The sequence below is a fragment of the Medicago sativa genome, chromosome 5 (assembly GCF_051527215.1).
Source record: "Medicago sativa cultivar Bolivia chromosome 5, Bolivia_mono, whole genome shotgun sequence".
Classification (NCBI taxonomy): domain Eukaryota; kingdom Viridiplantae; phylum Streptophyta; class Magnoliopsida; order Fabales; family Fabaceae; genus Medicago; species Medicago sativa.
The window spans coordinates 69,826,558-69,970,736 of NC_140753.1; the positions used below are offsets into that span (position 1 = coordinate 69,826,558).

Consider the following 144,179-nt stretch of genomic DNA (forward strand, 5'->3'; position numbering starts at 1 on the left):
CATACACTGAATAAAATATCTGGCCTAGATGCAGTGAGGTATAACAAAGAACCAATCATACCTCTATAAAGCTTCTGATCTACTTTAGCTCCTTCATCTTCTTTGCTTAAGGTGCACGTAGGGTGCATTGGAGTGTTCATCACTTTACAATCTTCAAGTTTGAACTTCTTCAGAAGCTCCTTTGTGTACTTTGATTGATGAACATAGACTCCATCTTTGCATTGATTGATTTGAATGCCCAGGAAGAACTTCAGCTCTCCCATCATGCTCATTTCAAATTCATTCTGCATTAACTCAGAAAATTCCTTGCAAAGAGATGCATTAGTAGAACCAAATATTATATCATCAACATATATTTGCACAACAAGAATATCTTTCTCAAGGGTCCTTCTGAAGAGTGTAGTATCAACCTGTCCTCTTTTAAAATCATTTTTGATTAAGAAATTACTTAGTCTATCATACCAAGTTCTAGGAGCTTGTTTCAAGCCATATAGTGATTTCTTCAGTTTAAAAACATGGTCAGGATATTTAATATCCTCAAATCCAGGAGGTTGCTTGACATACACTTCTTCTTCTATGACACCATTTAGAAATGCACTCTTGACATCCATTTGATATAATATTATGCCATGATTAACTGCATAGGAAAGAAGTAACCTGATTGCTTCCAATCTTGCAACTGGAGCAAACGTTTCAGTGTAATCAATGCCTTCTTGTTGACTATACCCTTGTGCAACAAGCCTGGCTTTGTTTCTTGTTACTTCACCTTGCTCATTCAGCTTGTTTCTGAATACCCATTTTGTTCCAATAATGTTCTTGTGCTGAGGTTTGCGTACCAGATCCCACACATCATTTCTTTGAAATTGATTCAACTCTTCTTGCATAGCTAGGATCCATCCATCATCTGAAAGTGCTTCATCAACTGTTGTAGGTTCAATCATTGAGATTAGTCCAATCATTGACTCCTCTTGTCTGAAATGTGATCTTGTTCTTCTTGGACTATCTTTGTTTCCAATGATTAGCTCCTCAGGATGTGAAGACTTGTGTTTGAATGTGTTTCTGGGAGGATCTGCTTGATGTGAGCCATCTTGTGCTTCATCAGAAGCAGCTTCATCTTGCGCTTCTGATGTGGGTTCAGCTTCTGGACTATCTTCAGACTTAGCTATCTGATCCGGTTCTGGAGTAGCTTCAGGAACCTGTATCTCTGCAGAACTTTCACCTTGCTTTGAAGTTTTAACTTCAAGCTCCTTGTCATCAAATTTAACGTGCATAGATTCTTCAACACAGAGTGTTTCTGAATTATACACTCTGTATGCCTTTGACCTTTCAGAGTAACCTAAAAAGATTCCTCTTTGGGCCTTGGCATCAAATTTCTTTAGGTAGAGCTTGTTGTTCAGAATGTAACATGTACATCCAAATTGATGAAAGTAAGAGATATTGGGTTTTCTTCCTTTAAAGAGTTCATATGATGTTTTCTCCAAAATAGGTCTAATATAGATCCTGTTTTGAACATAGCATGCTGTATTCACTGCTTCTGCCCAAAAATGTTTTGGTAAATTGTTTTCATGAATCATGGTTCTGGCCATTTCTTGTAAAGTTCTATTCTTTCTCTCTACAACCCCATTTTGTTGTGGTGTTCTAGGAGAAGAGAATTCATTGAAAATTCCATGTTTTTCACAAAAAGCTTCAAATGGCTCATTTTCAAATTCTCCACCATGATCACTTCTGATTTTCAAAATTTTTTATTCTTTTTCAGATTGAATTTGAGTGCAGAAGCTACTGAATACATCACACGCAACATCTTTACTCTTTATGAATTTCACCCAAGTCCATCTGCTGTAATCATCAACAATGACTAATCCATATCTACTTCCATATAGGGATGCAGTACTCACTGGTCCAAATAAATCAATATGGAGTAATTCTAAAGGTCTTGAGGTTGAAACAATGTCTTTGGTTTTAAAAGATGATTTCACAATTTTCCCTCTCTGACATGCACCACAGAGTGCATCTGAATGATAGTCAATGTCTGGTAGCCCTTTCACAAGTTGTAACTTACTAAGCTTAGAGATAAACCTCCAGTTAGCATGTCCCAACCTTCTGTGCCACATCCATTTCTTATCATTCACTGATAGTAGGCAAACCACCTTCTGATCAGCCAGTTCAGAAAAATTGGTTTTATAGACATTGTCAACTCTCTTTCCCTTGAACACAATGGATTTGTCTTCCTTGTTGATTACTGTACAGTTGGGTTTTTCAAAAAGCACATCATAACCATTATCACAAAATTGACTAATGCTCAAAAGGTTATGTTCAAGACCATCTACCAACCATACATTATTAATTGAGGTAGAGGAATTACCAATAGTTCCTGTACCTATGATCTTGCCTGACTGGTTGCCTCCAAATTTCACATTTCCTCCCTCTTTCATTGTTAGGCTGAGGAACATGGACTTGTCTCCTGTCATGTGTCTTGAGCAACCGCTGTCTAGGTACCATGATCTTTGCTTTGGCACTGCTCTTAGACATACCTGCATCATTGACATTTTTAGATTTAGGTACCCATTGTTCTATGGGTCCTGGAAGGTTAGTACTTAAGGCTTTACTCTTCACTTCTTGTACCTTGTGCTGTGAGTTGGGTTGCTTCTGATTAACCATTACCTTAGGTTTTGGTACTTCAGAAGCAATAACTGTCTTCTTCTGAAACTTAGACTTCAGAACCCCAGATTTTGGTTTCACCAGACTCTGAGGAATAGGTTCTGATCTTTTCAGGATCCTGACCTTTGAAGTCTTGGAATCAGATTTGATCATAGCCTTTGACTTAGAGTTCTTTGGCTTTGAAGTAATCTTAGCCTTAGGACTAGAAGCTTCAGGTTCTGATTGAATAACAGTTTCCAACTCAGCCCCTTCTGGTACAAAGAATGTTTTCAGACCTTCCTTGATGCATTCACAACAAGATTTTAGATTGGTTTTCTCAAGTTTCACTTCTGGAAAACCAATTCCTCTGCCATTGTTCTTGTAAATGCTATAAATCATAGAAGCTACTCTGCTTCTGTCAATGCCAGATATAATAAAATCTTCAAGAGCAATTTCATGGTTACTTAAAGGTTTTTCATTACACTTTTCTTGTAGCTTCTGACATAAGAACCTGAGCTGATCTTCATATGTTTTACACATGAAGTCAAAGCCCCTAAGTCCTTGTTCAGAAGCTTTCAGATCCAATAGAGTTGATTTTTGCTGTTGTACCAAATCAGCATATTTTTCTTTTAAATCCTTCAACTCATTGGTTCTTACTTCAAAATGTGTAAGAAGTTCTTTAAGTGACTCAACAAGTTCATTTCTGGGAATTTTGGAATATACCTCGTTTTCATCTTCTGAGTCTGAATCTGATCCAGCTTCTGAAGTTGCTGTTGCTACCAACCCAACAGCTACCTTTGCATCTTCATCAGCTTCCTCTTTATCAGATCCAGATTCACTACCCAAATCATCCCAGGTTGCCATTAAACTCTGCTTAATCTGCTTCTTGAGTTTGCTTGGTTTGAATGTAGACCTCTTTGACTTGTCCTTTGACTTTTCTCTTTGAAGATCAGGGCATTCAGCAATGAAGTGTCCAGGCTTCTTACAGTTGAAGCATCCCTTCTGATCTTCTTTCTTTGAGCTTCTGGAGTTACCCCTTCTGGAGAGAAACTTTCTGTTCTTCTTGGCCAGATATTGAAGTCTGTTTGAGAGCATGGCCATTTCAGCAGCATCTGGTTCAGAATCTGAACTTGACTGTTCTTCCTCTTCAGATTCAACTACTTTGAGAGCTTTTGATGACTTGCCTTTGGATGGAAGAGCTATTGATTTACTCTTCTTAGTAGACTCATGTTCATTAAGACTTAACTCATGAACTTTGAGAGAACTAACAAGATCTTCGACACTTAAAGTGTTTAAATCTTTAGCTTCCTCAATGGCAGTCACCTTTGGTCTCCATCTGGCAGGTAAGCTTCTGAGTATCTTGCTTACATGATCAGAAGCAACATAGCTCTTCTTTAGAATCTGTAGCCCAGAAACTAAGGTTTGAAACCTTGAGTACATCTCCTCAATAGTTTCATCATCCTTCATCTTGAATAACTCATACTGATGTACAAGCAGGAGAGCCTTTGCTTCTTTGACCTTCTTGCTCCCTTCATAATTTGAACAGAGAGAAGCAAACATAGCTTTAGCAGTGGATTTGTCACTCATCTTCATGTATTCTGCTTTGGGTATGGCAGTGACAAGAGCTCCTCTGATAATATGATGCTTCTTGTAGAGTTTCCTCAGTTCTGGAGTATGTTTCTTTCTATCCACAGCAGCTCCTTCTTCATCAAGGACTAAATCACCAACACCATCTTCCAGAATATCCCATAATTCTTCATCCAGGCTCATGATGTAACTGTAAAAGTTGGTCTTCCACCAAGAGAACTCTTCAGCATCTCCATTGAATTTTGGAATCTTTCCAACACTGGATTTCTTACTATCACTATAATCATGTGAGACATGTTTATAGCTAGTATCACTAGGACCAGTAGGAGGAGGAGTAGACATGTTTTTCTCAGATCTTTGACTGTTGCACGGTTAAGTGATACACAACAAACCAAGGCTCTAGATACCAATTGAAGGTGAGAAAAACACAAGAAGGGGGGGTTGAATTGTGTTTTGAAAAATTCTTCGTTTCTCCTAAAAAACTGAACACACTGATCAGAAGCTAAGTGAGACAGCTTCTGAAGTGATAATCAGAATCTAAATGCAGCGGAATAAAACAGAGAGAGAGAAGAAGAACGACACAAAGCAATTATACTGGTTCCTTCCACAATCCGGAAGTAGTCCAGTCCCCCTTGCACTTCCAAGGAGATTTCACTATGAGTAATATCTGATTACAAATGCTCAAGCACACAAGCAAGAGACTTCCAATGCTCAAGCACACAAGCAAGAGACTTCCTTTGCTCAAGAACACAATCAAGAGACTTCCTGCTCAAGCACAACTGCAAGAGACTTCCTAATTAAACAAAATTACACAGAAAATTGTTTAAGGTTGAACACTTGATATACAATCAGAGGTGCTCACAATACAAATCAGATACAGACTCAATGGACTTAAGAATTTCTAAGATATGACTTTGAGACACAGAAATTCTAAGTGAATGCAGAACAATTTCAGCAGAGATTTGGTACTTGTGAAAATCTTGTGAGTCTTTCGTTCAGCGTTCTTGCATTACCAAAACTCTAGGTCTTCACTCCTTTATATAGAGGTGTGAAAGAGACGTTGTGAAATTGCCAGCACACCAAAGAGTCGTTGTTGAAGCTTGATCTTTCACCAATGATCTTTTGCCTGATTTGGTTGTTGTCCTACGAAGAACCAATTTGAAATCCATTCCTTATCCAAAGGAACATATATGCAGGCGAGACCGTATTCTGGAGCTGTTTTCTTGTCTTGAAGCGTGGACACAAAACAGAGTAGTGGAGAACGTGGTTGTACAATTCGTACAAAGTACAATGTCAACGCTTTCGTCCAAATTGCAAGCACAAGCCTTCAAACACCTTTGAAATGACCGTTGCAAAATTCCACTAATCCTTTGTTTGTGTTTTCGAATCCAATAGACAGCTTTTGCATTGATAATTCTTCAATTCTTGAATCTTTTGCAAATCCAGTTGAGATTCAGCTTCTGGTGAAATAGCTTCTGATGAGGCAGCTTCTGATGATGCAGCTTCTGATGATATGACTTCTGCAGCTTCTGATGATGCAGCTTCTGGACCTCTTGTCTTCAGAAGCACTGTTCTTCAGGAGCAGCTTGACTTCAGGAGCGCTATTTCTTTCAGGAGCAGCTTGACTTCAGGAGCGCTTTGCCTTCAGAATCATCTAAGCTTCATTTTCTTTTGCTCTTTATTTGCTCATTCAGAACCAATGATGATGTAACTTTATAATTATGGTCCTGTACACTTGAACAAATATTAGCTAGTCCAATTTACAATTTTTAATACCTTGTTATCATCAAAACTCTTTAAGGTTCATTGTTAAACACATTTTGTTCCAACAAAATCAATACTACAATTCAGGTATCAACAAGCATCCCAATCTAAGCTACTCAAATAACAACGCTTTGAACTCTCAGATGCTCACTCCTCCACAACAACAAAGAAAGCCATCAGCTCTTGAGGAAACTATGATGAATTTCATGAAGATGACTCAAGGTAACTTTGAGGAGATGAAGAAGAGTCAAGAAGCTGAAAGAAAGAACAACGAAGCCTCCAGGAAGATGCTAGAAACTCAACTTGGGCAATTAGCTAAGCAGTTGGCTGAACAAAAAAAAGGCGGATTCTCAGGTAATACTAAAGAGAACCCTAAGAATGAGTCTTGCAATGTTATTGAATTGAGGAGCAAAAAGGTTTTGACACCGTTAGTTCCAAAAGCTCCAAAGAAAGTTGATGAAGTAGTGGTGGAGGTAGAAAAAGATGGTGAAGTTGAAAAAGAAATTGAAGATGGAGTAGGTGAAAATGAAAAGAAGAAAAAAATAGAGGGAGATAAAAGTGAGAAATTGATAGATGAAGACTCAATCTTGAGGAAGTCAAAGAGTCAAATCTTGAAAGATGGAGACAAGCCACAAATTATTCCATCATATGTGAAGCTTCCTTACCCTCATCTGGAGAAGAAGAAAAAGAAGGAGGAAGGACAATTCAAGAGGTTCATGCAACTTGTCTCACAACTTCAAGTGAATATTCCTTTCAGTGAAGCTCTTGATCAAATGCCTTTGTATGCCAAGTTCATGAAAGATTTGCTAACGGGAAGAAGAAAGCCTAAAGATGATGAAAATATTTCTCTTTCCGAGAATTGTAGCGCCATTCTTCAAAAGAAGCTACCACCTAAGCTGAAAGATCCTGGTGCTTTTACTATCCCTTGTTCCATTGGACCGATAGACATTGGAAGAGCTTTATGTGATCTAGGAGCAAGTATCAACTTGATGCCTCTTTCAATGATGAAGAAGCTCAAGTGTAGTGAGCCAAAACCAACGAGAATGACCATTACTTTAGCTGATCGGTCAATCTCTTATCCTGTTGGCATACTTGAAGATGTGCTAGTCAAAGTTAATGATCTTGTGTTTCCAGCAGACTTTGTGATCTTAGACATGGCTGAAGATGAAGATATGCCACTCATTTTAGGAAGACCTTTCCTTGCAACTGGTCGTGCTTTGATTGATGTTGAGATGGGAGAGCTAATGTTGAGGTTCCATAACGAGCAAGTGGTGTTCAATATCTTTGAAGCAATGAAACACCGAGAGGAAAACCCAAAGTGTTACCGAATTGATGTTGTTGAAGAAATAGTAGAAGACAACTCTCGTGAACCTCAACCACCACAACCTCTTGAAAGAGCAATTGTAAATTCTATAGAGAGTTGTGAGCATGATGAAGATTTTGAGGTGAGTGATTGTGTCAAGCAACTTGAGGCAAGCAAGCAAGAGTTAGGCCCGGTAAAAATTGAAGAATTAATTGGTAAAGACTACACCGTGGCATCTACTGTGAGTAGAGAAGGAGAGAAAAATCCAGAATTAAAAGAACTACCTTCTCACTTGAAGTATGTTTTTCTCACTAAAGACGCCTCTAAGCCAGCAATCATAAGCAACACTTTGACACCTTTAGAAGAAGAAAAATTGATGAGGGTGTTGAGGGACAATCAAGGAGCTTTGGGGTGGAATATTTCTGATTTGAAGGGTATTAGTCCAGCTTATTGCATGCACAAAATACACATGGAGGCTGAATATAAACCCGTTGTTCAACCTCAAAGAAGGCTCAACCCAACAATGAAGGAGGTGTTAAAAAAGGAGGTGCTAAAGTTACTGGAAGCAGGAATGATTTACCCCATCTCTGATAGCTCATGGGTAAGTCCGGTCCACGTGGTACCAAAGAAAGGTGGAATGACGGTGGTGGCTAATGAAAAAAATGAATTAATACCCACCCGTACCGTTACTGGTTGGAGGATGTGTATAGACTACCGGAGGTTGAACACCGCAACAAGGAAGGATCATTTCCCTTTACCATTCATGGACCAAATGATTGAGAGGTTGGCTGGCCAAGCCTTTTATTGCTTTTTGGATGGGTATTCGGGGTACAATCAGATTGCGGTAGCTCCAGAAGATCAAGAGAAGACAGCCTTCACTTGTCCATTTGGTATATTTGCTTATAGGAGGATGCCCTTTGGGCTGTGTAATGCGCCGGCGACCTTTCAAAGGTGTATGCTCTCCATCTTTTCTGACATGATAGAGAAGAATATTGAGGTATTTATGGACGACTTTTCTGTGTTTGGTAAGTCTTTTGATCAATGCTTATTTCACCTAGATGCTGTCCTTAAACGATGCACCAAAACTAACCTTGTTTTAAACTGGGAAAAATGTCACTTTATGGTGACCGAAGGTATAGTTTTGGGGCATAAAATAAGTGCGAAGGGCATAGAGGTGGACCAAGCTAAAATAGAGGTTATAGAGAAGCTCCCTCCACCTGTTAATGTTAAGGGAATAAGAAGTTTCTTGGGGCATGCTGGTTTCTATCGGCGTTTTATAAAAGATTTTTCAAAAATTTCCAAGCCCCTCTGTAACCTCTTGGTCAAAGAAACTGAATTTAATTTTGATGATGAATGTTTGAATGCTTTTTCTTTGATTAAAAACAAGTTGGTAACTGCACCAATAATCATTGCACCCGATTGGGATTTACCATTTGAACTTATGTGTGATGCAAGTGATTATGCTGTTGGTGCAGTTCTAGGCCAACGCAAGAACAAGTTTTTCCATGCAATTTACTATGCAAGCAAGGTTTTAAATGAGAATCAAATTAACTATTCCACAACTGAAAAAGAGTTGCTTGCGGTAATTTTTGCATTGGAAAAGTTTCGTTCTTATCTAATAGGCTCCAAAGTCATTGTTTTTACAGATCATGCAGCTCTTAAATATCTCTTGACCAAAGGGGATTCAAAGCCTCGGCTGTTGAGGTGGATCCTTTTGCTACAAGAATTCGATCTTGAGATTCGTGACAAGAAAGGAGTAGAGAACGTAGTAGCTGATCATCTATCAAGGCTGGAAAATGATGAGGTGACAAACAAAGAGAAGGCCATCAAGGCCGAATTTCCTGATGAACAACTGTTTGCTATTGGAGAAAGGCCTTGGTTTGCTGACATTGCGAACTTTAAGGCCGGTAACATAGTTCCTGATGATATGACCTATCCTCAGAGAAAAAAATTCTTCAAGGATGCAAACCACTACTTGTGGGATGACCCGTATCTGTTTAAGGTAGGAACTGACGGTTTGATAAGACGTTGTGTTGCAGGTAAGGAAGCTCATAGTATCATGTGGCACTGCCATAGCTCAGCTTATGGGGGCCACCATAGTGGAGAAAGAACCGCGGCTAAAATTTTGCAAAGTGGATTCTGGTGGCCCACCCTTTTCAAAGATTGCCACGACTTTGTTGCACATTGTGACAAATGCCAAAGGACAGGTAACATCTCTAAGAGGAATGAGATGCCCCTATCAGGAATCATCGAAGTTGAACCATTTGATTGTTGGGGCATCGACTTTACGGGACCTTTCCCTTCCTCTTACTCTTTTCTTCATATTCTTGTCTGTGTTGATTATGTCACTAAATGGGTTGAAGCGATACCATGTGTTGCTAATGATGCTAAGACAGTTGTTAACTTCCTGCATAAAAACATTTTCACTAGGTTTGGAACACCTAGAGTCTTGATCAGTGATGGGGGGAAGCACTTTTGCAATAATTTTCTTGAAAATTTGCTCAAAAAGTATAACATAAGGCACAAAGTTGCAACTCCCTACCACCCACAAACAAGTGGTCAAGCAGAGGTTTCAAACCGTCAGCTGAAACAAATCTTAGAGAAAACAGTTGCGTCAAATAGGAAGGACTGGTCAAAAAAATTAGATGACGCACTATGGGCATATAGGACTGCCTTTAAGACTCACCTCGGGCTCTCACCCTATCAGCTAGTCTATGGAAAGGCATGTCATCTACCAGTTGAGCTAGAACATAAGGCATACTGGGCCATTAAGACCTTAAACTTTGATCAAGAAGCCGCTGGTAAGAAAAGACTCTTGAAACTTAATGAACTGGAGGAGATGGGGCTTAGAGCATATGAAAATGCGCTCATTTATAAAGCCAGGACTAAAAGGTATCATGACAAAAACTTAGTGTCTAGGGATATTAACTGTGGGCAATTAGTTTTGTTGTATAATTCCAGGTTGAAACTGTTTCCTGGAAAGCTCAAGTCAAAGTGGTCTGGACCGTTCTTGGTGAAAAGTGTGTCACCTCATGGAGCTGTCGAGTTGATGACACCTGAAGGTGACCGAAGTTTCAAGGTAAATGGGCAAAGAGTTAAGCCATATCTGGGTGGCGACCTACCGAAGGCAAGGGTAGGACTTGTTGTGAATGATCCTTAGGGGTCGTCATGAGTCAAGCTAGTGACAGTAAAGAAGCGCTTGGTGGGAGGCAACCCACATTTAGATTTCAGGTAGTATTTCTTATTTCTTTTTATTGCTTTCAAATATTCAAAAACACAAAAAGATTTTAGCTGAAACAGACAGAGGAAAGAAAATTTTTTGTTTTCCAATACTGTGCAAATCGTGACACGTTTTGGGCAAAACGTGACACGATTTGCCCTCCCTCTGAAGCTCCTCTCAGAAATTTTTCTAAGTTAAAAAAGGTGCCATTCGACATTTCCAAAAACGTGTCACGATGCTGAAATCGTTCCACGATTTTTGGCACCTAAAATTTTTTTCTAAGTCTCAAACTGGTGCATTTCGACATTGAGAAATCGTGACACGTTGGCCAAAACGTGACACGATTTCTGGGCAAGAAAAATTTTCAAAAAGAGCAATCGTGACACGTTTAGCCCAAACGTGACACGATTTTAGCAGTTTCAAAAATTTAACCGTTACAAATCAAAATCGTGACACGTTTTTGGCCAAACGTGACACGATTTTCCCAGTCTATAAATATACCCAACACGATTTTCATTCCATTCACTTCCAAAAGTAGCTAAACTCTGCCAAAAGTTTCCCAGAACCCTAACCTACGATTTTCTAACCCTTATATACCACAAATCTTCATCTTTTCATCTTCCAATCATCAAACCATCACCATTAACCTTCATCTTCACCCACAAACAAACCAAATCCAACATCTCTATCCTCTCCACTCAAACCCTAACCCTAACCATGGTTGAGACCCGCAACAAAGGCAAGTCCCAAGCCACATCCCAACCAGCCAAAAAGGCCAAAATAGCCCCCAAACGCAAACAACCTGTCAAACCTAGCCCTAACACCGCACCCCCACCGTCCATCAACCACCGGTTTTATAATACTGCTGCCCGTGACCGTTTCAAGGACATCCGAGGCTATAGGGTGATCCCGGAGAGAGGTTTTGATTTCACCAAACTCATCTCCAACCCCGAATTCCATCAAGTGATCACTGAGAGAGGGTGGGAGTCTCTTGTGAGTATGATATTTGAGCAGGCCAACAAAACGATTGGGATAGAATTTTATTCCAATGCTAGGTATATGGGGAGGAAGTATGTGTCCTATGTGAGGGGGAAGGAGATAGACTATAGCCCGGAGAGGATTAATCAGTTGCTGGAGATTGTGCCACCGGAGATTTGTGATGTGAAGAGGAGGATGGAGGAGTGCAAGAATTGGGATGATGAAAGGTGGGAGGAGTTGTTATTGCAGATTTGTGTTGAAGGTGCTAAGTGGCATGGAGGGTCACATATGCTGTTGAGGGCTGACTTCAAGCCCCATGCAAAGGCGTGGGCATCTTTTGTGGTGCAAACTATTGAGGGCTCCTCTTGTACTTCAGAGATTCCGCTGCCCCGCTTGTTGACACTGTCTGCTATTCTTGATGGTGCACCCATCAATGTTGGTGAGTTAATTGCCGACAATATCTATATGTTTGCTTCAGGTACCAAGAAGGCACTCCCTCATTTGAGCCTTATCAATTGGCTTTGTGAGGAGGAGGAGTGCGATTTGTTTGCTAATGATTTGAGTGCAGCAATGATGAAGCCCATCACCGACACTTACATGGATGGCTTTGTCAAGGATTATCATGACCGCATGCAGACTATAATGGGTGTCGAGGCAGCAGCAGGACAGCCACAGCCGCCGCCACCACAACAGCCACAGCCACCACCTCAGAGTCAGACTTTTCAGGGAGAGGGGAGCAGTCAGCAGGGTGCCTATGCACCTATTCATCCTATGATGTTGGACTACATGTTCGGCCATGCCAACTGGATGAATGAGGTGTCAGATCAGGAGTATTGGAACCGTCCGAGGTTTGGTCAGGAGTTCACTGAGGCGGTCTGCCTCAACAGGAGGAAGATGACTGGGTCTTTCGAGCGCTTTGATGGGTCCGAGGAGGCTATGGACCACTACTTTGATGTCACCAGAGGTCGAGCTCAGGATAGAGAGCAGGAGATCCGAGCTGACTTTGCTGCTGGTGGAGCTCAGTCTAGGCAGCACTTTGGGGAGGATACCTATGCAGAGGAGGACCCCAACACTTGGATTCCGGAGGACCAGATGCAGGATTGAGTGGGCTACTGATGGCCCACCTTTTATTATTTTTCTGTTTTTGTTTCAGCACTTTGGTTATGTAACTCTAATTTTATGTTCAAACAATTTTATTTGCTTTCATTAAGTTTAACTCGGTTTTAACCCCCGTTTATGTAATTATTCCTGCACTTGTTTATTATTGATGAATCTGTTTGTTTAGTTGACTTTTTACAGTTTAGTAACAAATAGTTGTTCAAGTGGTATTCCAAAAGTTCAAAAGGAGGAGTGACTTGGTTTTCAAAGGCGAAGTGTACGGCGTTGCTAGGTAGTCACATACTCCCAGAAATCTCAGCCATAAGGTTCATTGCCATATTTTGTTTTTCAATTTACTTATATTTAGTTTAGTTTTCCATGCAACTACATTTCTAGAACTTGCATTGTTTCTCTATTATTGATTGGTCTTTGTTAATTACACACTGAGGCAAAAGTGCTTGGTCCTGTGAGCCTTTTGAAGCCTACCCTGATTATACTTGTTAAACTTTATACTTTTCTTAGCCACTTTGAGCCGGTAGGATTAGAACTTTTTATTCGGTGACAAACTACATTACAAACTTAGAGACTTTTAGGACTTGTCCCTTATTGTTTTTCTGAGTTAGGCATTGTAGAATGTTGCTTAAAATTAAGTTTGGGGTTGCTATTGGAATTTGCAACCAATTAAGTTTGGGGTGGGGGTACTAGAGAATAAGAGAACAAAAAGAAAAAGAATTGTCATGCAAAATGCAAAAATACATTCAAAAATTGATGTATGAAAAAAAAATGAAATGAAATGAATGATGAAAAAGTGACCAAACTTTGAAACATGCGAGTAACTTCAAACTCGATTGTCCCTAAAAGTTATAAATATTCTCTAGTACCTTTGCATTGATTGTTATTCCACAAGGTGAATGATTGTAGGATTGAATTTGTTCTTTAACTTCCGTAGGAATGTCTAACTCAAATTTTGTGTAGCCTACTTACCCAAATATGTCCCACCTTTCACCTAAGCCCCGTTATAACCCTAAAGACCTCAAAAGTGTGTAATGATATTGACTTTGATTGATATTTAGAAACTTTTCAAGCGTATGGTAATATGTAGACCTGCATGTCGACTGGTAGAACCCTGTTTCATATTGATGCGTGGAGTTGTGAATTGGTGGATGCGAACAAGTCAAACTAGCTCATCTTTAGCTAGTAAGGAGTTGAACTTTTGGGTACTATCGCTTGATCAGGTAATTGTTATTTCACTGTCGATTGTCAGCTTTGCAAGTAAATTCCTTGAGGACAAGGAATGGTTTAAGTTTGGGGTTGTGATGACATCTTGTCATTACGTAATTTTATATGTATTTTAGCACAAAAATGGAGTTCACAAGGAGACTTATGCAGCAAAAGAGCAGAAAAACTGAAGAAAATACAAAGAAAGAAAACGTGTCACGATTTATAAGAAACGTGACACGATTTAAGAAGCTTCAGAAAGGTTTGGTTCGACATTATGAAAACGTGTCACGATTGGTAAAACGTGACACGATTTGGTGAAACCCTAATTCAGTTTCTTGCTCCAGAAGGTAAAAACGTGTCACGATTCACTTAAAACGTGACACGATTTGGGCGAATTTCTGTGCCTATTTATGCTGAAGTCTATTCCAAAAACAAGGGTGACGAATTCTAGAGAGCCAAGTACGATTTTGCAACTGCAAGGAAGGTCAGGAGGACGATTTCTTCATCTTCCAACCACTTTGTGTATGTTTTATTACCTCTAATGATTATGTTATTTGTAAACACTATTATGAGTAGCTAAATCCATTAGAGGTTAGGTCTGAGATGATTCGTTGTAACCCTAATTGAGATATTATGTTGTGAAACTCTATTTATTGTGAATGATATTCTAGTCTTTATTCAATTCAATTGTTCTTAATGCTTTTTATATCCTGATCAAATATAAATATGATTTTGTGAGAATGAATGACTACTGACCATAGCTTTCTACTTAGACCTATTGAATTGTTCTAATAAACATGGTTAGTCTAGGAATGGATAATCGTTTATTAGTGATATTAGGTTAACGTGCTTTAAACCTTCAAAGATTATTAGACCACCTAAGGGATTAGGGGCTGTAGTTTAAGAAGAGGGTCCTAACTCAAGGGATTGATTAGGACTATTTTGTTAACTATCGTGGGATTAGAAGATCATTCATACGAATAGGTGCAACATAACAATTAGGGGAACATAGATGATTTGAAAGACCTAAACTCATCTCTCTCTTATTCTTGAAAACCAATTTATTTTTAGCAGTTACTTTTATGCAATCAAACCAATCTACTGCCTAGTGGCAAATCAAAATAACCTTTATACATCCTAAAATACAACGTAGTTGAATTATTGAGATTAAAAACAGTCCTCGTGGGATCGATATTTTTACTACTTCGATAGTATTTGGTGCACTTGCCAGAGATCTATCAACGCCCAGCTTGTATGTCTAACCTCTTTCTTTCCCTTCATATTATTTATTGAATTTATTATGCACCAATGGTATTTGTAAGTATGATCATAGATGTCTTACCCTCTTTGGGACAATCTCTTCATAACATATTGGGATTCAAGATAAGATTCCTATTCAAAATAGATAAACACTAGAGATTTTTGTCAATGTACATTAGCCAATGCTTGACATATGCATTTTAATTTTATTGCTTGTATATTTGTATGTACATTATAAAAACAAATTGATTGTTTCTGACCTCTTTCTTCCCCTTGTATTTATTTTGTACCAATTGTATTTGCGAGTATGATCATATAGATGTCACACCCTATTTGGGACAATTTCTTAATATATTAAGATTCAACAAATTGATTGTTTGTGATGTAACACATCATCATTTAATTAAACTGTCTCTAAAGATATTTACGATTTCATTTGTGCAACAATGATTATATGTGCCTCTCATTAAAGATCTTAGATTCTAAATATTATCAAACTTTTGCCTTTTTTCTTTTGTTGGATTGATGACTAAATACCATTATAATGATGGCGGTGTCTTCAAACTTCCAAGTGTTTTCCTTTTCAGCGCTATTGGGCATTAGCTTGTGGTATATTTTGTGAATGTTTCTATTACTTCTGTGTGGTAGTTTTTTTTTTTTTTTTGCAATCAAAACGTTTGCCTATGACAGTAGTTTGCATACCATGTATTTCCTTATCCCTTGATTTATGTTTTACAGAAAGAACTTCAAAAGACAAAAGAGGCAATTGAGCGCGAGTACAACTTATTCAAGGAAGTACAATCTGGTAACACCCAGTTTCCTTTTTCTTTTCTTTAGCAGTATATATTTATTTATATTACCCTTGTATTATTACAAATCATGAATGTGCTCCTTACGATATACTGCTAAACTATCTTGTATCACATTATTCTGTTCACTTTCTAATGGTTTGAGTATTTTTTTTATTGGTTATTTTCTATGGTTGAAGATATGGGTGATGGAATAGATGAAAAGACTGAATTGTCAGAAGATCTTCTCATTCATGAGGAAATCTATCAATCTCGACTAGCCAAAATTAAACAAGTAGGTTGTTACTTTTTTTTATTATTCTACTTCATGTTTATTTTCTCATGTCGGAACAATTTTCAGCAAGAAGAAACTGTTTTGCGAGAGAGGGACCACTATGAACTAGAGAAGGGAAGACTAATTCGTGAAATGAAACGCATACGGGATGAGGATGGTTCACGGTTCAACAACTTTCAGATTCTAAAACATCGCTATGCCCTTCTAAACCTTCTTGGAAAGGGAGGATTCAGTGAGGTGTACAAGGTCTAAACTTTCCAGTACATTAGTAACCATTTTATCATATTTATATTACAGTACAATATTTATATTACTTGAGAAAATATCATACTAGGTAGAGTTAGTAAGACCAGAATCCTAGGGAGTTCCATTGCCTTTATTACCAATAATGGTAAATAAATGCCTTTCTGTAGTAATTTGAAGTAAGAAATTTCTAGCAGGCTTTTGACTTAGTGCAGCATGGGTATGTTGCATGCAAGCTTCATGGTTTAAATGCTCAATGGAGTAAGGAGAAGAAGGAAGATTACATAAAGCATGCAAAGAGGGAGTATGAGATTCAGAAGAACTTGGTCCATCGTCACATTGTTCGTTTATTGGACACCTTTGTCATTGATGCATTTACATTCTGCACTGTTCTGGAGTATTGCAGTGGTATATACACCTCATCTGTTTATGAAAATAATTATTTTGTTTACTTTTTTTGGTAGACTACGAGTATGTTTGGATTGAGTTATTTAAGCTTATATATTGGTAGAGAGAGCTTGTGAAAACTACTTATGACATGTTCATAAGCCTGTTTTGGCTTATGGCCATAAACTCTCTGGGATTGCTCATGAAAGTAATTTATCCAAACATGGCCTCTAAATAATGTCTGTTTGATTTCTTGTTTCATCTATGATCCTTCCTTTGACTCCCCTTGTTCTCTACCAGGGAAAGATCTTGATGCTGTTCTTAAAGCAACGCCTATATTGCCAGAGAGCGAGGCTAAAGTCCTTTTAGTCCAGATTTTCCGAGGTCTTGTTTACATTAATGAAACAAAACCAAAGATTATCCATTATGATTTAAAGCCTGCAAATGTTTTGTTTGATGAGCTTGGTTTTGCGAAAGTGACTGATTTTGGTCTTAGCAAGATAGTGATGAATGATGTGGGATCCCAGGGTATGGAACTTACATCCCAGGGTGCTGGTACATATTGGTAAGTGACGAGGATCGTTGTTGTAGGATTTCAAATTTCAAACTGTTCCAAGCTTGTCGGTTTTAAGCTTTAGTCTCTTTACTATTCTTTAACTTAGATGCTCCTTTCAACATTTGCTTTAATAAAACCTCCTTTTGCCTTTTCTTTTTTGATTTGCAGGTATTTGCCTCCTGAATGCTTTGAGCGCAGCAAGACGCCTCTCATATCATCCAAGGTCTATAATTTTTTAAGTTGTGAATACATAGATAGCTTTTTTTATTTGCCTCCTGAATGCTTTGAGCGCAGCAAGACGCCTCTCATATCATCCAAGGTCTATAATTTTTTAAGTTGTGAATACATAGATAGCTTTTTTTTTGTTACAATTTTCAATTTTTCGGTCATTTTGGTAAGTGGATATTTTGCTTTAATATAAGTTTCATGATGTCTGTATTCTGAAAACAACCGTTAGATAACAATCTTACTTACATAATAATCACTTTACATTTCTGACTTGTGGAAAACAGGTTGATGTGTGGTCTGTCGGTATTTTGTTTTATCAAATGCTATTTGGCAGACGTCCTTTCGGACATGACCAAACACAAGAGAAAATACTTCTTGAGGACACGATTATTAAGGCACACAAAGTAGAATTTCCCTCAACACCTACTGTTTCTAATGAGGCAAAAGTGAGTTGAGACCCTTTTATAGTAATTACTGCCTGTAGCTAATTGTTCTTTGGCCATTTTCATTTACTTATATTATTCTATTGTTTAGTGGTTGTCACGATCTTTTCTTGTTTTAGGTTATATTTATTGGACAAAAATTCAACTTGATTCCATGGGCAAGCGAAATTAGCATTCGTTATTTATCTGAACTTGTAATTGCATTCCTCCATAACACAGTGCCCATTAAAATAATGGTTTAATAGTTGAAAGTAATATGCACCAATGAGAAATTATTGGTTGCGCAAGATCTTTTTTCAATTAAAAATTGTATCTTTCTTATTATCACCGCCATAACCATAATAATATTTCTTTGGCTTGAGCTCGGAACTGCAGTTTTACTGAATTCCTCTTATTTTAATATAGGAAGGTTGTCATTTTCATTAATGACCCCACATATGTGCATGTTTATGTTTGGTGTTCACTTTCTAAATTAAGCTTAAAGAAATGGAGTTGGCTCTGTTATAAAGTGCAATAACAAAACGAACGGTGAAGTAGTTAAAGTCTCAGCCATTGATTTACAATCCATAGTTACAATTCTGCATCTTATTCTCTAAAGAGCACAAATCATTTTAGAGAAGCCAAATCCAAAAATACTACCTTTTTATCTACAATTCTTACTATGAAACCTGACAATTATCTCTACTGTGTACAATTTTGTCAGGATTTTATTCAGCGGTGTCTTACATATGACCAGGCTGAGAGACCAGATGTATTAACCATTGCTCGACATTCATATCTGACTTACTCAAAGGAAAAGTGAAGGCCATTGACGGCTTGTCACCCTCACCCCACCAAAAAACATATGGGGAGGGATCCCATCTTCTAACTTCAGTCACTAAAGATCTGTTAGAATTTGTATAGACTGTGCAGATTTAGTATCTTGGTTATGTCAGAGAAAGGGTGTTTCCTCACTCTGAAAGGAAGTCATGTCTTCATGCAATTATCATTTGATTCAAAATATTGGATTAGTAAACGGCAAGTTGGTTGGACTTGACCTTAAGGGTCATGCTGTATAGGTAGCTGAGAAGGTTTTCTCGATTTTCAATATTCTTGTCACCGGATTATAACTTGGTACAAGTCATACCATTGATGTAAATAACACTTCATCATGTTTACATAGACAGGTTCCAAAAGTCAGTGTCTTGACTAGCAATAATGAAGCGCTTTGGATCACTTGTTAGCATTTCCCTTTTCTTTAACAAACCTCCATGGTGCAGGAATTTGCACTCACTTTATCATACATCTCCAAATTGGAGTTTAGATCGAAGTAAGTGAAACGACCATCTCCATGATAACACTTGGCTCAAATAGCTCAATACCTAAATAAAAAACAATTATCCTTTTCAGTCAAATGCACTGAAAGAATATTGAATGTTTTTTTTTTTTGAACAAAAAAGAATATTGAATGTTGGTTATTAGTTTTACAAATATTGCTTCAATTGTTGAGATAAGGAGGCATTTTAATATGACATTTCAGCCAATCAATTAAGTAAGTTATTTAGCTTAAGGATCTCCAAATCAGTTCAATTTGCTCTCCCACAATTTCCTTACGACCCAATTCAACCTTTGACATAAAATAATATCTATTTAATCCCATACATTTTTATATATGGGATAAATTAGTCTCTTGGTTAACTTAACGGAAGGGCTAACGTGTCCTTCTATATAAATGTCATGGACTAATTTAGATATTATTTTTTTAGAGTTAAATATCATTTTAGTCCCTATAAATATATCAATTTTTCGTTTTAATCCCTCTAAAAAATTTCTTCCACTTTTAGTCCTCCAAAAAAATTTCAATTTCACTTTTGGTCCCTCCTTTAGTCCTTTTAAGTAAATTTAATTCATATTTTTGAATAAAATTTTGCATAAAAGTTTATAATATCATAAGAACCTCTCACCAAAAAACTTAGAATTTTTTAACGAAACATGAATTAATTATGAATTTTTATGCACAATTTCTTTAAAAATTAATAATTAATTCATGTTTCATTAAAAAATTCTAATTTTTTTTGGGAGAGATGTGTACAATATACTACACATTTCTGCACAATTTAATTAAAAAATACATGAGTTGGTTTAAAAATAGAGACCAAAAGAACTATTAAAATTAAGTAAGGACTAAACTTAAAAGGTCTCAATTTTATAGGAACTAAAAACATATTTAACCCTACAAAATAATATGTGATGTTTTTCATGAAAAAATTTAAAAAAAAAGTGATTAGGAAAATAAGCTTTACAAAAAAAAAGTATTGTGATTGTTACATAAAAAATAATTACTTTATTTTTAAGATTTCTTTTGCAGAATTTTATTTTTAAAGTCCGAGAGATTGAGAGAGATTGGGTTGAGATTGAGATTTCTTTGCATAAAGCATGTTAGAAATAAAAAAGACTCTTACTTTTATCACCTTATAACATTTTCACAGGCCTTATTTTTTTCTTTCAAAAATACCCTTTGGTTTAGATGAGTTCGGATTATATAATCCGAAATATGCTTATATATAAGAAACAATCAGCATCTCTCCCATTTCGGCAGTTTCAAACTTTGCTTTTAAAAACAACAAAAAAAAAATAAAACAAGTCAAATAAAATCAAAAAATTATAAAAATACCATCAAAAAATTCTAAAAATCAAATAAAACTAATGAAAAAACTAATTCAAATTTTTTATGATTTTTCTGAGAACATAAAAAATAAAATAAAAATGAAAAATGAGTCTAAACGATGAAATTTTGGATTTTGAGGGGAGGAGTCCCGTAACAAATCCCTTTTAGGGAAGTCTTGATCCTTGATTTTTTCCTGATTTTATGATTTGCCAAGCCAAGAAGTAACCGACTAAAATATGATTCATTTTTTATTGACTATTTCTTTTCCCACTCTATGAGTGCCCATGTGATTTTCGGATTTTAGAATTCAACTGAGTTTTTCCTTTGTTGTGGGGTGAAAAAAATGAGTTTTTCACCAATTTGAATTTTATAATCCGAAAACCCCAAAACATAGGGCGCGTTCATTGCTTTTTCGTTCATTGCTTTTTTTGGGTTATAGAATCCGAACATCCAATAAACACCCTTATTTAAGGGAAAAACAATTCAGATTATATAATCTGAACTGTATCAGCACAAATTCTGAACATGCTTGTAACATGGATAATCATTTTCAGGATCATATTAATCTTCCTAACTCTCATAATTCTGTTTGAAATCATTGTTAACTGTTCCTGATCAATAAAACTATATTTGGGCTATTTGATCGGATCCGAAACTTGGCCATAAAATCAGGACAAAAATCAAGGATAAAGACTCCCGTAGAAGAAATTTCTTACGGGATTCCGACCCTCAAAATCCAAAATTCCATTGTTTAGACCCATTTTTTATTTTATTTTTCATATTCTAAAAAAAATCCGAAAAAATTTGCTTTAGTTTTATTTGATTTTTAAAAAAATTTGGTGGTATTTTTTAAAATTTCTTGATTTTATTTGACATGTTTAATCATTTTTTTCTTTATTCTATAATGATAAAAATTAATAATTAACAAAAATCCAATTAAGCTCCATCCTAATCATTTGACGCCTCAGTTACCATAATTCACATGCCCATATTTCTGCTCTTTTTATTGCGTTAATACGAGTAGATGGTTGAATACAAATAACACATGTAACAAATAGATAAAATAAATCTAAATATTAAAAAAAATTGTAGCAAACACAAATGTCTAATTTGAAGGTGAAAAAAACACAAGAAGATGGTTGAATTGTGTTAGCTTTTTCTTCTTTTTAAACTAAGTCCAGATTTTAGAGCCTGATAAAGTTCAGATCCTGAAACAATGTTCTAAGTCTAATGCAACGGATAATGTAAAGATAGGAAGAGAGAAGAGAAAGACACAAAACAATTATACAGGTTCATTCCACAATCTGGAAGTAGTACTCCTGTCCCCCTTGCACTTCCAACGAGAGTTCACTAAAATCAGAATCTGATTACAAATGCTCAAGCATACAAGCAAGAGTATTCTTATGCTCAAGCACAAAATCAAGAGACTTCTAAACAAACAAAATTACAAAAAAAATGTTTGATTTGAACACTTGATATACAATCAGTGGTGTTCACAATACAAATCAGATACATACTCTTAAGACTCCATAATTTTTAAGATATGAAAGTTTATAAGAAACTATAAGTGAACTGACGTGCAACAATTTCAGCAGAGTTTTGGCACAAGTAAATTGTTGTTGACTCTCCACAAATCTTCAAGTCTTCATTCCTTTATATAGAGGTATGAAAGATACATTGTAGAAGTGCTAGCACATCAAAAGAGTCGTTGTAGAAGCTTGATCATCACCAATGATCTGTTGCTTGATTTAGTTAGTGTCCTAGGAGAGAATAATTTGAAATCCATTTCTTGCTTGGAGAATTAACCAGCGTAGACACAACTGTAGCGGTACTATGTGCAGACAAGAGTGGAGTAGTGGTTGTACACTTGTACTATTGTCCTATTTCTGCGCTCTTCAGTGGATAAGCATCCAATGCCTTCTAATTCCTCTGAAATAGTCGTTGCTCCAGGTTTCTATTCTTTCGGCAAACTTGTGACTTCAGACTCTGGTAATCAGCTTCTGATGTTCTTCAGACTTAGATCTGCAACATAAGCTTCCTTTGTAAATTCTATTGCTCTCATTTGTTCTTCGAGAACCAATACTTTGTTTTAAGACTTATAAATTTTAGTTTATGGTCTTGCACAATTTAACAAATATTAGCATATCAAATTGAACTTTTAATACCAGCCAAACCGCAAGTGCACGGCCTATCGAAGTAATAGTAGTAAGTAAAAGTATCGTTCCGCTAGGGAGTTGTTCAACTTAATTAACCTTTAGTGAATGATTAGCGGGAGAGAAAGTTTAGTAAAAAGGGGTTTTGATTGCTGAAGCTAAAAACAATATTAATAAAAAGCCTCGGGATCATTGGTTCATCATAATGACAAATCCTTCACTAGACAAGACCTAAACATCTAATTTCATGGTTTACACACTAATTTCTAAAGACCGGTTTCCCTTAGCCCCTCACCTTTCCGATGAAAGTCCGGTGAGAGTTTACTTCTAGCAACCAAGCCTATTTCGCTGACATGATTACTAAAAGATGCATAGAGGATTGAAACTACTCTTTGTCTCAATAATTGTAAAGACTATTTCACTGTTTTGCAATTATTGTCTAGATTCACTTGTTCCAACATCAAGACTCCGCTCTCGCTTTATGAATTGATGTTTGGGATGATGGATTAACGATTATCAAACCCTCCGCTTTCGCTTCCACAGTTTGATAATTGTTAATCCACGTTAAGACGGTGAATCTAGATTAGAAATTAGGGTTACATAGAAATTAGGGTTTAGGCTTGTTTTGTTTAGGATTGAGTCATTAGACTCCCCAACAATCCCAAGACGAAGAAGTCTACTCACTCATGTTCATCGTAGACATGGGGGAAGAAGAGAGAAAAAAACAGTAAAATAAATTGCAAAGAAAGTAAAAGGGAAATAAAGACTTTTTATTGAAATAATACTTGAAATAAACAAAGTAAAGGATGATTGTTTATGGTGGAGAGCTACTCTATTTATAGCTTTACAATCGACTTAGAAACTAAGCAACTAAAAGGGTAAAACAGTAAAGCTGCAACAGGGTAACTTGGGCCCGAAGAAAAAGCAGCAAAAGAGGCCTCTGGAGGTGGCACGGCCGTGCCACATGTTGGCACTGGCCGTGCCAAGCTTCTGACTTGGTGGAAACATATTTTTGTTCCGTATCTTCGTATTTTCGCACTGTATTTGCTCCAGTCCTCTTTCTTTTGCTCCAAGACACCTTCCACCATATATTCGTTCCTAAAATAAAATAAAAAGCAATTTAAAGTAAAATATTCTAAAAGGAAATAAAATGCAATAAAATCAAATCAAATCTTATTTAAAACTAAACTAAATAAAGCATTAAAATATACTAATCTATGACTCATCAAACTCCCCCACACTTGAATCTTTGCTTGTTCTCAAGCAAAAGGCAATAGACATAGCAGCGACAAAAGATTTATTCATGGCAATATTAAGAACACATGTCTCAAAAGAAAGGCTTCGCTTCAAGTACACTAATTACAATTTCAAATGCTTCTCATGAACCTATTCTACCCAACATCAAGTCTCAAGTGAGTGTGTGTGTGCAGTCCAAGCCTTTTATTGCTCCTGTATAAGACAGATATTATGAGGAATAGGTTCTATCCTTAATGCTAAAGTAACTGAGAAAAGTCCTTTCTTCATTTCATATAAGAGTGATGGGAATTTAAGTTAAAATTATATTAGATTAACAATTAAGCGCAAGGGGCTGCAGATGCTTAGGGGCTATCTATCCTCGTAGGAAGTCTTCTCGGATGTAATTGTCCTTTCCCCCTAGATTCAAAATCACCCTAAGCAGTGCTGCAAATTTTTATTTTATTTTATTTCATCTCCGCGTAGGAAGTCTTTTTGGATGTAATTGTCCTTTCCCCCTAGCATTGATGAATTTGTTTTAATTTAAATTCAAATTAGGGAGTCACCACCACAATTAGGAAGTTAGGGATTGTCCTTTCCCCCACATGTTGGTGCCATTCTCCCGCCCCATTATAACTTTAACAATTTAAGAATATAACAATTAAGAACATTGATTAATTTCCCACACAAACTTATACTACTTTTACTCTTAAGACTTTAAAGGGTCTAAGTTAACACTAAAGATAGAACATGTTCCTTAAAATACCTATTCATACATTTGCTCAAGGATTGCAACTGAGTGCTTTTCTCATTGGAGATTTTCACAATAAAACAAGACATGGGTATAGCAAGAACATAAGAAACACAAGAAACTACCTTCATGTACAAGAAGCAACCTAAAGAAGAGACAAAACAAAAATTTCCATGCCATTTTTTTACATTAAAAACAAGCTACTAGTCATGCCTTTCACTATAAAAACAAAACAAAAGAATAAAGCTCAAGGGAGTTTGGACACTACGACTCTAGACACTTTATTAGCCCCCCCCCCCCCCCCCCCCCCCCACCCCACACACACACACACACTTAGGGGAAGCATTGTCCTCAATGATTCAAAAGAAAAAGAAATTAAAAGAGAAGAAGAAGAAGAAGAAGAAGAAGAAGAAGAAGAAGAAGAAGAGAGAAGGAGTGAAGGGAAGAGAGGAAGAGGAAAGCTCACAATTTATTGAGGTCCATATGGAGGACCTTGAAGTTGGAGGTGTTGCATCATCCGACGGAGCATCTCATTATTTTCATCATTGACACGGTTGCCCCTTTGAACTTCATTGCGAAGGCCGGAGATCTCAACACCTTGCCTTTGTTGCTCGGTGCTCATCCTCTCGATTTCATTGTGAATCCATGTCCATCTTTGATTTTCATTAAGCTCACTGGCTTCATGGCCATGGTGTTCTTCCTCATGGTGCAAGTTAGCACCTTCTCCCTCATCATCTTGCTCACCAAGAACCTGCACATCATTAACATACAACCAATTTTCTTCCACCTCGGTGGTAGTCCGAGATGGGTTAGGCAATAAAAACATGATTGGCACATTTAGCTTAAGTTGGTAATGGAGGGGTGGGCGATGTTTGATGAAATTCATAGCAATAAGGGTTTCTATGTTAAGCCTATTGTTTCCCTCAATTGGTTTGATCCCCTCATCTTCACCTACTCCAAAACACCTAGCTATATATGTAATGATGCCACCCACCATGTAACGCCCTCCTTTTTATTTAATTATTTTTATTAAGTTAGAATCTATTTATGTATTTTATTACGTGGCATTATTCTATTATTTATTAGAATATGAGAATTATTAGTGTAAGTAGAATTGGAGGTTAGAATAGAAAGAAGAATAAGTTATTGGGCCTAAATAGATTTAGGAAGAGTGATTAGTATTATAAATAAGGAAGCTTAGGTTAGAAAGAGTTTTTACGTTAAACCGCTTTTTGGAAAAGAGGAGAACAAGGAGAGAAAAGAAGAGGAGAACTCAGAGAGAGAACTCTAGGAACGAAGAACGCACGCTGCTTTTGATTTCAGAAAAATAATCTAAGGTAAGGGTGAGACTATCTTTCACTAATATTAAGTCTGTAGATCATTAGATTGCATCTAACATGTTTTAGGATGAGTTTGTGAGAATATGAGGAATTAAGGTTTGAGTGAGAATTGATGATTAGATGATGGAAAATTGCTGAATTGATGTAAAGGGGAAGTTTATATTCACCATAAGGGCTGTATAATCACATGTGTAGTGAAGGGTCTTGTTTTCCATTGTTTTTTTTTTTATGATCTTTTAATGAATTCATGTTAAAATTTTGTGATCTAATTGCTGCTGCTTGTTTATTTTGGTCGGTGGTTAATTAATTTTCTCTTTGCTAATATCCATCGGTGAACTTTGAATTTTTGACATGAGTGTTTGATTGATTTTTCTTTTAATCTCCGGATCCAGAAAATTAGACATAAAGCAAATTGTGGATAAAATTTCTAGTCGGATTTCCTGTATGTTTTTTTTTTTGGTTAATTATAAAAGGGAGTTTATTGTCATTATTTTCTCAAATTTTGGTTATCCACATGGTTTCATGCGTCTGGTATTTTATAGGTTCATGATTTCTTGTTTAATTTAAGGCCACAAACAAGATTTAATATTAGAAAGTGATGATAAGTTCCTCTACTCTGTCTTCAGCTCCACTTTTTCTAGAAGCTATCGTATGCCTACTCACTTGTTATATCCAACTTTTCCATTTGAATAGTTACTAAGAGGTGCTTATGTGTGTGAATTATTTAGTTACTTGAAAAACATTCTCATAAGAAATTTATTATTCATAGAATTATATTTATATAATAGGCTGATGAACTACCATTTGGAAGGACATATTCATATGGAGCGAAAGGAAAATATTATTAGCAGTGGTGAACTAGGCTGATTAGAATTACCATTAGAATATAGGATCAGTGCCTCACAAATTATGATAATTAGGAAAAAGAAATATACCTACACACACAAGGATTTTACGTGTTGCTAGTGATTTTTATTTATGGAGATATTTTATTTGAGGATGTGTATTGATGCGTAATTGATGAGTCATTTAACGAAGTGTAATTGATGAATTTTTTTACCTAATTGTAATTTGTAAATTATTTGATGATGTGAAAATGATGTGATATATGAAGATGTGAGTATTTGATGATATGTTATATAAAGATGAATTAATTGACGATGTGTTATATAAAGATGTGTTATTTGAAAATGTGTGATTTAAAGATGGGTTATATAAATATGTGATCTTGTTATTTATGCACTATATGTGTTATTTACGATGCTTATGATGATATGATTCATTCTCTTTAATGTTGATATGTTATTTAAACACCGTTAAATGCTGTAAATGTTGATTGGTTGCTGCTGTTGATTGTTAATGTCTTGAAGTTGCATGAGTCGGTCTAAGTTGCAAGAATTTAAGAAGTTGTCCATGATTATGGAGTTGTATAAGATGTTCACGTTGTTGTCTAAGTTGTAGGAAGATTGAGTCCATTGCATACTCATTAAAGTTGGGGGCTTTAGGCCCGGCAGCCTTGTGCTCATTAAAGTTGGGGGCTTTAGGCCCGGCAGCCTTTGTGCTCGTTAAAGTTGGGGGCTTTAGGCCCGGCAGCCTTTGTGCTCACACGTTGAAGAGCCTAATTACGCTCATTTATGTTGTTGATTGGTACCACATGCATTTGCATAACAAGAAGTTTCACGATGGTTTAAGTTGTTAAGTTGATAAGAGTTGCATTGTCAAGTTGAGTCGTGTTGTCGAGTCAAGTGTTAAGTTGAACATGATGTCTAATGATGATTTAAAAAGATGATGGTTGTCTATGATTTGATATGATGCTAAATGATAAATGTTTGATATGTTAATAATGTTCTATGTTGTTAAATGCATTTTGATGATTTATAAGCTTAATATTATTGTTTGAGAAATCTCACCCCTTCTGCGTATATGTTGCCTCGACCGTGGGTAATGTGCAGGTAATAAAGATTAGAGGCGTTCGTGAGTGGACTCCTCACTTGGTGTCTAGGTGCTCTGATACGTAACAGGATGGGGGCTTGTGTTTACTTCTATTCCTTACGTGTCTCTTTTATGAACTAATTTATGAGATTTTCCAATAAGGCCTGCGTGCCAAGACTTTTAAATGTTGAACTATTTTCCGCTGCAACAGTTTTAAGATTTTCACGATGTTGAATTTGAAGGATAATTATTATTATCCATTTTATGATTTAAATGAATTATGTGACATTCCGTTATGAATTAAATACTCTGATTTAAATGAAATTTTCAAGTTGGGAAAACGGGGTGTTACACACCACTATGTCTCCTCTATCGGCCGGTCTAGTACCGACAAAGTCTAGGTGATCAATCAAATAAAAACAAGTATTGACGGGGTGGTTGTAGAGCATTGCCCATAACATGAACAACTCATCGGTTCTAGTGTTTCCTAGCTCGGTTCTACCCCCAAATAGTGCAAGTCATTACCCTCTGAAGGTACCTAAGTACGGGGTTGTGAATGTTGCTAGCTTTGTTCGCCCTAGGGACGTATTTGTTAAGACCGGTGATTTGTTTCCAAAAGGCAGCTGGGTCATAGTTAACCGGTTTTAGACTAGGATCCCAATGATCATGAATATATCCTTCATTTGCAAAACCTAAGGCCTCACAAAAGTACTGAAGTGACATGTCATAATCAATATTCATCAACCGAAAAACAACACTATGGTTAGGGTTATCATAATCCAACTTATCTTTGGTAAAATCTATTGAGCTCAAGAATTCATAAGTGAAATTTTCATAACCCCGCATAGGTTTCAGCAAATCAGTCCAACCTAACTTTCCTATCAGCCTAGAAACATCATCAAAAAGCTCTAGCACATCCAAAGTATTGGGATCAGGATAACGAGAAGGATGCAAGTGTTTAGAGATGAGATTTTTATACCTGTCCCTTTGCTTGTTGTTTTTGAACTGGATTCCATGATTCTTCACTTGTGCTTGCTTCTTTGGGGGAGGTCCTCCTTGAGAGCTTGCTGGTTCCTTACCACTTCTTCTTGAAGCCATTGACCCTTGTTGCAATTGGTTTGAAGTTTTAGGGTTTGGGAAGATTTTTGGTGGAAAGGATTGGTTTAGGGTTGGGGTTGATGTTTTAGGGAAGGTTTGTTGGTTTGGATGTGGAGATTGGTTAAGGTTTTGTGGTGTTTGGGTTAGGTTTTGAAAGATTAGGGTTTTGGTGAATTATGGGTTTGGATGGATGAAAGATGTTTTTGATTGGTGGTTTTTGTTTTGGAGGAAGTTTGTGGTTGATTGGTGAAAGAATTGAGTGATTTGGTTAAGTTTTGAGGGAGATATGAGGGTTTGAAGGTTATGGAGGTTTAGAGAGAAGTTTGAAAGATGAAAGAGGGTTGTGGTTTGTGAATGAGGAAGAAGAAGAGAAAAAATATGAGTATATAGGGGCTAGAGATCGGGCACGGCCGTGCCACCTATTGGCACGGGCCGTGCCATCTTCCTGACTTCCACCTTCATTTTTTTCTTCAAAAACTTGGCACGGCCGTGCCAATCCTAGCACCGGCCGTGCCACCTTTCTGGTCCTGGGGGCTTCAGAATTTTTCAATTTCTCGATTTTTTTTCGAATCACACTTGGACAATTACCTACAAAACAACTTAAAACAAAGAAAAACAAAACAAAAGCGATTAAATGCGTGGGTTGCCTCCCACGAAGAGCTCTTTTAATGTCATTAGCTTGACGGTTAGAAAGAATCCTTAGAATGGATCAAAGATATCATATTGTATAGATGACGCTATAAAACGTTCTTTCACAACATGATCGTTAAGCATGCAACAAGAGTAAAGAGCGGGACCTTTCATAACGTTTTCCAACTCAAATCCTACCATCTTATCACTCACTTGAAAGACTATCCTACCGTTCTTGACATCTATAAGAGCTCCCGCAGTGGCTAGGAAAGGTCTACCTAGGATTATGGGTACGTCTTCGTCCTCCGCAATGTCAACGACTACAAAATCAGTTGGGATATATATCCCTTCTATCTTAACCGGTATGTCCTCGACAAATCCTAAAAGTTTCATGGTAGAACGATCAGCTAGCTTTAATTCTATTTCGGTAGGTTTCAACTCTCCTATCCCTATCCTTTTGAGAAGAGACAAAGGCAGCAAACTAACACTAGCTCCTAAGTCACATAAGGCTTTGTTTATGGTTTCATTCCCAATTTCACATGGTATGGCAAAGCTACCTGGATCTCTAAGCTTAAGGGGTGCTTCTTGAATGATTGCACTAGTGTCCTTAGCCAAGGCTATTGTCTCATTATGCTATATAGCCCTTTTCTTTGAAAAAATTTCCTTTAAAAACTTGGCATATAGGGGCATCCTAGACAAAGCTTCAGCAAAGGGAAGTTTAATGCAAATTTTCCTAAGTATGTTAACAAATTTTTCAAACTTACCCTCTAGTTTAAGCTTATCAAGATTTAAGGGGGATGGAGTTTTGTTTTCTTCAAGCGGTTTTGCTTCTTCTATCACAATTTTATCACCTAAAGGCTTGACATTTTCTTTCCCAATGTTTTTAACCTTAGCAAAAGTTTCGCCTAACTTACTACCCCCAAAAGATATGACATTAACTTGGGCTTTGGGATTGGCTTTGGTTTAACCAGGAAAGACTCCCGGTGTTTGGGAAGAGGTAGCCACTTGTTGGGCTATTTGAGCGATTTGAGTTTCAAGCATTTTAGAGTGAGTAGCAATAGAATCAACTTTGGTATTGAGCTTGGAAAGAGAATCATTCAGAAATCCGGTTTGGTTTTTCAGTTCTTGAAGTTGTTTGGTTTGGTTGGCAATAGAGTTTTCCAACAAAATTTCCAAATTGGATTTCTGAGTGAATCTTTGGTTGTTTGCATAACTGGGTGGTGCTACTTGTCCATAGGGATTTTGGTTTTTATAAAAATTTTGATTTTGTCTCATCCCTTGGTTGTATTGAGCATAATTCATTTGCTCAACACCGTTAATAGCACTACCTAGTTGGCAATCAACACCAGCATGACCAGTTATACCATATATTTCACAAGAAGGAGTAGGAGCAGAATTGATAGCACTAACATTGAGTTTTTCAAGTTTTTCGGTTAGTGTATCAATTTTAGAAGCAAGGTGGTCATAGTTAGAGACTTCGTACATACCTGCCTCCTTTTTGGAGGATGGAGAACTAGTGATGGCTCTCTCGTCGGTCCATTTGTAATGATTTTGAGCCATGTCTTCAATCAAGGCATACGCCTCCGTGTAGTTCTTGTTCATAAGTGCTCCACCTGCAGCTGCATCAACAGACATCTTAGTGGTATAAGACATGCCATTATAAAAAGTGTGGACTATAAGCCACTTCTCTAGGCCATGGTGGGGACAAAGTCTTAGCATTTCTTTGAAACGCTCCCACGCATCGTAGAGAGATTCCCCATCTTTTTGGTTGAACCGTATGATTTGGTCTCTAAGTTTAGCAGTTTTAGATGGTGGAAAGAAACGGGCAAGGAATGCTTGCCTCATCTGATCCCATGAAGTAATGGAACCGACTTCGAGGGAATGGAACCAAGCGCTAGCTCTATCCCTTAAGGAAAAGGGAAAGAGATGAAGTCTTACGGCTTCTTGGTTCTCCTTCATGGTTCCACTAATTCGTAGGAAAACATAGATGTGAAGATTGGGATCCTCAGTGGGGGATCCCGAGAATTGGTTTTGCTGCACCAAGTTAAGTAGGGCAGGCTTAATTTCAAAATTGTCATCCTCAACCGTTGGGTACACAATAACAGCTTGTGGCTCAGCCGTAGACGGCGTTGCATACTCTTTGAGAGTGCGATTGGCCATGGCGGTGTTATTTCGTGCGTCTCTCTTTCGTCTATGCAAATACCTTTCGATCTCGTTGATTATTACAACTCGATTTCTGGTTTTTCGCATAAAAAATTGAGAACCCAAGAAGTTAACAATAACAGAAAAATAAAAAGTTAAAAATAAAAAGAAAGAGAAAAGAGAAAGAAGGAGAGAAAGTTCTAATCACTAAGAAAAAGTTAATTAAATTAGTTAACTCCCCGGCAACGGCGCCAAAAACTTGATAGAGCCAAACCGCAAGTGCACGGCCTATCGAAGTAATAGTAGTAAGTAAAAGTATCGTTCCGCTAGGGAGTTGTTCAACTTAATTAACCTTTAGTGAATGATTAGAGGGAGAGAAAGTTTAGTAAAAAGGGGTTTTGATTGCTGAAGCTAAAAACAATATTAATAAAAAGCCTCGGGATCATTGGTTCATCGTAATGACAAATCCTTCACTAGACAAGACCTAAACATCTAATTTCATGGTTTACACACTAATTTCTAAAGACCGGTTTCCCTTAGCCCCTCACCTTTCCGATGAAAGTCCGGTGAGAGTTTACTTCTAGCAACCAAGCCTATTTCGCTGACATGATTACTAAAAGATGCATAGAGGATTGAAACTACTCTTTGTCTCAATAATTGTAAAGACTATTTCACTGTTTTGCAATTATTGTCTAGATTCACTTGTTCCAACATCAAGACTCCGCTCTCGCTTTATGAATTGATGTTTGGGATGATGGATTAACGATTATCAAACCCTCCGCTTTCGCTTCCACAGTTTGATAATTGTTAATCCACGTTAAGACGGTGAATCTAGATTAGAAATTAGGGTTACATAGAAATTAGGGTTTAGGCTTGTTTTGTTTAGGATTGAGTCATTAGACTCCCCAACAATCCCAAGACGAAGAAGTCTACTCACTCATGTTCATCGTAGACATGGGGGAAGAAGAGAGAAAAAAACAGTAAAATAAATTGCAAAGAAAGTAAAAGGGAAATAAAGACTTTTTATTGAAATAATACTTGAAATAAACAAAGTAAAGGATGATTGTTTATGGTGGAGAGCTACTCTATTTATAGCTTTACAATCGACTTAGAAACTAAGCAACTAAAAGGGTAAAACAGTAAAGCTGCAACAGGGTAACTTGGGCCCGAAGAAAAAGCAGCAAAAGAGGCCTCTGGAGGTGGCACGGCCGTGCCACATGTTGGCACTGGCCGTGCCAAGCTTCTGACTTGGTGGGAACATATTTTTGTTCCGTATCTTCGTATTTTCGCACTGTATTTGCTCCAGTCCTCTTTCTTTTGCTCCAAGACACCTTCCACCATATATTCGTTCCTAAAATAAAATAAAAAGCAATTTAAAGTAAAATATTCTAAAAGGAAATAAAATGCAATAAAATCAAATCAAATCTTATTTAAAACTAAACTAAATAAAGCATTAAAAAGGTGAATTCTAGCAACTAGGCATTATTATATGCAGGGGCTGGGTTCGAACCCCATACACCCCACTTATTCACCTTATAAGGTGAATTCTAGCAACTAGGCTACCTGACAAACAAACAAAAAAAAAAAAAATTGATGTGATAGATTCAAAAGTGTTGATTATATGAAATATGATTATTAACACACATTTACTTCTATGTTTTTTAATTCAAGTATAATTTTACAGATAAATATTTCAACAACAATATTATAAACACAGTAAGCGATCAATATTATAATTTTACAGATAAATATTTCACCAACAATATTATAAATACAATAATATACATATAAACTATAGTTTTAAGAACTGTGAATTTGGACAAGGCAACTTAACATTAAATGTCCAACATAAACTACTTTTAACTGAGTTTGATAAAAATAGGATAATGATGCAGATATTTTATGACACAAATGACAAATTTGTAAAAAAAAAACTTAAAGAATTAACTCGTTATAATCATATAACTTAAAGGACTGCAAATAATGTTTGACCAAACGATAAAGTGATAGACTAAAATATGGCAAAATATTACAAAATAACAAAAATGACATTAACTTGTCTCGTGAAAATATGTTTCCCCTGTTTTGTTAAGCACCGGTGATAAATATTTCTCTCATATTTTCTATATATTATTGATAACTGAAATATATTTCTTAATGTTTTTTATTTGAAATTATTTTGTTATTTTTTTATACCAAATATTAAAACAATTGTCATTTTCATTGGAGTACCTAAAAAATTCATACAAAGGAGATGGTTCTATTGCATCAAGTAGATCCAAGATGAGATAAAATCACTTGAACATTATAAAGCTTATTTCTAGCAAATGAAAATTAAATATAGTGTCGTTTGTTATGGATTAAAAAAAATGACTTTTGGCTTTCGATAATTTAAAGATTATTTTTAAAAGATTTTATAAAAAATAAGAATCAATTTTGTGTTTGTTTTCTCTCATTTTTTTTTTTGTGTTTGTTTATTGAAATAAAAATCGCTTCTTTGTAAAAATCAATCTACTTTGTTTGGATACAATACAACTATATAAAAGATGTTTAAAAAAACTAAATAAAAGGGATTGTTTATTACAAAATTATCTTCATCTTTTGATACTTATTTTATCTTCCCTCTACAAAACTTATATATTTTAAAAAATGTAATAGAATACATTACTCTTTAAAGTATAAACTGATATTTTTCTTATTTTTTATTTTTTTATGTTGATTGAGAGTAAGTTTGTTTGTTTTCGCTTGTTGCTTTTAAAGAGGGGAGGGAAATAATAATAGGATATTGAGACAAAAGGTAAAATTTTGACAACGTATCAAACAATTAAAATAAAATAAAATTGTATTTTTCATAATGATCAAGTTTTATATCCAAAGCATAGATAATTTTATTTTGTAAAAAATAAAAACAATTTTTTTTTAAGGAAAATAAAAACAAAATTTTCAAAATGAGTGTCGCTTTAGCTAAAAAAATTTGTTTCAAAATGAATGTCGCTTTACATTTTCAATACAACTTTAATTTTTTTCTTCCAACTTTACCCTCTTCAACTTTTCTCTCACACAATTTTCAATGCAACTTTAAATTTGTCTTTTTCTTATAAAGTAAGGGTAGTTTAGTAAAAGTGTTATGTCTAATGATTATTTCATTTCATTCCTTAATCTGTGTGCAATGGGCTAAAACGACACTCATTTTAAAACGGAGGGTTAATAATAACTTTGTTTTTTAAGGAGCTAAACATCATAACCTTAACCTCTGAAAAAAAATCACAACCTTGAACAGTTCAACTTCAAATCTCGGTATTCGTGACCGGGTGGCACTTTGGTGACATTAATGTCACCGTGCCATTGCATCTGGACCACACATTGTCATTGTCATTGCATCTGGACCACACAACACATCTAATATCACCCAATGTGTGGCCCAGATTTAATGTCACCGTGACATTAATGTCACACAAGTATTTCCCTTCGTGACCCAAGTAAAAAACATAACTTTAAACTTCGGTACTCCATTCATTCTATCAACTCTCTCTCTGAGGTACGTTTTCTCTCACTTGTCATCTCTTTTCCGATTGTTCATCGCTTTCAATTTTTCATATGTTCATACTTCGTAATTTCTATGTAATGAATTTGTTATTCCGCTCGTTGATTTCGATACTAAATCGTGAAGGAATACTTCGTTGAAAATTCATTTCAAAACGATTTTTCATGATCTGTTACGATTTTCAAAACCCTAAATCGATTTCCGATAAGTTTTTACTTAAATTTATTGTTTGGCTAGTTGATTTCTATGCTAAAACCTAACTCTGACTGTCTTGAAGAATAATCATGGAAGCAAGGATGGATGACCTTGAACGCAGGCTCAAAGCTATGGAAGCTAACAACGCCGAAAATTTCAAGAAATTGTTAGCGTTGCTGTCAGCAAAAGTCTCCCAGTCGGAGAACAAGATAACTTCTGATTCCGGTGAGGGAGGATCGAACTTTTGCTTGTCTGTGGGCAAGTTCTCCAGTGAAGACCCAGTCGGTTGGATAACCAGAGCGGAAGTGTATTTCTGTGTTCAACATACTCTGCCCGAACTCAGAGTCAACTTGGCTAAACTTTGTATAGATGGTGACATTTTCAAGGCGTTGATTGAAGAGGAAGGCGAAGTTATAACTTGGGAGCGGCTGAAGAATTGGTTGCTTAAACGCTACGGCGGGAGAAGTGAGTGATAGGAATGTCTTAACTAATTATTAGGGTGGTTGTGGCTAAGTTAAGTAGATTATTATTAGGATTTAGGGGTTGAAAGTCCCATTAGGATTGATACTCTCTGTGCTTTGGGAGTTGTTAGAGAAACCCTTTACTTCTGTTATCCTTATTTCTATTAATAATAATACACCCTGTTTTCTAATTGCATCCGTTTCTCGCCTTTCTCCGTGTTGATTATTTTCAGTTTACCGCATAATAATTGTCGTTAAACTTTCTTTCTTGATTCTATAAATACACTACGCTCTATGTTATTTAAAATATAACGAAGTAGATACACTAAATCTGCTTGCATGAAACCTCTATAACAAAAATGAACCAGAAATTTTGAAATCGTTCTTGTTCTTGTACTCCAAAATAAGTTAAGGAGCATTCCATGTGTCATGCATAAAAATATTCACATTTCGTCTGGTCCTTGTATTCTGCAGAGAATATAAGTAATATATGATTTGCTGATATCGGTTTCAAAGGCTATGGGACAAAAAGAAAGGCTAAAAGTACGACAGGATTCGTTGAGACTTGGAAATGTTGGTTTAGTCAGGTATAGGTGGAGCACTGTGACGAATACTTTTTCATAATAATTTTATTTTGGTTTTCTTAGTGGTTTGATTATGAATTTTAGAGCTGGAACTGTCTTAACTGAGACTTGGGAAGATGGCTTGCTGTTAAAGGATCTTCATATGAATGTCCAGCTTGTATGTCTTCCCCTTTGTATTTATTGTGCACCAATGGTACTTGCAAGTATGATCATATAGATCGTGAATCAGAAATTGATTTACCTCCTTAATTATACTTATTAGTTTTGTTGGTGGTGGCCGGGGTTCGAACCTCGGACCTTGCATTTTATGCAATGCATTGTCCTTACCAACTGAGTTAAGCTCACATTTGTTCCTAGAAAAGGTGACTCTGATTTTTGTTCTCAAGATATATGACACACACACGAGGAATAACAATGAGAAAAGCATTAAGCCAGAATTTGTGACATGGTTTGAGCAAGTTCGATCAAATCTGTGAGATAATTGTTAGATAAGTGTCATAACTGTTAGATAACCATCTTACTATGATAATCAATAATAACTTTACATTTCTGACTTGTGGAAAACAGGTTGATATCTGGTCTGCTAGTATTTTGCTCTATCAAATGCTCTTTGGCAGACGTCCTTTCGGACATGACCAGACACAAGAGAGAATACTTCTTGAAGACACGATTATTAAGGCACGCGAAGTAGAATTTCCCTCTAGACCTACTTATTATCACCGACAAAACCATAATAATATTTCTTAGACTTGAGCGCGGAACTGCAGTTTTACTGAATTCCCCTTTTTATTTTAACATAGGAAGGTTGTAATTTTCATTTATGACCCCAGATATAAGCATGCTTATGTTTGGTGTTCACTTCCTTAATTTAGCTTAAAGAAATGGAGTTGGCTCCGTATGAAGTGCAATGACAATCTTTGATTGAAAGATTGTGATAAAATAGTGCTATATGCAAAACTAACTGTGAATCAGTTAAAGTCTCAACCATTAATTTCCAATCAATAGTTATAATTCTCTGAGTAGCACTCATCATTTTAGAGGAGCCAAATCCAAATATAGTACCTTTTTATTTTTATCTGCATTCTTACTATGAAACATGACAATCATATCTACTGTGTGAACAATATTGTCAGGATTTTATTTGGCGGTGTCTTACATATGACCAGGTGGAGAGACCAGATGTATTAACAATTTGCTCAAGATTTGTATCTCACTTACTCAAAGGTATAAGTGAGAATTTGTAGAGGCTGTAAAGATTTTGTAATCTTGATTGAAGGGTGTTTCCTCACTATGAAAGGAAGTCATGTTGTCTTGCATTTATCATTTGGTTCAAAATATTGGATTAGCAAAAGGCAAGTAAGTTTGACTTAACCTTAAAAAGTCATGATGTATAGGTAGGTGAGAAGGGTTCTCTTGATTTTCAATATTCTTGCCATCAAATTATAGGATTTTAATGCATATTTATTGGCTGCTTTTTCTTTGAATTTGTGGAGAGTTGTTTTAAAGACATTTGATTGAAGAGTTTATGTTACATTGGCTAAATAGGTGGTATACAAGTACTACTTTTCAACCATCATATGTGATGTTACATTGGCAATTTGATTTCCTAGCCTCAGTGATGGAATTATTAGTCTCCCCCTAACAAATCTATTCATTTCATATTCGTAAGGATGTGGCATTCTTTATCGATCTCCACCAAATATAAGTTATAAACAGGGGAGGGATAAAGAAACCAGGAAAGTAGAGTGTTGATTTTGATCGTAGATAGGATATCTTGGTTGTACAATAACTTGTTATCTAACTCTAGTTATTTTGGGAATGTAGTTAAACTTATTTTCATATAGTACTAAGTTGTTTTCATTAGCCGTCATTGGAAGCTAGTAGAAATAAGCTATAAATAGCTTATGGGCATCATGGCATGTTATAAGTCCTCCTTAATACTTAAATGATCACTTATATCATAAGGTAAACCTAAATAAACTGTAAACTATATACTCCCTCCGTCCCTCAATAGATGACCTAGTTGACTCCGACACATGTACCAATGCATATGTTTTATCTTTGATATTTTTAATTCCCTACTAAAAAAAATTATGAAAATTTAATATTTTAAAAATATTCATCGAGACGAATCCAACAACATCTTACATGATATTATTTATCTTTGTGAATTAGTAGAAAAATATGGTCAAAGTATGTCAAGTCAATAACGTATGTTGTCAACTAGGTCATCTATTGAGGGACTGAGGGAGTATCATTTTCACAGTGTAGTTCCTAGTTTCATCATTATTGGTGTATTGGATTACAGTTGGATGTGGTCAATTCGGTTCTGTTTGGACTTAATGCTATCTATAAAGTAAATTAGCCTAATCTAATAATTTATTTGTTAAATAAGTGCACTCTGATATGTTGTGTTGTCATGATATGCTATGCCTATTTCATAGGGGCTGGAACGTATTGGTAAGTGACGAAGATCATTGTTGTAGGATTTCAAATTTTGAAGTGTTCCAAACTTGTTGGTTTTAAGCTTATTTCAATATTTGCTTTAATAAACCTCTTTTTGCCTTTCTTTCATTTTTGATTCGCAGGTGTTTGCCTCCTGAATGCTTTGAGCTCAGCAAGACGCCTCTTATATCATCCAAGGTCATTCATTTTTTTTTAAGTCGTGGATGGATCATTTTTGTGTTATGAATCTCAATTTGTCAGTCATTTTGGTCAATGGATATTTCGTTTTAACATAAGTTTCGTGATGTCGGTATTGTGCAAACAAAAGTGTTGGATAATTATCTTACATGATAATCACATTACATTTCTGACTTGTGGAAAACAGGTTGATGTATGGTCTGCTGGTATTTTGTTTTATCAAATGCTCTTCGGCAGACATCCTTTCGGACATTACCAAACACAAGAGAGAATACTTCGAGAAGACACAATTATTAAGGCACGCAAGGTTGAATTTCCTGCAAGACCTACTGTTTCTAATGAGGCAAAGGTAGGTTGAGACCTTTTATGATAAGTACTGCCCGTAGCTAATTGTTCTTTGGCCATCGTTCATTTATTTATATTATTCTATTATTCAGTGGACACAATCTTCACCTGTTTTAGGTTATTATTGCTTGAAAATCCGACTTTATTCTATGTGCAGGCGCAATTAGCCTTGACAATTTATCTGAATGTGCAAATTCTCTCCTCGGTATCACAATGCCCATTAAAATGTTAATGGTTTGATAGTTGAAAGTAACTTGCAGTAATGTGCATGCTTCTTGAGTTCTCTAGAGTTTTAGAACTTTTATAGACAGTGACGCAACCAAATTATTGTAATTGCTTGAGCTTGCCTCACAATGTCTTTTCAAATCTCTACATTTTATATATTTCCTCATTGCCATAGTCCATAAGCCTTTTACTCTTCTAGTGATACTTCTTTTTAGTTTTTACTGCATGTACACTTCAATTTGATCTCCTAAACTTAGTGTTGGGATTATCAAACTCCCCACACCAATAAATCTTTTCATTGTCAGATTCGTAAATATCTTGTCTTGATAGCAAAAAAAGAACTAATCTGAATTCTCAATGGTTCATGCATCTGCCGTCACACATAACATCTCCAAATTTCTTCCACCAGTTTAGATTTAAATAAATGTCCATCTCGACGACAGTACTTGTGCTCAAATAGATCAATAGCTAAATAAAAAACAACAATGATCCTTTTCAGTCTAGTGCACGAATAGAATATTAGATATTGGTGATTAATATTACACATATTGCTTCAATTGTTCAAATATTTGTAAGCCTTCCTTCTTACATGACATGTCAGCTAATGAATTAAGCTATCCAACTTACGGATCTTCAAGTTGACAACAATGCTCAAAAGTAATAAAAAAAAAGAAAAAACATTCAATAACAAAAAAGGTGTGTGACAGTGAGGGTTACATGGCCATGTGTCACATTTACATGTGGTGGATATAAAAGGTGCGTGACACTTGTTGGTGGTCAACATATCACCACTTGTGGCTCTTTGCTAAAGGGAGTGTCCCAGACTCCCCTTGGGACCTTTGGTTAACCCTTATATTTTTTTAAACAAGTCTATTATCTACAATATTTTTTTTGTTAAGCAACACATTTTATTTACTAGCTATCGAAGTATGAAAATGAACTTATACTTGCAACAATGTCTCAAGCCTTGAATTTACCTTCGTTGTTTGTTGGACAATTGACATTTCATAGTGATTTGAGTTGATGTGCGTTTTGTTTGTCATTTACTTGAAATTGTTTTCAGCCTTTGGTGTTTGCATCTGTGTCCCTGCTTCATGTGTAATGTGGTCTTTCTCATATCATAATGATTTAATTTCCTGTGTATTTATGCCGACTATTTGATGAAAGGATTAGGAAGTATAATATTCAGCATCATCATTTTCAAAGGCATGCTGGGAGTTTGGTTGTGAACGACATTATACGAGGGGTCAGGAGAGGAGTGGCACCGCGTAGTGCCGAATCGCTAGTTTGGTTTATAATTCAAGAGAAGTTTCTTTTATTTAGTGTTACTATAAATTCAAGAGAAGTTGAACACAAGGAATAGATTCAAGAGATTAAATACTATAATTGAACCATCAGTGATGAATATTTGCACATCACAGCTTAAAGGAACAATACGTTTTACTCATATTTTCATATGAATGTGTATGTATTTACGCATGTTTTAATGAATATTGTTCAATTATTCATTCATTCATTGCCGCAGTATCCTAATCGAGTTGATGACACACTTGCACAGGCATAAAGGAGTGATAATTACATAGAAATAATATTTGGATGCTGTGACGCCATTCAATTCCATTTTATAAGAGAAGTTGAACACTGAAATAGATTAAATATTACAAGAGAAGATGATAACTGCCCTTTTTGCAATGTATACGGTGAACCGGTGAGCCAACACTGAGGATATGGTTTCAAATATACATTATTCAAAAAGTAAAAAACATAACCATCCTTCAATTGAAGCACCAACATCTATATCCATCGTATAAATTAAAAACAACATATTTTGATATGTGTGAACTACCTAACAACCAAGAGACAATGAGATAAAAAAAAGTTTAGAAGTTGAAGCAATTAAGTCTTATCATTATTTCTTATTTGTTCAACAACTTACAATAACACATTGGTGTATATATATATATATATATATATATATATATATATATATATATATATATATATATATATATATATATATATATATATATAATACTAGATCCCTTAAACTGGGAAATTCAGATTAATTACAAATATTTGAAAACACCCTGATCCAATTAATTCATTCTTCTAAGATTTGCGATGGCTCTGTTGTTTGTTCTTTTCAATCTTATGTTAAACATATGTTCAACATGTCTTACAAGCCATTCGGGTTTACCAGTGAAGAAGAATACATTATATCCGAATAGCAACCCGAATATTGTCCCACATGCATATCCGATTGCTACCGCTTTCCAGCCAAATCCTGATTCTTCTTCATCTTCAGATGTTGAATCTGGTGGCAGATCTTCCTCATTTTTGCATGATTTAGACAATTGGAATCCACACAACATTGTATTTCCTTCAAAAGAATCATTTCCAAATGTATTAAACTGTTGACCTGTAGGTATGATTCCCTCAAGGTGGTTTTGTGAAAGGTTCAAGAAAGAAAGGAAATTCAAATTTGTCAAAGCCACAGGAATCTCACCTGTCAATTGGTTGCATGAGAGGTCCAACCACTCCAAATTTCTCAAATGACTCAAAGATTGTGGAATGCTACTTCTGATTCCATTGTTTGAAAGGTTAAGTCCTTTGAGAGAGGTTAATTCTCCAATGACTTGTGGAATTACACCTTCAAACATGTTATTTGATAAATCAATAGTTGTGAAAGTAGTCAATATCCTTGTTAGCTCTATGAAAAAACCTTTCACTGTGACCACAACAGAATCATTGTAGTAACCATTAAGCATGTATTGTAGATCAATTCTTTTGTCATTCACCTTCATCATTCCTTGAAAGTTCTTGATGCATGATGTTGGCAAGGGACCACCAAACTTGTTGTTAGAGACATCAAAAATTCTCAACTTGGGAAATGTATGCTTGGTGCTAGAACAGGTGATTGCACCATGAAGATTATTTGATCGTAAACTTAGCACCTGTAACTCTGGTAGAGTTTCTAGCCAATTGGGAAATGTATCCACTATGTTGTTGTCACCAAGGTCCAAAACTTCGAGTTTTGTACAGTGAGCCAAAGATTGTGGCAATGGTCCTTCTAATTGGTTGTCATTCAACTTTATAGTCTCAAATGCATTTCCTTTGGAAAAAGTAGGCAAGCTTCCGCTAAGGTTGTTCATTTGCATATCCAAAATGGAAAGAGAAGGAAATGTTCCTAGGCATTGTGGGATCATGCCTGTTAATGTGTTGTGAGCTAAATTGAGCACATTAAGGGAGCTTGCATGGCACAATGTTGAAGAAATGCCTCCTGAGAAGTTGTTGTTAGAGAGTAAAAAGTTCTCAATGCCTAAAGGTGGAATTGGAATATTTCCTTGCAACTTGTTGGAACTTAGATCAATGTGCCAAATGTCCTTCCATGTGTGTAAGATTTTCTTATGAAACCATTTTGGAATTTTCCCATGAATGTTGTTATTAGATAGATCTAATGCTGTCATATCAGATAGTTGTGCTAAGAATTTAGGTAAACTATTGATATTAGCAGAAGATAAATATAACATCTCAAGGTTGGGTAAGATGGAGTCAGCACTGCTATCAGTGTTGATAGAAAGAAAACTATTGTGCGAAAGATTGAGGAACTTTAGATTTTTAAGTTTTGAAAATTGGTGAAAATCCACAACACCGCTCAAGTTGGTTGATGACAAAAGTAAGTAAGTAAGATTTTGGAGTTCAAATATTGATTTTGGAAAATGACCTTGTAGGTTGTTGTTAGAGAGAACCAAATACTGCAAAGAATAAGCTGTAAGCTCACCAATGGACCCTGTGAGTTGGTTGTCTCTAAGGTACAGCGCTAACAGGGAAGATAGAGAAAAACACCAATGTGGAATCGTTCCATTTAACATATTCGAATTTAAAACAACAAAACTTAATTTTGAACGTTTACAGGTTTCAATTGGAATTGGGCCAACTAATTTATTAAATGATAAATCTAAAAGAGAAAGTTGAGGTAGATGAAATAATGATGATGGAACTTGGCCTGTCAGGCTGTTAATGTTAAGTGCTAAATTTTCTAATTTGATAAGCTTGTGGAACACATTAGGGATAAGACCAGTGAAGTTATTTTGTTGAAGATCTAAATAAGTGAGATGTACAAGGTTTGAAAATAATGATGGGATCTCACCTTTAAGTTTGTTGAGTGAAAGGTCCAAATGTGTTAGTTGAGTGAGGTTCCACAAAGATAGAGGAACTAAACCATCAAATTTGCACTTCATGAGTTGTAATTGGGTTAGAAACTTCAAATGGCCTATGGAATTGGGAATTTCACCTGAGAAAGCAGAGGAAGAGAGGTCCAAGTACCTTAGAGGAGTGCTCCAGTTGGATTTTGGAAGTTGACCACTAAGACCATTACCTGACAAATCTAGTTTTTGAAGATTTGGCAAAGAGAGGATGTCACTTGACAAATTTCCCTGTAACCTAGTGAATGCTAGACTAAGGGAGACCAAAGAGGATGACAAATTCGTTAACAACGACAAAGAGCTCCCTCTGATTGAAGACATATCCACAGAATCCAGATAAAGCTCCCTTAAATTAGTAGCGTTATGAATGAGTTTATTCCATGTGAATGAATTAAGTTTGAGTTTATGTTCCACATACCAATAACTGCTAAAATCAAGTGATACTAATTTTTTCAAGTGAGAGATTGTGGAGGGAATGTTACCACTGAATTCAGTATTTGATAAATTAAGATGTGTGAGACTCACAAGATCACCAATACCAACATGCAGGAAAGACCCAGAAAAATCATTGAAAGCCAAGTTGAGTTGTTGAAGGTGTTTAAGTTGAAAGACAGTGCTATTGGGATGTAATTTACCTTTGAGATGATTGTGACTAAGGTCCAGGCCGATCACGTAACCTGACATGATGTCACACGTGACACCATTCCAATTGCAACAATCTGTATTGTTTTTCCAAGAATCTATCTTGAAAGAAAACGAGGAAAAACTAGGCCAAATATCATCAAGTTGAGATGAAGTGTCGACAGAAAATGAGTTTTTGAATTGTAACAAGGCAGATCTGTCATGAAAGTTGCATAATGAGAAAGTATAGGAAGTAAAATGGGTAAGCAACAACAAGAAGAAAAAGTGAAAGGTAAAATAAGGCAATTGAATAAAAAAGGATCCCATTTAGAGAAACTTACACTTAATACTCTCTTATGATTTTGGATGTACCAATTGATTTCCCTCTATTTAGTTATTTATATTGAAAACATAACCCCCAAACTAAAGCATTGATGTAAGATGGGTTTGTTTTGTAGCAAGTGCCGGTGCTTATCTTCAACCGTATGAGGCACTCCAGTTAGAAGATTGATTTTTTGTGGTTGCAATTTTGAGTCCATTATACTAATTGACGATAACATTAATTCAGTAGTATCTTCCAAAAAAACATTAATTCATTAGCATCCATACAAACATTTGGTTTATAATTAAGTGGTGCATAATTAAGATCGGTAGGGTCAACCAACCATGGATTGGTTTAAGTGGTAAAGGACCTTAACCTTGTAGTTAGAGATTCGATTTCTGGCTCATGCATATGGAAAAAAAATTGGTTGGAAGGGGAGAATCCGTCTTATATACTCTAGAGGTTCTCCAACAAAGATTAGTCACTATTTAACATTAGTGAAAATTTCATATTAGTATCATCGTAACCCAAACAAAAAAGATGAGTAGGGATCGAAAAAATGAAAACATTCATTTGCTAACATGTTGAAACCTTAACATGTTAATATACCAAAAATAGAAATGATGTATTGAAAATTATGTCAATTTATTTTTTAAAAAGTCGAAAATTAATTTTTCCAAATAATATTTGATATTTGTAAAAACCTTAACGTGCGTCCTTAGTGTTACATGTTTGGATGACCTTTGAGTTAAGTATCATCTTCTACAAGGGATGACAGGGAATTTTAAATCATATGTAGCACTATTTAAGACATTAATTATAATTAATTTTGACAAAAATTGACGGAATAAATCATGAAAATTACAACATAGCGATCAATTTTTTTTTTTGGTCAAGTAGTCGAGTGTTTAGAAATTCAACTTTCCAATAAAGGTGAACAAGTAGAGTGTCTGGTGTTCGAACCCCGACCCTTTATATAATATGAAATGTCTCGTCCTCGTGAGCTTAGCTCAGTTGGTAAGGACAATGCATAAAATATGTAAGGTCCGGGTTCGAACCCCGGCCACCACCGAAAAAATATGCAATGTTTCTACCAATTGAGCTAAATTCTTGGCACAACAATCAATTGTTAAAATTAGACATTTTACAGTTTGGAGTAAATATTGAACCGAGTCTTCGAGAAAAAAAAATTAGAGCTATTTTGCCCTTAAAATATGAAACATATTAATTTGGTCTTTAATAATATTAATTGTCAATCAAATTAGTCTCTAATAAGATTAAAGTACACATACAATTTATTTTCTTAAAACAATGATTTGATTTAAATTTTAGACTTTTAAGGAATAAATAGTATTCTGTAAAAAAATAAAAGAATAAATTAGTATATTTTGTACTTTTTAGAAAACAAATGAATTTGTGGACAAACCAGGTTTGGGTTAGCAGATGATAATTAATCTCCTAAAACATAACATACTAAGGTTCAACTCATCCCTTCAAAAAAAATTTCAACCCAATTGTGATTGTATCTCGAACATAATTACCATCCAAGGAGGCAAGCTATGAGCCTATGACAAAAGATTGTGAACTATTTTTGATAACCAATTTAAATATTGAATGATTGTTTAAGAATTATGGGTGTCCAACTATATTCACACTAGTAAAAAATGAGTTTTATTGTATAAACAATAAGAGTAAAAATCACAACAAAAAAAGGCATAATAGAAGTTTAAAATACTCAAAAAGTGTTGGGTTAATTATGTTTCTAGTCCCTATAAAATAGTGACCTTGTAAGTTTAGTCCCTACTTAATTTTAATAGCATTTTTAGTCCCTAATTTTGTTTTTCTGCACTGAGTATTAGTCCCTACTCAATTCAAATTTGTTTAATTTATGCTTAAACTCTTAAATTTTTGAACAATTTTTTGCAGACATGTTTAGAACATTACTAAAAGTTCGTCCGCAAAAAATTATCGCAAAATTTGATTTCTACATCCAGATTTTATTACTTTTTATCTTTAACTTTTGTCGTTTTAAAAAATTCATATTTAATTCATTTCATGTCAGAAAATTCTAAATTTTAGTAAACGAACCTTTCATAGTGTTCTAATCTTGTCTCAAAAAAATCGTTCAAAAATTTTAGAGTTTAAGGATAATTAATCAAACTTTGTTTTAGCAGGGACTAAAATTATAAGTAAATTTTTTTTTATAGGGATTAAAAATGCTATTAAAATTAAGTAGGGACTAAACTTACAAGGTCGCTATTTTATAGGGACTAGAAACATAATTAACCCAAAAGTGTTTTGCTTACTAAAAAACTCAAAGACACAAATAATATTATATTAACGTATGCAAAAATTGCAAATCATACTTATTTCTAATACTAACAAACATTGCTAACAAAGTGTGCTAACCCTAACTCTAAGTGAAATGGCGCCAAACAATCATGACCGTTAGATCTCCATCATTAGGTGCAATTATCATATCAGCCATTGATTATATCTTAATGCTGGCTTGCACACATCACAACCTTCAATTCAAATTTGAATTTTCCCCATTGGAACTCTAATTGTTCACTGAGCCGCTAAAAATCAGTGTGATATTTTTACTATTCCAATGCACATATATTAAATTCTAATACCCATGACTCTCTCTTCTCTCAAAAAAAAAAAAAATACCCATGACTGGCCTGTTTGGTTTGGCTTCTGAGAAGCAATTCTAGCCCAAAATCAATTCTCTACAGTGCCAAAAGCAATTCTAGCCAAAAACAACGTGTTTGGTTCAGCTTTTCAGAATTGCTTTTATCCTCCAAAAGCAATTCTCTATGAAGCTACAAATCCTAGCTTCTAGCTTTTCTAGAATCAATTCTCCTTGAACAACGTGTATATGTTTGTATATTTTATTATTACAACATGTTATTTTATTTTATTACCTTTTATCAATTCTCATTCTTTATCAATTCTCCTTTAGCTATGTCTATTTTAGTAATTATACATTCAAAAGCAATCTCTATTATATATATTTGCGCTATTTTTTTTTAAAGTACATGTGGCAACCTATTGGTGAAAGGCGCATTTAATGTTATTTCTCATGTACATTTAATGTTATTTCTCATGTACACACAAGATATGATGGAGTTTATAATAGGAAAAAAAACAAACAAAATTGGAATCCAAATTAGGTAACCGAAAATGTTGTGCAAAAAGTCAGAATTTGAAATTGTTGTTTAATGCACCAATGTTTTCTTTTATGTACACAATAAATATGAAAAAGTTTATAATAGAAACAACAATCATAATTTGATGAATTATCCTAAAATGTTATTTCTATTTTATAAGAGTATTTAATGCACATGATTTCAATCAAAAGTGCAAAATTTTGTAATGCCTTCCATAGTTTATGCACCATGAAAGGAATGATATGGTACATAATATGTTTATACACATTTTTAGTTTTTTATGTTACACATTAAAATTAAATAAAAATATATTTGGTCAAAAAATAGTGTGCGTACGTAGATGTCAAATATATGGTTATCAATAAAATAAAATTGTCAAAAAAATTTGTTTTAAATTACTATGATTTTGTTTCTAAGATCAAATGCACTAATTGATGAATATTAATGTACAATTTTTTTTCCCGTTACAGTATGCATGAATCAAGCACTTGATTATTTTGGTTACTTTATGTCTTTGGCTATAAATATCCGTTTTGACTCTCACACTTTTCACACCACTCTCTATTCACAATTCATATTATTGAAAGTCTTCTATGAACCTCTATTTTCTCTCTTTGTTACAATGTCAATTTTTTACACATTTATCTTATTAATGTACATGATCCATGTATTGTAACAACTTATTTGATTTCTTTGATATATGTAAGAGAATCACGAGTTTCGGTAATTCATATTATTGAAAGTCTTTTCTGAGTATGTTTTCCTTTTTTAACAAATACAATGTAGTTTTTCTTCTTCGGTATAAAGTTGTGTTGATGAATATTTTATAACTCTTTTGTTTGTTTTGACTTTTTAACTTGCAGAAATTTTTCATGAATAGACAATATTCATGAAGATTGAATTATGGAAAGAAAAAAAAAAGTATAGTTGAGATCCAAAGAGAACAAAAGACAAACATGCTTCTTTATTCTTTTAATTGGAACTTTTTCTTTGGCATGAAAGAGATAATTATGATAGTAGCTATACTACCATTTCAGTTGTAAGATAGATGTCAATTATAATTATAATAGGTGATGACGTTATAAATTGAACCAATATTCTATATTTTTAGGAAATTGTCTTAAGGATGTATCTAGCAAGGACAAGAACAAGACGATAGAAGATAATACTATTATTGTAATTGATCACACATTAATATGACAATTGATTCTTGCACTTAAATTCATCATCAGAATAAAACCTATTTACTACGTTGACTACCTTGCCTTAACTATATTAGAGTAAATAATTGTAATTAATGTTTATTAGGGTATCAAATTATTTTGATATTGATTGATTTACATTTATTAATGTATATCTTTTCATTAATGTGCACTATTTTTTTTAGAGAAGGAAATTTGTATTAATGATGTAATTGTATTATTATTTTTTTTTAAGCAAAGAAAATATATTAAATAAAAGCAAGTATAAAAGCCGAGAGTATATAAACCTGACCCAACAACCACGAAATCAACCTTAAAAGGATATTCAAACATATGATAAACAACAAATTGTATTGCTATCAATATTGATTAAACTCATAAAAATAAGTAATGTAGAATAAATTGATTTTGATATATCAGCAACTAAATTAAAAACTAATTATTAACATGATCGTAAAATAAATTAAAATTAATCAATTTAAGAGTAGTACTCATCACTTTAAAAAAGATGTATCACAATTGCCAAAAACAAATGTAACACTCATCTGGCATTTTGGAGTATCCTCTTTGATGGATAATTTTCAAGTATTTGTATAAACGCTCTTTGAATCATGAGACATGTTATGATCCCGGTGAGCAATTGAGAACCAAAGTCATCTACATTTTTTATCTTAAAAGAAAATGTATTGTTTAAATTTTAAAATTTAAATTTCAATATTGGTCATAGAAAAGCCTCAATTTTTTTATCCAAAATGAAAGCCTTAATTTTGATATTCTAAAAGAAAAAAGACTACTCAAGAACATAGAAAAGTCATATAATTATAGAAATGTAATACCAACAAGAGTATAAGGAAGAGTTGAATGATACCCAAAATTAAATTTAAGCAATAAATCCATTAATTTTTGAAATTCCAATTTTAGTTTTTTTTGCTAAAAAATTGTCTTAAAAAAAAAATCAAAGTACATGTCTTTTAGTAGGATTTGGATTCTCTACATTGAAAATTCTCTCAAATTTTCTCCATGTAATCTCAACAATTAAACATGAGAGAGAAGTTGAGAATTAAATTATAAAAAAATGGTTTTTGTATTTTAATCGTGTAGATTGGAAATGGATAAAAATTGAGAAAATTTTCAATGGAGATGATCCAATTCCCTTTTAGTAGCATAGTGCACATAAAAGTCTTTTATAATACAAAAAAATAATAATACATTTATGGTTAATTTTATAAAGAAAAATAAAAGTGGAATAACACCTTAATGATCATTGCACCGTAATGATTTTTGAGGTTTAACATTTAATGTCGTTATTTAAATTAAATCAAAAACCACAATGAATTTATTTCTACCAAAACCATACAAGACATTAGTTATATTGGTCACCTCACTTATATGTTGATCAAAATATACTTTTGAATTTAATGTTGAACTTTAACTCATACTTGACACGTCAACATCTTTCCCTTCAGTGTGAGACTCTTTATGTCTGTGATATAAAGATATAAACAAATAAGATGAGACAGAAACACAACATGCTAAAAAAGGTGGGTTAGTTGTGTTTTCATGCAAGAAGATTTTCGTTCCTTTCTTTCATGAGAAGAGGGAAATAAACTTAGAAAATATATAACAAAATGACAAATGAATTTAAACCTAAGAAAAACGATAAAGGAAAAAAAAAGAAGTGTGTGATATGTTCTTAAGAGTATAGGAAATAGCGTGAGTTGCTGGTAATTTTATGAGTTTGTCGAATAAGCTGGAGATTTATGAGTAATTATTTTAAAAAAGAAATTAGACTCATTTAGAAAATGAGACATCATTTTGAAATATTTAATGAGCATGTATTTCGTCAAATCAACATCATATATATGCCTCTTTCCATTTTCACATTCACCAAAGACAAAATGTGAAAGAATTTGAACTAATGGAGGTTAAATAGAAAAAATAGCATAAAAATGAATGACATTGAAAGACTTGATTTTAAGATAAATGAATTAAACAAATGATATACAATCTCACTAAGAAGTCATAATGTTGGGGCTTCATGGGGAGCCTCGATCATCATATTAGGCTAAGAGCAATCACACAAGTGAGATTAATACCACATTTCACCTAAAATGTCTAATAAACATGTATTTGTGAATTCAGCACAACACAACTACATTTTGCCATTGTCAGATCCCACTACATATTAATAGTGAAGAAATTTGAAATAATATAGGTTGAATAAAAAAATAGCATCAAAATCAATGACATTCAAAAGCTAAAATTAAGGCGATCAAATGGAGCATGTTCAAAAAGGTGGGCTGGTGGTAGTTTAAAGGAGGGAGGTTTATGTTCATTCTTTTCAAATTAAATGAAAATAAACAGATATGCAAAAATAATTTAAACATGAGAGAAGATAAGGGAAATAAAATAAGTATTGTGTGTTTTGTTTGTAAGAGTATAGGGAATAATGTGAGTTGCCAATAATCTTATAGGTCTGTCGAAGGAGTACGAGAATTTCAGGTAATTATTTTACCAAAAAATTAGATCTAATTAAAAAAACCTCACATTATTTTTAATGTCTAATAAGCATATATTTTGTCAACTTAGCATAACACGTCAGCAATTTTCCACTCTCATTAACCACCAAAGACAAAAATTGAATGAATTTGAAATAATAGAGGTTGAATAAAAAAATTCACATGAAAGAGGAAGACATCAAAAAACTAAATTAAAAAAAAGTAAACAAATGACATCCAAAAATAAAAAATAAAATACAGTTCATCGTAATGCTGAGACTTTCGAGGGATGCTAGATTGAATTTGATCATTACATTAGACTAAGAAAACCCACTTAAGTGAGTTTGACACCATATCTTCATCCTAAACCTTAAGACATTAGGTATATAGATCACATCACTTATGTGTCGCTCAACATACACTCTTACCTCCAATATGAAACTTTAACTCAGACTTGACACATTAACTTCTATCCCTCAAGTATGAGACTATCCACTTCAGGGATCTACCACTAGGAACCTCTTCTGCTTCCTCACAGTTAAATCGGGATATGATGCCATCGTTGAACCTTATGGGGTAGTCAACACTGGTGTGCATTTATCCATTGAACAAAGATCAACCACACAAATGAAAATGATACTAGACTATGCTTGGCGCAGGTGTTCATACTAAAGAATAAACATTTAACTTACCAAAAATTTAGGCTCGATTAAAAAAAACACAACATTTAAAAGTTTCTAATAAACATGTATTTTGTTAACTCAACAAATCACATAAGAGTGTACCTATGATTAAATCCATCAAAAACCAAAAGTGAAGGGATTTAAATTACTAGAGATTAATTAAAAAATATTGCATGAAAGTGAACAACATCTTAAACCTTAAATTTAATATAAAACTTAAACATCTACTCTTATATTGGTCATTTTTTTTAGCAGAAAGAGGTAGCAGGATGACTGCTAACCTCTAAACTTCATTAAGAAAAGAGAAAAAAAATACAAAAAGAGACTTGATGCATCAACTATGAAACTTTATTGGTCATCTCGCTTATATGTTTGTCAACATATACTCTTGCATCAACTATGGAACTTTAAGTCAAAATTGACACATTAACATATTTCCCTTATGTGTGAGACTTGATGCATTTGTGATTTGGTGACATAGGCACATCATGGTAAAAAAAGGTGGATTGATGGTGGTTTATGTAGGTTTATGTTCCCATATTTAATGAAAAGAGAGAAAGGAAATTAGAAAAGGAAAGAATATGAAAAAGCAATTTGAACGTGAGAGAAATGATAAGGGAAAAAAAGTTTGTATTTTGTCCGTGGAGGTATTAGGAATAGAGTGAGTTATTGGTAATTTTATGGGTTAGTTGAAGAAATTGGAGATTTATGAGTAGTTTTTACCAAAAAAATAGATTCAATTAAAAAAGTCCCACATCATTTTAAAATGTCTATTTGTCAACTGAACATAAAACATTTGTATTTTTCATTGTCAGATTCCACGAAAGACTAAAAGTGAAGGTGCAATAACAACCAACAACAACCAAGTCTTATCCCCACTAAGTGGAGTTGGTTATAGAGATTCAATTTTTTAATTTTTTTTATGTTTGTTGTAGATGCTGACACAACCTTCATTTTTTTATTTGGGATTGGGACCAAGGCTACCATAAACAAGATTAAAGTTCAAAAGTGGATGTATTTGAAAGAACATAGGTTGAATAAAAGCAATTGCATGAAAGTGAGCTTCATCCAAAAACTTTTATTTAATATAAAAAATTAAGCAAAGAACATCCAAAAACTAAGATAACAATTTATCATAATGTATGGAGCTCCGAGGGAGCCTGTAATGACTTGGATCATCACATTTGGCTAAGAGAAACCCCATAAGTGAGATTGACACCACATCTTCATCCAAAACCTTAAGACATTAGGTATATTTGTCATTTAACTTATTTCTTGCTCAATATATACTCTTGCATCCAATGTAGAAGTTTTACTTACAAATGACACATTACCATCCCTCTCTTAAGTGTGAGATTCTTTGTGTCTATGATATGGTGAGATAGCAAAATAAGATAAGAGGAACAACATGGTAAAAAAATGTGAGTTGGTGGCTATTTCATAGAGGGGTGTCTTTGTTCCTTTCTTTAATGTGGAGATAGAAAGTAAATTAGAAAAAGAAAGAAGAAAAAGGAATTTGAACAAGAGAGGAATGATAAGAAGTAAAACTAAGGAGAGTGTGTTTTATCTATGACAGTATAATTAATAGAATCAATTGTTGGTAGTTTTATGAATTTTTTAAGGAATTGGAAATTACTGGGTAATTATGCTAACAAAATAATAGATTCATTAAAAATGTCGCATCAATTTAAAATGTCTAATAAACATGTATTTTGTCAACGTAGCAGAACAGGTCTACATTTTTCCATTGTCAAATCATACCAAAGACCAAAAGTGAAGGAATTTAAAATAATAGAGGTTGAATAAAAAATTTCTTGAAAGCGAATGACATCCTAAAACTAAAATTTAAGATAAAAATTAAACAAATGACACCCAAAAACTAACAAAACAAATCATTATAATGTTGCGACTTCCATTGGAACCTACATTGGGTTGTATCATCATATTAGTCAAAGAGCAACAACACAAGTGAGATCGACATCACTTCTTCCCCCAAAGTCCTAAAGCATTAGGTATATGGATAATCTCCCTCATATGTTTCTCAACATCTACTCTTGCATCCAATGTCAAATTTTAACTCATAATTGAAAGATTAACATATCTCCATTAACAGACTCTCCGTGTCTGTGATAGACCACCAAGAAGCACTCCATCCGCCGTCCACAATGTTGAACCGGGATATGATACCACCTCTGGCTTTATAGGGGAGTCAACATTGATGTGATTCGACACAATACAGAAAGAGAAACCACACAAGTGAGAACAATACCACATCTTCATCGAAAAATTGAAGACTAAAATATGAGTTTTATTAATTTATTTGTTGTTCAACCTCCACTTTTTTATTCAATATTGAACTTTAACCGACACTTGATACATCAGAGCATTTTCTCCCTCAAATATGACGAAATTCTAGCATGTGCTTGACACGGGTGTCCATTTGGGGCGTTTGACACTTGATAATGCATCGTTATTGTTTTGAGGCGCTTGACCGAACCATGCGGGATATAATGTCATATGATGGTGTCGATAATACAGACAAACCATTTTGGGGGTCTTTCTGTGGTTTTGGACGGTGATTTCAGACAAATTTTGCCAGTGATAAGAAAAGGATGCAGAAAAGACATATACTTGCTTCATCCATCAACTCATCAAAGTTATGGAGTCACTGTAAGGTTCTCACATTTACAACAAATATGCGTTTACGTGCTTCAACCGTTCGTGTCGAGCAAATGAGATAAGAAAGTTTGTCGATCGATTGGATGCTTTCAATTGGAGATGGAATAGGATCCACCAACGAGAGTGGATAAATTAATGTACCCATTCCTGATGAGTTGTTGATAAAAGATTCCTCTGATTTGTTGCGTTCTCTGGTTGATTTTGTATATACGGATTTTTTCGCAAAACATGAAGATCTCGGATTTTTTTCCAAGCGCAGGGGATACTTGCTCCCACGCTGGACGCAATTGATCACGTAAACAAATTCCTTCTATCATTTGTTCCAGGAGACAAAAAGGAATATACCAGTTCTGATTCAGTTTGCAAATCAGACGAGAATAGTGAGGTACAAAGCGAATGGTTTACCACCAAATTCTTAAACAATATCAAGTTTTTCGGTATTCCAAACCACAAGTTGAGATTTAAAGTTGGATGTCGAGTTATGTTGATGAGGAACATTGACCAAGCAACTGAATTGTGCAATGTGACTAGGTTGATTGTAGACAATCTTAGGAAGAACTTTATCGGTGTAACTGTTATTACCAAAAAAATGCTGGTGAAAAATTAATTATTCCAATACTGAACTTACGTTCCGGGTGATCTTGAACTGCCTTTCAAATTTACTACGAGACAGTTCCCGTTGGCTGTGTGTTTTGCAATGACAATAAATAAAAGTCAGGGTTAGTCATTGTCTCATGTTGAAATCTATCTTTCCAAACCGGTTTTTACTCATGGACAGTTGTATGTCCCTGTGTCGAGAGTCACTTCCAAAAAGGGATTGAAAATGCTTATACTGGATGAAGAAAATCGCGTGTGTACTGAGAACACTAATGTTGTGTACCGTGATGTTTTTCGGAATGTTTAACCGGTCGTTCTTGATGACGCAGGTGGGTATGCGTTTTTTTTCTCTCTTTTAAACTTCGTTGTAATATATATTTTTTATTTGGATATGAATTGGTTGTTTCTACTTGCAACCATTCTAATAGTTGCGTAAAGAAAGAGTAATGGATTGGTCATGTAGATAAACTACAATTCTGGAACTAACAATTAAGATCACACTTCTTATTTCATTGTATAAAATCCAATGACATTTATTGTTGTGCAAAGAACAGGTCGAGTGATCAATTTGTTATAGGGACTAATATGTTATATGGAGTAATATTTTTGATCCTTTTTGCAATATTTTTGGTCTCATGTACCTTCAGGTGTTGATTTTCTGCTTTAGGTGAGGTGATATCATTCAGATGTACACAGGCTGACGTTAATGGAATTTCTATGGCATTTAAATATCATTGACCAATTGCAATAGGTGCAATGCATTCTCTTCAACTCCAAAATTTGCCTGATACATTAAGGTGTTTATCTACTGAGACTTCGGTTTTTCTATTATCTGGTAGAGCAACTTCAATATTCTCATACTCAGTTTAATTTTATTTATAATGTCAGTATCCTTCTGATCATTCTCATTTTTTCTAATGTAAGCCGTACTCTTTCAGTGACCATATTATCAACTATATGCTCTGCTTCATTTTTTATTTAATCTGCTATATATCCGTCTTTTTTTCCTTTGTTCTTTGGAGATCCTATGTCTATGTGCATGCACATGACAATTTTGTAGTCCTTTTTCAAGCCTTTTCTGTTGTGTTTTTATAATATGCTTAGTTAAAAAATGAGATAGATAGTTGTTGTCTTTGTCGTTGTTTGTTATACTTATTTGTTACACGATTGAATAATTACAAATTCGTGTTGGATGTTAAGATGAATCAAGTGTATGCACGATATTAACTTTGTATATATAAGGGTATCTGCTATAGAAATCATGGAATTTGAAAAAAACTATATATAAGGGCATCTGGTAGAGACGATTCGTTGGGTAGGGACAATTAATTGTATATGTAGCGGTAGGCCTCGAGACTCCAACACCCCCAGTTATATGCAGAACATAAAAAAAAAAGACTCATGTCTCTGTAATAAATTTTAGCCATCCATATAAAATATTCCGGCATTAAATACTAATATTTCGACGTTACATCCGTTAAATCATTCATGTTTAACGATACGAAAATCCAAATAACTATATACACGTTGATATTTGTATATATAAGCAATCGAAAATACGATAACAATGCGTTCTATTTATATATTATGTATAAAATAATGAATTTGCTATTTAATTAGATTTTATATAAAAAAAATAGTCGTAATTCTAGCCCGTGCTTGGCACGGGTTTCCAAGGTAGTTCTACATAATTGCATCCAAACATAAATCATTTTGTTTAATCAATTCTACATAATTGTATCCAAACATAAATCAATTCTCTCAGAATCAATTCTGTCAGAATCAATTCTATCAGAATCAATTATATTCAAAGCTGAACCAAACGGGCATCATTCACTGATTCTTTCTCTGCATTCCTCTCTTAATTCCGATATCACGTGCCTCTCCTTTGTGTACACTCATTCATGATGGTGGGGCTTTGATTTACAAAATTTCGTCTGGTAAATTTTCTTCTTCCACCTTTATGATGTTGTGTCAATCGGAGGATTCGTAGCATTAATCTGATCATTATTATTCCAATACAAATTTAAGTTTTTCAGTTTCTTCTTCAGAACAGGTTGATTTGCTTTGAGATATTGGTGAGGATTATGTCGATGAGTCCGAGAAGGTAGAGACCCATGCCGACGCCGCCGCAACCGCATCTGAGTTCGATGGCGCGTTTGGATTGGAAGTTGACGAGGTGAGTGTAGGGGTTGGTGGTGTTGGGTGGAGTGTGGATCCAGTGGTCGATGAATTTGACGAGGACGAGGGAGCAAGGCCAAACGGAGGTTCCGACTTGCATGGAGAGGTTGTTTTGGTGTAGAGAGAGTGTGCTTCCGGCACGGGAAGTTCGATTATCGGTGAGTCTGTGAACTGAAAGTTGAAACGGAAAGCGCAAGTAATGTTTGACTTTTGTTGTGTCAAGAACTTTTGATAATTGCTTTTAGGGGAAATTTCTTCTTCTGGTAAAATTTCTTCTTCCACCTCTATTTGTTCCTTTCTTATCTAATTTTCTATCGAAGAAAATAGAATAGTTGGATTTCTTCTTCTAAAGTTTGTGTTCTTATTGTTGAGTTTTCCATTAGATTGTTGGCTGATACAAGAGATTTGATAATTCGCAAATGCTTATTGTGTACAATTGCAAGCCTTAAATTTGATTGTGTGGCTTTGGATATACACTTTTGTTGGAGCAAAGAGATCAAACATTGCTGAGTTTGAAACCTGCTGGTGGGGTAGATAACAGGCTTCTCTGTTGCAAAATATGGTCTAAGATAGGTACTTAAAGATAATGATTTGGAAGGTAAAATTATTAGTAGTTTCTATGTGATTTTTGCATGACATGATCGCTATTGAAATTTTTAGCACAATTATTCTCTTATGAGTCATCATCTGAATAAGTTATTTGGATTTTTAGCATATAGGACAGTACACTAGCAAGTTTATATTCATTATTAACTCTGTGATCATTAGATTTATTTCGTATTGTTAATAACTTTTGCTTTGTTATGTTGATAAAGTGACTAGAATTTACTCTTTTGACTGATTCTTTACCTATAATTTTTATTCTTATACTCCATGAGAAATGGAGTATACTTTTGTTGTCAAGTCTGTGAAGGATAATGTCTGCTTCTTATAAGCATGATATGTAGTTGTTCCACATCCATTGAATGGATCACAAACATATTTATTTTGCTTTCCTTTCACTAATGTTTTATTCATACCATTCATTCTCTCATTTGCACTGAATACTAATCTTAACACCCTTTCCCTGCATAATGAGAGGAAAGTGTTTTCTTTGCCAATAACTTTCAGAGGCTAGGCTATTCTTTCTTTGTGAATTACTAATCACTACTAAAATGGTGTCTTTTTAGAGTTCTTTAAGAGTTTAGATAAAAAAATAGTGTCTTTTTAGAGGTTTAGAAATGAATTTCAAACACATGGACATGTGTTCTAATAATAACCTTTATTATTAATACTAATGTTCATGCTAAATCCATTTGTTTGTCAATTTGGTGACTTTCTATGTGTAAAAGTAATTGCCTATGAGGTAGATACTGCTAGCTAAAACTGACAGAACATTTATTAAGACAATAATAAAGTTGTCTTTCCCCTCTTTTTCTTCTTATTCTTGGATATGCATATCTCATGTTCTTTGATATGCATGCAGCAATACATAGTGCTCCACAAATCACCTTTTTTTATAAGAGTATGGGAAGCCCACTAATTTATTGCATGCACCTACTATTGTTTTTGAACATGTCATTTATTAGTATTCTTTGTATATAGATTCTTTCACGTTTTTTTAGTAGAGTATGGGAAGCCCACTAATTTATTGCATGAACCTACTATTGTTTTTGAAAATGTCATTTTTCTTGAACATGAATCATAAAAAAATATACCAAATGTCATTTTTCAGTGGCTTCTGAATTCACTTGGATTAGTTTTTGTGGTAATACCTGCAGAAGGATCTTACCATCAGATTTCATGCATAATTACCAAAAAGTAAGTTAGTCTACATAATGTTGTTGAAGTTAAGCTTTAGCTTTTATGCATTTTTTCTTTGTTTTTTTCTATGACATTGGAAGGCGCCAATGTTACTCTTTTTATGTTCTGTTTCTATTCATTGCTTTAATTCTTTCAAAGTTTCCTCTTCTTTGATCTATTGAGATTTATTACATTTCACTTATGAGATTTTTTTTCTTACTATTAGTTTACATTTGAATTAAAAATAGGTGATTTGATCACAGTTGTATAAGTATGCTGCACCACGGATGCAAACAAAGTCACTATTAGGTCCAATGAGCATGACAAGGAGAACAACATCACTTAAAACATAGTTATGCAGGTTCTGTCATGGAGTGGTCTTGCTGCTGTAGTTTTTTTTTTTCTTCCAGTTCAGCGGTGGTGTTTGGAGGCCGGCTAACATGACTCTTTCTGGTATTAAAATCAGTCTTTAGTCTTTAGGTTTGGTCTCCTCTTGAGCCTTTTTTGTTTTTGTTTTTGCTGCTGCTTTTTTGTTTACATTGCAGCCTCTGTAGCCGTTGTTTTATAGAAAGGCTAAGTTTGTATATGTGCTTTAGTAAATTCAAGCTGAAAATTTGACTGTTTTCATGAGAGGAAATAAATAAATATGAGAAGGGCATTAAATTGTGTACATTAGAGTATGGTGAAGATTTAAGGCTAAATTTGTATGTGGTTTATTTGTGATTTATTAAGTTTGTATGCTTTCATCTCTCATGGTTTAATTCTTCATGATGGCAAGTGCATATGTAATGGAAAGGATCTGAATATGTATGCAATACTGCTATATGATTCAAATTTAAAGATATTAGATGCTAGAAACACACGTCATATTATTCAAATTTCTCTGTTCTTTTGTTTAAAGTTTAAAATATAGTTATTTATCTTTGAACTTAATATAAAATTACCAAATTCATGTGTGCTTTCGTGTATGATTTCTAAAGCTGAATCGCCTATGCATTATATATAACAACGAGTATTTCTATGCCCTAATCATCTAGCATGTGATGTTGTTTTTACATATCTCAAGGAAAGTACTGCCATGAGTTACCATGTTATGCTTTATGTTTGATTTCATTGGTCTTTTGTATATCTTTAATTTTTTTTGTTGTTGTTATTCTTAGTTTATAAGGGTATTTGATATGCATGCAGCAATACATAGTGCTCCACAAATCACGTTTTTTTATAAGAGTATGGGAAGCCCACTAATTTATTGCATGCACCTACTATAATATTATTATTTTTTTTAAATAGAGTTGGTTGCACTGTATATATCAGGCATACAAAGAGGCGTGGAACTGCACAACCTTAAAAACACATCTGAAAACATAAAAGCATGTCCATCAAACACATCTGATTTGTTTCAAAGGGAACCTTCTGCCATTCACTACTGCAGTTCAAATTCTAGCAAATGGATTCCAACAAGAGGCGCAAAGTTCATCAGCCAAGGTTGCCATTTGCTGATATTGCAAATGATATGAAGAGAACATGTTCACGCAACTTCTATTACATTGTGGGTTTTTAAGTTTATTTTAAGGTGTCCTTTTTTATACTTATTTGTTTATCAATCAATGTAGTTGCTTCATCATCAGGCTGCTCCCAAAAGTCAGGTATCAAGCCTTCAAGACTTACACCAATCGCACCAGGCAGATACGTCCTGAGACACGTACTAGAGTTGAACCATAGGATTCTCACTACATGTTCATATATTTTTAAATTAAGTACCTGAAGGCAGAAGGTATGTTCAACTGTATTGTTGAGGTTTCATTTCAATAGTGTTCTGATTGTTCTTACACACAATATGATATCTGAACGTGTATGCTTTTTTTTATTATTATTATTTTTAGGTTCATTGGAAGGCATTTCTGTATACATTATCGATGTTGGCAAGGATTATATTAAGAAGATGCACTATTTTATTCTTGCTGCATTTCATTTGTATGTACCAATTGAGAATGCTGATAACTACTATTGCTTAAACCATCTTCAATTTTTGTTCAATGTTTTTGTGGCTGATATGTAGCTACTGAGAATGCTAATGGTTATTTTTTTTGAGAGGAATGCTAATGGTTAACTATTATTGCTTACTCCGTCTTAAAAATTTAGGTTTAATGTTTTTTGTACATGACATTACGTATATGTCCTTAGCGTATAATAGATTAGACTTAATTCATTCTTAGAGTATACAACTTCAATTACGTATATTACATATATATATATATATATATATATATTCAATTATATTGGTAAACGTATATGGCCCGTGCGGCAGCACGGGTAGAAGATCTAGTTTAACTTCTAACATCAGTTTTACACTAGGTCACTTACCTACAAAATTGATTTCAACTGTCATAAGTTTACATCAGTGTTGCGCCTAAACCAATTTAAAAAGTACCTCTTATTTAAGTTTTATCTATACATCCTACGTCGAAATTGGTACCAAGTTTTGTAATGTCTAATTATATAAAACAATACTAATTTAAATAAAATTTTATATAATAATGTATTTGACAATATGTGTTGCACGGGTACGGGTGCGAGTACAGAATACGACATTTCTCAAAAAACAAAGGTACAGGTACGTTAGGATAAAAAAAAAAAAATTAAAATAGCATAGCATGAGGAAATTATATTGCTCAACCGGCGGATTCAAACTTGTAGTTCCAGTAGGAAAAGGAACTTGTACTGGATTTGCTTTTTCATTAGCAATTCTGTCAAGTTCTTTCATCTCAGCAAGATATTCATTCTTTTCTCGGAGCAAATGACATCTTATTCTAAAATAAGAACCCTTGTATGATATATTGCAATAGTTGCAGTTCCACGTTGCATTATTTCCATTTCCTTCACATTTAATTTTAAATGAAAAACCTCATTTTGTCAAGAAAAAAACGGTTATGCGTACCCTGAGAGTACCACTGCCGTACCATAACCGTACCAAGGTTTAAAAACAAAACAAAAAATTGGTACATCATGGGTGCGTACAGTACGAGTACCATACGAGTACCAGTACCTGCGGAGTACCCGATACGGGTACGTTTTGCAAATTGGAGTACCCATGCTTCATAGTTGACAATAAAACAAACTTTTGATGTATCTGTTTGTAGTTTCTTTCTACCAATGTCCACAAGCACATTGAGAATCAGATCATCAAAATTAATGGTAAATTTCAGTTATGAACTTTCAAAAATAAAGAAAAATATAGTATATATTTGCAGTTGATAATATCCAACATATTTACATTCTTCTTATTTTTAAAAATAAAAAATATAAGCAATTCTATTGATACTTCCAACGAATTGATTCTATTGAACTGATGAATGGCTATCAGTTCAATTAATTGGTTAAATCTAGTATTTTTTTTTTGGGTACAAATTAAATCTAGTATTTAAACTTGACCAAAAAAAAAAAAACTAGTATTTAAAACATTGTTCCAAACCACTTGCCCCATAAACTAAATTTGGTTATGCAATTGTTAGAATTTATTTTGAGTAAAGTAATATTTTTTTTTTTGTTGAAAAAATTACTTTACAAATTAATTCTAAAGTTGAATGAAGAGTTACCTTTAATTTAAAAGAAATTAAGAAAATAAATTGAGCCAATGAATGAAAGTTATTTTGCGTAGAAAACCGAGTAAACGTTTTAGAAATTGAGTCTTGCGGTGCTCTTGTTTGGTAGTAGCTAGGGGATGTCTTCTTCAACCGTATGGAGCACTCCACTGGAAATATTTTTTGTGGTTGCAATTTTAGTGATACGATAATTAATTCATTAGCATCCATAGAAATATTTTGGGTATATTAGAAGACTTGACTTTAGCCAAATGAGCCAAGTCTATGAAGAAAAATGATATTGGAACACATATATGTGACATCAAACAAGAGACGTCTACACACGTCCTTTTTATTTTATTTTAAATTTTAAAAAGAACTTTTTTTAAAATGGAGGAGAATTATTGTAACACAAAAATTAAGTTGTGATATTAGAGCCCGTTTGTTACGGATTAAAATAAAAGTGATTTTGACATAAAATAATTTAGAGATTATATTTTAGAGATTTTGTGAAAAATCAGAATCTATTTTATGTTTGTTTACCGTAACAAAAATCACTTTTTTTAAACAAATAATCTAGTTTGTTTGGATACAACTATATAAAAGGGATTTTTTTGTTACAAAATTAGTTCAATCTTTTAAATCATATTTTCTCTCTCTAAAAAAAATTTATTTTTTGAGAAGCTGCTCTTAACAGCTTCTCATTTGAAGTTTTTTTTAGATTATGATTTTTTTTAAAAATCTGTAACAAACGGATGCAAAACTCTTAAAAGTGATTATTTGTTTAAAAAAAATGATTATTTTCTTAAAAAAACTATAACAAACGGGCTCTTAATCAATCTCGTAATATTAGCTAGGGGATGTTTTCTTCGACCGGATGGAGCACTCCTGTGAAAATATTTTTTGTGGTTGCAATTTTAAGTTATGTTTGGATTGATAGGATGGGGTGGGATGAGATGGAATAAAATGGTAAGTAATTAAATTCTATTGTTTGGATTTGCATAAAATGAATGGAATGGAATGGAACACAATGGAACACATTCCATTACATTCCATCTAATCCTTCAATTTTCTTTCTCCTAATTTCGGGTGTATGCAATGGAATGAAGATTTATATCTTAAAAATTACATTTTTACCTGTGAGTGTTTCTTGGCCTATGATAGATGCAAATATAGGAAACAGTAGTATCAGTGGAAATGTTTCTTCCTTTTCCAACCTTTCCTGTTTATAGTATTAAAAAAACATTTTCAAGTATAGATTTTGGCAAAGATCGCTAGTACACAAGTTTTTCTGCTCATATGTTTAATTTTGAAGAAGATAAGATTTCAGTAAAACTAGATTTTACATAATAATAGTTTTTTAAATTAAGGGTAAAAATGAAATAAAAAAGTTATAATTTGTTCCGTTCCATCCATTTTCCAAACAATGAAGTGGAAACATTAATCTGTCATGTCATAAAATATCCAAATAATAGAACCATTCCACACCGTTGAATTTCATTCCCCTCCGATCCGTTATTTTCCATCAATCTAAATACGATAATTGATAAAAACATTAATTTATTATCATCCATAGAAATGTTTCATGTTTGGTGTATATTACAAGACTTGACTTTAACCAAATGATATTGGAACACATATATATTTTTTTGGTTAGAGTATTGGAACATATATATGTGACATCAAACAAGAGACATCTACAGAAGTCCCTTTTTTTAAAAAAAAAAATAACTTTTTTTAATATGGAGGAGAATTATTGTAACACAAAAATTAAGTTGTGATATTAATCAATTTTGCAACTTCGTTAACCACAAAAATGTATGTTATTAACCATTTTTAACATGCATTTCATTAACACTTTAATTACTTTATTAAACACAAAAATGCAAGTCATTAATCACTTATTTAACATAGTTTCTTTCTCTAAAAAAAAAAATTTCAAAATAATGATAGTACATTCCCTAAAAAAAACAATGATAGTACATTGATTTATGTAAAATAAGTTTTTAATATCTTTCACTTTTGTGCTTAATGAGGTAGTTAGAATTATTAATGAAATATATATTAAAAAAATGGTTAAGACATTGAGATATAAGCCATCTGATTTTTCCAAAAAATGACAAAACCTTTTTTATTTTCCTTGAAATATTGTGTAACCCGTTTTCACTATTTTGAAGCATCAAATATATAATCATCATATATACAATAAATGAGATTATCAAAGAATAAGATAGTTGTACATTTATGAATACACAAAGTTTAGGCAAAGTATTAAGGTATTACATTTAAAGAAAGAGATACTATCATGTAAAAATTTGGGAAATGAGAAAAGAGATTAAAATTAGAGCATTTCTTATTGTAAAAAGAACTTTTTATTTCTTTATTTCTAATTAAATCTCTATTGTATGGCTGTACCAAAAAAAAAAAAAATCTCTATTGTATGGTTTGGATTAGGTTGAAGGAATTTCAAATTATTGAAACTGCAACCCAATCCGAGGGACGTGGGTTAACTAAAATAAATACCAAGTTTATATGACTATCCAACCCAACCCACTATTTATGGACCAGGTTGGTTGGGTCGAGCAGTTTAACAATTTCACCTAAACCATATGCAACCTTAAACGAGTCTTCCAGATGTTGCGTGGTTAGTTCAACAAGAAGGGAAAGTCACAACGAAAACATGGGTGGTAAAAGGAAATTTCATTAATGTTCATAAGAAGATAGCATCAAGGACGACTATCTGGCCGACTTTTTACAACAAAAGGAAAAAAATGGAGATCGGCTAAATATCATTCTAAAAAAATCCCACAAAGAGGAATATCTTCTGATGGCACCATCCTTCCACAAAAGGTCAGATGGGATGAGAGGTTAGAGTTAGAGGTTGGTGTTTTCTCACAAGAGGTATCTCAGCAAGATTTTCCCAAGTCCGGATTGAGTCATCCTTCTAGAAACACTTTATACTCTACATGAGAGGGCTCTCGTTCTTAACCTAGAGAAGGAAAGAAAAATATTGTTAGTCAAGAAGGATAATATACGAGAAAGACTGACTGGAATAACAATTTTAGCTCGATTTTGGTAAAATGAAACAACATTCTTGCTTCACAACGAAGCGACAGAAATAACACACGACCTAATGGAAAATAACTTCCAATAGTAGGAGGTTTGTCAATCTTGATACAAAGCTTAAAGTGAGAAAGAGGAGCAAGACATAAGTTCAAACCAGAGGAAATAAAGGTACCAATCACGCGCGTTGAGTCAGCGACTGATTTATGTACGTTGGTCAAGCTTATAATTCTTCAAGGAAGAAAAGGCAAATGAAAGATGTGGTTGGGAAGATAAACCAGCAAATTTAAAGATCAAATGATGATGAGAATTATTTGAATGATGCATGGTTACATAAGAAAAGGCAAATGGTTATTTTAATCACTATTCCATTCCACTCCATTGAATTTCATTCCCCTCCGCTCCGTTATTTTCCATCAATCTAAATACGATAATTGATAAAAACATTAATTTATTATCATCCATAGAAATGTTTCATGTTTGGTGTATATTACAAGACTTTACTTTAACCAAATGATATTGGAACACATATATGTTTTTTGGTTACAGTATTTGAACATATATATGTGACATCAAACAAGAGACATCTACAGAAGGGAAAATACTTGGGTGACATAATGTCACCGTGACATTAAATCTGAGCCACACAAATGTACTCATGGATGTGTTGTGTGGCCCAGATGCAAATGGCAATGTGTGTTGTGTGGCCCAGATTTAATGTCACGGTGACATTATGTCGCTCAAGTGCTGTCCTACAAAAGTCCTTTTTTTTTTTTTTTACTTTTGTTTTTTAAAATAACTTTTTTTAATATGGAGGAGAATTATTGTAACACACAAATTAAGTTGTGATATTAATCAATTTTGCAACTTCGTTAACCACAAAAATGTATGTTATTAACCATTTTTAACATGCATTTCATTAACACTTTATTTTTTAATATGGAGGAGAATTATTGTAACACAAAAATTAAGTTGTGATATTAATCAATTTTGCAACTTCGTTAACCACAAAAATGTATGTTATTAACCATTTTTAACATGCATTTCATTAACACTTTAATTACTTTATTAAACACAAAATGCAAGTCATTAATCACTTATTTAACATAGTTTCTTTCTCTAAAAAAAAAATAGTTTCAAAACAATGATAGTACATTCCCTAAAAAAACAATGATAGTACATTGATTTATGTAAAATAAGTTTTTAATATCTTTCACTTTTGTGCTTAATGAGGTAGTTAGAATTGTTAATGAAATATTAAAAAAATGGTTAAGAACATTGAGATATAAGCAATCAGATTTTTCCAAAAAATGACAAAACCTTTTTTATTTCCCTTGAAATATTGTGTAACCCGTTTTCCCTATTTTGAAGCATCAAATATATAATCATCATATATACAAGAATATCAAAGAATAATTATTCAAAAAAAAGAATATCAAAGAATAAGATAGTTGTACATTTATGAATACACAAAGTTTAGGCAAAATATTAAGGTATTACATTTAAAGAAAGAAATACTATCATGTTCAGCAGCGAAGCTAGTGAAATTTTTACGAGGGAGCCATATACAAAAAAAAAAAATTAGGCAAAGAAATTTTTTATATTTTAAAATATTATATATTAAATTTAAAGGTTAAATATGTTTAATCTCTATAAAATTAGGCTTCGAGAAGTCAAATATTTGCTAAATAGATTAACAATTTTTTTTTCAACATAGACAAATAAGCTATTTGCATTAAACTATCCTCTATTATGTTTCACTATTGATAACTTTTATTGCTAAAAATGTTTTCTCTATTGTTGTTGTGGAGACCGAAATGACAAAATAAGAAAAAATAAGTTTATTAATCAAGTAATAATTTTTTTAGCCTTTTAATTTATGCAAATGAATTTATTTGAGGTAGATAAAAATATATTATTGGGGTAGCTTGCCATATTAATATACCTAGTAATTCAATAGAAATATAAATTTTGGGGTAGCCAAAGCAACCCCACTCTATCAAAGGGATTCTCCCCTGATCATGTTTATGAATATGTGTGGTTGTGGCCGGAAATAAGAATTTGGGAAATGAGAAAAGAGATTAAAATTAGAGCATTTCTTATTGTAAAAAGAACTTTTTATTTCTTTATTTCTAATTAAATCTCTATCGTATGGTTTGGATTAGGTTGAAGGAATTTCAAATTATTGAAACTGCAACCCAATCATAGGGATGTGGGTTAACTAAAATAAATACCAAGTTTATATGACTATCCAACCCAACCCGCTATTTATGGACCGGGTTGGTTGGGTCGAGCAATTTAACAATTTCACCTAAACCATACGCACCCTTAAACGAGTCTTCCAGATGTTGCGTGGTTAGTTCAACAAGAAGGAAAAGTCATAACGAAAACATGGATAGTAAAAGGAAATTTCATTATTGTTCATAAAAAGATAGCCTCAAGGACGACTATTTGGCCGATTTTTTACAACAAAAGGAAAAAAATGGAGATCGGCTAAATATCATTCTCAAAAAATCCCGCAAAGAGGAATATCTTCTGATGGCACCATCCTTCCACAGATGGTCAGATGGGATGAGAGGTTAGAGTTAGAGGTTGGTGTTTTCTCACAAGAGGTATCTCAGCAAGATTTTCCCAAGTCCGGATTGAGTCATCCTTCTAGAAACACTTTATACTCTACATGAGAGGGCTCTCGTTCTTAACCTAGAGAAGGAAAGCAAAATATTGTTTGTCAAGAAGGATAATATACGAGAAAGACTGATTGGAATAACAATTTTAGCTCGATTTTGGTAAAATGAAACAACATTCTTGCTTCACAACGAAGCGACTGAGATAACACATGACCTAACGGAAAATAACTTCCAATAGTAGGAGGTTTGTCAATCTTGATACAAAACTTAAAGTGAGAAAGAGGAGAAAGACATAAGTTCAAACCAGTGGCGGAGCCCTTCATGGGCTGAGGTGGGCCACGACACATCCGGAAAAATTAAAAAATCAACGATTATAGGTCTATTTTGCAAGATTTTATACAATTTTTTTGTCGGTTTTAGGTTTTGGTTGATCCAAATTCCCGCAAAGTGATGTAGTGGCTCACCCAAAAATTTAAATAATTCAATTATAAGTCTATTTTGCGAGATTTTATACAATTTTATATCGGTTTTAGGTTTCGGTTGATCCAAATTCCCGCAAAGTGATGTAGTGGCCCACCCAAAAAATTTAAATAATTCAATTATAGGTCTATTTTGCGAGGCTTTAAATAATTTTTCAAGGGTTAGTTTTAATGGCCCACCCTAACTTTTTTTCCTAGCTCCACCACTGGTTCAAACTAGAGGAAATAAAGGTACCAATCATGCGCGTTGAGTCAACGACTAATTTATGTACGTTGGTCAAGCTTATAATTCTTCAAGGAAGAAAAGGTGTAACACCCATACTAGACGTATCTAGAAAGCCTAGCATGTGCGTTAATTTTGATACTGGATACATTAAAATATACAACATAAAATACATACGAATGAATATTTATACAACAAATTGCGTTCATACATAAACCACATAACCGTCTCAACCATACATATATAATTTCATCCTTGAAATCCAAAGCATCCCGCAGCGATACGAACGCACACTTGCTGAAACAACCATCCAACTTCAAGCTTGCATATCATCCTGCTTATCTGAAACAAATAAGGATTGGGATGAGACATAATGTCTCAGTGAGTTCCCCTAAATCCTAGGCTATAGGCAACCTCAAGGGGAAACCTACGGTCACCACGTGTCTACAATACAACTTGACGGTTGATTATACGTGTGTGGGGACTTGCATACTTAGACGGTAGTGCTTACTAGAGCCGTCATAATCTTATCTTAACTTGTTATATGCTTCACTTCCTATACGTGTCATGGCGGTCGAAGGGGAAACTAAAACCGCATTGCCAAGGATACACTATACGTATCGAGGCCTAAACATATCATAATCATGACACGATTCTAAACCGGACGATTAGGGGAAACCTAAGATCGTCATTGGTATCATGTTCCTTACTTGCTCTATTCCATGCCCTATACTTGTCATATAGCATCTAGTGCCCTTGTTCTTAAACATAACGTGCATGGATTCATTCTTGCATAATCATGAACATAACATAATCATAATCATATCATGCATAAACATATCTAAGTTCATTCATTAGGTTAGCGTTGAACAAACAATCATTATCTTGATTCATTTTACGGATAGTCCCGGGTGGAGTAACCCCGAGAACAATCCCATATATGACCGATGTACGTACATCGGACTCCCTCGGTGTCGTGCGGGTCCCTTGCGGCTTGAACCGTTCCCCTTAGGTCGAGAACCTCTTGTATCCCCCTGGCGTGGATAACAAGAGACACGAGCACCTACATCTTGTTTATTCGGTGACATGCGGGTCCCTTACAGCTTGAATCGTTCTCATCATGAGAACCCCTTGTATCCCCCTGATGTGGATAGCAAGAGACATGCCACCTACACTTATTAAGTCATAGTATTGTCGTACACATAATACTTGCTTATTTACCTCGGAACCTTGTTCGATCCGATTAGCGGTAACTTATACTTGTTCATGTACATACTTATCATGGTGGAGAGATTAACTAGTCAATCCACGACTTACTTACTTGCTAAGTCATACTTGGTCATATGCGAAGAGAATACACTTCACGTCTTATCATTCTAGGAATTCATATCCTATACTTGCCATACTTATCTTTCATGCTATCTTTCTAGTTCTCAACACTATGTCGAGGCTCTACATTCATGCCCTTTCTTAATTCATTTGCTACCCGAGTAAATCGGCTTAAACTGTCTTGAATAACTTTTGCCATTCATTTAAGATTTCATGATTTTCATTTCAAGAATCGTTTGATGTTATGTGCATTGCCTAGATGTTGTTTTGTGGTTATAAAGTTGTAAAACGTTGAAAGAAAAGTTTCGGAATGCACCGCGGACCCTAGAATGGACCAACAGGCCAAAAGCACGCTGGCCCATCCAGAAGGCTACGCTAATAGCGCACCTGGGGCGTGGCCCTGTCTGAAGAATTTCGCTATTAGCGAAATTTTCACTAATAGTGCAGTTCTTCGGGTCTGTGGTACTAAATTTGTCATTTTGATCCCAAAACTCATCCAGTTTAATCCTGCAATGTACCATAATCATCCAGCAACATGTATATACATTATAAACATATTTCATGGCAAACTAACAAGTAATCAACAAGAATTTATCAAAAGTCCATTAGGGTTCTAAACCTCTCATAAACATAAATATATACTTTAAACATGAAATTTACACAACCCAAGGAATGTAAACTATCTATGGAACTCACCTAACATGTTTCTTGCAATTTCGCAAGCATCCACCCTAACTTTGATCCATTCTTGATCCTTGACTTTCCCACCATGCCATGCTTTAATCCTTTCCTCCACTTGTTTCTTGCTTGTTAAGCCACCTTAATCCATGCTTGATCATGTTTGGAGGAAGATTGGATGATTAAGAGAGGAGAGGAGGGCGCAAATCTAGAGAGAAGGGGGACAGAAATATTTCCCAAAACCTAGAGAGAGAAACCAAAGGGGAAAATGAGTATTTGGTGCCCCAAACATACTTATATATTCCCTTATGCGAGATTACCTAAATGCCCTTCGTCTCAGTCGTGTTTACCTGACACTGATACATAAGTCCATACTTGAGTGATATTACATAATAATATCTTCCGTCATACTTAACATTTCCTCATTACTTAACGTCTGATACATTTGACTGATAAATTCCTTATTGCTGAAAAGCGGGATATTACAATCTACCCCCCTAAAAAAAATTTCGTCCTCGAAATTTAGAGCTCACTTATCATTTACCAAGTTCAAAGCATAACATCTTGAAGAAATCCTCATATTGTGGAAATTAACTCTTTCATAAACTTGGCTTAACTTGAATCATCTTGATCATAACTTATTCTTGTCACAAGTGGACTAGTGATTTCAGATCCATATCTTGTCTACTTAACATAAACCATTCATATAAGTAACTTATCATAACTGGAACACTCAGGATTTGCCTTTTTAACTGGGTCCTCATGGAATCCAAGTTTGCCCTGCAGTGATCGATGGCATTTAAAACATCTTATCATACATACACATAGTTAAAACATGACTTTCCTTATCGTACCTTGAGACATGTGCCTTTTTCTTACATTACTTATCTTGACGATTCTACGAATCTCTTATCTCTTTTCAGAGTCTTAAGAAATCTTTCGATCTCATAACCATTTTCTTTTGCATTCGTATTCATGGGTAACACATATAACTTGTCATGGAGGAGTGAAATTAAATATGCCGATACATATAACATTCATCAACCCATCTTATAGCTTACATGCTCTTAACACTTCCGACTTAGGCCATTTGCATTCGAATACTCTTAGCATATACTTGTGCGTCTCATAAGACTTTTCGAAAAACTGTTGTTTACTTCATCAAATCTTACCTTACATGGTGTCCTACATACTCTCAAGTGTCGCATCTTGTTAGATAATAACGATACTTGTTCTAACATCTTGATTAAGAAAATTTTCTAAACTTTAGTATTTGGGTCCTTGGAACGAATAATTGTATAACTTAAAAGAAAACATTACAAAATCATATTTTAAAAATAATCATCGTTCCAAAGTCCCTTACTACCCATTTTAACTTTAAAAGTTATAAATCATAGTTTGAAAACTTCATAGTAAGTATCGTGATCATTTAACAAGTTTGACATAAGAGGGTATGCACTTCATCGTGCATAACTCATGATTTATATCTCCATCCATAATGAAATTCTTGAACTTCAAAAGTAACTTCTTTCTTATTCTTTCTTTGACTTACATACATATCCGGTTACGATCACATATTGTTACCTTATCCTGCATAATACTTCTTCTTTTAATACCAGCTTCACACTTGATAATTCAATCATTACTTTGAGTCACAAGAAGGAACCTTTCGACTCTTACATGTATTTCTCTTATCATAGCACATACTCTTCATTTGTTATGACTCTAGCCTTTTCTATCTTACTTAGATGAAGACACATCCACATACTTTTACCCTTTGCATGACTGATTATATAAGTCTCCTTTCTTACTTAACATTTTGAGAACTTCTCGCTTGTCCCATAATGCTTCTAACAAAGGCTCTTACTATCACATTCCATGTTCCATGATTACTGTTAGCAACTACACCAATTAACTTTCGTTGCGCCAATCTGATTCCCACCAGTAGGCCTTAACCAATACTCTAATTCATTAAGATGACTGAATTTCACATTCCCTTTCCTTATGAGCATCATCTTCTTGAACCTTTCTCAAAACCTTTCATGTGGCAACCATTGCCATAAACATGCACCTCACAATACCTTGCAAGATTGGATCTCACGGTAGACTTGTCGAATTACCATATGATTTTACTTGGGAATAAACCTTACTTTCTCACTGGTTAAGTTCACCTCATAACATACACTTATCATACATAAACTTATTTCTGAGAAATCTCGAATCCTCATAGTAGATTCATCATAAATTATACATGCCTTTCTTGATCTTGCTTCATTGCATCCTTGTATTCTCGCATACTATGTTTTGTGTAATCAAATATTGTTTGCTCGTTAATAATTTTTTTCTTTAAGAAAACATTACAATATAACACGCGGGTCATTGGCGTTGACGACTTCTCATCACATAAAATAAACATATTGAATTCTGGGTCCTAGTCGTTACCTTAGTATTCACGGAATGAGTTGACAACATGACTATGCCATCAAACCTTGTTCCAGGTGAATTTAACTTACTCTATGCGAGTCATGACCGACCGGAACCTACAGAATTCCATTTAAAAAAAATCTATAAACATCAACTCCAATCATCCATATGTGTCTACCTTTCTAAAATCTTGTAAACTTTTTAATTCAACATCTTAACGGGCTTTAACAATTCAATTAAGCAAAACATAGATCTGGGGAATACTCATAACTTCATTAAACCTGAAAATCTTGTGACTTCGCTTAACTCTTTACCAATTTACTTTCCATCTTATGACTTTGCATCCGCTTTATCCGTTCCATAAGCTGAAACCTTAAAACTCTTGACCCAAACTCTTCGTCAGCTCTTGCAACATTAACTTCCAATGTTACCTTAAACCGGATTGATTCCGTTAAGACTTGTCCATGCATTTTCTTCCTTAGAAATCATAGAGGCAATATGCATTCGATACTTGATGTTATAGAGAGTTTTTTTTGCATAAAAGATTGTGAAAACAGCTCCCAATAGCTACTAAGGCCCTAGAGACGAAATGACAATTTTCGGAAAAACTGAAAATTTCGCTCCAGGTTCGCTATTAGCAAAATCCTCTGGAGTAATTTCGCCATTAGCGAAATTTTCGCTAGTGGCGTGTTTTCTTCAACTCAGTTTTCCCAAAAATCATATTTTACATAAAATCTTATTTCCTTAAGTATCCGAATGCATATCATTCCTTCCAAACATCGTAAAATAATTCTATAACCTTTGCATGGCAAGCATTAACATCATTCGGTTCAATTCACGGCACATTAGAAACTAATGTCTTGTTCATCATATCTCTTAACATAAAACTTCCACATAAAACCTTAACTTCGTCCGCTAAGAACGGCTTAACTTATTTCTCTGCCAACTCATTCATTGTTAGAACCTTATTCTCACTGAACATATAGATCGTTATCTTCGTTCTCATATCTCAATCCCTGAAAGCTTACTAACTCCGTCAACATATGTCGACTTCTCCTTAACTTTTAGTCTTGTACTTACGTTCCAGAATATATTTCCTTTGCCTAGAATGAACCAGTTCCAGCAACAACTCTTACCGAAACTTTCAGTCATGGTTAGATATATATGTTGGAACAAAATGTGTTTAACAATGAACCTTAAAGAGTTTTGATGATAACAAGGTATTAAAAATTGTAAATTGGACTAGCTAATATTTGTTCAAGTGTACAGGACCACAGTTAAAAAATTTACATCATTGATTGGTTCTGAATGAGCAAATAAAGAGCAAAAGAAAATGAAGCTTAGATGATTCTGAAGGCAATACGCTCCTGAAAGTAGAAGCGCTCCTGAAGTCAAGCTGCTCCTGAAGAAATAGTGCTCCTGAAGAAGTAGTGCTCCAGAAGAATAGTGCTTCTGAAGACAAGAGGTCCAGAAGCCACATCATCAGAAGCTGCACCATCAGAAGCTGCAGAAGCTGCACCATCAGAAGCTGCAGAAGCTGCACCATCAGAAGCTGCAGAAGCTGAATCATCAGAAGCTGCCTCATCAGAAGTCATTTCACCAGAAGCTGAAGATCAACTGGATTTGCAGAACATTCAAAGATTGAAGAATCTACATTGCAAAAGCTGTCTATTGGTTTCGAAAACACAGCAGAAAATCAGTGGAACATTGCAACGGTCATTTCAAAGGTGTTTGAAGGCATGTGCTTGCAATTTGGACGAAAGCGTTGACATTGTACTTTGTACGAATTGTACAACCACGTTCTCCACTACTCTGTTTTGTGTCCACGCTACAAGACAAGAAAACAGCTCCAGAATACGGTCTCGCCTGCATATATGTTCCTTTGGATAAGGAATGGATTTCAAATTGGTTCTTCATAGGACAACAACCAAATCAGGCAAAAGATCATTGGTGAAAGATCAAGCTTCAACAACGACTCTTTGGTGTGCTGGCAATTTCACAACGTCTCTTTCACACCTCTATATAAAGGAGTGAAGACCTAGAGATTTGGTAATGCAAGAACGCTGAACGAAAGACTCACAACATTTTTACTAGTGCCAAACCTCTGCTGAAATTGTTCTGCATTCACTTAGAATTTCTGTGTCTCAAAGTCATATCTTAGAAATTCTTAAATCCATTGAGTCTGTATCTGATTTGTATTGTGAGCACCTCTGATTGTATATCAAGTGTTCAACCTTAAACAATTTTCTGTGTAATTTTGTTTAGTTAGGAAGTCTCTTGCAGTTGTGCTTGAGCAGGAAGTCTCTTGATTGTGTTCTTGAGCAAAGGAAGTCTCTAGCTTGTGTGCTTGAGCAAAGGAAGTCTCTTGCTTGTGTGCTTGAGCATTTGTAATCAGATATTACTCATAGTGAAATCTCCTTGGAAGTGCAAGGGGGACTGGACTACTTCCGGATTGTGGAAGGAACCAGTATAATTGCTTTGTGTCGTTCTTCTTCTCTCTCTCTCTCTGTTTTATTCCGCTGCATTTAGATTCTGATCATCACTTCAGAAGCTGTCTCACTTAGCTTCTGATCAGTGTGTTCAGTTTTTAGGAGAAATGAAGAATTTTTCAAAACACAATTCAACCCCCCTTCTTGTGTTTTTCTCACCTTCAATTGGTATCTAGAGCCTTGGTCTGTTGTGTAACACTTAACCGTGCAACAGTCAAAGATCTGAGAAAAACATGTCTATTCCTCCTCCTACTGGTTCTGGTGATACTAGCTATAAAAATGTCTCACATGATTATAGTGATAGTAAGAAATCCAGTGTTGGAAAAGTTCCAAAGTTCAATGGAGATGCTGAAGAGTTCTCTTGGTGGAAGACCAACTTTTACAGTTACATCATGAGCCTAGATGAAGAATTATGGGATATTCTGGAAGATGGTGTTGGTGATTTAGTCCTTGATGAAGAAGGAGCTGCTGTGGATAGAAAGAAACATACTCCAGAACTGAGGAAACTCTACAAGAAGCATCATATTATCAGAGGAGCCCTTGTCACTGCCATACCCAAAGCAGAATACATGAAGATGAGTGACAAATCCACTGCTAAAGCTATGTTTGCTTCTCTCTGTTCAAATTATGAAGGGAGCAAGAAGGTCAAAGAAGCAAAGGCTCTCCTGCTTGTACATCAGTATGAGTTATTCAAGATGAAGGATGATGAAACTATTGAGGAGATGTACTCAAGGTTTCAAACCTTAGTTTCTGGGCTACAGATTCTAAAGAAGAGCTATGTTGCTTCTGATCATGTAAGCAAGATACTCAGAAGCTTACCTGCCAGATGGAGACCAAAAGTGACTACCATTGAGGAAGCTAAAGATTTAAACACTTTAAGTGTCGAAGATCTTGTTAGTTCTCTCAAAGTTCATGAGTTAAGTCTTAATGAACATGAGTCTACTAAGAAGAGTAAATCAATAGCTCTTCCATCCAAAGGCAAGTCATCAAAAGCTCTCAAAGTGGTTGAATCTGAAGAGGAAGAACAGTCAAGTTCAGATTCTGAACCAGATGCTGCTGAAATGGCCATGCTCTCAAACAGACTTCAATATCTGGCCAAGAAGAACAGAAAGTTTCTCGCTAAAAGGGGTAACTCCAGAAGCTCAAGGAAAGAAGATCAGAAGGGATGCTTCAACTGTAAGAAGCCGGGACACTTCATTGCTGAATGCCCTGATCTTCAAAGAGAAAAGTCAAAGGACAAGTCAAAGAGGTCTACATTCAAACCAAGCAAATTCAAGAAGCAGATTAAGCAGAGTTTAATGGCAACCTGGGATCATTTGGGTAGTGAATCTGGATCTGATAAAGAGGAAGCTGATGAAGATGCAAAGGTAGCTGTTGGGTTGGTAGCAACGGCAACTTCAGAAGCTGGATCAGATTCAGACTCAGAAGATGAAAACGAGGTATATTCCAAAATTCCCAGAAATGAACTTGTTGAGTCACTTAAAGAACTTCTTACACATTTTGAAGTAAGAACCAATGAGTTGAAGGATTTAAAAGAAAAATATGCTGATTTGGTACAACAGCAAAAATCAACTCTATTGGATCTGAAAGCTTCTGAACAAGGACTTAGGGGCTTTGACTTCATGTGTAAAACATATGAAGATCAGCTCAGGTTCTTATGTCAGAAGCTACAAGAAAAGTGTAATGAAAAACCTTTAAGTAACCATGAAATTGCTCTTGAAGATTTTATTATATCTGGCATTGACAGAAGCAGAGTAGCCTCTATGATTTATAGCATTTACAAGAACAATGGCAGAGGAATTGGTTTTCCAGAAGTGAAACTTGAGAAAACCAATCTAAAATCTTGTTGTGAATGCATCAAGGAAGGTCTGAAAACATTCTTTGTACCAGAAGGGGCTGAGTTGGAAACTGTTGTTCAATCAGAACCTGAAGCTTCTAGTTCTAAGGCTAAGATTACTTCAAAGCAAAAGAACTCTAAGTCAAAGGTTATGATCAAATCTGATTCCAAGATTTCAAAGGTTAGGATCCTGAAAAGATCAGAACCTATTCCTCAGAGTCTGGTGAAACCAAAATCTGGGGTTCTGAAGTCTAAATTTCAGAAGAAGACAGTAACTGCTTCTGAAGTACCAAAACCTAAGGTGATGGTTAATCAGAAGCAACCCAACTCACAGCACAAGGTACAAGAAGTGAAGAGTAAAGCCTTAAGTACTAACCTTCCAGGACCCATAGGACAATGGGTACCTAAATCTAAAAATGTCAATGATGCAGGTATGTCTAAGAGCAGTGCCAAAGCAAAGATCATGGTACCTAGACAGCGGTTGCTCAAGACACATGACAGGAGACAAGTCCATGTTCCTCAGCCTAACAATGAAAGAGGGAGGAAATGTGAAGTTTGGAGGAAACCAGACAGGCAAGATCATAGGTACAGGAACTATTGGTAATTCCTCTACCTCAATTAATAATGTATGGTTGGTAGATGGTCTTGAACATAACCTTTTAAGCATTAGTCAATTTTGTGATAATGGTTATGATGTGCTTTTTGAAAAACCCAACTGTACAGTAATCAACAAGGAAGACAAATCCATTGTGTTCAAGGGAAAGAGAGTTGACAATGTCTATAAAATTAATTTTTCTGAACTGGCTGATCAGAAGGTGATTTGCCTACTATCCGTGAATGATAAGAAATGGATGTGGCACAGAAGGTTGGGACATGCTAACTGGAGGTTAATCTCTAAGCTTAGTAAGTTACAACTTGTGAAAGGGCTACCAGACATTGACTATCATTCAGATGCACTCTGTGGTGCATGTCAGAGAGGGAAAATTGTGAAATCATCTTTTAAAACGAAAGACATCGTTTCAACCTCAAGACCTTTAGAATTACTCCATATTGATTTATTTGGACCAGTGAGTACTGCATCCTTATATGGAAGTAAATATGGATTAGTCATTGTTGATGATTACAGCAGATGGACTTGGGTGAAATTCATAAAGAGTAAAGATGTTGCGTGTGATGTATTCAGTAGCTTCTGCACTCAAATTCAATATGAAAAAGAATCAAAAATTTTGAAAGTCAGAAGTGATCATGGTGGAGAATTTGAAAATGAGCCATTTGAAGCTTTTTGTGAAAAACATGGAATTTTCCATGAATTCTCTTCTCCTAGAACACCACAACAAAATGGGGTTGTAGAGAGAAAGAATAGAACTTTACAAGAAATGGCCAGAACCATGATTCATGAAAACAATTTACCAAAACATTTTTGGGCAGAAGCAGTGAATACGGCATGCTATGTTCAAAACAGGATCTATATCAGACCTATTTTGGAGAAAACAACATATGAACTCTTTAAAGGAAGAAAACCCAATATCTCTTACTTTCATCAATTTGGATGTACATGTTACATTCTGAACAACAAGCTGTACCTAAAGAAATTTGATGCCAAGGCCCAAAGAGGAATCTTCTTAGGTTACTCTGAAAGGTCAAAGGCATACAGAGTGTATAATTTAGAAACACTCTGTGTTGAAGAATCTATGCACGTTAGATTTGATGACAAAGAGCTTGAAGATAAAACTTCAAAGCAAGGTGAAAGTTTTTGCAGAAATACAGGTTCCTGAAGTTACTCCAGAACCTGATCAGATAGCTGAGTCTGAAGACAGTCCAGAAGCTGAACCCACATCAGAAGCGCAAGATGAAGCTGCTTCTGATGAAGCACAAGATGGCTCACATCAAGAAGATCCTCCCAGAAACACATTCAAACACAAGTCTTCACATCCTGAGGAGCTAATCATTGGAAACAAAGATAGTCCAAGAAGAACAAGATCACATTTCAGACAAGTAGAGTCAATGATTGGACTAATCTCAATGATTGAACCTACAACAGTTGATGAAGCACTTTCAGATGATGGATGGATCCTAGCTATGCAAGAAGAGTTGAATCAATTTCAAAGAAATGATGTGTGGGATCTGGTACCCAAACCTCAGCACAAGAACATTATTGGAACAAAATGGGTATTCAGAAACAAGCTGAATGAGCAAGGTGACGTAACAAGAAACAAAGCCAGGCTTGTTGCACAAGGGTATAGTCAACAAGAAGGCATTGATTACACTGAAACGTTTGCTCCAGTTGCAAGATTGGAAGCAATCAGGTTACTTCTTTCCTATGCAGTTAATCATGGCATAATATTATATCAAATGGATGTCAAGAGTGCATTTCTAAATGGTGTCATAGAAGAAGAAGTGTATGTCAAGCAACCTCCTGGATTTGAGGATATTAAATATCCTGACCATGTTTTTAAACTGAAGAAATCACTATATGGCTTGAAACAAGCTCCCAGAGCTTGGTATGATAGACTAAGTAATTTCTTAATCAAGAATGATTTTAAAAGAGGACAGGTTGATACTACACTCTTCAGAAGGACCCTTGGGAAAGATATTCTTGTTGTGCAAATATATGTTGATGATATAATATTTGGTTCTACTAATGCATCTCTTTGCAAGGAATTTTCTGAGTTAATGTAGGATGAATTTGAAATGAGCATGATGGGAGAGCTGAAGTTCTTCCTTGGCATTCAAATCAATCAATGCAAAGATGGAGTCTATGTTCATCAATCAAAGTACACAAAGGAGCTTCTGAAGAAGTTCAAACTTGAAGATTGTAAAGTGATGAACACTCCAATGCACCCTACGTGCACCTTAAGCAAAGAAGATGAAGGAGCTAAAGTAGATCAGAAGCTGTATAGAGGTATGATTGGTTCTTTGTTATACCTCACTGCATCTAGGCCAGATATTTTATTCAGTGTATGCTTGTGTGCAAGATTCCAATCAGATCCTAGAGAATCTCATATGACTGCTGTCAAGAGAATCTTCAGGTATTTGAAAGGAACAACTAATCTTGGACTCCTTTATAGGAAATCCTTAGATTATAAGCTAATTGGATTCTGTGATGCTGATTATGCTGGTGATAGGATTGAAAGAAAGTCAACCAGTGGCAACTGTCAATTTCTGGGTGATAATCTTATATCCTGGGCTAGCAAAAGACAAACAACTATTGCTATGTCTACAGCAGAAGCAGAATACATTTCGGCTGCAAGTTGTTGTACACAACTACTTTGGATGAAACATCAGTTGGAAGATTATCAGATAACTGCTAACAGTATTCCCATTTATTGTGATAATACTGCTGCTATTTGTTTGTCTAAAAATCCAATTTTGCATTCAAGAGCTAAGCACATTGAAATCAAACACCATTTTATCAGAGATTATGTTCAAAAAGGAATTTTAGATATACAATTCATTGATACTGAAAATCAATGGGCTGATATATTTACTAAGCCTTTAACTGTTGAAAGATTTGATTTTATAAAGAAAAATTTGAACATGCACTACGTGTCTGATTAGATGTTTGCTTGCTCCTGAATAGGATTTTAGGTTCTGAAGTTAGTTCAGAAGCAGTAGTCCATCAGAAGCTCTTTATTGAGGTTCTGAGGAAAACTCGCTTCTGATGATGACGTCAGCATCTGAAGTCCAGAAGCTGGATTTATTGCTTCTGAATAGCTGAATTAGTGGAAACGTTGGGAGTTACTTTTTAAAAGTAACTTCTGGCCCACTAACTTGGTAGTTACTCTGTGAACTTCTTACGTGGCCTGTATGTGTTGGTGTATAACAAAAAGGGCAATGATGATTTAATAGCTTTGAAAGTACTTTTCACGCGCCCCCAATTTTGTCATTAATGTTTGTTTGTTTGTCTCTTTTGAATTGCAATCGTTTTACTTTTAACACTGTCAATTCACACACTACTCACTCACAACAAACACATTTTGCTCTCAAACCTCTTGCGAAGTAAGCGCAAAAACCTTAGAACCCTAAATTCTCTAAATCTTCTTCAATCATTATCAAATGGCATCATCAAGCTCTAAAGTTTCAGAATCTACTTCAAGCAAGCAAGGCGCAACAGAATCTGGGTCAGTCTACAAAGAAAAGACTATGGATATTCCATGGAAATCCTTAATCGTCCAAGTAGAATCCCCAGTGGACTTCACTTCACTTAAGAAGTACGAAGTGGACATGGAAGGTTATGTAGAAACTCAGAAGCTGTCCGGATACTTCAAGATGCTAAATGGGCCAACATATGTGAACTTGGTCAAAGATTTCTGGTTAAGGGCTGAAATCGTCAATGGAAAGCCTGTGAAGGTAGCAGGTAAACAAGCTGGGTCGAAGAAAGGAAAGATGGAGATAGAGTTGAATCCCACTTCCTTCAGTAGCCTTGAGATAAGGTCTGAAGTGATGGGTATTCCCGTAACCATCACAGAGGAGATAATTGCTAAAGCTTGTAGAATGAATGCAGAAGGAAGGTTTCAAGAAATAGGCAAGAAGTGAAAGCCATGAAAAAACTTGAAAGAGAACAGGAAGGAGAAAGAATACTAATCGTGGATGAAGCTGATGATGAAAATGTAGAGCAAGTTCAGAATCTTGGAACTTCAGAAGCAGTAGATAACTCAGCAATGTTATCTAAGGTATCTCAAGTTTCTCACACATCTTATAGCACATCGTCTATTCCTTCTGAAGACACATCTCTTTTAGATCACCTAGAAAGTCATTATCTAGGTGAACTACCCCAATCTGGCTTTACCACAACCTCAGAGAAAGCCTCTGAGACAACTCCAGAAGCAGCTGCTTCTGATAAAGTTGTTTCAGAAGACCCCCCCCACAACAAACACCTTCACCAGAAAAAGCCTCTTCACCCCCTACAACTTCATCACCCCCAATCATTCCTGAACCATCTGTTCCTGAACAACCAACTCCTCAAAAGACCGTTCCTGAACATACTGTTCCTGAACAACCAGTTACTAAACCCACTCCTGAACCTGAACCTGAAACTGCCGCTCCTGAACACATTGTTCCTGAGCTAACCTCTGCTTCCATATCTTCTTCACCAGTTCAAGTCATCAAGATCATCCACCATACTGGTGTATGTGATATGGACACAGACTCTGAGGATGATCAATATGATCATGCCTCTGATATGGTAGTTGACCCCACTCCTGACCAACCATCAACCAGCCAATCATCAACTACAAATGACCAATCATGATCAAACCTACCAATTGTTCCCCTAGCCCCTCCAAAACCCTCTAAACAACCTTCACCTCCCACCATTTACCTGGATTCTCAAGTACTAAAAGATGTGTGGGAAGATATTGCTTCTGAAGTTCTCAGACTGATAGCAAGTAGAAATGATCTGGGTCATACAATAAGCTATCAGAAGCAATGGAGAAGGATCAAAGAAAGGGTCGTCAACCTTATTTCAGCACTGCATGATTCCTGCATTGAGGCTCAAGAGCAAGCCAAGCAGAAGCTGGAAGATTGGTTGAATGGCATAGAAGAGAATACTGAAGATGTTGAAGTTCTTGGTACTTGGGTGAAGAATCCACTCAGTATCAGAGGCAGAGAACCTGATGAATTCCTGCCTAAGGAGCTGCATCTGATCATTCCTTCTGAGATTCTGGAAAAGATTGATGCACCTAACCTGGCTCTAGCTCAGGAGAACAAGGTGCTCAAAGAAGAAAATGAAAGGCTGGAAACAGTGCTACTAGAGCAGAAGCTGAAGATATCAAAGTTGGAAGCTGACATGCAAGAAGCCAAGATCAGAGAAGACAATTACAGAAAAGATATGGACAAGAAGTATGCTGATGTTCAAGAGCTTCTGAAGAAGATTTTAGAGAAATAAGCCAAACCCATAGTTGCACACTTTTAGCTTATCTTTCTGTCTTTTTAGGCTTTTGATATTCTTTGTTCATTTCTGCTTCTGAATTAGTTCTTTTTGCTTCTGATATTATAAGCTTCTGAATTGTTCCTGCTTCTGAAAATCTTTAACTATTTATACCTTGTATGTCATTATTTGCTTTGATAATAATGCTTGCTATGGCTGTTTATTTAATCTTTGAAGATGGTTAAAATGCTTTTAATTTATTTGAATTATGATCTAAACCTTTAATCTTACGTTTTTCTCATCTCTTCTTTTTGTTTATGTCTTTTTGCTAATGACAAAAGGGGGAGTATATGTGATAGTATTTAAAGGCTCTGAGCCCTATTAATTAATGTTTGAAAATTTTGAAACTTTCTATCTTTTTTTTTTATTTGGTGTATCAAAAAAGGGGAAGTATCAAATTTCAAATAACAATTAATTGAACCATTCTTCTTATCTATAAGTCAATTCTTTCAATTTTTTAGCTCTGATATTATTGTGCGAAAAATGAATTTAATTAACCTGGATAGAACTTAGGGGGAGCTTACAAACCTCACCTTAAAGACTATCAGACTCAGGGGGAGTTAGAGCTTACAAACCTCAGACTCTGAGCTTACAAACCTCAGAACCCCAAGGTCAACTTGTTAATTAGATTAACAACAATTGATCAATTTTTAAATACTATTGTTTGTCATCATCAAAAAGGGGGAGATTGTTGGAACAAAATGTGTTTAACAATGAACCTTAAAGAGTTTTGATGATAACAAGGTATTAAAAATTATAAATTGGACTAGCTAATATTTGTTCAAGTGTACAGGACCACAGTTAAAAAAGTTACATCATTGATTGGTTCTGAATGAGCAAATAAAGAGCAAAAGAAAATGAAGCTTAGATGATTCTGAAGGCAATACGCTCCTGAAAGTAGAAGCGCTCCTGAAGTCAAGCTGCTCCTGAAGAAATAGTGCTCCTGAAGAAGTAGTGTTCCTGAAGAATAGTGCTTCTGAAGACAAGAGGTCAAGAAGCCACATCATCAGAAGCTGCAGAAGCTGCACCATCAGAAGCTGCCTCATCAGAAGTCATTTCACCAGAAGCTGAAGATCAACTGGATTTGCAGAACATTCAAAGATTGAAGAATCTACATTGCAAAAGCTGTCTATTGGTTTCGAAAACACAGCAGAAAATCAGTGGAACATTGCAACAGTCATTTCAAAGGTGTTTGAAGGCATGTGCTTGCAATTTGGATGAAAGCGTTGACATTGTACTTTGTACGAATTGTACAACCACGTTCTCCACTACTCTGTTTTGTGTCCACGCTACAAGACAAGAAAACAGCTCCAGAATACGGTCTCGCCTGCATATATGTTCCTTTGGATAAGGAATGGATTTCAAATTGGTTCTTCATAGGACAACAACCAAATCAGGCAAAAGATCATTGGTGAAAGATCAAGCTTCAACAACGACTCTTTGGTGTGCTGGCAATTTCACAACGTCTCTTTCACACCTCTATATAAAGGAGTGAAGACCTAGAGATTTGGTAATGCAAGAACGCTGAACGAAAGACTCACAACATTTTTACTAGTGCCAAACCTCTGCTGAAATTGTTCTGCATTCACTTAGAATTTCTGTGTCTCAAAGTCATATCTTAGAAATTCTTAAGTCCATTGAGTCTGTATCTGATTTGTATTGTGAGCACCTCTGATTGTATATCAAGTGTTCAACCTTAAACAATTTTCTGTGTAATTTTGTTTAGTTAGGAAGTCTCTTGCAGTTGTGCTTGAGCAGGAAGTCTCTTGATTGTGTTCTTGAGCAAAGGAAGTCTCTTGCTTGTGTGCTTGAGCATTTGTAATCAGATATTACTCATAGTGAAATCTCCTTGGAAGTGCAAGGGGGACTGGACTACTTCCGGATTGTGGAAGGAACCAGTATAATTGCTTTGTGTCGTTCTTCTTCTCTCTCTCTGTTTTATTCCGCTGCATTTAGATTCTGATCATCACTTCAGAAGCTGTCTCACTTAGCTTCTGATCAGTGTGTTCAGTTTTTAGGAGAAACGAAGAATTTTTCAAAACACAATTCAACCCCCCTTCTTGTGTTTTTCTCACCTTCAATATATATATATATATATATATATATATATATATATCCAACTTCTTCACTTACGGGTACATGAAGTATTACTAACATCTCACTCAACGTTGTCAGAACATCCTGTCTTAACCCGGAGGATTCATACTTCTACTTGCTTAGTTCACCGGCCACTTACTGGCACGATCAACCTCTTACTAATATTCACTCCGAGTTCTTACTTCTGAGTTCGCACCTTCCAGTGCATCTTCATCACATGCTTCATTCCTCCTGGGTCCTATTCAGCTCTCAGGCATCCATTCTAATCGTCGAATGCTAAATTGAGTTGATCAGGCTCAACTAACAACAACAACTAGAACATTTACCTGGAACCCAATGGTCCCACTACCTTAGTTGTAACTTAATGACCCAAGGCACGGTCTGAATCGATCTGCTCTGATACCAATTGTAACATCCATACTAGACGTATCTAGAAAGCCTAGCATGTGCGTTAATTTTGATACTGGATACATTAAAATATACAACATAAAATACATACGAATGAATATTTATACAACAAATTGCGTTCATACATAAACCACATAACCGTCTCAACCATACATATATAATTTCATCCTTGAAATCCAAAGCATCCAGCATCAATACGAACGCACACTTGCTGAAACATCCATCCGACTTCAAGCTTGCATATCATCCTGCTTATCTGAAACAAATAAGGATTGGGATGAGACATAATGTCTCAGTGAGTTCCCCTAAATCCTAGGCTATAGGCAACCTCAAGGGGAAACCTACGGTCACCACGTGTCTACAATACAACCTAACAGTTGATTATACGTGTGTGGGGACTTGCATACTTAGACGGTAGTGCTTACTAGAGCCGTCATAATCTTATCTTAACTTGTTATAGGCTTCACTTCCTATACGTGTCATGGCGGTCGAAGGGGAAACTAAAACCGCATTGCCAAGGATACGCTATACGTATCGAGGCCTAAACATATCATAATCATGACACGATTCTAAACCGGACGATTAGGGGAAACCTAAGATCGTCATCAGTATCATGTTCCTTACTTGCTCTATTCCATGCCTTATACTTGTCATATAGCATCTAGTGCCCTTGTTCTTAAACATAACGTGCATGGATTCATTCTTGCATAATCATGAACATAACATAATCATAATCATATCATGCATAAACATATCTAAGTTCATTCATTAGGTTAGCGTTGAACAAACAATCATTATCTTGATTCATTTTACGGATAGTCCCGGGTGGAGTAACCCCGAGAACAATCCCATACATGACCGATGTACGTACATCAGACTCCCTCGGTGTCGTGCGGGTCCCTTGCGGCTTGAACCATTCCCCTTAGGTCGAGAACCTCTTGTATCCCCCTGGTGTGGATAACAAGAGACACGAGCACCTACATCTTGTTTACTCGGTGACATGCGGGTCCCTTACGGCTTGAATCGTTCTCATCATGAGAACCCCTTGTATCCCCCTGATGTGGATAGCAAGAGACATGCCACCTACACTTATTAAGTCATAGTCTTGTTGTACACATAAGTTAAACATATACATACTTGTTTATTTACCTCAGAACCTTGTTCGATCTGATTAGCGGTAACTTATACTTGTTCATGTACATACTTATCATGGTGGAGAGATTAACTAGTCAATCCACGACTTACTTACTTGCTAAGTCATACTTGGTCATATGCGAAAAGAATACACTTCGCATCTTATCATTCTAGGAATTCATATCCTATATTTGCCATACTTATCTTTCATGCTATCTTTCTAGTTCTCAACACTATGTCGAGGCTCTACATTCATGCCCTTTCTTAATTCATTTGCTACCCGAGTAAATCGGCTTAAACTCTCTTGAATCACTCTTACCATTCATGTTAAGATTACCATGATTTTCATTTCAAGAATCGTTTGATGTTATGTGCATTGCCTAGATGTTGTTTTGGGGTTATAAAGTTGTAAAACGTTGAAAAAAAAGCTTTGGAATGCACCACGGACCCTAGAATGGACCAACAGGCCAAAAGCACGCTGGCCCATCCAGAAGGCTACGCTAATAGCGCACCTGGGGCGTGGCATTATCTGAAGAATTTCGCTATTAGCGAAATTTTCGCTAATAGCGCAGTTCTTCGGGTCTGTGGTACTAAATTTGTCATTTTAACCCCAAAACTCATCCAGTTTAATCCTGCAATGTACCATAATCATCCAGCAACATATATATACATTTATAAACATATTTCATGGCAAACTAACAAGTAATCAACAAGAATTTATCAAAAGTCCATTAGGGTTCTAAACCTCTCATAAACATAAATCTATACTTTTAACATGAAATTTACACAACCCAAGGAAGGTAATCTATCTATGGAACTCACCTAACATGTTTCTTGCAATTTCCCAAGCATCCACCCTAACTTTGATCCATTCTTGATCCTTGACTTTCCCACCATGCCATGCTTTAATCCTTTCCTCCACTTGTTTCTTGCTTGTTAAGCCACCTTAATCCATGCTTGATCATGTTTGGAGGAAGATTGGATGATTAAGAGAGGAGAGGAGGGCGCAAATATAGAGAGAAGGGGGAGATAAATATTTCCCAAAACCTAGAGAGAGAAACCAAAGGGGAAAATGAGTATTTGGTGCCCCAAACATACTTATATACTCCCTTATGCGAGATTACCTAAATGCCCTTCGTCTCAGTCGTGTTTACCTGACACTGATACATAAGTCCATACTTGAGTGATATTACATAATAATATCTTCCGTCATACTTTACATTTCCTCATTACTTAACCTCTGATACATTTGACTGATAAATTCCTTATTGCTGAAAAGCGGGATATTACAAAAGGCAAATGAAAGATGTGGTTGTGAAGATAAATCAGTAAATTTAAAGATCAAATAATGATGAGAGTTATTTGAGTGATCCATGGTTACATAAGACGATTCATTTTATATTTTACAGCATAATGATGACACTTTTCACGCACGACTTCAATATTTACATCACATCATCTCATCTCATCTCTGAATGATCAAATGATAATAAAGCGTATGGGGCCTTTGTTTATACCTAAAAATAATTATCAAGTTGGCTAATATTGGAAAATATGTGAATAATTATTAAGAGAGGATGCCTCCAAACCAATGGAAGGTTAGGGGACGTTGAAGTAGCAGATCGAGGGGAGTTGATTCCTTCTCAAGGTCACCTACTCAGTATGTGGATCGTAGGAAGGACCGTGTCAACATATCATGTTGTTAAAAGGGAGTCTAGAGACAAATGTGGGATGATATGATCTCATGAGCAAGGAAGTTTCCACGCGCAACCCGTAAAATTTTCCGAGGAAAGGCTCGTCACCCTAGACCACATTGCGTGGCTAATAGACATAATTTTCGCGAAATATTTAGTTAAATTTAGACCTTGTAGTTAACACATCCAATCAATCAAAGAAGCTTAGTTTACATTTTTATCCCTTTATCTTTATTTATTATGCAATTCTTAGTGTAGCTAAAACATCCCAAAAACAATCGTACGCCCTCCTTGTTATTTATCTATTTTTATTGAGTTAGAGTCTAATTGTATGATTTATTTATATATGTGATGTGTTGATATTTTATTAAGTGGTTTTATTATATTTTATTTTATTATTTAATAGAATATATTTAGTGGGAGAATATATTTAGTGGAAGAATATATTTAGTGGGAGTATATATTTAGTGGAAGAATATATTTAGTGGGAGACTATATTTAGTGAAGAAATATAATTATTAGAATAAGTAGATTTGGGGGCTGAAATAGAAAGAAGAGAGTTATTGGACCTAGATTTAAGAAGAGAATTAAGTATTATAAATAGAAGAGTATTACGTTAGAAATTGTTTTAACGTACGATCAGTTTTTGGGAGAAAAGGGAGAAAGACAAGAGAAGATAAGAACCAAAGAAGGGAGGTTGCCGATCGATTTCTTAAGGTAAGGGTGAGACTAACATTCAGTATTATTAAGTCGGTAATTCTGATAATTAGATTTAACATGTTGTAGGTTGAGTTTGTGAGAATTTGAGAATTAGGGTTTGAAGTCATTATAGGTTGTTAGTTGAATAGGAGTCTATCAAATTCATGTCCAGTTGGTGTTCAGATCATAGAATAATCATAGGTAGAGGTTTCTATCAATTTTGGAATTTGGGTTGATGAAAATTGGGATTTAAGAGCGATTCTTAAGTGAAAAATGCATTGTTAAACTGATTTTTGAACTGCTGAGAAGCCCAAAATCGGCCCCCGATTTGTCAAAATCGGCCACCGATTTTCTGTCAGGTCAATCTAGAAAACATTCACATTTTTCACCCTTTTTCGTTTTGAATTTGCCTTCGGTGTAAACATGAAAGTTTTAGATAATTGTGTTAGCTTTCTAATGGTCTTGGTTTGGCTCAAAAATGATTTTTAGATTTTGAGTTATGATGAAAATACTCCAAGTGGGTCTTAGTAAAACTTTATGAAAATTCAGCATAACTATTTCTAAGCTAAACCAAAACTTATGGATTGTCTCCAAACTTCAAAGCTTGTGTACTATGAGTTCAATTAAGGTGTTTAAGAGTATTTAACCTATGCTGTGATGAGTCTAACTAGTGGTAGGCTGCCTTGAATTGTTGCCTTGCGAACCTTTCGCACGTGTAGTCATGAGACGACCTTGGGGTAGGAATGAAAGTTATTTATGATGTTAGAAGCTGTCCAGAAAACCTGAATTAAGATGATTAAGATTAATAGTAGTGAGATATTTTTATATATGCACTTTATGTATTGTTACGATGTTTATGATGATGTGATTCATTCTTTAATGTTGATATGATATATAAGAGTTGTTTATATGCTGCATATGTTGATGTTTTGCTGTTGTTGACCATTAATGTCATATAGTTGTAAATGTCGGTCTAAGTTGTAAAGTTGTAAGATGTTGTCCAGATTATTGGAGTCATATAAGATGTTCATGATGTTCAAGATGTTTAAGATGTAAGATGTTGAGTCCATGCATATTCATTCATGTTGGGGGCTTGATGCCTTGGAGCTTTTGCTCAACTACGTTGGGGCCTTGATGCCTGGAGCTTTTGCTCAATTATGTTGGGGGCTTGATGCCCTGGAGCTTTTGCTCAATTATGTTGGGGGCTTGATGCCCTGGAGCCTTTTTATGCTCAATTAAGTTGAGAGCTTGATGCCCTGGAATTGGTACCACATGCATTTGGATTATTGAGATGATTTAAGATGATAAGAGTTGCATAGTCGAGTTGAAGTTGCATAGTCGAGTTGAAGTTGCATAGCCGAGTCAAAGTCGTCAAGTTGATTTATGAAGTTGATGTTGATGAATGTTTATGAAGTTGTTTATGATGATGCTATGATGTTACATGATTATTATTATTATTATGATATGTTGATGATGTTTATGATGATGCTATGATCTTATATGATTATTATTATGATATTTCGATGATGTTTATGTTGTTAAATGTGATTGATGAATTATATGCTTAATATTGTTGTTTGTGAAATCTCACCCCTTCTGCTTGAAAATGTTGCTCTTGGTATGGGTAACTTGCAGGTAACCAATATTAGTTGCGGTCGTGAGTGGACTCCTCACAAGTGTGTGTCTTAGGTGCTCTGATACGTAACGAGATGGGAATTTTGTTGTTGCTTTCTGTTCCTTACGTATTATTTTTGAAGTTTTCAAGAATTATTGTTGAACTAAGATTTTATGTTGAGGCCCTTGTGCCAAAGATTATTTAAGATGTTGAAATAATTCTGCTGTGAAGTTTTAAATATTACGGTGTTGGATTTTGAAGGATTAATATTTATTTATTCAGTTTATGATTTTTAAGAAAAGAATTTGACACTCCGTTTATGATTGGGAAACTCTGATTTATTTTACGAAATTTTTATGTTGGGAAAACGGGGTGTTACAATTGGTATCAGAGCAGGTCGGTCCGTCCGGCCAAGTAGTTGAGTCGTTGTGTCGTGTGACGGTTGAATACTGTCGTTGTGTTTTCTATATAATAGTTATGTTTTATTATGTGATCATGTTTAAATGACTAATTTTAATGTGGTTGTTGTGTATTGTTTGAAGTTTCTATTTTGTTATATATAGTTTAAGATATTTTTGCAATAATTAAATTCATTTTCTCTTGTGCTCTGAATTTCGAGGACGAAATTCTTTTAAGTTGGGGAGAGTTGTAACGCCCTCCTTGTTATTTATCTATTTTTATTGAGTTAGAGTCTAATTGTATGATTTATTTATATATGTGATGTGTTGATATTTTATTAAGTGGTTTTATTTTATTATTTAATAGAATATATTTAGTGGGAGAATATATTTAGTGGAAGAATATATTTAGTGGGAGTATATATTTAGTGGAAGAATATATTTAGTGGAAGAATATATTTAGTGGGAGACTATATTTAGTGAAGAAATATAATTATTAGAATAAGTAGATTTGGGGGCTGAAATAGAAAGAAGAGAGTTATTGGACCTAGATTTAAGAAGAGAATTAAGTATTATAAATAGAAGAGTATTACGTTAGAAATTGTTTTAACGTACGATCAGTTTTTGGGAGAAAAGGGAGAAAGACAAGAGAAGATAAGAACCAAAGAAGGGAGGTTGCCGATCGATTTCTTAAGGTAAGGGTGAGACTAACATTCAGTATTATTAAGTCTGTAATTCTGATAATTAGATTTAACATGTTGTAGGTTGAGTTTGTGAGAATTTAAAAGTTAGGGTTTGAAGTCATTATAGGTTGTTAGTTGAATAGGAGTCTATCAAATTCATGTCCAGTTGGTGTTCAGTTCATAGAATAATCATAGGTAGAGGTTTCTATCAATTTTGGAATTTGGGTTGACGAAAATTGGGATTTAAGAGCGATTCTTAAGTGAAAAATGCATTGTTAAACTGATTTTTGAACTGTTGAGAAGCCCAAAATCGGCCCCCGATTTGTCAAAATCGGCCACCGATTTTCTGTCAGGCCAATCTAGAAAACATTCACATTTTTCACCCTTTTTCGTTTTGAATTTGCCTTTGGTGTAAACATGAAAGTTTTAGATAATTGTGTTAGCTTTCTAATGGTCTTGGTTTGGCTCAAAAATGACTTTTAGATTTTGAGTTATGATGAAAATACTCCAAGTGGGTCTTAGTAAAACTTTATGAAAATTCAACATAACTATTTCTAAGTTAAACCAAAACTTATGGATTGTCTCCAAACTTCAAAGCTTGTGTACTATGAGTTCAATTAAGGTGTTTAAGAGTATTTAACCTATGCTGTGATGAGTCTAACTAGTGGTAGGCTGCCTTGAATTGTTGCCTTGCGAACCTTTCGCACGTGTAGTCATGAGACGACCTTGGGGTAGGAATGAAAGTTATTTATGATGTTAGAAGCTGTCCAGAAAACCTGAATTAAGATGATTAAGATTAATAGTAGTGAGATATTGTTATAGATGCACTTTATGTATTGTTTACGATGTTTATGATGATGTGATTCATTCTTTAATGTTGATATGATATATAAGAGTTGTTTATATGCTGCATATGTTGCTGTTTTGCTGTTGTTGACCATTAATGTCATATAGTTGTAAATGTCGGTCTAAGTTGTAAAGTTGTAAGATGTTGTCCAGATTATTGGAGTCATATAAGATGTTCATGATGTTCAAGATGTTTAAGATGTAAGATGTTGAGTCCATGCATATTCATTCTTGTTGGGGGCTTGATGCCTTGGAGCTTTTGCTCAACTACGTTGGGGGCTTGATGCCCTGGAGCTTTTGCTCAATTATGTTGGGGGCTTGATGCCCTAGATCCTTTTTACGCTCAATTAAGTTGAGAGCTTGATGCCCTGGAATTGGTACCACATGCATTTGCATTATTGAGATGATTTAAGATGATAAGAGTTGCATAGTCGAGTTGAAGTTGCATAGTCGAGTTGAAGTTGCATAGCCGAGTCAAAGTCGTCAAGTTGATTTATGAAGTTGATGTTGATGAATGTTTATGAAGTTGTTTATGATGATGCTATGATGTTACATGATTATTATTATGATATGTTGATGATGTTTATGATGATGCTATGATCTTATATGATTATTATTATGATATTTCGATGATGTTTATGTTGTTAAATGTGATTGATGAATTATATGCTTAATATTGTTGTTTGTGAAATCTCACCCCTTCTGCTTGAAAATGTTGCTCTTCGTATGGGTAACTTGCAGGTAACCAATATTAGTTGCGGTCGTGAGTGGACTCCTCACAAGTGTGTGTCTTAGGTGCTCTGATACGTAACGAGATGGGAATTTTGTTGTTGCTTTCTGTTCCTTACGTATTATTTTTGAAGTTTTCAAGAATTATTATTGAACTAAGATTTTATGTTGAGGCCCTTGTGCCAAAGGTTATTTAAGATGTTGAAATAATTCTGCTGTGAAGTTTTAAATATTACGTTGTTGGATTTTGAAGGATTAATATTTATTTATTCAGTTTATGATTTTTAAGAAAAGAATTTGACACTCCGTTTATGATTGGGAAACTCTGATTTATTTTACGAAATTTTTATGTTGGGAAAACGGGGTGTTACAATTGGTATCAGAGCAGGTCGGTCCGTCCGGCCAAGTAGTTGAGTCGTTGTGTCGTGTGACGGTTGAATACTGTCGTTGTGTTTTCTATATAATAGTTATGTTTTATTATGTGATCATGTTTAAATGACTAATTTTAATGTGGTTGTTGTGTATTGTTTGAAGTTTCTATTTTGTTATATATAGTTTAAGATATTTTTGCAATAATTAAATTCATTTTCTCTTGTGCTCTGAATTTCGAGGACGAAATTCTTTTAAGTTGGGGAGAGTTGTAACGCCCTCCTTGTTATTTATCTATTTTTATTGAGTTAGAGTCTATTTGTATGATTTATTTATATATGTGATGTGTTGATATTTTATTAAGTGGTTTTATTTTATTATTTAATAGAATATATTTAGTGGGAGAATATATTTAGTGGGAGAATATATTTGGTGGAAGAATATATTAAGTGGGAGTATATATTTAGTGGAAGAATATATTTAGTGGAAGAATATATTTAGTGGGAGACTATATTTAGTGAAGAAATATAATTATTAGAATAAGTAGATTTAGGGGCTGAAATAGAAAGAAGAGAGTTATTGGACCTAGATTTAAGAAGATAAGTTAGTATTATAAATAGAAGAGTATTACGTTAGAAATTGTTTTAACGTACGATCAGTGTTTGTGAGAAAAAGGAGAAAGACAAAAGAAGATAAGAACCAAAGAAGGGAGGCTGCCGATCGATTTCTTAAGGTAAGGGTGAGACTATCATTCAGTATTATTAAGTCTGTAATTCTGATAATTAGATTTAACATGTTGTAGGTTGAGTTTGTGAGAATTTAAGAATTAGGGTTTGAAGTCATTATAGGTTGTTAGTTGAATAGGAGTCTATCAAATTCATGTCCAGTTGGTGTTCAGTTCATAGAATAATCATAGGTAGAGGTTTCTATCAATTTTGGAATTTGGGTTGATGAAAATTGGGATTTAAGAGCGATTCTTAAGTGAAAAATGCATTGTTAAACTTATTTTTGAACTGCTGAGAAGCCCAAAATCGGCCCCCGATTTGTCAAAATTGGCCACCGATTTTTTGTCAGGCCAATCTAGAAAACATTCACATTTTTCACCCTTTTTCGTTTTGAATTTGCCTTCGGTGTAAACATGAAAGTTTTAGATAATTGTGTTAGCTTTCTAATGGTCTTAGTTTGGCTCAAAAATGATTTTTAGATTTTGAGTTATGATGAAAATACTCCAAGTGGGTCTTAGTAAAACTTTATGAAAATTCAACATAACTATTTCTAAGTTAAACCAAAACTTATGGATTGTCTCCAAACTTCAAAGCTTGTGTACTATGAGTTCAATTAAGGTGTTTAAGAGTATTTAACCTATGCTGTAACTAGTTGTAGGCTGCCTTGAATTGTTGCCTTGCGAACCTTTCGCACGTGTAGTCATGAGACGACCTTGGGGTAGGAATGAAAGTTATTTATGATGTTAGAAGCTGTCCAGAAAACCTGAATTAAGATGATTAAGATTAATAGTAGTGAGATATTGTTATATATGCACTTTATGTATTGTTTACGATGTTTATGATGATGTGATTCATTCTTTAATGTTGATATGATATATAAGAGTTGTTTATATGCTGCATATGTTGCTGTTTTGCTGTTGTTGACCATTAATGTCATATAGTTGTAAATGTCGGTCTAAGTTGTAAAGTTGTAAGATGTTGTCCAGATTATTGGAGTCATATAAGATGTTCATGATGTTCAAGATGTTTAAGATGTAAGATGTTGAGTCCATGCATATTCATTCTTGTTGGGGGCTTGATGCCTTGGAGCTTTTGCTCAACTACGTTGGGGGCTTGATGCCTGGAGCTTTTACTCAATTATGTTGGGGGCTTGATGCCCTGGAGCTTTTGCTCAATTATGTTGGGGGCTTGATGCCCTGGAGCCTTTTTACGCTCAATTAAGTTGAGAGCTTGATGCCCTGGAATTGGTACCACATGCATTTGCATTATTGAGATGATTTAAGATGATAAGAGTTGCATAGTCGAGTTGAAGTTGCATAGTCGAGTTGAAGTTGCATAGCCGAGTCAAAGTCGTCAAGTTGATTTATGAAGTTGATGTTGATGAATGTTTATGAAGTGGTTTATGATGATGCTATGATGTTACATGATTATTATTATGATATGTTGATGATGTTTATGATGATGCTATGATCTTATATGATTATTATTATGATATTTCGATGATGTTTATGTTGTTAAATGTGATTGATGAATTATATGCTTAATATTGTTGTTTGTGAAATCTCACCCCTTCTGCTTGAAAATGTTGCTCTTCGTATGGGTAACTTGCAGGTAACCAATATTAGTTGCGGTCGTGAGTGGACTCCTCACAAGTGTGTGTCTTAGGTGCTCTGATACGTAACGAGATGGGAATTTTGTTGTTGCTTTCTGTTCCTTACGTATTATTTTTGAAGTTTTCAAGAATTATTGTTGAACTAAGATTTTATGTTGAGGCCCTTGTGCCAAAGGTTATTTAAGATGTTGAAATAATTCTGCTGTGAAGTTTTAAATATTACGTTGTTGGATTTTGAAGGATTAATATTTATTTATTCAGTTTATGATTTTTAAGGAAAGAATTTGACACTCCGTTTATGATTGGGAAACTCTGATTTATTTTACGAAATTTTTATGTTGGGAAAACGGGGTGTTACAATTGGTATCAGAGCAGGTCGGTCCGTCCGGCCAAGTAGTTGAGTCGTTGTGTCGTGTGACGGTTGAATACTGTCGTTGTGTTTTCTATATAATAGTTATGTTTTATTATGTGATCATGTTTAAATGACTAATTTTAATGTGGTTTTTGTGTATTGTTTGAAGTTTCTATTTTGTTATATATAGTTTAAGATATTTTTGCAATAATTAAATTCATTTTCTCTTGTGCTCTGAATTTCGAGGACGAAATTCTTTTAAGTTGGGGAGAGTTGTAACGCCCTCCTTGTTATTTATCTATTTTTATTGAGTTAGAGTCTAATTGTATGATTTATTTATATATGTGATGTGTTGATATTTTATTAAGTGGTTTTATTTTATTATTTAATAGAATATATTTAGTGGAAGAATATATTTGGTGGGAGAATATATTTAGTGGAAGAATATATTTAGTGGAAGAATATATTTAGTGGAAGAATATATTTAGTGGGAGAGTATATTTAGTGCAGAAATATAATTATTAGAATAAGTAGATTTGGGGGCTGAAATAGAAAGAAGAGAGTTATTGGACCTAGATTTAAGAAGAGAAGTTAGTATTATAAATAGAAGAGTATTACGTTAGAAATTGTTTTAACGTACGATCAGTTTTTGGGAGAAAAGGGAGAAAGACAAGAGAAGATAAGAACCAAAGAAGGGAGGTTGCCGATCGATTTCTTAAGGTAAGGGTGAGACTAACATTCTGTATTATTAAGTCTGTAATTCTGATAATTAGATTTAACATGTTGTAGGTTGAGTTTGTGAGAATTTAAGAATTAGGGTTTGAAGTCATTATAGGTTGTTAGTTGAATAGGAGTCTATCAAATTCATGTCCAGTTGGTGTTCAGTTCATAGAATAATCATAGGTAGAGGTTTCTATCAATTTTGGAATTTGGGTTGATGAAAATTGGGATTTAAGAGCGATTCTTAAGTGAAAAATGCATTGTTAAACTGATTTTTGAATTGCTGAGAAGCCCAAAATCGGCCCCCGATTTGTCAAAATCGGCCACCGATTTTTTGTCAGGCCAATCTAGAAAACATTCACATTTTTCACCCTTTTTCGTTTTGAATTTGCCTTCGGTGTAAACATGAAAGTTTTAGATAATTGTGTTAGCTTTCTAATGGTCTTAGTTTGGCTCAAAAATGATTTTTAGATTTTGAGTTATGATGAAAATACTTCAAGTGGGTCTTAGTAAAACTTTATGAAAATTCAACATAACTATTTCTAAGTTAAACTAAAACTTATGGATTGTCTCCAAACTTCAAAGCTTGTGTACTATGAGTTCAATTAAGGTGTTTAAGAGTATTTAACCTATGCTGTGATGAGTCTAACTAGTGGTAGGCTGTCTTGAATTGTTGCCTTGCGAACCTTTCGCACATGTAGTCATGAGACGACCTTGGGGTAGGAATGAAAGTTATTTATGATGTTAGAAGCTGTCCAGAAAACCTGAATTAAGATGATTAAGATTAATAGTAGTGAGATATTGTTATATATGCACTTTATGTATTGTTTACGATGTTTATGATGATGTGATTCATTCTTTAATGTTGATATGATATATAAGAGGTGTTTATATGCTGCATATGTTGCTGTTTTGCTGTTGTTGACCATTAATGTCATATAGTTGTAAATGTCGGTCTAAGTTGTAAAGTTGTAAGATGTTGTCCAGATTATTGGAATCATATAAGATGTTCATGATGTTCAAGATGTTTAAGATGTAAGATGTAAGATGTTGATGAGTCATAGATTAGTCTATTTTAATGCTTTATTTAGTTTAGTTTTAAATAAGATTTGATTTAGTTTTATTGCATTTTATTTCCTTTTAGAATATTTTACTTTAAATTGTCTTTTATTTTATTTTAGGAATAAATATATGGTGGAAGGTGCCTTGGAGCAAAAGAAAGAGGACTGGAGCAAATACAGCGCAAGAATACGAAGATACGAAACAAAAATATGTTCCCCCAAAGTCAGAAGCTTGGCACGGCTCGTGCTAACATGTGGCACGGCCGTGCCCGTCCCCAGATTCCTGTTTTGTTGCTTTTCTTCGGGCCCAAGTTACCCTGTTGCAGCTTTAGCGTTTTATCCCTTTAGTTGCTCAGTTTCTAAGTCGATTGTAAAGCTATAAATAGAGTAGCTCTCCACCATAGAACAGGACCCTTTTACTTTGTTTATTTCAAGTATTATTTCAATAAAAAGTATTTATTTTCCTTTTACTTTCTTTGCAATTTATTTTACTGTTTTTCTCTCTTCTTCCCCCATGTCTACGATGAACATGAGTGAGTAGACTTCTTCGTCTTGGGATTATTGGGGAGTCTAATGACTCAATCCTAAACAAAACAAGCCTAAACCCTAATTTCTATGTAACTCTAATTTCTAATCTAGATTCACCGTCTTAACATGGATTAACAATTATCAAATTGTGGAAGCGAACGCGGAGGGTCTGATAATCGTTAATCCATCATCCCAAACATCAATTCATAAAGCGAGAGCGGAGTCTTGATGTTGGAACAAGTGAATCTAGACAATAATTGCAAAACAGTGAAATAGTCTTTGCAATTATTGAGACAAAGAGTAGTTTCAATCCTCTATGCGTCTTCTAGTAATCATGTCAGCGAAATAGGCTTGGTTACTAGAAGTAAACTCTCACCGGACTTCCATCGGAAAGGTGAGGGGCTAAGGGAAACCGGTCTTTAGAAATTAGGGTGTAAACCATGAAATTAGATGTTTAGGTCTTGTCTAGTGAAGGATTTGTCATTATGATGAACCAATGATCCCGAGGCTTTTTAATAATATTGTTTTTATCTTCAGCAATCAAAACCCCTTTTTACTAAACTTTCTCTCCCTCTAATCATTCACTAAAGGTTAATTAAGTTGAACAACTCCCTAGCGGAACGATACTTTTACTTACTACTATTACTTCGATAGGCCGTGCACTTGCGGTTTGGCCCTATCAAGTTTTTGGCGCCGTTGCCGGGGAGTTAACTAATTTAATTAGTTTTTTCTTAGTGATTAGAATTCTCTCTTCTTCTTTCTCTTTTCTTTTTAAATTTTATTTTTTTTACTTTTTATTTTTCTTCATCATTAACTTCTTGGAAAGCATAAAAATAATACCAACATGGCTGAAAGACGTGCTCTTAAAGAATACGTGACTCCTTCAACGGAAGAGTCATATGTTATTATTGTGTATCCAACGGTTGAAGATGAAGATTTTGAAATTAAACCTGCCCAACTTAAGATGGTGCAACAAAATTATTTTTCGGGATCCCCCGATGAGGATCCCAATCTCCATATCTCAACTTTTTGGCGGCTCACCGTAACTTATAAGAAAAACCAAGAAACTTTGAGACTGCATCTCTTCCCCTTTTCTCTAAAAAACAAGGCTTTTAATTGGTTCCATTCCCTAAGAGTTGGTTCCATCACCTCGTGGGACCAATTGAAGCGTGAATTTCCTATCCGTTTCCTTCACCCTTCAAAAATCGGCCAACTAAGGGCCAAGCTTTTTCAATTCACTCAAAAAGAGGGGGAATCTCTTCATGATTCATGGGGACGTTTTAAGGATATGCTTAAACTTTGCCCCCTCCATGGACTAGAGGAATGGTTGATCATCCACACTTTCTACAATGGTTTATCTCAGGCCATTAAAATCTTTGTTGATACAGCTGCAGGTGGTGCTCTAATGAACAAGGACTTCGAAACAGCTTATGCCTTGATTGAAGACATGGCTCGAAATCTCTTTCTATGGACTGATGAAGAATTCTCTACAAGGTCTTCACCCTCCAAAAAGAGGGCAGGTATGTACGAAGTCTCTAACTATGACCACCTTGCTTCTAGGATTGATGCACTAACCCACAAATTTGAAAAACTTAATGTTAGTGATACTACTTCTACATCTCCTTGTAAAACATGTAGTGAATGCAAACTAGGTAGTGTTGAGCAAATAAACTTTATTCAAAACAACCAAGGGGTAAGTTTTGACCAAAGCCCTAATGAAAAACCCCTGGTTCAAGGAACAACACCACCAAGTTATGCTAATGATCAAAAGGTTATTCAAAAGTCTAATCTTGAACTTTTAATGGAAAATTATCTTCTTAACCAATCCGAGCAGCTTAAGGAGCTTGCAAATCAAACTAGACTTTTGAATGAATCTTTTGTTTCACTTACATCAAAAGTAGACTCTATTTCCTCTCACAACAAAGTCTTAGAGGCTCAGCTCTCTCTAGTGGTTCAATTTTGCCAACCTAGAATGAACGCCGTTACACTTAGAAGTGGTAAGCAATTAGAAGACCCCTTAAGAGTCAAGCCTAGTGAGGAAGAGACTAGTGAACCACAAGGTGAGATGACCAAAGAAGAGAGTTAGAAACCACAAAGTGAGGAAGTTACACCACCCCTCTTCAAACCAAAAATCCCTTTCCCTCAAAGATTTGCCAAGTCTAAGCTTGATGAGCAATTTAAAAAGTTCATTGAAATGATGAATAAAATCTACATTGATATTCCCTTCACCGATGTTCTAACTCAAATGCCTACCTATGCTAAATTTTTAAAAGAAATTCTTTCAAAAAAGAGGAAAATTGAGGAAAGTGAAACGGTGAACCTTACGGAAGAATGTAGTGCCATCATCCAAAATAAGTTGCCACCCAAGCTTAAGGATCCAGGAAGTTTCTCCATACCTTGTGTCATAGGGTCTGAAATAGTGAGGAGGGCAATGTGTGACTTAGGAGCCAGTGTCAGTTTGATGCCTTTATCTCTTTACGAAAGATTGGGGTTGGGGTAACTTAAGTCAACTAGGATGACCCTACAATTAGCGGACCGTTCCCTTAAGTATCCAGCTGGAATCATAGAGGATGTCCCTGTCAAGGTAGGAGAAATCTATGTCCCTACGGACTTTGTTGTGATGGAAATAGAGGAGGACAACCAAGTACCAATACTTTTGGGAAGGCCTTTCCTTGCTACCGCTGGGGCTATAATTGATGTTAAACATGGGAAGTTGGAATTTAATGTTGGTAAAGATACTGTTGAATTTGAACTTGCTAAACTAATGAAAAATCCCTCCATTAAAGATTCTTGCTGCATGTTAGATATAATTGACCATTGTGTGAAAGAGTGCTCCTTAGCATCAACTACACATGATGGCTTGGAGGTGTGCTTGGTTAGTGATGCAGGTACAAAGCTAGAAGGAGATGCCAAGGCCTACGAGGAGTTATTGAATGAAAACCCTCCCATGCAAAGTTTGGGAATGGAAGAATTAATAAGGGAGGAAGCAGCCCCTCTACCAAAAGAGGCACCAAAGGTGGAGCTCAAGCCACTTCCACCAAGCTTGAGGTATGAATTCTTAGGCCCTAACTCAACCTACCCTGTTATTGTGAATGCAAGCTTGAATAAGGTAGAAACTGAAAAATTGCTTTATGTTCTCAAGAAATACCCTAAAGCCATAGGTTATACCATTGATGACATTAAAGGAATAAATCCCTCATTGTGTACACATAGGATATTGCTTGAAGAAGACTATAAGCCCTCCGTTGAACACCAAAGGAGATTAAATCCTAACATGAAAGAAGTTGTGAAAAAAGAAGTCTTAAAGCTCCTAGATGCAGGTGTTATCTATCCAATTTCTGATTCTAAATGGGTTAGCCCGGTTCAAGTAGTACCTAAAAAGGGTGGTCTTACAGTTATTAAAAATGATAAAGATGAATCCATTGCAACAAGAACCGTCACCGGTTGGAGGATGTGCATTGACTATAGGAAGCTTAACAAAGCAACCCGTAAAGATCACTTCCCACTCCCCTTTATAGACCAAATGTTAGAAAGGTTAGCTAAGCATTCACACTTTCATTACTTAGATGGCTATTCTGGATTCTTCCAAATACCCATTCACCCTAATGACCAAGAGAAAACCACTTTCACATGTCCCTTTGGTACCTTTGCCTATAGGAGAATGCCCTTTGGTCTTTGTAATGCCCCCGCTACCTTTCAAAGATGCATGATGTCTATTTTTTCTGATTTTGTTGAAGATATAATGGAAGTTTTTATGGATGATTTTTCTGTGCATGGATCTAGTTTTGATAATTGTTTGACTAACCTGGAAAAAGTTTTGGAAAGATGTGAACATGTGAACTTAGTGTTGAATTGGGAAAAATGTCACTTCATGGTAAGAGAAGGAATTGTCCTAGGACACTTAGTCTCTGAACGAGGTATAGAGGTTGATAAAACAAAAATTGAAATTATTGAAAAAATGTCTCCTCCTACCTCGGTAAAAGAAGTTAGAAGCTTCCTAGGACATGCGGGATTTTACCGTCGTTTCATTAAAGATTTTTCTTCAATCACTAAGCCACTAACAAGCTTGCTCCTTAAGGATGCAGATTTTGTGTTTGATGATGCATGCCTAAAAGCATTCTGCAGGTTAAAAGAAGCCCTGGTCACTGCCCCAATCATACAACCACCAGATTGGAACTTACCTTTTGAAATAATGTGTGATGCAAGTGACTATGCAGTTGGGGCTGTGTTGGGACAAAGAAAAGACAAGAAGATGCACGCCATCTATTGCATTAAGGTCTGACTCTCTCTTACCTCTTACGGATGAGAGTATCTCTAAAATAAAGAAGTGAGAGAAATCAAAATTGCATGTGTTTGATGATAATGATGAAGGCCATCCGGAAACATTTAAGGGCAAACTATCTGGAAAAAAAAAGATAATTACAGTTAAGGATTTCATTTAATTTAAGATATTGAAAAGAGGTTTGTCAAGCACGAAAAGTCCAAGATAGATACGTTTTTTGAAAAACTTTAATTCGATAAAATGTAAGGATAAGGAAGCTGCGAATACAGTTCCTCAAAAGAGATAACAAAAGTTATTTATTTTGTCGAGCTGAAAAGGTATTACATGTTTCTTAATTTGGTTTGTTTTTTAGATCAATTTAACTTTCATACCTAGTGTGTCTATGCCGTGTTGTCTAAATTGTTGAAAACTAAGTGATGCTGAAAGATACATCTATATTGGTGACAACAATACAGTTCAGGTTGAGGCAATTGGAAAGCTTAGATTATTGTTAAAGACTGGATTTTATTTGGATCTTGTTGAAACTTTTTCTTTGTAGCGTCTTTTAGACGAAATTTTCTATTTCTGCTTTGGGCAAGTTTAGTTTCTCTTGTTCATTTGGAAATAAAAAAAAAATTAGTTTGTTTCAAGATTCAAAATTGGTTGGTTCCGGTTCTTTATCAGGTTATCTTTATCTAATTGACACAATTGTTTCATTTGATGAAACACTGCAGTTAAGCACATTAAGTGTAAAAGTAAAATTAGCCAATGAGAATTATGTTACATTATGGCACAAGAGATTGGGTCACATCTCCAAATGGAGAACATAGAGACTTGTGTCAAATGAAATTCTAGAACAATTGGATTTTCCAGATATTGATATTTATATCAATTTTATAAAGGGGAAACAAACCAATACAAGGAGATTTAAGGCCAAATAGGACTTCGGGCGTCTTAGAAGTTAAACATACCAATATTTGTGGGTCATTCCATACAGTTTCTTGGAATGGTCAACAATATTTTATAACGTTCATAGACGATTTTTGGTAGATATGGCTACATTTATATCATTTATGAAAAGGAAAAGTCTTTCGACATGTTCAAAATATTTGAAGTTTGAAGTTGAGAATCCACTCAACTAAAGAATAAAAGGCGTCAGATCAAACCTTGGTAGTGAATATCATGGTATATATGACGGTTCAGGTGAACATTGTCCAAGACCAATTGCTAAATTCCTAGAGGAATGTGATATCGTCTCATAACACACTATGTCAAGTTTTCTTACTATGAATAGTGTTTCTGAAAGGCTAAACAGAACGCTTAAAGTTATGGTAAGAAGTATGATTGCTCATTCTAACTTACCAGAATCACTCTGAGGATAAGCAATTAAAATTGCAGCATATATCCTTAATAGGGTTCCAACAAAATAAACTACACAAACTCCTTACGAACTTTGGATAGGCAAAAGGTCTATTTTAAAGCATTTGCATGTTTGGGGTTGTCCAGCTAAAGCAAGGTCTATATAGGACAAGTGAAAAGAAACTGGACTCAAGGATCGTGAGTTGCTATTTTGTTGGATATTCTAAAAGTATCTAGGGGTACAAATTTTATGATCCCATAAATAAGTTAATTTTCAAATTAGGTGATGCCGGATTTTTTGAGGATGTCGAGTTTGCAAGGGGAGATATGGTTAAGGACTTTGTTATTAAAGAGGAATATCCTGATATTTCCACAGGTGTCATTGACATTGCTCAAGATCTTTTTCTTGACTTTGTCCAAGGCATAATAAATCATGACAATGTTTAAATCCCCATGCAAGAAATTGTTCCAAAAGAACAAACTCTTACATCTCAAAAACATATGCCATTAAGAAGATCCACAAGAGAAAAGAGAAGTAAAATACAATATGAATATATTGTGTTTATCCAGGAACATGAGGTTGCCATTGGAATGATGGATGATGATTCGATCAACTTCGGTCAAGCCATGGAAAGTTAGAATTATTGAAGGTGGATTGATGCCATGAATTACTAGATTAAATCCATAAAGGACAACGACATTTATGATATTGTTCCATTGCCACAAGGTCCGAAAATTATTGGTTTCAAATAGATATTTAAGACCAATAATGATTCCAATGGCGATGTGGAGAGATACAAAACTTGTCTTGTCATATAAATGGTTTATACAAAAGAAATGCATTGGTTTTAAAGAGACTTTCTCTCTAGTTTATTTGAAAGACTCTTTTAGGACTAAAATGACATTGGCGGCATATTTTAATCTTGAGTTATATCAAATGGATGTAAAGACTTTGTTTCTAAATTGCAACATTGACGAGACACTTTATGGTGCAACTGGAAAACTTTGTTTCAAAAGATTCAAAGGATATGGTTAGCAAACTTAAGAAATCCATGTATGGGCTCAAGCAAGAATCTCGACTATGGTATTTCAAATTTCATCTAGTGATCATCTCGTTTGGTTTTGAGGTGAATTTGGTTGATGATTGGATATATCATAAGTTCTGTGGGAGTAAGTATATATTTTTTATATGTTAATGATATTTTGCTTGCTAATAACAATATAGACTTGTTGCATGAAACCATGAGATTTCCAGCAAGAATTTTGAGATGAAAGATCTTGGTTATGTATCTTTGGTATTGGGCATTCAGATATACCGAGATCGTTCTCGGGGTATTCTTGGATTATCCCAAAAGAGCTATATTGAAAAAGTTCTAAAAAGATATGGCATGCAAGATAGTAAACCAATAGGTACCCCTGATAGCTAAGGGAGACAAGTTTAGTCTCAATAAGTGCCCTAAAATGATTTTGAAGAAAAGAAAATGCAGAGGATTCTCTATGCATCAGTTGTAAGGAGTCTAATGTATGTTCATGTTTGTACGCGTCTAGATATTGCGTACATTACAAGGATGTTGGACATGTATTTAAGTAATTCAGGTTAGAGCATTAGAAAGCAGCCAAACGGGTCATGCGGTACTTAAAGAGAACAAAAGACTACATGCTCACATGTTGGAGGTCAGATCAGTTTTGAGATCATTATGTATGCTGACTCCAACTGTGTTGGATGCAAAGATTTTATTTTATGAGGCATCTAACCATAGTACATAACTGAGATAATTTGTCACGGGGCTGCACATAGTGAATATGGAATTGAAAGACCACTAAAGTTATTTTGTGAAAATTTATCAATAGTTCTATTTTGTAATAATAACAGGAACTTGACGAAGTACAGACACAAAGAGATCAAGTTCTTGGTTGTTCAAGAAAGATTTCAGATTGAATAGTTGTCTATTGAGCATATCAGGACAAACCCCATGGTTGCGGATCCGCTTACGATAGAGTTGTCACCCAAAAGGTTTCATGAGCATATTGCTCGTATGGGTGTTTTGGCATTAAGTGATATTCGGTTTTAGTGGGAGTTTGTTATTTTAAATGCTTTTATGATATAGACATATTTCAGGTTAGGTAAGGCTTAAGGATATTTTCTGCATAAATAAAGTTTTGGTAGTTTACACTCTGATTTTGGTTAAGGTTTGATCTCACTAAGGATTAAGTAGGACCAATTGGAATTAGGCATGTTTAGATCACATGACATGAAAATTCCATGCTACACATCCACATCATGATCCATGTCATTCTTTTGTGTTAGCATATGTGACCATTGATGGGTTTAGTTACGATAGTTGTAACGAAAACTGCTTTGATCCTATGTTGGCATTATTGATGGACCGGATTGGTTATAGATACATTCAGTAACGACAGTCATTTGAGCTCATAAGGATAATTTTTGCAATGCGTAATTATAAGGTTGCACATATAGTCCCAGTGGGAGATTGTTGGATCATTAATCCAACATTGGCCTTATATGTGAATAATTATGTATTGTGGACTGTCATTTAAGTTAGGCCCAATTAAAGTGATCTAATAAGGTTTGGCTAAAGTGGGCTTATGAGTATCTAATAGGGTGTGGGCCTTTAATGTGTAGAGACTAATGGGTAATTCTATTTTTATGATGGGCTAAAATAGAAATACCAATAGTTAACCCTAATTTGGGTGCTATAAATAAAGAGGTCATGGTCCCCAGGTCAGATACACCAAGCCGCCGTTCTTTGCTGACATCCCATCATCACAAGGAGATCAAGAGAATAACAAAGGGTTCTCTCAGTGAGAGTGTGTGTTGATCTGGAAGGCCATTACCACATCAACAATCTCCGAATATGAATTCAGGTACGCTTCCGCATATTGATTTGTTATTTCTGATGATTAACATGATTGACTCTAGGGTTTAAAATTAGTTTGGTTACAACATATTATTCCATTATTCAGTGTAGACAATCTTTGCCTGTTTTAGGTTATATTATTGCATGAAAATTAGACTTTATTCTACGTGCAGTTGCAATTAGCCTTGACAATTTATCTGAATGTGCAAATTCTCTCCTCGGTATCACAATGCCCATTAAAATGTTAATGGTTTGATCAGTGGCGGAGCTCTTAAAGAGCCCATGGGAGCAGTGGCTCCCCCCACTAAAAAAAATTAAAATAAAATTACATTGGTAGATACCATAATACATCTCATATTTAAAGAAAATTACTAGACCCTCTCTCATTTGGCTCCCCTTAATTAAATAAAATTGTATATAGCTTTTATGTCAGTATTTTTCGCTCCCCCTAATATTTTAGGTAAGATCCGCCACTGGGTTTGATAGTTGTTGAAAGTAATTTGCAGCAATGAGAAAATATTGGAAGTGCAAGATATTTTTTCATTTAAAAATTTATACTTCTAATTATCATCAGCACTCAGCAGAACCATAATAATATTTCTTAGGCATTGTATTATTCTCTAAGTAACAAACTATAAAGTAGTTATAATCTCAACTGTTGAAGAAGGAAACAAACTATGAAGTAGTTATAATCTCAACTGTTGAAGAAGGAAGCAAACTATGAAGTAGTTAAACTCATCCCTTCAAGAAAAGGTTCAACCCATACTTAGAGTGTGATTGTATCTCGAACATGATTACCATCCAAGGAGGTAAGCTATGACAAGAGATTGTGAATGATTGTTTTTTATGGGAAAGGATTCTCTCCAGTGTGTTTTTCTCCAGTTTTCTGCAGTGTTGAATCTATACCATTAAATGTCTTATCTCTCCTAGTTTTAAATTTCCAACATTTATATTTTTAAGCATTAATTTTTCTTTAAAGGCTGAGATTTCACTGGACTCTGCAGTGACTGCAGAGGATCCATTCCCGTTTTTTATAACCAATTTAAATATTGAATGATTGTTTAAGAATTATGGATGTCCAACTATATTCACTCAAGTAAAAACAGGGCCGGCCCATAGCCCGTCGAGGCGGGGCGACGACACCGGGCCTCCAATTTTTTGGGGCGCAAAATATTTTTTTTTTTTATATGTAAGACACAAAAATAATGGTTATATATATATATTAAAAGCAAATTATTTCTGTATGTATAACTTGCTTCAGTGGCGTGGTCACTTTTTGTTGAGTGTGAGGTCATGTGTTCAAGACCCACCAAAGTGTGATTCCTAATATTTATTTTTTTTATTTATTTTTTTAAAATGGCTTATTTATTTTTGTTGGGGCCTAGAATTTAATTTTTTTTGCATCCCTTATAAAATTAAAACCGGGCCTATGAATTTGTTAAGACGGCCCTGAGTAAAAAATGAGTTTTATTGTATAAACAATACGAGTTAAAATCACAACAAAAAAGGCACTATAAAAGTTTAAAAAACTCAAAAAGTGTTTTGCTTACTAAAAAAATTCAAATACATAAATAATATTATATTATTATATTAACATATGCGAAAATTGCACATTTTACTTGCAACAAAATAATGAAACAAACTGAAGTATCATACGCGTACCATATATCATATATGATACGCTTACTTCACTGATTTACAAGCATCAACACTTCATAGGATACCAATGTTAATGCATTAGAGATGTTGTACAAAGGGATATTTTCCACTTATTTTTAATCTTGCGTAAAAAATTCAAAATTAAACAGATTTAACTTCTAACATCAATTTTACACCAGGTCACTTATCTACAAAATCAATTTCAACCGTAATAAATTTACATCAATGTTGCACCTAAACCAATGTAAAAGGCCTTTTATTTAATTTTTTTCTCTGTACATCCTACGTCGAAATTGGCACCAAATTGTGTAATGTCTAATTATATAAAACAATATTATTTAAATAAAATTTTATATAATAATATATTTGACAGTTATTTGACAATAAAACCCACTTTTCATGTATTTATTTGTAGTTTCTTTCTACCAATGTCCACAAGCACATTGAGAATCAGATCATCAAAGTTAATGGTAAATTTCAGTTATGAACTTTTAAAAAAAAGAAATATTCTTGTAAAAAAAAAGAAATATATTTTTTTTTAAAAAAAGAAAATATATATATATATATATTTTTTTGAAAGGTATATATATATATATATATATATATATATATATATAAAGAAATATACGATTTTTTGTATCGCAATCGCATAAGTTGCCGCTACTAGAAAATCTATCGCAATCGTACTATTTCTTATTAACCTTATGGTGATTAATTCATCTGTCTGACATTCTTTGGTTTCTTCTTTGGAATTTCCTCTTCATCATTGTGCTTTGTCCTTAAGGCTGAAGGTATATATATAATTTGATGCCTTTGTTTCGCAAGTGGTGATTTACAATCGCAAAAACACTTATATATTTTTAATCGCAAAAACACAACATGGATGTTATATAAGGGTTCCAGAGAGTTCGATATGAAACGATGAGCTGTTGTATGCCGCCAAGAGAAAGCACAGGTTCGATTGTTCTCTGTTATCATACCTAGTGCTTTTATTAAATACGGTCTTTCTCTCCTCGTTGTGAGAGTTTTGGTTCTTCTCTCCTCGTTGTGAGAGTTTTGGTTTTTTTTCCCGGTGTGATCACACTACAATATATGTTTTACCATGGATTTTGAAGATCTTACTATATTGAGTTGGAACATTAGAGGCGCTCTTAGTCTTGAGGGTCGCCGACATGCTAAGGAATTGGTAAGGAAACATCATCCTCTCTTTATTTTTATCATGGAAACTCGTTGTCCTTTCTCAAAAGCATAACTATTTTGGAATCGTTTGGGTTATGAGATATGTGCTCTCTCTGAAGCGTCTGGTCATTCGGGAGGTATTTGGGTGCTGAAAAGTAAAGTTTGCGATTATGATATTACTGTGATAGATGTCTACTTTCAAGCGGTCACCATTTGCATTAAAAAGGCTGATTGTATGTGGTTTTGCTCTGTTATCTATGGCAGCCCTCAACTAGTCAATCGTGAAAAATTATGGAGTTATCTTATTTCTATTCGTGAAGATATTTTGAGTCCTTGGGTTATGATAGGAGATTTCAACGAAGTCCTTCATCCCTCTGAGATAAAGGGGGGCATCTTTACAGCTAGATAAGCTGAGAAATTTTCTAATATGATGGAGCAATGTAATCTTATTGACCTTGGAGCTACGGGTAGTACTTATACTTGGACTCGTAAGGAACGAGGGATTCTGAAGGTTGCTAAGAGGTTGGACAGGGCCCTTGGTGACTGTGCGTGGCGTACTACTTTTCCAGAAGCTTATGTGGAGAACTTGACACAGAATTATTCCGACCATCGCCCTATCATCTTAAGGGTGTCGGTTTTGTTCCAGTTAAACGTGTGCGACCCTTTCGCTTTCAAGCTGCTTGGCTAACACATAAAGATTTTCCAGAGGTAGTCTATAGAGCTTGGGATAAAGGTGAACATATTGTACCCGCGAGTCTTGAGCATGTTCGATTAGATGCGACTACATTCAACAAAGAGGTGTTTGGTGATATTCACAAAAGGAAGGGTATTCTTGTGGAGAAACTAAAGCAGGTGCAACACATGTTAGAAACGGTCGATTCAACCCATCTCATCATGACAGAGGCATCGCTCTAAAATGAATATAATGATGTTTTGAAACAGGAAGAAATCCTTTGGTACCAAAAGTCGAGGGAGAATTGGGTGAAATTGGGAGACCGTAACACGAGTTTTTTCCACACTCAAACACTAGTGAGGAGAAAGCGAAATAAGATCTAAGGTCTCTTTCTTGAAAATGGTCAATGGAGTACTGATGATGCTATCCTCCAAGCAGAAGCCATAAATTACTTTAAATAGTTATTTGAGGTAGATCACTCCACTACTCCAAATACTCTGTCGGTTAATGATATGCCTCGTTTAAGTGAGCAATGCATAGATTCTCTTACAACACCGGTCCTTAAGGAGGAGGTGAGGAGAGCCATGTTTGGTATGAAGTCATATAAAGCGCCTGGTCCCGATGGCTTCCAAGCCATATTTTTTAAACATTTTTGGGGTAGAATTGGTGATGACATATGGCATCTTGTGCATACGGCTTTCAATATGGGTACTATTAACGCTTCAATTGCAGAGACATTAATTGTCCTAATTCCCAAGGAGAGTAATCTCCAAAGGTTAAAGAATTTTAGACCCGATAGTCTTTGTAGTGTCATTTTTAAGGTAATCACAAAAGTTTTGGTTAGTCGCTTGCGACCGTTTCTTGTTGACCTGATAAGCCCTCTTCAAAGTAGCTTCATCCCCGATCGAGGTACTACTGATAATGCCATCCTGGCCCAGGAGGTTGTTCATATCATTCATTATTCTCGTGCAAAAAAGGGCACTATTGTGTTCAAAATTGATCTTGAAAAGGCATATGATAGACTTAATTGGGACTTCTTGGAACTCACTCTCCATGATTTTGGTTTTCCCCCCGACATCTATCTCTCATCATGAGTTGTGTCCGATCTAGCAATTTGAGTGTTCTTTGGAATGGTGCCAAAACTGATCATTTTACTCCATCTAGAGGTCTACGCCAAGGCGATCCTTTATCCCCTTACTTGTTTGTTCTTTGTATGGAGAAACCATCTCTTAGTATTCAACAGAAAGTCCTAAGTGGAATTTGGAAACCTATACAGGTATCTAAGGGTGGCCCACAATTATCTCATATTCTTTTTGCTGGCGATGTTATGTTATTTTGTGAAGCCAGTACTGAACATGTTAAAGTGGTTATGGATACCTTGGAGGAGTTTTGTTCAGCTTCAGGATTAAGGATTAATACCTTAAAATCCAAAGCTATGTGTTCTAGGATGGTTCAAGGGGAAAGAAAGCGTGAGATACAAGATATTTCAACTATTAAATTTGTGGCGGATTTGTGACATTACCTTGGTTTTCCTCTTGTCCAAGGTCGAGTTTCTCGAAATGTATACAATGATGTTGTTGACAAAGTTTCAAAAAGGCTAGCTACTTGGAAAGGAAATATCTTGAATAAAGCAGGACGAGCATGCCTAGTGAAGTCTGTCACAACAGCAATTCCTGTTTATAACATGCAACTTCACTATCTTCCTACTCAAGTATGCAACAAGTTAGATAAGATGGCAAGGAGTTTCCTTTGGGGGGGGGGGGGGGGGTGATGGGCTCTCTCGAACTTGGAATCATGTTAACTGGAATATGGTTACAACCCCTAAAAGCTTTGGCGGCCTAGGTATTCGTGAAGCTAGACTTACTAATTTAGCTCTACTTGGTAAGTTAGTGTGGAACATGCTTCATAATAAAGATAAATTGTGGGTGAAAGTTCTTTCCCATAAATACATGGGAAACACGTCTTTATGGATGAATAAGAAACATAATAAACCATCAATCACTTGGCGCGGTATTCAACATGCCATTACAAATTTTGCTGCAGGGTATAGTTTCTGTGTAGGCTTTGGAGACTCATCGATTTGGAATATTGAATGGACACAACTTGGTCCCCTTTGTCAATTGGTCCCATTTGTTAACATTAGTGATTCAGTTATGTGTTTTGATGAGTCATTAATTAGTTTATTTTAATACATTATTTAGTTTAGTTTAATAAGATTTGATTTTATTTTATTGCATATTTATTTCCTTTTTGAATCATTTACTACAAATTGCTTTTTATTTTATTTTAGGAACGAATATATGGTGGAAGGTGTCTTGGAGCAAAAGAAAGAGGACTGGAGCAAATACAGTGCGAAAATACGAAAATATGGTGCAAAAATATATTCCACCAAGTCAGAAGCTTGGCACGGCCCGTGCCAACATTTGGCACGGTCGTGCCACCTCCAGAAGCCACTTTTGCTGCTTTTCTTCAAGCCCAAGTTACTCTGTTGCAGCTTTACTGTTTTGCTCTTATAGTTGCTTAGTTTCTAAGTCAATTGTAAAGCTATAAATAGAGTAGCATTCTATCATAAACAATTCACATTTTGCTTAGAATATTTTAGTTATTATTTCAATAAAGTCTTTTATTCCTTTACTTTCTCTTTCGCACTTTATTTTATTATCTTCTCTCTTCTTCCCCCATGTCTACGATGAACATGAGTGAGTAGACTTCTTTGTCTTGGGATTGTTGGAAAAGTCTAATGACATAATCCTAACAAACCAAGCTTTAACCCTAATTCTATGTAGCCGTAATTTCTAATTTAGATTCACCGTTTTAACATGAATTAACAATTATCAAACTTGAAGGTGAGAAAAACACAAGAAGGGGGGGTTGAATTGTGTTTTGGAAAATTCTTCGTTTCTCCTAAAAACTGAACACACTGGTCAGAAGCTAAGTGAAACAGCTTCTGAAGTGGTTATCAGAATCTAAATGCAGCGGAATAAAACAGAGAGAGAAGAAGAACGACACAAAGCAATTATCCTGGTTCCTTCCACAATCCGGAAGTAGTCCAGTCCCCCTTGCACTTCCAAGGAGATTTCACTAAGAGTAATATCTAATTACAATTGCTCAAGCACACAAGCAAGAGACTTCCTTTGCTCAAGCACACAAGCAAGAGACTTCCTTTGCTCAAGAACACAATCAAGAGACTTCCCTGCTCAAGCACAACTGTAAGAGACTTCTAACTAAACAAAATTACACAGAAAATTGTTTAAGGTTGAACACTTGATATACAATCAGAGGTGCTCACAATACGAATCAGATACAGACTCAATTGACTTAAGAATTTCTAAGATATGACTTTGAGACACAGAAATTCTAAGTGAATGCAGAACAATTTCAGCAGAGGTTTGGCACTTGTAAAAATGTTGTGAGTCTTTCGTTCAGCATTGCCAATTCTCTAAGTCTTCACTCCTTTATATAGAGGTGTGAAAGAGACGTTGTGAAATTGCCAGCACATCAAAGAGTCGTTGTTGAAGCTTGATCTTTCACCAATGATCTTTTGCCTGATTTGGTTGTTGTCCTATGAAGAACCAATTTGAAATCCATTCCTTATCCAAAGGAACATCTATGCAGGCGAAGCCGTATTCTAGAGCTGTTTTCTTGTCTTGTAGCGTGGACACAAAACAGAGTAGTGGAGAAGGTGGTTGTACAGTTCGTACAAAGTACAATGTCAACGCTTTCGTCCAAAATTGCAAGCACATGCCTTCAAACACCTTTGAAATGACCGTTGCAAAATTCCACTAATCTTTTGTTGTGTTTTCGAATCCAATAGACAGCTTTTGCAGTGATGATTCTTCAATCCTTGAATCTTTTGCAAATCCAGTTGATCTTCAGCTTCTGGTGAAATGACTGATGAGGCAGCTTCTGATGATGCAGCTTCTGATAACGCAGCTTCTGATGATGTGGCTTCTGGACCTCTTGTCTTCAGAAGCACTATTCTTCAGGAGCACTATACTGACTTCAGGAGCGGATTTGCTTCAGGAGCGCTTTTTCTCTTCAGGAGCGAGTTGCCTTCAGAAGCACTAAGCTTCATTTTTGTTGATTCCTTTTGCTCTTTATTTGCTCATTCAGAACCAATAAATGATGTAACTTTTTAATTATGGTCCTGTACACTTGAACAAATATTAGCTAGTCCAATTTACAATTTTTAATACCTTGTTATCATCAAAACTCTTTAAGGTTCATTGTTAAACACATTTTGTTCCAACAATCTCCCCCTTTTTGATGATGACAAACAATAGTATTTAAAATTGATCAATTGTTGTTAATCTAATTAACAAGTTGACTTTGGGGTTCTGAGGCTTGTAAGCTCAGAATCTGAGGTTTGTAAGCTCAAACTCCCCCTGAGTCTGATAGTCTTTAAGGTGAGGTTTGTAAGCTCCCCCTAAGTTCTATCCGAGTTAATTAAATTCATTTTATGCGCAATAGTAATCTCAGAGCTTAAAATGAAATGAGTTATAGATGAGAAGAGTGGTTCAATTAATTTTATTTGAAAATTTGATACTCCCCCTTTTTGATACACCTCTCTTTAGGTAAGACAAAAAGATATAAGTTTTTCAAAAAATTTCAAATATCATTAATGGGGCTCAGAGCCTTTAAATACTATCACATATACTCCCCCTTTTGTCATTATCAAAAAAAATAAACATAAAGACGGAAAGATTTGAGAAAAACCCAAACAAGAAGAGAGTAAAAAAAAAATGAAAATATGATCTCATCAAAGAATATAATCAGAGCATGAATAACTGAGTAAATCAAACAATGAAAATATATAAGAACAAGGCAAAATATATAGATATTGAAGAAACAGAAGCATTAAGAATTCAGAAGCAGAAGAAACTTAAGACAAGAAGTATTCAGAAGCAGGAAATAGAAAAGGATTAAAACAAACATCAAACAAAAAAAATAAACACAAAGGTGTACAACTAAGGTTTGGTTTGAAGTTGTTTCCTCATCATCTCCATTTCTTCAGCTTGCTTCTTCAACTGATCTTCAAGAAGTTGTTGCTTCTGAAGAAGCTCTAATTCCCTTGCCTTAACTTCTTGCTGTTGCTGTGCCATCTTCTGCCTCAGAATCTTGAACATCCTTGTGTCTCTGGTCATGTAGTCCATTTCTGAGAAGAAGGGCTTGTTTTCCAGAAGCAGTCTAGGACTTCTAACTCTGAGTCTTTGCTTCAGATTCTCCATTAACCTTCTGACAGAAGCTCCCTTGATTCTGATGCACTTGCCCTTTACAGCTTCTATTAACTCTGCAGCTCTGTTCTGAAGTGATGTCCATGCTTCTTCATATGCATTGGTGAGATCAATTGTCCTTCTTTGATCCACCAGATCATGCATTTCAGAAAGGATCTTGAGTAGCTCATTGTCAATATGTTCAGATTCCAGGATGTCCAGGGGTGGTTGTTCAAGGGTTTCCAGGTCAGAATCACTAGGAGTAGGATCTTTAACATGGTTGGATTCTGGAATGGTGATTTGTTGGGATGGAGTTGAGAGTGATGGCTGGTCAGAAGCAGTTTGTGAGTTAGAGGTTGAGGCTTGGACATTGACTTGAGGATTGTCAATATCCATGGGAGTTGGTTTGGAAGAAGTTTGTTCTGGTTGTTGGTTAAGTGGGAAGTCAGTTTCAGTGTTGACTGGTGGTTGATGTGGTGAAGTTGGTGTTTGGATGTTGAGTTGGGGGTCAATGTTAACAATTGGTGATTGTGGTTGTGGGGGTGATGTGGGTTTGGGTGGTTGTTGATGGGGGTCTTCTGAAACAACATTTTCAGAAGCAGCTGCTTCTGGAGTTGCTTCAGAGGCTTTCTCTGAGTTGAGTTTGTCTAGAGGCAATTCACCTGAATAGTGGAGAGCAAGATTTTCTAAGACAGAAGTGTCTTCTTCTTGCTCAGTTGCTTGTGGTGAAAAGGGTGAGATGGGGGTAGAGGTGACTGGAATATGTAACGCCCACTTTTTCATAATTGTTATTTGAATTGATTTATTAGACAATTATGTGAAATATTATTAATATATGTTATATTGGTGAAATATATGTTAATAGTTATTAAATAGGTATTTTTCTAAGTGGGGGAGAAATATTATTATTAGTAGAAATAATTAATTATTAAGGGAAAGAGTAGGACTGTGGTGAGAAGAGCAATTAGGGAAAGAATAAAATCAGTAAATGGGAAAGAAAAACATAACGCGTATAACTGAGAAAAGAGGAGAGAAAGCAGAGAAGTCAGAGAGAACCCTAATTGGACGAAGAACGCGGCTATTGGAATTCAGAAAACTAATCTAAGGTAAGGGTGGGATTCCTTTCAATAATCTTGATATGTAATTCTGAAAATTGGTGAATTGTTGTTCTTGAGGTTAGGGTTAGAGAAGTTATGATAATTGATGAATTATGTTGTTGAATGCATGGTTATATGTTGTTTTACTTGCTATGCTGTATATAGAATCTGTAAACATTGTTCTAAATCATTTTGGGGGTTTGGGTGATTGAAAATTGGTTTTTAATAGTGATTCTTAAGCGAAAAACGCATTGATAAACTGATTTTTGAACTGCTGAGAAGCCCAAAATCAGCCACCGAATTGTCAAAATTGGGCACCATTTTCTGATCTAAATTTCTAGTTTTAGTTCTGGAAAAATCGGCCACCGATTTGTCAAAATCGGCCACAGATTTTCTGACAGGCCAATCTAGGAAATACTCACATTTTTCACCCATTTCTGTTTTGAATTAGCCTTTGGTGTAAACATGAAAGTTGTAGATAATTGAGTTAGCTTTCTAATGGCTTTGGAGTGACTAGAAAATTATTTGCAGATTTTGAGTTATGATAAAAATAGTCCAGGTGGGTCTTCAGAAAACTTTAAGAAAACTTAGCCTAACTAATCCCAAGTTAGTCCAAAAACTTATGGTTGGTTTCCCAACTTCAAACTTAAGTGTTAGTGATTTAATTGAGGTGTTTCATGGGTATTTGGCTTATGTTCTATTGATCAAAACTTAATTACTATTGAAGGATGTTTTGAACCTTGAGATGAATGTAATTGATTTATATATATGTTATGTTGTTGATTTCCGTTGTTGACGTTGTTGTATCGTCTAATGTCGAAGTTGGGGAGTGTGTCATAATTGTTTTAGGCACATATGTTGTTGTTGTAGGTGCTGTTGTAGTTTTATGTTGATATACACTAGTTGAGTCCATTGCATTTAGAGTTGTGTTGTTGCATAGTTAGCGATGGGGGCTTAATGCTTGACAGATCCTTTATGACCTTAGCGATGGGGGCTTAATGCCTGACAGGTCCTTTATCACCTTAGCGATGGGGGCTTAATGCCCGACAGGTCCAATTACGACCTTAGCGAAGGGGGCTTAATGCCCTGGTGGTACCACATGCATAACGAAGTTGTCTAAGTTGTTGTTGAGTTTGTCTATGTTGTTGTTGAAGTTGTAGTCGCATTGTCGAGTTGTTGTCGTCGTTGTTGCATGGTCGAGTTGTCGGTGTCGTTGCGGATAATGTTGTTGTTGTTGTACCTTGTTGCTGAAAATAATTATGTTGTTGCTTATGTATTTATTTATATACATTATTAATGATGCCTGTTGAGATATGCTTTGTTGTTTTCATTAATTTGATGAATTATATATTATTATTATTGGATAAGTTTCTCACCCCTTCTGCTTGAAAACGTTGCCCTTCGTATGGGTAACTTGCAGGTAATGATGGCTTGTAGGTTTGGTCGGCTCAAGTGTCTAGGGCTCTGATACATATTAGGATGGGGATTCGTCGCAACTGTTTTCGTTTTCTTCATTTCTTTTATGTATCATATTTTTGGTAAAAGACTTAATAATGGAGTTTATCGTTGTCGAAAATAATGTTGATTACGTTGAGGCCTTTGTGCCAAGATTTTCCCTTTATGTTGGATTTGGTTGAAATAGTATTTTCTAAAGAATTATTCCGCTGCAGTTTTGGAGATATTTTAAATGCTCATTTAAATAAATAGCTATTTTCTATTTATGAAATTTATATTAGCAGTGTGACACTCCGTTGTATGGTTTACTCTGATTATATTAATTAATATTACGTTGTTGGGAGAACGGGGTGTTACAATTGGTATCAGAGCAGGTCGGTCCGTCCGGCCAATTAGTAGAGTTGTGTCGAGCCATGTAGAGTTGTTTGACAATTTATATTGTCTTAGTTGTGCTGATTTTTGTTGTACGTTATGAAGAGTAGAGACCTGAAGGCTGCGAATATTATCTGTTACAAAAGAACTAGAATGGCTGGAAGAAACGATGCTGCGGTGGCTGCTGCATTGGAAGCTGTGGCCCAAGCTATAGGACAACAACAATATGTTGGTGCTGGTGTTAATGCTGATGTAAGAATGTTGGAGGCTTTTCTGAGGAATCATCCTCCTACTTTCAAAGGAAGGTACGACCCTGATGGAGCACAGACGTGGCTCAAAGAGATTGAAAGAGTTTTCAGAGTTATGCAATGCACTGATGATCAGAAGGTGCGTTTTGGTACGCACATGCTGGCCGAGGAAGCTGATGACTGGTGGGTGAGCACTCAAACTACCCTAGAGCAAGAAGATGAGGTTATTACTTGGGCTGTGTTTAGGAGAGAGTTCCTAAACCGATATTTTCCTGAAGATGTTCGCGGAAGAAAGGAGATCAAGTTCCTTGAGCTGAAGCAAGGGAACATGTCAGTGACAGAGTATGCAGCGAAGTTTGTGGAGCTGGCTCAATTCTATCCACATTATACTGGAGACAATGCTGAGTTTTCTAAGTGTATCAAGTTTGAGAATGGTTTGCGTGCTGATATTAAGCGAGCCATTGGTTACCAACAGATCCGTGACTTTTCTGCTTTGGTGAGCAGATGCAGAATCTATGAAGATGATTCAAAGGCTCATTATAAGATTGTGAATGAGAGGAAGAGTAAGCAACAACAAGATCGTGGGAAGCCTTATAGTGCTCCAGCTGATAAGGGCAAGCAAAGGGTGAATAATGAGGGAATGCCTAAGAAGAATGAGACTCCTGCTGGGATTATTTGTTTCAAATGTGGAGAAAAAGGTCACAAGAGTAATGCTTGTGGTGCTGATGAGGTGAAAGGGTGCTTCCGTTGTGGCGTCAAGGGGCATACAATTTCAGATTGCAAGCACGACGACATTATTTGTTTCAATTGCGGTGGAAAGGGGCACATTTCTGCTAAGTGTACTGAACCAAAGAAGGCCCCGGCCAGGGGAAGGGTGTTTGCCTTGTCTGGTACTCAAACGGAGGATGAGGATCGTTGGTCTAAGGTACAATTTCGAGGACGAAATTCTTTTAAGTTGGGGAGAGTTGTAACGCCCACTTTTTCATAATTGTTATTTGAATTGATTTATTAGAATATTATGTGAAATATTATTAATATATGTTATATTGGTGAAATATATGCTAATAGTTATTAAATAGGTATTTTTCTAAGTGGGGGAGAAATATTATTATTAGTAGAAATAATTAATTATTAAGGGAAAGAGTAGGACTGTGGTGAGAAGAGCAATTAGGGAAAGAATAAAATCAGTAAATGGGAAAGAAAAACATAACGCGTATAACTGAGAAAAGAGGAGAGAAAGCAGAGAAGTCAGAGAGAACCCTAATTGGACGAAGAACGCGGCTGTTGGAATTCAGAAAACTAATCTAAGGTAAGGGTGGGATTCCTTTCAATAATCTTGATATGTAATTCTGAAAATTGGTGAATTGTTGTTCTTGAGGTTAGGGTTAGAGAAGTTATGATAATTGATGAATTATGATGAATTATGTTGTTGAATGCATGGTTATATGTTGTTTTACTTGCTATGTTGTATATAGAATCTGTAAACATTGTTCTAAATCATTTTGGGGGTTTGGGTGATTGAAAATTGGTTTTTAATAGTGATTCTTAAGCGAAAAACGCATTGATAAACTGATTTTTGAACTGCTGAGAAGCCCAAAATCAGCCACCGAATTGTCAAAATCGGCCACCATTTTCTGATCTAAATTTTCAGTTTTAGTTCTGGGAAAATCGGCCACCGATTTGTCAAAATCGGCCACCGATTTGTCAAAATCGGCCACCGATTTGTCAAAATCGGCCACCGATTTTCTGACAGGCCAATCTAGGAAATACTCACATTTTTCACCCATTTCTGTTTTGAATTAGCCTTTGGTGTAAACATGAAAGTTGTAGATAATTGAGTTAGCTTTCTAATGGCTTTGGAGTGACTAGAAAATTATTTGCAGATTTTGAGTTATGATAAAAATAGTCCAGGTGGGTCTTCAGAAAACTTTAAGAAAACTTAGCCTAACTAATCCCAAGTTAGTCCAAAAACTTATGGTTGGTTTCCCAACTTCAAACTTAAGTGTTAGTGATTTAATTGAGGTGTTTCATGGGTATTTGGCTTATGTTCTATTGATCAAAACTTAATTGCTATTGAAGGATGTTTTGAACCTTGAGATGAATGTAATTGATTTATATATATGTTATGTCGTTGATTTCCGTTGTTGACGTTGTTGTATCGTCTAATGTCGAAGTTGGGGAGTGTGTCATAATTGTTTTAGGCACATATGTTGTTGTTGTAGGTGCTGTTGTAGTTGTATGTTGATATACACTAGTTGAGTCCATTGCATTTAGAGTTGTGTTGTTGCATAGTTAGCGATGGGGGCTTAATGCGTGACAGGTCCTTTATGACCTTAGCGATGGGGGCTTAATGCCTGACAGGTCCTTTATGACCTTAGCGATGGGGGCTTAATGCCCGACAGGTCCAATTACGACCTTAGCGAAGGGGGCTTAATGCCCTGGTGGTACCACATGCATAACGAAGTTGTCTAAGTTGTTGTTGAGTTTGTCTAAGTTGTTGTTGAAGTTGTAGTCGCATTGTCGAGCTGTTGTCGTCGTTGTTGCATGGTCGAGTTGTCGGTGTCGTTGTGGATACTGTTGTTGTTGTACCTTGTTGCTGAAAATAATTATGTTGTTGCTTATGTATTTATTTATATACATTATTAATGATGCATGTTGAGATATGCTTTGTTGTTTTCATTAATTTGATGAATTATATATTATTATTATTGGATAAGTTTCTCACCCCTTCTGCTTGAAAACGTTGCCCTTCGTATGGGTAACTTGCAGGTAATGATGGCTTGTAGGTTTGGTCGGCTCAAGTGTCTAGGGCTCTGATACATATTAGGATGGGGATTCGTCGCAACTGTTTTCGTTTTCTTCATTTCTTTTATGTATCATATTTTTGGTAAAAGACTTAATAATGGAGTTTATCGTTGTCGAAAATAATGTTGATTACGTTGAGGCCTTTGTGCCAAGATTTTCCCTTTATGTTGGATTTGGTTGAAATAGTATTTTCTAAAGAATTATTCCGCTGCAGTTTTGGAGATATTTTAAATGCTGATTTAAATAAATAGCTATTTTCTATTTATGAAATTTTGATTAGCAGTGTGACACTCCGTTGTATGGTTTACTCTGATTATATTAATTAATATTACGTTGTTGGGAGAACGGGGTGTTACAGAATATGACATACCTTGACTGTAATTCCAGCTTCTGAAGTGGTAGCACCTGGTGCTCTTAGAACCACTTCTGAAGCTTTATTAGCCACTTTCTTGACTTCTTCAGACTTCTCCTTGAAGAATTCATCACATTTCTCTAGTCCTGAAGCCTTGAGCCTTTGATCCCTCTCCAGATTGTACTGAACTTCTTTCCTCTTTATCTCAGCTAGCATCTGAACAGCTTGCTCATCAGCTTCTTTCTCCATATCAGGAGTCACTACAACCATTGGAGTGAAAGTTAGTTCAGATGCCTTCTTCTTATGTTCATTTGCCTTTATCCCATCAAGAGCTTTGTTCAGATGCTCTTCTGTGATGATGGACTCTGATCTGCCCTTACTTCTTTTCATGGGAATAGAAGCAGCCCCAATTCTCTTCTTCTCCTTTATATCTGCTAACTTAAAAGCAGCAATTTCCTTAGCCATTTTGGCCTTGGCAGGAGTCAGCTCAACCATAGAGATTTTCATATCAACAGGTGCCTTTTTCTTCTTCAGTTTGGGCTCAGCTTCTTCTTTTTCCAACTCATCCATAGCTTCATTCAGTTTTTCCTTGTGATAAACTGTTTCAGCTTTCCCCCTCTTTCTTTTAGCATCCTTCTTTTGCTTGCCTTTATCAGTAGCTGCTTCTGATGCAGTAGCTCCCTTAACCTTCTTCACTTTAACAGGACCAGCTTCTTCCTGAGTGCTTGCATCTTCTTCCAAGACATACTCAGCTACTGATTTAGCCAAGATATCAGGATTACTTTCCTCAAAGATTGAAGGAAAGTCCCTGATAATCTCAGTTTCTGTAGTAGTCATCTCTATCCACTTCTCATCTTCAGGAGTTTCCTTGATAAACCTCATAGAACATAAGCTCCTGCTACTGATAGTCCTTTCAGCAGTAGAAACTTCGAAGCATCTATCAGAAGCATCCCTTGTCTTTTTCAAGAAATCCAGCACCCTTCCTTGACAAAAGATCTCAGATAGCAATCTTCCATAGGGCACTTGTTTCCTTCCTCTAACAGTGCCTTCATTTATAGCCCAACAGAGATGATCCATGACATATCTTGGGAAATTTATCTTATCTAAAATAGCCATGAAGTAAATTGCTAGCTTCTGTTGGTTGTTGGGTTGATCAGACCCTCCTGCTCTTTGAAAGAAGCAATCATTACTGAATTTCACTAACATCCTGTTGTGAATCTTCATTTCAGAAGGCTTAGCATCTTTGTTCCCACCCAGAAGAGTGTTGTAGTAGCCTTTTAGCAGGACATCTTCCTTCTTGACTATTTCTTGAAATCTTCCCTCTGCATCCACTCTACAAGCTTTGGCTATAACATCCTCAGTGATGGTTATAGGAATGCTCATCACTTCAGACCTTATTTCTAAGCTATCAAAAGAGGTAGGATTCATATCCACGGTTATTTTCCCTTTCTTTGACCCAGCTTGTTTACCTACGATCTTTGCAGGCTTTCCATTGTACACCTCAGCCCTTAACCAGAAATCCTTGACCAAGTTCACATAAGTTGGCCCATTCAGCATCTTGAAGTACTCAGATAGCTTCTGAGTATCTACCAAACATTCCATGTCTACCAAACATTCCATGTCTACTTCGTACTTCGTACTTCCACCGGTGATTCTATTTGAACTATTAAGGATTTCCATGGAATATCCATAGTCTTCTCTTTGTACACGGACCCAGATTCTGATGCGCCTTGCATGCTTGAAGTAGATTCTGAAATTTTTGAGCTTGATGATGCCATTTGATGATTGAAGAAGATTTGAAGAAGATGATGATTTTAGGGTTCTAGGGTTGAGAGAATGCGCTTACTTCGCAAAAGGTTTGAGAGCAAATGTGTTTGTTGTGAGTGAGTAGTGTGTGAATTGACAAAGTGTTAAAAGTAAAACGATTGCAATTCAAAAGAGACAAACAAACATAACATTAATGACAAAATTGGGGGCGCGTGAAAAGTACTTTCAAAGCTATTAAATCATCATTGCCCTTTTAGGTTATACACCAATACATATAAGCCACGTCAGAAGTTCTCAGAGTAACTACCATGTTAGTGGGCCAGAAGTTACCATAAAAAGTAACTCCCAACGTTTCCACTAACTCCACTATTCAGAAGCATAAAATCCAGCTTCTGGACTTCAGATGCTGACGTCATCATCAGAAGCGAGTTTTCCTCAGAACCTCAATAAAGAGCTTCTGATGGACTACTGCTTCTGAACTAACTTCAGAACCTAAAATCCTATTCAGGAGCAAGCAAACATTTAATCAGACACAAAGTGCATGTTCAAATTTTTCTTTATAAAATCAAATCTTTCAACAGTTAAAGGCTTAGTAAATATATCAGCCCATTGATTTTCAGTATCAATGAATTGTATATCTAAAATTCCTTTTTGAACATAGTCTCTGATAAAATGGTGTTTGATTTCAATATGCTTAGCTCTTGAATGCAAAATTGGATTTTTAGACAAACAAATAGCAGCAGTATTATCACAATAAATGGGAATACTGTTAGCAGTTATCTGATAGTCTTCCAACTGATGTTTCATCCAAAGTAGTTGTGTACAACAACTTGCAGCTGAAATGTATTCTGTTTCTGCTGTAGACATAGCAATAGTTGTTTGTCTTAGGAGAAAACGAAGAAAAAGCTAACACAATTCAACCCCCCTCTTCTTGTGTTTTTCTCACCTTCAGACCTAAAAATAATTATCAAGTTTGAATAATTTGGATGTTGAAGTAGCTGATCGAGGGGAGTTGATTCTTTCTTAAGGTCACTAACTCAGTATGTGGATCGTAGGAAGGACAGTGTCAACATATCATGTTGTTAAAAGGGAGTTTAGAGACAAATGTCGGATGATACGATCTCATGGGCAAGATTCTATCAATAATCAATAATAATACACCTGTTTTCTAAATTGCATCCGTTTCTTTCTTGCCTTTCTCTATGTTGGTTGTTTTGGGTGTGCAAGATTGATTTGTTTGTAAGTCTTTTAAGGCAAGTGAACGAATGAACGAAGTAGTTAAAGTTTGTGAAAGATTGTATAAAATACAGTTATATGCAAAACCAACGAACTATGAAGTAGTTAATGTTGTAAAATTAGGCATAAATTATCTTTATAAATAATAATCAATATATAAATAAAAGAATCAATACAATAACTGACAAGAATCTTAGGGAGATAGTCTGAGACGTGCTGATCACACTGTCCTTAAGGATTTTCTGCGTAATTATACGCTAATCCCCCAGGATTTAACAGACCCTTCTTGATTTAAAACCAAGGATACATAACTGACAAGAAAAGATATTTTCAGGAAGATGTAACCCGGATTAATGTTTTTTTAAGAAGTGAGGAGAGTATTGTTTTTTCTTTCTATCCTTCAATCAAAATAATATTCACGGATGCTGGAAATATAAGCAAAACGTGATACTTCGTGAAGCAAGAAAAACAGCCTTAATAATAAGCACAATTAAGAGATATTAAAAGAAAAGCAGTTACAAAAGTTTGGAATTAAAACATGGTTATAAGACCAAGTCAAATATTATAAATAATATTATAATAATTTTCTATTAAGATATTTTTCTATATTTATCAATTAAAAATATGGGACACAAAATATTTGAAACTTTTGAAATATACTCAAAATTTACAACAGTTAAAGTCTTAAACATTGATTTCAAATGAATAGTTATAATTCTGCATCATATTCTTTCAGGAGCACTCATATTTTAGAGGGACCAGGTGTATTATCAATTGCTCAAGATTTGTATCTCACTTACTCAAAGGAATAGTGATCTCATCTTCTAACTTCTTCACTCACTAAATATCTGTCAGAATTTTTAATCTTGATTGAAGGGTGTTTCCTCACTATGAAAGAAAGTTATGTTGTCTTCTTGCATTTGTCATTTGGTTCAAAAAATTGGATTAGCAAAATGCAAGTAAGTTTGACTTACCTTAAAAGGTCATGGTGTCTAGGTAGGTGAGAAGGTTCTCTTGATTTTTAATATTCTTGCCACCAAGTTATAGGATTTTAATGCATATTAATGGCTACTAGAATATTTTTGAAGACATTTGATTGAACAGTTTATGTTACATTGGTTAAATAGGTGGTCCAAAAGTACTACTAGTTCTCAACCATCAGATGTGATGTTTTCCATTGCCTCAGTGATGGAATTATCAGTCTCCCCACCAACAAATCTATTCATTGCCATATTCGTAAGGATGTGGCATTCTTTATCGATCTACACCAAGTATCTGCAACAAGCAAGTACAGACGAATAATTATTGAAATGTTTTTCTTTCATTTAAAATGGGTTGGGGAGGGATTTATATAAGCAGGGGAGGGATAAAGAAACCAACAAAATAGAGTGTTGATTTTGAGTAGATAGGATATCTTGGTTGTACAATAACTTGTTATCTAACTAGTTATTTTGGGAATGTAGTTAAACTTATTTTCATATAGTACTAAGTTGTTTTCATTAGCCGTCATTGGAAGCTAGTAGAAATAAGCTATAAATAGCTTATGGGCATCATGGCATCAGCATGTTATAACTTATAAGTCCTCCTTAATACTTAAATGATCACTTATGTCATAGGGTAAACCTAAATAAACTGTAAACTATATATGGTTTTCACAGTGTAGTTCCTAGTTTCATCATTATTGGTGTATTGGATTACAGTTGGATGTGGTCAATTTGGTTCTGTTTGGACTTAATGCTATCTAAAGTAAATTAGCCTAATCTAGTAATTTATTTGTTAAAAAAGTGCACTCTGATATTTTGTGTTGTCATGATATGCTATGCCTATTTCATAGGGGCTGGAACGTATTGGTAAGTGATGAAGATCATTGTCGTAGGATTTCAAATTTTGAAGTGTTCCAAACTTGTTGGTTTTAAACTTCTTTCAACATTTTCTTTAATAAACCTCTTTTTGCCTTTCTTTCATTTTTGATTTGCAGGTATTTGCCTCCTGAATGCTTTGAGCTCAGCAAGACGCCTCTTATATCATCCAAGGTCATTAATTTTTTTTAAGCCGTGAATGCATGGATCATTTTTTTTCTGTGTTATTAATCTCAATTTGTCAGTTATTTTGGTCAATAGATATTTCGTTTTAACATAAGTTTCGTGATGTCGGTATTGTGCAAACAACTAAGTGTTGGATAATTATCTTACATGATAATCACCTTACATTTCTGACTTGTGGAATACAGGTTGATGTCTGGTCAGCTGGTATTTTGTTTTATCAAATGCTCTTCGGCAGACGTCCTTTAGGACATGACCAAACACAAGAGAGAATACTTCGTGAAGACACAATTATTAAGGCAGGTAAGGTTGAATTTCCCTCAAGACCTATTGTTTCTAATGAGGCAAAGGTAGGTTTAGACCTTTTACGATAAGTACTGCCCGTACCTAATTGTTCTTTGTCCATCTTTCATTTATTTATATTATTCTATTATTCAGTGTACACAATCTTTGCCTGTTTTAGGTTATATTATTGCATGAAAATTCGACTTTATTCTATGTGCAGTCGCAATTAGCCTTGACAATTTATCTGAATGTGCAAATTCTCTCCTCAGTATCACAATGCCATTAAAATGTTAATGGTTTGATAGTTGAAAGTAATTTGCAGCAATAGAAAGTAATTATCATCAGCACTCAGCAGAACCATAATAATATTTCTTAGGCATTGGATTATTCTCTAAGTAACAAACTATAAAGTAGTTACAATCTCAACTATTGAAGAAGGAAACAAACTATGAAGTAGTTAAAGTCTCACTGTTGATTTCCAATCAATAATTATAATTCCGCACCATTTTCTCTGAATAACACTCCTCACAGTTTAGAGGAACCAAATCCAAAATACCTGTACTTACTGCGTACAAATATCACTGAAATCTGACAATTATCTCTAGTCTACTGCATGTACAAATTTGTCAGGAATTTATACGGCGGTGTCTGACATATAACCAGGCTGAGAGACCAGATGTATTGACCATTGCTCAAGATCCATATCTCACATACGTGAAGAAGCAGTGATGTTCATTGACATGGCTTTGTTACCCTCTCCCCACCAAAAAAGCATATGGGGATCTCATCTTCTAACTTCAGTCACTAAATATCTGTCAGAATTTGTATAGGCTGTTAAGGTTTTCTTATCTCAAATGAGTGAGGGAAAGGATTTTTCCCATTCTAAAAGGAATTCTTGTTTTCTTCATGCATTTATCATTTGGTTCAAAATACCGGAGTAGCAAAAAGCTAGTTGAGTTGACTTGACCTTGAAAGGGTCATGATGTATAGGTAGGTAAGAAGTTTTTTTTTTTTTTTAATTATTCTTCTTGCCACCAAATTATTGGATTATAATGCATATTGATCGGCTACATTTTCTTTTCATTTGTGGAGAGTTGTTTAAAGACATTTTATTGAAGAGTTTGCTTATCTTACAATTGTGTAATAGATGGTTTAGCCTAGTATGTGGTGCTTGGTGCAAAAGTAGTTTTCAACCGTCATGTGTGATGATGTATTTCAATCAAACTGGCAATGATACAGCAATGAAAAACAACTTGTTATTTGTAACTTGGCCTCCGATTCTTCTTAGTTGCATATGCTTGTTCAACTTTGCGAGCCAACTTTTGAAACCTTGGGTTTCGTAATTCCCTGATGAGGGTTTGTAGTGCCTCAATAATAATGATGGCAATTGAGGCTCCACAACATCATTTCTGAAAGACGAACGCGCACATGCACAAGTGGAAGGAAGGCATTTGCCACACTACCATTGTGGCCGTCACCCGCAATCTGTGTTTTGCCACAAGGGCTTGGACGTTTTGCCTCCTTCTATAGGTCATCATCACCAAGAGCATGCTTCTTGAGTTCTCAAGAGTTTTAGAACTTTTATCGACAGTGACGCAACAAAATTATTGTAATTGCTTGAGCTTGCCTCACAATGTCTTTTAAAATCTCTACATTTTATATATTTCCTCATTGCCATAGTCCATAAGCCTTTTACTCTTCTAGTGATACTTCTTTTTAGTTTTTACTGCATGTACACTTCAATTTGATCTCCTAAACTTAGTGTTGGGATCATCAAACTCCCCACCAATAAATCTTTTCATTGTCAGATTCGTAAATATCTTGTCTTGATAGCAAAAAAAGAACTGATCTGAATTCTCAATGGTTCATGCATCCGCCGTCACACATAACATCTCCAAATTTCTTCCACCAGTTTAGATTTAAATAAATGTCTATCTCGACGACAGTACTTGTGCTCAAATAGATCAATAGCTAAATAAAAAACAACAATGATCCTTTTCAGTCTAGTGCACTAATAGAATATTAGATATTGGTGATTAATATTACACATATTGCTTCAATTGTTCAAATATTTGTAAGCCTTCCTTCTTACATGACATGTCAGCTAATCAATTAAGCTATCCAACTTACGGATCTCCAAGTTGACAACAATGCTCAAAAGTAATAAAAGAAAAAGAAAAAACATTCAATAACAAAAAAGGTGTGTGGCAGTGAGGGTTACATGGCCATGTGTCACATTTACATGTGGTGGATATAAAAGGTGCGTGACACTTGTTGGTGGTCAACATATCACCACTTGTGGCTCTTTGCTAAAGGGAGTGTCCCAGACTCCCCTTGAGACCTTTGGTTAACCCTTATATTTTTTTAAACAAATCTATTATCTACAATATTTTTTTTGTTAAGCAACACATTTTATTTACTAGCTATCGAAGTATGAAAATGAACTTATACTTGCAACAATGTCTCAAGCCTTGAATTTACCTTCGTTGTTTGTTGGACAATTGACATATCATAGTGATTTGAGTTGATGTGCGTTTTGTTTGTCATTTACTTGAAATTGTTTTCAGCCTTTGGTGTTTGTATCTGTGTCCATGCTTCATGTGTCATGTGGTCTTTCTCATATCATAATGATTTAATTTCCTGTGTATTTATGCCGACTATTTGATGAAAGGATTAAGAAGTATAGTATTCAGCATCATCATTTTCAAAGGCATGCTGGGAGTTTGGTAGTGAACGACATTATACGAGGGGTCCGGAGAGGAGTGACACCGCTTAGTGCCAAATCGCTAGTTTGGTTTATAATTCAAGAGAAGTTTCTTTTTTTTTAGTGTTACTATAATTCAAGAGAAGTTGAACACAAGGAATAGATTCAAGATATTAAATACTATAATTGAACCATCAGTGATGAATATTTGTACATCACAGCTTAAAGCAACAATACGTTTTACTCATATTTCCATATGAATGTGTATGTATTTACGCATGTTTTAATGAATATTGTTCAATTATTCATTCATTGCCGCAGTACCCTAATCGAGTTGATGACACACTTGCACAGGCATAAAGGAGTGATAATTACATAGAAATAATATTTGGATGCTGTGACACCATTCAATTCCATTTTATAAGAGTAGTTGAACACTGAAATAGATTAAATATTACAAGAGAAGATGATAACTGCCCTTTTTGCAATGTATACGAAGAACTGGTGAGCCACTGTGTACATATAGTTCGAAAGTTTGGACGCAGGTGTTGTTATAATGGAATGTTAAAATACAGATAACATAAACTCCAGCACAGTGGTTTGGAACATTAGAAGGTGGTTTCCAAAATGATAAAACTGATTGTGACCGATTGGTGTACATAATAAAGCTGAGATTAGACTTTTCGATGAAAGGATGGAATACCGAGAATGATTTGGAAATGGAATGTACAACAATTGGGCAATCTTGATTAAAGGCAAATCGGGTCCAGCTGGTATAGTTGGAGTACTTCCATAGGACAAAGGTACAATCATGGGAAGCTTTATGACATCAGTCGGTGTTCAGGATTCCAACGACGAGGAGTTTTTAGCAATTGTGTTCGTACTTGAAGTATCCTTCGAGAAAATCTGGTTTAAGATGGTGAGATTATAGTAGAATCGAACTCCAAAAGTACACGTGTCAGTGGATTCAGAACAAATAAGATTGTCCGTGGAATCTCCGCTTTTATTCTACTAAGGTAAGTAACCTTATGATGGTGCGAAAAAAGATGTCATTTGTATATATGCACATAGGAGGAACTAAACTTTGATCTTTGGTGTATAAATGTGGTGCTGTCTTTTTGCTTTCTGGGGTATTGATATTTTGAAGAAGGAATGCTAATACTTTTTTGAATGGCTGCTAGATCTGATTCTTTGACAGCCTGGTTCAAACTCTTGGTTTCATGTCTGATGGGTGTGTTATTTTTTGTGCACATACTAAATTTACCCATATGTTAGTATGGTAGCGTGTTTTCAATTTTATCAACTCTGCAAGGGGTGTGGTAGACTCTTTTGAGAGAGGCAGAGCATATTGTAATTGAACAATAATTGAGTTTCCTCTCAAATCTATCATAGAAGGTGGGGTGATTGTATACTAATGATGCCAACTTATGTGCTATTAATAAATATTTCAATTATATATAAAAAAAAAAAGGATGAGGAAGTATAAGATAGTTATTGTGTGTGTGCTGGGCGTTGACGATGAGACACTGAGGATATGGTTTCAAATATACATTATTCGAAAGGTAAAAAACATCACCATCCTTCAATTGAAGCACCAACATCTATATCCATCATAGAAATTAAAAACATCATATTTTGATATATGTGAACTACCTAACAACCAGGAGACATTGAGATAAAAAAAAAGGTTCAGAAGTTGAAGCAATTAAGTCTTATCATTTATTCAACAATAAAATCTTTAAAGTAACAAAAAAGCAATTGATCCCTTTAATTTCTTATTTGTTCAACAACTAACAAAAGATATATATATATATATATATATATATATATATATATATATATATATAATACTACATCCCTTAAACTGGGAAATTCAGATTAATTACAAACAGTTGTATCTGCATATTTGAAAAGACCCTCATCCAATTAATTCATTCTTCTGCGATTTGCGATGGCTCTGTTGTTCGTTCTTTTCAATCTTATGTCAAATATATGTTCAACATGTCTTGCAAGCCATTCGGGTTTACCAGTGAAGAAGAATACATTATATCCCAATAGCAACCCGAATATTGCCCCACATGCATATCCGATTGCCACTGCTTTCCAGCCAAATCCCGATTCTTCTTCATCTTCAGATGTTGAATGTCGTGGCAGATCTTCATCATTTTTGCATGACTTAGACAGTGGAAATCCACATAACATTGTATTCCCTTCATAGGAATCATTTCTAAATGTATCAAACTGCTGACCTTTAGGTATGATTCCCTCAAGGTGGTTTTGTGAAAGATTCAAGACTGAAAGGAAATTCAAATTTGTCAAAGCCATAGGAATCTCACCCGTCAATTGGTTGCATGAGAGGTCCAACCACTCCAAATTTCTCAAATGACTCAAAGATTGTGGAATGCTACCCGTGATTCCATTGTTTGAAAGGTTAAGTCCTTTGAGAGAATTTAATTCTCCAATGACTTGTGGAATTTCACCTTCAAACAAGTTATTTGATAAATCAATAGTTGTGAAAGTAGTCAATATCTTTGTTAGCTCCATAGAAAAACCTTTCATTATGACCACTACAGAATCATTGTAGTAATTGGCTGTACCCATGTATTGCAAACCAATTTGGCCGTCATTCACGTTCATCATTCCTTGAAAGTTCTTGATGCATGATGTTGGCAAGGTGCCACTAAAATTGTTGTTAGAGATATCAAAAATTCTCAACTTAGGAAATGAATGCTTGGTGCTAGAACAAGTGATTGCACCATGAAGATTATTTGATCGTAAACTTAGCACCTGCAACTCTGGTAGAGTTTCCAGCCAATTGGGAAATGTATCCTCTATGCTGTTGTCACCAAGGTCCAATACTTCAAGATTTGAACAGTGAGCCAAAGATTGTGGTAATGGTCCTTCCAATTTGTTGCCATTCAACTTTATGGTCGCAAATGCATTTCCTTTGGAAAAGGTTCTAGGCATGCTTCCATAGAGGTTGTTCATTTGCATATCCAAAATAAAGAGATCAGGAAATGTTCCCAGGCATTGTGGAATCATACCTGTCAAATTGTTGTGAGCCAAATTGAGAATATAAAGGGAACTTGCATTGCAGAATGTTGAAGAAATATCTCCTGTGAAGTTGTTGTTTGAGAGTAAAAAGTAGTAAATGCCATCAGGTGGAATTGGAAGATCACCTTGTAACTTGTTGAAACTCAGGTCTATGTGTATAATGTCCTTCCATGAGTTTAAGAGCTTCTTATGAAACCATTTAGGAATTTTCCCATGAATGTTGTTATTGGAGAGATCTAACCTTTGCAGATTTCGTGCTTGGAATTCAGGAAAGCTATTAATATTAGCAGAAGATAAATCTAATGAAAAAAGGTTGGGTAAGATGGAGTAAGCACTGCTATCAATGTTGATAGAAAGAAAACTATTGTGTGAAAGAACGAGGGAAGTTAGTTTGTTTAGTTTTGAAAATTGGTGAAAATCCACAACACCACTCAAGTTTGTTGATGTCAACTCTAAGTAGGTAAGATTTTGGAGTTGAAATATTGAATTTGGAAAATGACCATGTAGGTTGTTATTAGAGAGAGACAAAGATTGCAAAGAATAAGTTGAAAACTCACCAATGAACCCTGTGAGGTGGTTGTCACTGAGGTCTAACTCTAACAACGAAGGCAAAGAATAACACCAATGTGGAATTGTTCCATTTAACATGTTATAATCCAAAAACACAGAGCTCAATTTTGAATGTTTTGTGATTTCAATTGGAATTGGGCCAACTAGTTTGTTAAATGATAAATATAAAACAGAAAGGTGAGGTAGATGAAAAAGTGATGATGGAACTTGGCCTGTTAGGTTGTTAGAGAACAGTGATAAAAAAATTAATTTGATTAAATTTCCAAAAACATTTGGGATGTTACCGCTAAGTTCATTTTGTGACAAATCTAATTTTTGAAGATTTGGTAAAGAGAGGATGTCACTTGACAAATTTCCTTGCAACTCAGTGTTTGATAGACTAAGAGAAACTAAAGAAGATGACAAATTCTTTAGCATAGACAAAGAGTTCTCTCTGATTGAAGACATATTCACCCTATCCAAATAAAGCTCCCTTAAATTAGTAGCATTATGAATGAGTTTCTTCCATGTCAATGGATTGAGTTTGAGTTTCCCTTTCATGTACCAGGAATTGCTAAGATCAAGTGATACTAATTTTGAGAAATGAGAGATTGTGGAAGGAACATTACCACGGAGGTAACAGTATGATAGATTTAGATGTTGAGTTTCACTAAATCGCCAATACCAATAGGCATTGAAGACCCGGAAAAATTATTAAAAGCCAGGTTGAGTTTTTGAAGGTGGTTAAGCTGAAAGATGGTGCTATTGGGATGTAATTCACCTTTCAGATTGTTGTAATTGAGGTCCAGACCGATCACGTGACCTGACTTGGTGTCGCATGTGACACCATCCCACTTGCAACAATCTGTACTGTTTTTCCAAGATTCTGTCTTGAAAGAAAAAGAAGAACACGAAAAATAGAGTTGAGATGAAGTGTTGACAGAAAATGAGTTTTTGAATTGTAACAAGGCAGCTCTGTCATGAAAGTTGCATAATGAGAAAGTATAGGAAGTAAAATGGGTAAGCAACAACAACAAGAAAAAGTGAAAGGTAAAATAAGGCAATAAAATAAAAAAGGATCCCATTTAAAGAAACTTACACGTAATACTCTCTTCTCAGTATTCTTTCCTTTTTCCTTTATGATATGATTTTGGATGTACTAATTGATTTCCCTCTATTTAGTTATTTACAGAGCAAATAGTCACTTTACTCCTTGACTTTGCACCTCGCTGTCACATAGGTCCCTGACTCAGGATTAAATACAAACAAGGCCCTGACTCTACACTTTCGTTATCACTTTAGTCCATGCCGTTAAAAAAATCTGTTAAGTGATGATGTGGCACGCTGACAAGGAGTATGACGTGTCACAGGGACTAAAGTGAAAGTAAAAAATGGTCACTTTGGTCCCTGAATTGAAAATCAATATCCTCAATTTACTTTTAGATCCCTGACTGTGTGTACTTACTGTCAGTTAGGTCCCTGACTGTGTGTACTTACTATCAGTTAGGTCCCTGACATTAAACACGAAATTTCACTAAGATCCTTGGCAAGTTGTTAGTTTAACATGCTACTTACTCAACACTAAGGTATTTGTCCTAAATTATCAAAATATTATTATAACACTTATAAAAATGATTCCATAGTTTAGTAACAAATGTTTCCATAACATAACTATTAAGTCATTAATGTCAACGATAGAGTAATTAAAAGATTGCACCATATTTGGGCATATAATTCAACAAGTCATTACATAATGATTCAGCAAAATATTAAACAAAATATCGCACCACCGTTGTGCTTATAATTTAGCAATTTCGGTACATAAATAAACTAACAAACATCACATAGTTGGCCTCGGACCCCTTGGAGTTGGCATGAAAGATGCATTTGGATTTTGACCCATAATTTCGTGTTTACTATCAGGGACCTGATTGACATTAAGTATACACAGTCAGGGACCTAACAGTAAATTGAGGATATTGATTTTCGATTCAGGGACCTAACTGACAGTAAGTATACACAGTCAGGGATCTAACAGTAAATTGAGGATATTGATTTTCGATTCAGGGACCAAAGTGACCATTTTTTTACTTTCACTTTAGTCTCTGTGACACGTCACACTCCTTGTCAGTGTGCCGCATCATCACTTAACAGATTTTTTTAACGGCAGGGACTAAAGTGATAACGGAAGTGTAGAGTCAGGGACTTGTTTGTATTTAATCCTGAGTCAGAGACCTATGTGACAGCGAAGTGCCGAGCCAGGGACTAAAGTGACTATTTGCTCTTATTTATATTGAAAACATAACCCCCAAACTAAAGCATTGATGTAAGATGGGTTTGTTTTGTAGTAAGTGCCGGTGCTTATCTTCAACCGTATGAGGCACTCCAGTTAGAAGATTGATTTTTTGTGGTTGCAATTTTGAGTCCATTACACTAATTGACGATAACATTAATTCATTAGTATCTTCCAAAGAAACATTAATTCATTAGTATCCATACAAACATTTGGTCTATAATTAAGTGGTGCAAAATTAGACATTTTACAATTTGGAGTAAATATTGAACCGAGTCTTTGAGAATAAAAAAATTAGAGCTATTTTGCCCTTAAAATATGAAAAATATTAAATTGGTTTTTAATAATATTAATTGTCAAAGTCCTTAAAAATATATTAATCATCAATCAAATTAGTCCAATTTATTTTCTTAAAACAATGATTTGATTTAAATTTTAGACTTTTAAGGAATAAATAGTATTCTGTAAAAAAATAAAAGAATAAATTAGTAGATTTTGTACTTTTTAGAAAATAGATGAATTTGTGGACAAACCAGATTTGGGTATAGCTGATGATCGTTAATCTCCTAAAACATAACATACTAAAGTTCAACTCATCCCTTCAAGAAAAGGTTCTCGAACATGATTACCATCCAAGGAGGTAAGCTATTAACAAGAGATTGTGAACTATTTTTGATAACCAATTCACTCTAGTAAAAAATATGAGTTTTATTTTTTTGAAGAAAAAAATATGAGTTTTATTGTATACATATATGATACGCTTACTTCACTATTTTACAAGCATCAATACTTCGTAGGATACCAATGTTAATGCATTAGAGATGTCGTACGGAGGGATATTTTCCACCTATTGTTAATCTTGTGTAAAAAATTCAAAATCAAACAGATTTAGCTTCTATCAGTTTTACACTAGGTCACTTCTCTACAAAATCGATTTCAACCTTCATAAATTTACATCAGTGTTGCCCCTAAACCAATGTAAAAGGTACCTTTTATTTAAGTTTTCTCTATACGTCCTATGTCGAAATTGGTACCAAATTTTGTAATGTCTAATTATATAAAACAATATTATTTAAATAATTTTTTTTTATAATAATGTATTTGACAGTTATTTGACAATAAAACCCACTATTCATGTATTTATTTGTAGTTTCTTTCTACCAATGTCCACAAGAACATTGAGAATCAGATCATCAAAATTAATGGTAAATTTCAGTTATGAACTTTCAAAAATAAAGAAATATATATATATATATATATATATGGGGTTTGCTAGGATACACCCACTAGTTTTTATTAAGGCGTGTTTTAGCAAAGATATAACTAAAAAGTTGTTAAATACACCTTAAGGTGAATGTTGCTAAAACACTCCTTCTAAAAAATAAGTGGGTGTACGTTAGCAACTCCTATAGGCATTTGCTATAATACACCCACTTATTTTTTAGAAGGTGTGCTTTAGTAAGTTATAACTAAAAAGTAGTTAAATACACCCTAAGGTGTAGCTTGCTAAAACACTCCCACATAAAAATTAGTGGGTGTGTTATAGCAAATCCATATATATATATATATATATATATATATATATATATATATATATATATATATATATATATATATATATATATATATATATATATATATTGGATTCAGGTACCCTTTCTTCCTAACTCTAATTGAATGACAATTAGAGGCTAAACTGTTGTTATGACTTAGTTTTTAACTTAGTAATTATAAGTATTAAAAACATTGTCATGATCATAATAACTTTTATTTTAAACATAAAAGAGTTTTGGGACGGATCTGGTGATTCTTGTTTCAGACAAAAATCTCGTTTTTCCCGGGGAGGAATGTAGAGAGTTGTGATGTCTGTTTTTAACTCGAATTTTTGTCAGATTACTACGTTCGATGTCTCGTAGAGAGCATTGCTCTTCTATCCCTGCGGGTTGATAGGTTTAGAGACTTTTATAAAAGTTTTTTAAGTCTAAACTATCTGATATTATGATCATGAGAAGGTTCGATACTTTGTCTTACTTTGTTATTTAGCTATGTCATAACACTGTTCGCCCTTTGTTTATCATGGAAGAACCAGATCAAAATGATCTTACAACCAATCAAGAATTGGCCGAATTTCCAAATAATTTGGAAAAATTAAACAAATGGGTTATACCATCTGTTCCTACAAACAAAATTTATAATTTTGGGATATTCGAATTCAAATCCAGAATGGCTATTAAGACCATTGAACAAAATGTTCGTATCTCTAAAGATTCTCAAAATATATTTTTGTTATGTAAAAAGGATTTAGAATCCTTTAAAGATTATAAGTATATGCATGTTGGGTTAATACAAATTGCTATTAAACCTTTAACTCTGCTTGGGTTAAATACCAGTCTCATGGCTTATGTCAGGGATGGTAGATGTAATAATTTTAAACAATCTTTAGCTGCTGTTATTGAAACCAGCCTATGCCATGGTCCTGTTTATTTTGACATAGCACCAAATTTAAGTTTATCACTTTCTGATGCAAATTTGTTTAAAGCTTTACAAATGAATATTCATATGAATGGTTATGATTTCCAAGCTGGTAGTCAAATTATGACTGTGTGCTATAGGATCTATTTCAAAGTTTTAAACACTTTAAATCCTAAGGCTAAACAAATAAGTTTTCCTGGAACCACCGCTTTGGTTCAAACAAATCTTTTAACTTCTAAGATTGCAACTAATAGGTTGATAAAATGGGAAGAATTAGATTTTCCTGAAAATTGGAACCTTCCTCAGGTAGTTGAACCTGAACCTGTTTTAAACAATCAAGTTGAGCAAATTGTTCAAACTACTGATGGAGACGTTGAAATAAGATTTACTCCTCAACGTATTTGTACAATACCTAGAAGTATATCTTCAAGGTATTCTTCTAATAGATTTTATTCTGTTCCTAGTAATATGTCTAGGGCATCCTTTTCAGAAGCCTCATCATCTAAAATTAAAGATGATTCTGAAACTGTTGATCACATAAATATAAGTGAAAATAAAATCCCTTATGGAGTTTATCAGACTAATAACAGTCAAAATGAACGTAAGACATCTCCTACAGAATCAGATTTTTAATTTGTTTTATGGATCTTACACCAAACAATATTTGGAGAAAATTCATCAATGATGAGTTTATGATGGACAAATATTCTGATTTTAGAAATTGGTTTTTCAAAAAATTCCCCATTTGGGAAAGAGAAAAAATTAAGGATGATTATTATAATCATCTCAATCAAACTCAGAATTATATTAGATTTGTTGAATGGTTTATAACCTATTTTGTTAATCAAACTGAAAATGAAGTTTTGACTTTAAAATCTAGACCTTGGTATATTACTGGGGAGAAAGATCCTATTAATACTCCTTTCCCTCCTGAGAAAAGTTTCATGTTAGGACAGGATGTTGAAGCTGTTGCGTATTCGCACACTGTTGTTGGACAAAAAATGGGTAATACCCAAGTCACTTTGCAAGAGTTAAACTCGATTATAAAAGCTCAAAATTTTTCTAATGCTTATTTGACTCGCATAGGAGATCAATTAATATCTCTTGATAAAGATATTGCTTTTTTAAAATTTTTGGTTGAAAAACATATTGATAATCAAAAAATTATTATTGATAATTTTGAAAAAAAGGATATTCCTACACCTTCAAAAGGATTTTGTGACCAAATTGGTGATTCTCCTATTATTCAACCTCCAGCAAAAATTGAAGGATTTAAAATTGATGACAATTCTAATGAATTTATGAATACTTTACAAGAAAAACTTAAAAAATTAAATCTTAATGTTATTTCTAAAGAAAATGATTCTGATGACGATTCTAACGAATCTAATAATAATTTCGAGCAAAAAGATAATATTGATCAACTCACTACTATGTTTGCAAACTATAGTCTTGATGATAAGGCTGATGTTAATATTAACACTGTTTACAGTAAAAGAGGGGTAGAAAAAATTTATTACGATAGACCTTCACCTCAAGATTTACTTTTTGAAGAAAATGAAGATTTTGTTCAAAACTCGTATTCGGGTAGATCCATTTATGAATGGAATATTGACGGTCTAAATGATAGACAAATTGTCACTATAACTCAAAAAATGTTGATGTACTCAACTATTTGCAAGCAACAGCGAAACCCTGATAAAAATATCGCTATTTTTATAACCGTTGGTTTTGTGGGCCAACTTAGAGGTTGGTGGGATTATTACCTCAATGATGCTCAAAGAGAAGAGATTCTTTCTCATAAAAAATTTATTAAAAATGAATCTACGGGTACTAGTACTGCTACTAATGAAGAAGACGCAGTTTATACTTTGCGCCTTTCTATATTAAATAATTTTGTGGGTACTAGAATGCCTGTTGGAGAGCGTATTGGTACTCTTTTACAAAATTTGAGGTGTCCTTCGTTGACACATTTTAGATGGTATAAAGATACCTTTTTATCCAGACTTTTTATGATTGAAAATCCTAATACTAGTCATTGGAAAGCTAAATTTGTTGATGGTTTACCCCATCTTTTTGCCGAAAGAATTAGGCAAACTTTGAGAAATAAAAATGATGGTGTAAATATTAATTACCCTGACATGACGTATGGTCAAATTACTAATACTTGTATTCAAGAAGGTTTAGCTTAATGTAATGACATAAAACTAAAAAACCAATTGAAAAAACAGAAATTGACTGAAAAACACCAATTGGGTGAATTTTGTGAGCAATTTGCTTTCGATCTTGGTAAACCTGTTATTGATAAACAGAAAAAGAAGAAAATTAGTTCTTCTAATGATACTACTCATATTAAGAGAAGAAAACACCATAAATCTTCTAATAAGAAGAAACATAGAGAAAATTTCTCTAAAAGTAAGACTAGGGAAAATTTTCCTAGTTCTAAAAACAAAAGGAAGGCAGATCAGTTTTCCAAAAATGTCAATTGCCATAAATGTGGTAAAGCTGGTCATTATGCCAACCAATGCTGGACTAAGAAACAGCTGAATGATATTGAAGATGAAAATCTTCGTTCTCAATTAGAGAAAGTTTTGTTTAAATATTCTGATAATGAATCAGAAAATAATTATGATGATATAGAATTAATAAAAGATTCTACGTCTAATGACGATTCTAATTCTTCTGATGACAATAAAGATTGTCAATGTAGTGATGAGATAGACTATTGGAAGCAAATAGTCGAAATGAATGGTCTCAATGTTCTAACTGCAGAACATGATGAAGCTTTAAAAGCCATTGATAATATTTCAGACATTAATTTGAAAAGAAAAATGTTAGAATTTCTTATTAAAGATGGTTCTAATAATCAGGAAAGATTAATGAAAATGTTAGAATTTCTTATTAAAGATGATCAAAAGGGTATTACTACCAATATCAATACTCAGGAAATTATTTTTGAATTTATCACTGATCCTCATACTAGGATGATTAATGAAGTTAAGGATATCCTTAACAAAAAAGAAAAACAAATATGTTTTCTGAAAGAAGAAATTAATCTTCTCAATATTGGTGATCAACTTAAGAAAGTTGAGATACAAAGACAGATTAAGTCTTTAGAACTTCAATTTAAAAATGAAGTTTGTAATGATCTTCCTAATGCTTTTTGGGATAGAAAGAAACATACTGTTTCTTTACCTTATGTTGATGACTTCAATGAAAGTCAAATTCCTACTAAGGCTAGGCCGGCACAAATGAATGACGATTATCAAAATTTGTGTAGAAAAGAGATTCAATCTCTCCTTGATAAGGGATTAATTAGAAAATCTAAATCTCCTTGGAGTTGTACTGCTTTTTATGTTAATAACGCAGCAGAGAAGGAACGTGGTGTTCCTAGATTGGTTATTAATTATAAACCTCTTAATAAGGTTTTAAAATGGATTAGGTATCCTATTCCAAATAAAAAAGATTTGTTAGATAGATTAGCTAATGCGACTATCTTTTCTAAATTTGACATGAAATCGGGTTATTGGCAGATCCAAATCAAGGAATCTGATAGATATAAAACAGCTTTTACTATTCCGTTTGGACAGTTTGAATGGATGGTGATGGCTTTTGGTTTAAAAAATGCGCCATCAGAATTTCAAAAAATTATGAATGACATTTTTGAGAAATATTCAGACTTTATTATTGTTTACATTGATGATGTTTTAGTCTTTTCGAAAACTATAGATCAACATGTTAAACATTTAAAAATCTTTAAAGAAGTTATTAAAAGAAGTGGGCTTGTTGTCTCTGCGCCCAAAATGAAACTATTCCAGACTAAAATTAGATTTCTGGGTCATACCATTGATAAAGGAACTATTATTCCTATTGATAGAAGTATTGAATTTGCTTCTAAGTTTCCAGATATTATTTTGGATAAGACTCAATTACAAAGATTTTTAGGTAGTCTTAATTATGTGTCAGACTACTATGAATATTTATCCAAAGATACAGCTATTCTGTATAATAGGTTAAAATCT

The 144,179-nt window shown here is 34.8% G+C and overlaps 4 protein-coding genes, 3 long non-coding RNA genes and 2 other non-coding genes across 12 annotated transcripts; 5 read left to right on the top strand and 4 right to left on the bottom strand.

Annotated features, from left to right (window-relative positions):
* The first annotated feature begins 15,812 nt into the window (after window positions 1-15,812).
* On the top strand, window positions 15,813-19,151 carry LOC146924463 (serine/threonine-protein kinase TOUSLED-like). The gene is made up of 8 exons (XM_085709502.1): window positions 15,813-15,873; window positions 16,057-16,151; window positions 16,218-16,397; window positions 16,592-16,802; window positions 17,082-17,346; window positions 17,506-17,560; window positions 17,850-18,011; window positions 18,712-19,151. The coding sequence occupies exons 2-8, from the start codon at window positions 16,059-16,061 to the stop codon at window positions 18,808-18,810; spliced, it is 1,065 nt and encodes a 354-aa protein (XP_085565628.1). The 5' UTR covers window positions 15,813-15,873; window positions 16,057-16,058; the 3' UTR covers window positions 18,811-19,151.
* A 4,406-nt stretch (window positions 19,152-23,557) lies between these two features.
* Window positions 23,558-25,387, bottom strand: LOC146924464 (uncharacterized). The gene is made up of 2 exons (XR_015010184.1): window positions 25,259-25,387; window positions 23,558-23,906 (listed from the first exon to the last, which is right to left on the bottom strand). It is a non-coding gene; the product is annotated as an uncharacterized LOC146924464 (long non-coding RNA).
* A 6,095-nt stretch (window positions 25,388-31,482) lies between these two features.
* Window positions 31,483-31,589, top strand: LOC146924465 (small nucleolar RNA R71). Its single transcript, XR_015012961.1, has one exon. It is a non-coding gene; the product is annotated as a small nucleolar RNA R71 (small nucleolar RNA).
* Window positions 31,590-41,962: 10,373 nt separating this feature from the next.
* Window positions 41,963-44,882, bottom strand: LOC146924466 (receptor like protein 27-like). The gene has a single exon (XM_085709500.1). It carries the CDS (start codon window positions 44,818-44,820, stop codon window positions 42,028-42,030), a length of 2,793 nt encoding a protein of 930 aa, XP_085565626.1. The 5' UTR covers window positions 44,821-44,882; the 3' UTR covers window positions 41,963-42,027.
* A 12,858-nt stretch (window positions 44,883-57,740) lies between these two features.
* On the top strand, window positions 57,741-61,997 carry LOC146924467 (uncharacterized). 4 transcript variants are annotated; one of them, XR_015010179.1, is made up of 4 exons: window positions 57,741-58,355; window positions 58,476-60,327; window positions 61,189-61,648; window positions 61,758-61,997. It is a non-coding gene; the product is annotated as an uncharacterized LOC146924467 (long non-coding RNA). The 4 variants fall into 4 exon arrangements; XR_015010181.1 differs by having other exon boundaries at window positions 57,741-57,851; window positions 57,951-60,327; XR_015010180.1 differs by having other exon boundaries at window positions 57,741-57,851; window positions 57,963-60,327.
* Window positions 61,998-101,413: 39,416 nt separating this feature from the next.
* LOC146924468 (small nucleolar RNA R71) lies at window positions 101,414-101,520 on the bottom strand. Its single transcript, XR_015013041.1, has one exon. It is a non-coding gene; the product is annotated as a small nucleolar RNA R71 (small nucleolar RNA).
* A 20,086-nt stretch (window positions 101,521-121,606) lies between these two features.
* Window positions 121,607-123,628, top strand: LOC146924469 (uncharacterized). The gene is made up of 2 exons (XR_015010183.1): window positions 121,607-121,907; window positions 123,368-123,628. It is a non-coding gene; the product is annotated as an uncharacterized LOC146924469 (long non-coding RNA).
* A 4,742-nt stretch (window positions 123,629-128,370) lies between these two features.
* Window positions 128,371-130,221, top strand: LOC146924470 (serine/threonine-protein kinase TOUSLED-like). Its single transcript, XM_085709504.1, has 4 exons — window positions 128,371-128,608; window positions 128,737-128,791; window positions 128,989-129,150; window positions 129,716-130,221. Exons 1-4 carry the CDS (start codon window positions 128,568-128,570, stop codon window positions 129,812-129,814), a joined length of 357 nt encoding a protein of 118 aa, XP_085565630.1. The 5' UTR covers window positions 128,371-128,567; the 3' UTR covers window positions 129,815-130,221.
* Window positions 130,222-133,648: 3,427 nt separating this feature from the next.
* LOC146924471 (receptor-like protein 6) lies at window positions 133,649-136,548 on the bottom strand. Its single transcript, XM_085709501.1, has one exon. It carries the CDS (start codon window positions 135,951-135,953, stop codon window positions 133,716-133,718), a length of 2,238 nt encoding a protein of 745 aa, XP_085565627.1. The 5' UTR covers window positions 135,954-136,548; the 3' UTR covers window positions 133,649-133,715.
* Between the last annotated feature and the right edge of the window lie 7,631 nt (window positions 136,549-144,179).

What these genes read in the sequence shown, in the direction of transcription:
- LOC146924471 (XM_085709501.1), bottom strand. Translation starts at nt 135,953, where the DNA reads ATGAAAGGGAAACTCAAACTCAATCCATTGACATGGAAGAAACTCATT.
- LOC146924466 (XM_085709500.1), bottom strand. Translation starts at nt 44,820, where the DNA reads ATGTCAGGTTACGTGATCGGCCTGGACCTTAGTCACAATCATCTCAAA.
- LOC146924470 (XM_085709504.1), top strand. Translation starts at nt 128,568, where the DNA reads ATGATATGCTATGCCTATTTCATAGGGGCTGGAACGTATTG. An exon ending in ATAGGGGCTGGAACGTATTG is followed by an intron (nt 128,609 to 128,736) that starts GTAAGTGATGAA and finishes TTTGATTTGCAG; the next exon opens with GTATTTGCCTCCTGAATGCT. An exon ending in CGCCTCTTATATCATCCAAG is followed by an intron (nt 128,792 to 128,988) that starts GTCATTAATTTT and finishes TGTGGAATACAG; the next exon opens with GTTGATGTCTGGTCAGCTGG.
- LOC146924463 (XM_085709502.1), top strand. Translation starts at nt 16,059, where the DNA reads ATGGGTGATGGAATAGATGAAAAGACTGAATTGTCAGAAGATCTTCTC. An exon ending in CAGGGTGCTGGTACATATTG is followed by an intron (nt 17,347 to 17,505) that starts GTAAGTGACGAG and finishes TTTGATTTGCAG; the next exon opens with GTATTTGCCTCCTGAATGCT. An exon ending in CTGTTTCTAATGAGGCAAAA is followed by an intron (nt 18,012 to 18,711) that starts GTGAGTTGAGAC and finishes CAATTTTGTCAG; the next exon opens with GATTTTATTCAGCGGTGTCT.